This window comes from Parasteatoda tepidariorum, chromosome 4 (genome assembly GCF_043381705.1).
Source record: "Parasteatoda tepidariorum isolate YZ-2023 chromosome 4, CAS_Ptep_4.0, whole genome shotgun sequence".
NCBI classification, from domain to species: Eukaryota; Metazoa; Arthropoda; class Arachnida; order Araneae; family Theridiidae; genus Parasteatoda; species Parasteatoda tepidariorum.
In genome coordinates, this window is record NC_092207.1 from 10450908 (window position 1) to 10595086 (window position 144179).

At 28.3% G+C, this 144179-nt stretch overlaps 5 protein-coding genes across 6 annotated transcripts; 3 read left to right on the forward strand and 2 right to left on the reverse strand.

The window, feature by feature from the left end:
- Window positions 1-16731: 16731 nt before the first annotated feature.
- LOC107442396 (Na[+]/H[+] hydrogen exchanger 1) lies at window positions 16732-41938 on the reverse strand. 2 transcript variants are annotated; one of them, XM_071179395.1, is made up of 16 exons: window positions 41764-41938; window positions 39973-40142; window positions 38375-38455; window positions 34824-34882; window positions 34562-34645; window positions 34375-34476; window positions 33751-33929; window positions 32114-32252; window positions 30055-30160; window positions 29866-29982; window positions 28744-28826; window positions 27507-27618; window positions 26681-26823; window positions 23623-23703; window positions 22352-22495; window positions 16732-19919 (listed from the first exon to the last, which is right to left on the reverse strand). In XM_071179395.1, exons 1-16 carry the CDS (start codon window positions 41934-41936, stop codon window positions 19809-19811), a joined length of 1884 nt encoding a protein of 627 aa, XP_071035496.1. In that variant the 5' UTR covers window positions 41937-41938; the 3' UTR covers window positions 16732-19808. The 2 variants fall into 2 exon arrangements, with proteins under 2 accessions (XP_071035496.1, XP_042907348.1); XM_043051414.2 differs by having other exon boundaries at window positions 39973-40145.
- A 390-nt stretch (window positions 41939-42328) lies between these two features.
- On the forward strand, window positions 42329-52784 carry LOC107442398 (uncharacterized). The gene is made up of 4 exons (XM_043051415.2): window positions 42329-42661; window positions 44593-44727; window positions 47390-47502; window positions 51412-52784. Exons 1-4 carry the CDS (start codon window positions 42466-42468, stop codon window positions 51820-51822), a joined length of 855 nt encoding a protein of 284 aa, XP_042907349.1. The 5' UTR covers window positions 42329-42465; the 3' UTR covers window positions 51823-52784.
- Window positions 52785-56281: 3497 nt separating this feature from the next.
- LOC107442391 (RuvB-like helicase pontin) lies at window positions 56282-74590 on the forward strand. The gene is made up of 12 exons (XM_043051411.2): window positions 56282-56419; window positions 59347-59494; window positions 60971-61057; window positions 61670-61802; window positions 62960-63043; window positions 64301-64458; window positions 65619-65663; window positions 66714-66882; window positions 67994-68192; window positions 69919-70021; window positions 71690-71781; window positions 74306-74590. The coding sequence occupies exons 2-12, from the start codon at window positions 59354-59356 to the stop codon at window positions 74463-74465; spliced, it is 1371 nt and encodes a 456-aa protein (XP_042907345.1). The 5' UTR covers window positions 56282-56419; window positions 59347-59353; the 3' UTR covers window positions 74466-74590.
- Window positions 74591-79878: 5288 nt separating this feature from the next.
- Window positions 79879-87065, forward strand: LOC107442400 (uncharacterized). The gene is made up of 6 exons (XM_016055963.3): window positions 79879-80260; window positions 81876-82060; window positions 82886-83004; window positions 84130-84174; window positions 84865-84975; window positions 86546-87065. Exons 1-6 carry the CDS (start codon window positions 80139-80141, stop codon window positions 86639-86641), a joined length of 678 nt encoding a protein of 225 aa, XP_015911449.1. The 5' UTR covers window positions 79879-80138; the 3' UTR covers window positions 86642-87065.
- A 4709-nt stretch (window positions 87066-91774) lies between these two features.
- LOC107442395 (carbohydrate sulfotransferase 11) lies at window positions 91775-99021 on the reverse strand. Its single transcript, XM_016055953.3, has 4 exons — window positions 98722-99021; window positions 97326-97357; window positions 96278-96439; window positions 91775-93834 (listed from the first exon to the last, which is right to left on the reverse strand). The coding sequence occupies exons 1-4, from the start codon at window positions 98810-98812 to the stop codon at window positions 93157-93159; spliced, it is 963 nt and encodes a 320-aa protein (XP_015911439.1). The 5' UTR covers window positions 98813-99021; the 3' UTR covers window positions 91775-93156.
- Between the last annotated feature and the right edge of the window lie 45158 nt (window positions 99022-144179).

Consider the following 144179-nt stretch of genomic DNA (forward strand, 5'->3'; position numbering starts at 1 on the left):
TAAATATTTCCTAAAATTTATTCTTTGCATGAAATTATCTTTGGATAAAAGAATTTTATAAGTGGGTGTAAAAATGTTGCAATTTGCGATATGGTTTAGAGATATGGAGTAAAATTGACATAAAGGAGTCAAAACTTTGGACGGCTCTCCTGACTTTTAAAACAATATTTCCCAGAATTCGCCCTCCCCTTATATAATTTTTTTTTGGGGGGGGGGTCAGACATCCGAATCAATTGGAAAAAAATTACGTTTATTCAGAGATTTTTTTTAAATGTAAGACTTCGCAACTTAAAATATCGTCTGCACTAATTAATTAAGGTCACTCCCTCGAGCCATTAAAGTGGAATTAAAGAATATGAAGATCCAATCTATAGATCAAAAGTCATCCAGGATGGTCTGTTTTTTTATTTTTTTTAAGCATTAACACGGCTATACAGCTAGCTGTTCACAAATCAATAATACAAATATTAGTGTTATATTATTTTATTCATACAGAAATAAAAAAATCAGATTGTCATAAACGAAAAGCTTAATAAAAGAAATGGCTAAGTGACATTTTAATGAATTTGAGTAAATAAGCGTTAAAGTTTATATGTTCCTGCCTTTTGTTTTTGCGCTCAGTTTATGCCTTTATAGTATGTTTGGGAAGACATAACTCACAAAATTTTATTCTATTCTATTATTTGATTGGGAATCTATTTATTTGATTCTAACTCTTTTATAAAGGAAGATTTTAATGATTTTTGTTCGTAGCATTTGCTCGTTTTCACGGAGGATGCTTCATGTTTTTCTTCGAATATAATTTTGTTTGAAAAGATAAAATAACTATGCCTTTATTTAGGCTTACATTCGTAAGATAAAATTTAAGCAACTTCAATTTGGAACTAACTGGCATTAAATTATCTCTAACCTTGTTAGTCCGAAAACCGATCAAAAACGATTCAGAGACAACGTGAGCTGACTTTTTTAGATGTTTTACTTATATGTATCGCTGTAATTGGAGAGAATTCGGTACTTTTTTGTTTAAAAAAAGTATTACATAGAGCTGACTGTGATCGAAATGTTGTGCACTTCCATTACAAGCAAAGATATTTCTGAATTAAAGTGTTTTTATCAGTTTTAATACAAAATAAAATAAAATATCTAGGTATAGTTGTTGAAACACACAAATTATTTTCAATTCTCATAAAAAGTTTGCAATTTCGTGCGAAAATGACGCATTATAATTTATAAAATTATTTGCAAAACAGTTTCGGTTATTTTTCTATTGTGGTGTGGGGTAGTTATCGACAATGTCAACCTTCATCTATGAAAAGGTATCCCGATATAGAATCGAGTTAATATCTCTTTTATAGTGAATTGGAATTGTATTTTTGTAGTGGTAGACACACTACAGTATTTCCCCACCAGAATTATAGCTGTGATAGAATTCGACGTACGGATATGACTAGTTTATTCATTGCTGTTCTGTGAGAAACCGGCGGGAGAGCTGTATTAAGATCACCGTATTTTTTTAGTGCTGATCGTGATATCTGTATTAAGTTCACGGTCGGTCGCTCCTGTATTGCCGTTAGCAGTCAAGTGTATACGTTGCACGTTGTGTGTGATCGGAAATGAGTAGCAGCAGCACGAGGGGGTGGATAATGTTGCAGTCACATCTAGCGAGTTCAATGCGGACCATCCATCGAGGTAGGTGTCTTCAAATCGAGTATCTGTCAAGGGAGGCGTGTTTACACCATGCCCGGATCACCAATGTGGGGATGGTAGTTATCGACAATGTATACCTTCATCTATGAAGAGGTATCCCGATAGAGAATCGAGTTAACATGCCTTATAAATTAGTGAATTGGAACTGTATTTTTGTAGTGGTAGACACGCTACAGTGGCTAACTACACGATCATGATTAGTTGAGCGTCTCTTTTTTTGTACATAATTTAGGTTACAAACTTCGCAATTTTCCGCCGTTGAACACTTATCTACTCTCTGAATATGCAGCTTTTTCCAGCCTCTTAGCCCTGAATCTGTAGAAGACAAGAGAACGCCTATTTAAAGAACAAGAGCACATTTTCCTTCAAGGAGAATTCTTCGAAGCAGCAAAATGGATGTAAAAACCACGGAAACCTCACGCGGTTAGCTCGATGCCAATGTAGCTCTGATATGTTTTTACCATCAGCACGGCAATCTCTGCTGGGAGGGCGCATAATAAAATTTAACCGTCTACATCTCTGATTCGTTCATACGTAGACTTAATCAGTCCTCACTGAGTCATGCCAATTTTTTTATGAAAAAGTTGCCATTAGTTTTATTAAATATATTAGACGCTTATCATTTCGGATTTAACACTTTATATTTTAATTATGCGCACATATCTTAAGGATTGTTGGCGTTTCCTTTTTTTTTTTCTTCATATTTTCAATTTAAATATAACAATCTGAATATTAGAAATTTTTTGGGGGTAATTACTGATATTTCATTTTATTTTATAACCGTGGTTAAACAGTCGACCCAATTTTTTGTGTTTACAGCTACTAATGTTCAACTCCGTTGCCTTGAAATTTTGAACCCAATCCAGAAGACAAGGGTACTCCTGGATCACGCATTGGGGGAAATTCGTGGAGGACGACTTTCTGATGGAACTAACCCGTATTTGAGCTAGGGTGACCCGGGGTAATTCACGATCACTCTGTTTCTGGGGTAAATAATGATCACCTAAGTTTTATTTAAAAAATGTTTTTTTTTTTTTTAAATTTGAGACATGGACAAAAATGCTTGTACACTTTACTAAAGTATAACTACATNAAAATATGCACATAGTGGTTTCCATTTTCTCTAACTACTTTAATATTAATTATTATCAGCATTGTTAAAGAAGGTATTTCTTGAATTATCACCAATAATCATCCGAGTTTGGAATATATTAAAGATAATAAAATCTATTGCGACTTTTGATTTCCAGGATCTTTTCCCCTTTCTAAACCAAAAGATGTCTTTTTGAATTATTACTATGATTTTAAAAATATCTTTCATTGTGATTTTGATCATTGGAAAATTCTAATTAATTTTTGTCTTTTTAATAACTACCTTTACAATGAATAGAATTTTTATTCAAATTGATGGACTTCCACAAGGATCTAATTTTTCATCTCTCTTAGCTAACTTATTTTGGCACTATTATGAAGAAAAAAATCATGCTCTTAATATTAAACATGCTTTTAAATTTACTGCTCAGCCTTTCATTCCTTCAGTGGGTCGATAAATGAGTACCAAGCCTGCTTGAGTATCAAGCCACTGACCACCTAACCAGAACATCTGCTCCTGCACCCCAGAGCCCAAGGTCAAGTTAACTGAGATGGGCACAGTAGGCTTTATTCCTCTATGGCAGTGATTCTCAACCTTTTTTTTGGTGCGGCACACTTTTAACGATTTCGAAATTTGACGGCACACAATGAAAAAAATTAGATTAAAAGTTGTTTACTTACCTACAAGTATTATGCACCATGTTAAATAGTTCGTGATAATAATTTTGAATGTGAAATAAAATAATATGTACGACAGAAGCTCGTTTATTAAGGGATTAATTTTTTCTTTCAACTAATTTTTTATTAGTTAGTAAGAGTTATTTATTTTTTTGCTAGTTATTAATTGTTAGCTTGTCTTCTATAGTTATTAACTGTTAGTTTCTTTTTACGTTAACTGTTATTTTTTGTGATTTCTTGTAAACTAGTTTTTTTTGGTAATTATTAATTGTTAGCTTATTTTTTCTGTTAGTTATCCTTTGTTAATTTGTTTATAAATTGCATAGCATACTTTAATGATTAGCTTTTATTCCCGTTTGAAAGTTAGTATTTAGCTTGCTTTCCTATGTTAATTAATAATTTTAATAGTCATTAAATTTCCTACTTATTTCAATATTTTTTAAAATTGTGCGCCAAAGACAATTTAAACACTTCCATCTTATTTTAACTTATTTTAGGATTGTCAGAGACAAGACAATCGCCAACAAAGATGTTCACGCGGTTAAAGCGTGGAAACACTATAAAAAGTAATATTATATATATACACTTTTCTTTAATTTAAACTTTACTCATAATAAAAAAAAAAAAGCATTTTCATTTTTATTGTATAATTTCTAATATTTGGCGGCACATTTTAAGAATTTGGCGTCACACAAAAGTGCCGCGGCACAGTGGTTGAGAATCACTGCTCTATGGGCTGTCGCGCCACTAAGCTTAGTTTTTAGTTTAGATTTATTGATGATTTAACTATCTTTAATTTTCAAGGTTACAAAATTTTTTTTAAATAACAGTTACCTGGAGGAATTAATATTGTTTTGTAATCAAGATGATTTATAATTTTTTAGATTTGGGTATTATAAAAGAAGAAAATATCTGCTTTGTTGATTTTAATTTTAATATAAATAAACTAATTACTTTAAAATTCTAATGTTTAGAATTCTAATCTACTTAAATACCATTTTTAATTAATTGGATAGAATTAAATAGAACATAAAGTAATGTTTATTTATCCAAAAAAAAATAGGCAACCTCTTTAAAAATTTGAAATCATGGATACTCAACTAAAGTAATAAAATTCTATGTGAAATCATTAATTTAATTGTATGTTATTATAAATAGGTTTATTAAAAACTTCTTGGATAATTTATATAATTTCTACCATGTGCAAATGCATTTCGGGCAATTCCGTGGCTAAAAATATACGCAAAATGGCTATTCATGTTTCTTTCATTCTTTTTTTCCCCTCTTAAATAAATGAGATTTTTCTAAAACCATTAAAATTGTATAATTGAATATCAACTTTATTAATTATGAACTTATCCAGAATAATATCACTTTGCGCATATCCATTTTCGAGCAAATCCTTGGTAACTAACAAATCAAACGCGCTTCAGTACTGTATTACACACACACACACATACATATATATATATATATGCTGGTGTGTATAGATATAATAGATATCTGTTAAACAATAGAGAATAATAAAAATATTTTAAGAAGGGCGCCGATTGGGAGGATTGCCATAGGCGCCATTTTCTCTAGATACGCCTCTGTTCCTGATCATTGTAATTTCTTCTTATAAATAGTATATAAAATAGCTTATAAATAGCTAATTGTCTTTTCTTAAATAACAGTTCATATTTATTAAGTGGAATTTTTGTTTTGAACAAAATTTGTTTTTAACTGTATACAAGACTGTATTCTGATTTGCACCATTTCTGGTTTGTCTTACCTTGCTTCTATCTTAATTTTATGTGTGTACATCGTTAGAATAATTTTTAAGTTAATAAATTAGCCTAGTATAATTGTTAGAATAATTTTTAAGTTTATAAATTAGCCTCGTATAAATATGGTGAGAAATTATAAGCCTAAAAAGGATACTAAGCTTCTGGAAAACAAAATTAGTGAATTTCTTTTAATGATTGAAAATTAAAATTTCAGTGTGAGAGCTGCTGCCAGAGCTGTTGGCATATTTTACTTAACTTTACACTTTCCCTTAATGAAGTTAAAAAATCCAGCAAAAGTAACCCATGTGGGAACTCTCTTATATTTCAGAAGAACATAAGAATGAGTTGGCTGATTGCCTAAAATGTATATAACGATGCAAAGATTTTTGAAAATTTAAGGCGTTAATCATTCTTCTTGCTTTTAAATAAATTGTTTTATTAGCTGCTTAAACATATCTTTTTGGTTCATTTGCTTGATCTTGATGTCTTATTTGTTAACTACCATTATATAATTATTTTCAAACAGCCCCTTTACAATAAAAACTGGTGATCAGCAATTACCCCAGAAGTGATGAAGACCAGGGGTAATTCCTGATCACTAAAAATTTAAAATCTTTTAAATTCTAATTAGATTTTCAAACAAAAGAAGTTGGCATAGGACTCATCTCATAAACCCTCAAACTTCCAGTAAGTATTAAATTTCTATTTTGAATAGTTTTTTCACAAAATAGATATTTGCGTTTTTTGATCAGGAATTACCCCAGGTCACCCTATATGGAAAGGAAAATCACGAAAACCTCCCAAGGTTAACCTGACGGCAAGGGGACTCTAACCCGTGAGCCGTCTACCACTGAGGATATTTTACGTCAGCACTGTTCTCGGTGCAAGCCGGGTGCGGAATTCGTATCGACCAGCCACAGCTGGCATTCGAAACCGGTTCACCTCAATGGAAGTCGAACGCTCTATCTCCTCCGCCATCATGGCTTTATCATGAGTTATTGTTTTCAATAACTCATATTTCCTCTACAGAGCATAAAAACAACCACATTTTATTGCATAAAAATTATAACTGTTTATTTTTTTGCCAAAAAAATTATGCCCTTCTCTCCTTCAGGATTTTATCGGGGTACGAATCAACAGTCTTTCTGTTTTTTTTTTCTTTTTCTTTCCTTCTCTTTTACTGTCTGACAAATTTGACAACACCGTTTTATTTTGTTACTTTTGATAAATAAAGTAGAGTAATAAAATAGGTTTCTTACAAAGAGTTAGACTCAGTATATCTGAAATAACCTATCAAATAAATACTTGGAGTGATTGTTTTTCTAGTTGATGCCGGAAAGTTTGTAAATTCTGACAAAACGCATCGACCATAGTGCTATCGTAAAATATCCTTTGTGGTAGACGGGGCCACGCATAACGAATATACGAGTTAGTTCCATCAAAAACGTCTTCGGCGAGGACGAAGGCTAGTTTGTTTCAATGCTTAATCTAGAAATCCCCTTGTCTTCTGGGTTGGGTTCAAAATTACAGGACTACGGAGTTGAACATTAATAGCTGTAAGCCCAAAAATGATGCGACAGTTTAAAGCCAATTATTAAATTAAATCAAATCAAAGTATTTTAAACTATTTGTAATAAGAAGTGTATCAGGATTTTATTCCACAAAGAATAAGTTTTTAGTTTCATACGGCTAAAAATTCACCTGCACATTTTTTTTTTCATTTAAAAATTCACATATTTAATGTTATAAATTACTCAGTAAATAGAAAATAAAATGAATGAAATGAAATAAAATAAAATTTAAAAATAAAAGCGTTGATAATTTCTATGCTAGGATTTCATTTGAGCAAATTTGAATTCTGTGGGAACTATGGCTTCTAATTCTTTCTTGAATTCTATGGAATTACAAAATCGGATTCGTTGCCTAAAAAATCTTAAAATCACTCTATAAAATTTGCAGGATTTTTTTTCAATTAAATTTTTGATGCCACGAGCCAAAAAAAAATAGGTTAAAAAAAAGACTAGCTTTTGCGAAAATTAGGTTAAAAGAAATGATAGAATAATATCCTCATATCCTAGATTGTTCTCGAAATCTGTATGATATACTAAAACAAAAATCTTATCGCTGTAACCCTTTCTCTAAAAAAAATTAACAATCATGTCAGATAAGTTTAATTGAATTTTATCTTAAGAAACTGTTCATGACCATATTTGATTAAAAAAAAAGTTTTTTTATCTTGTTACCTTGAAGCTAATTTTTATAAATATAGTCATAAGCATTAACTCCCTGATTACATTCGGATGATAAGAATATAAACATTTACAGATAAGACTGTAAACACAGTGTGATAAGAAAAAAAAATTGTGACATTTCAATTGTTTTAATGAACTCGTGTGTTTTTAATTACGCCATGAAAGAGTTGATTTCGTCATTTGCAGTGATATTTATAGTTTTAGAATTTATGCAAGATATTGCTACCAAATTACGAAATTTAAAGAAAAAAATTTGCATGCTTTCTTTTTTTTTTAAAGAAAAGGAATATATTATCTTAGCGCAGATATGAAATCTTGCAACGCAACTCAACCGATGTAAAATTACAATAAAACTCAAATTGATGTAAAATTACAACAGACTGTTGTAAAATTTACAACTAAGTTGCGGTTTTGAATATAATAATAATAATTTATAAATAATGCAACAACAGGGCAAATGTTCATAGTTTTTTTTTTCTTCTTCCCAGGATTTTTGACTCAGATTTTTTTTCTTCCTTGAAATCTTTAGCAAAACTTGTAAATAAAAGAATAACAATTCAAAATTATAATTTTTAAAAATCTTGAATCGAAGGAAAAATCACATTTCGATATATTCAAAATGCATTGTTGTAATGGGGAGACGAAATATCCATAAATCTAAGTTGCAGGATTTCAATCAGTTGAGGAAAGACTTGCAGAGCCATCTATCAAAAACTTTTTAAGCTAAAATTAGGAACAATGGAAAGAAAAAAATTTGCCCGACTGTCACATGAATTCGATTGCGTTTTTATTTATTTATATTTTACTTTAATAATTTTCGTCTTATAAATTTGTGGAAAATATAAGTCTAACTTAGAACACCTTTTATATGGATGAATTTTGATTTGTTTTTAAAAATAAATGTTCTTTTGTCATTCTTATTGTATTACTTCGCGCATTTTGCAATTTTATATAACATCCTACTCAATGAGCTAAGTGGTTTACCCGCTTTAATTTTAAATAGTAATCGTAAGAGAGGGGGACATAAAAAAGTGTCTTTCTATTTTAATTCCTTAACGCGACCTTTGCCGAGTTTCGGAACAACTCGACTTAGTGGCGGAGTAATTGGAATATTTTGGCGGAACTCCATTATACGGAGCAACGGCGCCAGGTTGGCGCTTTGAATTTTAATCCTGAACTAAGTTTAAAAAAAAAAAATCAACTAAAAGAAAAGGAATAGGAGAGTTTTTATTCCTTGTCGTTATTTTTTATCACTGTTCCTTTGTGCAAAACGAAGAATTGTTTAATTACCTAGATCGAGTAACGCATTTACATTGGCGCCAGATTGAAAAGATTGTGGATCAAGTTTTTTTCTTATTAATATTTTTTTTTATGTATATATATTAAAATATTTTTAACTAAAGGAAATAGTATAATACCCTTATTTTCAAAATCGAAATTATACATGCAAATGATACAAGATGAATGTCTTTTTAATGATGCTAATCTTTAAAAGTATCTTCGTTTTTCAATACTAACGTTACTCTCTTGGCGTCGAATTAAAAAAAAATAATGACTGCGTTAAATGTGGCGGCAGACAATTGTCGACTATAAATATAGCTCTCCAGTTAATACGTTTATTTTCAAAATTGAAGGAATATTGTGAATGTATAAAGGTCAGTTATTTTTAATGTCTGTTATGACAGTATAAAAGTTCCACCTTTCGTCATCAATATTATTTGAAAATTAAAAATAATTAATAAAATTTAATCTTTGTTATCACTAGGAGGCAAATAATAGTGTGCTAGTTAGCAATAACAAGTAGTAGATCATTTTCTTTGGTACTGGTTGAAAATTTTATTGCCTAGTATATTCTGTTTATTGCATTGCATAGTGTCTTATAACCGTTATTGAAAAGCCGACCGAATTTTAGGTTTATCAATTTTCAAATCCGGAGCCTTGTAATTTTGAACCCAATTCAGAAGACAGGGAAACTTCTGGATCAAGTATTGGGAGAAATCTTATCTTATATTTGAACCTGCAAAACCTCGCTACAACAATATTTTGGGGACCAAATAAATATATTGTTGTAGAGGGATATATATTGTTTTATAGAGGATCTACATACACTTTGGGGACACAATAAGATTTTTTAAAAATTTTAATGCTATGTATGTATTAACTATAAATTTATATGTATATATTATATAAAAATTTTATTTGCAAAATAGTAATTATGGTTAAATATGAAAAAAAAACAGATAGGAATATTACATCTGTGACTTCTTTAGAGATGAGGGAGGGGATTCTGAGAATGGAAGGTCTCCCAGATAGCAGGATAAGGTTTATTTCCAGTAAGCAAAACCCTTTTAATGTAAACCTAAAAAGGTTTGTAATGATCTTTAAGTGTAAACCTGCTATCCTTAAAACGGGATCTATGACAATCTGCTCTATTGTACGCACATTACCCTAATCCAAAACCTTGGAAAACAACCTTCTATATAAAAACCTTAAATCGAGGTTGACTTAGGGTTTTCAAGTGTGAAAAAAACCTTTATTTAAGCTAGTCTCAAGGTGAAAATAATATTAAATCTAAGTAATTATAAGGTTTCTTTTCGCAAACTCTTGTATGCTCAGCTAGAGTTCACCTTGTCACGAAATTTTAATGGATAACGCCATCTGATCTTACCGCTAGTGCGACGTCATCTAAAATGCCATTATGGACCTAAGTTTCAATACTTTTTTTAAAAAAAAAGCTTTAAAAAATAATTTTTAATCCTTTTAGGATGAAAGGTGTTGAAACTGCAATATTTTTGCTTTATTGAAAAAAGGTTTTTAGAATAAACATTTTCGTGACGATAAAAAGAAACAAGGTTGTCGTAAGGTTTACATGCTTTCTGGGTCTTAGGGTGGTCTATGTATATCAAGGATGGGGCATTGAAATCTGAATACAAAAGCCATTCACTTTTAGAAATAATCAGCAGAGAGACTTCTCTAGAAGAAATAATTAGCAGAGAGACTTCTCTAGTAGAAATAATCAGCAGAGAGACTTCTCTTGTCAGAAAAGACGGGAAAAAGTGACACAATATGATAAAATAAGATTTTTTACATTATTTAAAAACCAATAATAAATGGAGGAGGTTGAAATTTGAAATTTTTTCTTACAGGGGTTTATTGCTTCTGAGAATATCGCAATATTGTGAGGTGGGTGGATAACATTAATTCATAAGCAAGTTTGTCGGGATCGTGAAACATTATTGTAATAGATGAAGTTGTTGTATTGGATATCGTAGTAGCGAGAGTTCACTGCAGTTTAATCGAGTGTGTGAGAAAGAAGTCCAACGCCAGACGGTCTCAGACCGGAGGATCAGATAACTCCAAATGTGGCGACAAAATGCTAATAAAGACTAATTGACAATTAGCTAGAACTGCATAGACTTGACTTGTAAAATTAAAACTTTTGTGTTGAACGAGAAATAATAAAATCATTCTTCTGAAAACAATGAATCCTTCTCATTCTCCACAAAGATGTGAAGTGTTTTATTTTAAAACAATGGTTAAGCCACAACAAATAAATAAATAAAAAGGAAGAAAAAAATTTTCCGTTCATTTATGATTAAATGCATGCATTACGGGACTGAACTTATGAATTGCACAAAAAACCTTTCTTGATCAATTAAACAAAACCATAATGAATTCTAAATACAAAGTTTTGAAGATAAAATTTTAGTTTAAGCAATATATATTGTTTTGTCTTTAAGTTATGACTAAGGCCCGGATTTTGATGACATTTGCATTTTTTGCATTTTTGGACATTCTTTGTCCTTTAGAGCATTTTTTGAGATTTATAGGGCATTTTCTTTAAAATTTTAAAGCACTTTTTAAATTTTTTGTTACATTTTTCTAATTTTTATTATTTTTTATAATTTTTTATTATTTGCCATAAATATAACCAAATAATATTTTTTTTATAGATGTGGCTTGTTCATTTTTTATTTTGTGTTTTGGTTATTTTTTTTTTTAATTCTAGGAAGATAGCAAATTTTTTTTAAATAAAAAGGGAATATATTTATGATAAAATAGGAATGAAATGAAAAAAAAAATTATTATTATTAATTATTCAAAAAAGTGAAAATTTTACCCCACATCATTAAAAATCATTAAGTGAGAAGAAGCGGTTAAAAAGCTAAAATTTAGGAATAAAATTAAAAAGAATCTCTGCCAGATAATAATTAAAAATAAATATTTCAGGGCTCTTTTTATGTTTCAGTCAATTTAGAAAACGGAACTACTCACAATCAGATGAGAAATATAGTTTATATCTTGGAGGGATGCCAAAAATAAGTGCTCCGGAACTTGATAAACTGTAGAGGTTGATTCCGTATAATTCAATGAACTTATAATTTTTTGTTGGTTTTATTGAAAATGACTATAAATATTCAGTCAAAGGCCAGACGCAATTCATTGGAAATGTTACATTGGTGACTGATGAATATATTACAACACTTGATAAGATTCGTTATTTACCGCCAATTCTTGTCATGAAATCTTCTTTTTTATTTCATTCTACTTTGGAATTTTTTTTAAACATTTTACGATAGTTTAAATTACGAAACGATATTTTAAATTACGAAATCACACGCAACGTACTTTCTCTGATTAAATATACCTTTTTTTTTCGACGAATTCGGATTTTTGAGCCCCAATGTATTAGGGCAGGGGTGGCGAACCTTTATTCACCAACGTGCCATTTTTTTCAAAAAAATTGTTTAATGAGGTCATAGACGTGCTTCAATTAATTTTGACTTCTCGATTATTGAGAAAATAATAATACAAAATACATAGTATCAACTCAAAACTCTATTTATTATTTTAAAAAAATATAAAAACACACATTTTGCAATGTCTCAGTCATATGCGAAAATCAACTTAAAGTAACATCAGTGTGACTTCTGTTGTTCAAGATTAGATGACAAATAACTTATATTAGGTTGTAAGATGTTAGTTTAAGCAGGACTGTTTATTTTTATTTTTTTTTTTTGCTAGTTATTTATTGTTAGTCTGTTTTTTATGGTTATTAATTGTTTTTTTGCCATTAATTGTTAATTTTTTTGTTAATAATTATTTATTATTTTTGTTTTTTGTGAATTCTAATTTAATTGTTAATATGCTTCATAGTGAACTTTGTGATCGGTGGCGTGCCCAAAACATTGTGTCGCGCGCCAAAAATGGCACGCGTGTCATTGGTTCGCCATCCCTGTATTAGGGGTAGCCGCAGTCTGGGAAATATGGTCCCCAATAATTTGATCAATAGAGTGTTCTAAAGTTAGGAGCCCCTAATGTTAATTTTATTTTTTTTGCGTTTTTCTCAATATCTCGAAAACTTTTTAAGCGAATTGAAAAATCTTTGCAAACAGTTATAAAATTCGTTTAGCCGAAGATAAATTCATGAAGAAAAAAATTTTTTTTAGTAAATATTTACTATTTTACTATTTTTTTATTATTTTATTTCGCAATAGTCGAAAAATTTTTGAATTATATAAGGTATATAAATTTTTGTATAATTTTACAGTATCTAATTTTATATGGCAAAATACAAAATTTGAGCGAAATCAGTTTCTAAGAATTCAAATTTTAAAAAAGTCGAAAATTTTTCGTGTGTCTATTTACAATATATTCCCAGAATATAACTTTACGGCAACCTTGTTTCGGAATTTTCTTTCTATTTTCGCAAAAATGTTTGTACTAAAAAAACATTTTTCAATAAAGCAAAAATACTGCAGTTTCAAACCTTTCATCCTAAAAATAATTTTTTAAAGCTTTTTTTAAAAAGTATTGTCACTAAAGGTCCATAGTGACGTTCTAGCTGACGTCACACTAGCTATAGAATCATTAAAATTTCATGACGAGGTAGAATTTAGCTGAGCATACAAGACCTTGCGAAAAGAAACCTTACAATTACCTAGATTTATGATTATTTTTTACATTGAGACTTAGCTTCATTAAAGGATTTTTTTCACGCTTGAAAACCCTAAGTGAACCTCGATTTAAGGTTTTTATATAGAAGGAATGGAGCAGATTGAGATTGACACAGATCTCGTTTTAAGGTTAGAAGGTTTACGCGTAAACCGCATAACAAACCTCTTTAGGTTTACATTAAAAGGTTTTTGCTGAGTGAAAATAAATCTTATTTTGCTATCTGGGATTTATATTATACACAAAAATTTTCAATGTAGTAGGATTTTTTGGTTTAGTACATTGTTAAGGTTTGTTATTACTTTTCAACGTCTAAATCAGGGGTGGCGTGGTGGCGAACCTTCATGCACCAACGTGCCATTTTTCTAAAATATATTGCAATGAGGTCATAGACGTACCGACGAATAGTTTGGACTTCGTGATTATTAGGTAAATAATAATACTAAATTTTATCAACTCAAAACTCTTTATTTACTACGAAAAAATGCAATTCTCAACTTTTGCAATGTCTCAGTTATACGCGTAACTCAACTTAAAGTAATATCAGTGTGACTTCTGTTGTTGCAGATTAGATAACAAATAACTTATATTAGGGTTATAAGATGTTAGTTAATTTTTTTTTTGCTAGTTATTTATTGTTCGCTTGTTTTTTTGTGGTTATTAATTGCTTTTTTGGCATTAATTGTTCTTTTTTGTGAATTTTAATTGAATTGTTAATATGCTTCATAGTAAACTTTGTGATCGGTGGCGTGCCCAAAATATTGTGTCGCGTGCCAAAAATGGCACGCGTGCCACTGGTTCGCTATCCCTGGTCTACATAAACTCAAGTTTGATCTTTTTGAGAAATGAGGCATAATTGATCTAGACTTTAGTTTTGCTCGGATATATCCATCACTAGCTTCAGGTTCGCATATTTTATTCGAAGTTCTGCCATGAAGTTTTTAAAAACCTTACCACAGATTGGGAGTGATAGAGAGATTTTGGTATTTCTCCAATGAGTGCAGTATCAACAAAATGAGCCCAGATAGCAAAATAAGGTTTATTTTCACTCAGCAAAAACCTTTTAATGTAAACCTAAAAAGGTTTATTATGCGGTTTACGCTTAAACCTTCTAACGAAATCTGTGACAATCTGCTCTATTCTACTCACATTAGCCTAATCCAAAATCTTTGAAAACAGCCTTTTATATAAAAACCTTAAATCGAGGTTGACTTAGGGTTTTTCTTTCCTTTAATAAAACTAGTTTCAAGGTGAAAATAATCTTAAATCTATGTAATTATAAGGTTTCTTTTCGCAAAGTCTTGTATGCTCAGATAAAATCCACCTTGTCATGAAATTTTAATAGGCAATGTCATTTGATCTAAGGGTCCTAATTGGATCATATCGGTGTGACGACAGCTAAACGTCATTATGGACCTAAGTGACATTAGTTTTTAAAAAATAAATTTTTAATCCTTTTAAAATGAAAGGTTTGAAACTACAATATTTTTCCTTTATTTTGAAAAAAGGTTTTCAGTACAAACATTTTCGTGCAGGGCTGGATTAAGCTTACGCGGGGCCCTAAGCCATTCAAAATTTTGGGGCCCTTAGATAAAAATTTTTTCTCGTATATTTTTTATTTATTTAGATATAAAAGTATACTTTTAATATATTATATATCTTTTCATTTAAGAAAGCACATTTAAAATAAAAATAAATAAAATTTTNTTGCATTAATATACAGTAGAGAACCGATTATCCGGAACGATCGGGATTATCGCTATTCCGGATAACTGATTTTTCCGGTTTTCTGAATCGCTACCAAAAGTCGTTTTTTTTTATTGTTAAACCCAACTGAAAAAAAAAAAAAAATTGGATATAATCTAAAAAAGAAGAAAAAACGATGAAGTAATACACTAATGACTATTTCCAAAATAATGGTAAGGTAAACATCTTTCAAAAAAGAACGAAAAATCCTAAATTCTTATGAGAATTTTTTTTTTTTTTTAAAAAATGGCGGGAAAATTTATCGAATTTCGTTCCGGTTAACGGGTTCTGTACTGTATTTGAAAAATCATTGTTTTTCTTAATTTTTTTTCAAAAAATTCATTTTAAGGGGGCCCCTAATCGTTGGGGGCTCCAGGCCATGGCCTAATGGGTAATCAAGCCCTGTCTTCCTGACAATTAAAAGAAAATTGCGAGACAAGGTTGCCATAAGGTTAGATGCTTTCTGGGTGCGATTTAAATGAGTGAATGTCTTTACTTAAGCCTTGCAGCATTGGGGAAGGACATACCACACCAATTAATGATTTCAAACTAATCCGGTAGTACCAAATTTCTAACAGTTTATTTTTTCTTCTTTGGAACGGTTTTCTTGCTTTTAAGATTCTTTCTACATGCATCCTAAGAACTTGGTTGACAAAATTTAGCTGTCTGAAAGGGGGGGACAAAGGAATTGGAAAGTGATTTTCCAAGCCTTGCCCAAAGTGATTGGATTTAAAATGTACAGTAGGAGAAAATATTGTTGATAGTCAGAAAATTGTTGTAGCTCAGAACAAATTTTGTACTACCAAAGATAAACTTTAGAATATTTAAAATCATTAATTAGAATTCTAGTGTGGTAATGCTGCGAAACTTAAGGGAAGAAGATATTAAATCACTGATCAATTCAAGCACCCATGCGCATCAAAGAAATACTAGTTTCCCTGTCAGTCCCAGGCTTTAAAAAGGTGTGTGAAACTTATTACAGCAGATAGAATAAAGCAACACTAAAATCTAGATCAGTTCAGCCTCTCTTCTCTAAAGGAAAAAGAATCAAATATGTAGTAGTCATAAAAAAAATAAGTCTTAATAATTTAATAAGCCGTTGAATACTACTCCATTAAAAAACCTTGTAATTAACTGAAAATATAATGTAAAATCCACATAAAAAATTTGGATGGTTTGCTATGTAAGGTGTAGGTGGAATTCGACTTACAACTTTTCTGATCTCACATAGTGAGTGAGGAGATATACTTTAAAAATTATGAACTTATGTTTTTTTTAAAAGAAAAAACGTCGTGCGAGTGTAAAAAATTAAATTAATGATCAAAATTTTAATTTATTTAGAATATTCAAATCCTTAAATAAGCATATAAAACTAAAGCATGTTTATTTCATAAGTGTCTTCGACAACCGAGTCTTTTTTCAAAGAGTTAAGATTTTTTAAAGTTTTCATTAAATTACTGTAACCTTTTCTTTAAATTACTGAAATTGTAATATTTTAGATAAATAGTATGTACAGATAAAACACAAAATACTTCAAATTTCAATAAAATTTATTTCAAACTCAATGGAATTTAATACAATTTAGATGTCAAATTTATTAATTTTAAACAAAATATCACACATTTTTGGAAACACAACATTTGTGAGCAAACAAAATACTAGATTCTTAAGCATATTGTATTTAAAAAAAATTATGTTTTGCGATACAATGCAGGTGTTATAACTCACATAAAATGATATCATATCTTAGACATAATGAATAAAAACTAAAATAATAAAAAATGACTAGATCCCCATCTAGCACACAAAATAGTTTAAACATTCAGATTTTAAACAGCTATAAAGCATTTTATAAAATAGATAATGTAAAAAACTTGTTGGAAATGAAATTTTAAGTTTAAAAATGAGCATACAACTTTTAAAACAAAGTAATTAATTGAAATATTTAATTTAATATGTTGTCTGTGCAGACAACATATTAAATAAAAAATTTAATTTTGGAATAAACATCCAAATTTTACTATGTGAGGATAATTAAAAAACGGACAAATAATGTAATTAATGAATGAAATTTTTAATTTGAAAATGAGAATACATTTGTCAACTTTTAATTTAAAAATGAGAATAAATTTTTAAGGGGTAATTTGCTTTTAAAAACGAGTGCATTTGAAAAAAAAAATTTTAAATTAAAAATAAATTTAAATAACAGTTTAATTAAAAATGAGCATTTATTAAGTGAAACTTTAAACTTAAAAATTAACATATAGAATTTCTTAGAATAATTAGAAATACAATAAGCAAGCATTTTTTGATGGAAAATTTTAATTTCTAAATAAGTGTGCCTTTTAAAAAACTAGAGTACATATTTTAGATGCATATGACTTTTTATTTAAATAGATTTATTAGATTAATACAACTGAATTTATGAAAGAAAGTATTGCAAATATTAAATATGATATTTGCAAATATAATATGCAAAAGAGAAAAAAATGATACATTTATTATAATTAAAATCTCACCAACTTAAAACATCAGAGTTTAAAACAATAAAAAACAATGAGCATATGTATGAATTAAATCATTAATAGTAGTCCTAACAAATTCTTGTGAAATGTGCAATATTATCACAAAAAATATTATTTTACTAGTAATCTCTTATAAGCAATAATGCTAAAAACAAAAATCGAAAATAAATTACGATAGTCATACCATTTTAAAACTGTGTTAATAACATACAAATAAAAACAATTGATGATATTAACATTAAATTAAAACAAGTTTTATTAAAAATAACTTAACATCATATGACACAAATGGGAGAACAGCGAAAGCTAACAAAATTAATTGCAGAAGAATAAGGATTTAAAACAGTCCCATGTTAACATTAAATATTAATTTATATTACAGGGTTCTTAACTGAAACGAAATCTAAAATCAGTGCAATAATGTTTATTAAAACTATTTTTTAAAATATTTTTTACGAAAAAAGATATCAGCTTTCAAATTTTTCAAGTAAAAAAAAACAATAATGCGGTGAATGCAGATGCAAACAATTTTCATAAATAAATATATGCGTCACCTTTTATAAAATGGGTCGTTTAGAAAAAAAAACACAAAATTTTTTACCTATGTTTTAATCAATGTAGGATACCTGTCATTCTATAGAATGCAATCACATTGTATATACTTAGACTAGCAAAGTATGTTGAGATTAAAATTTCACAGATCACTGACTCTTAGTATAAAATGACTTATGAAAGCCTAAGAGACATTCAGTACAACAACTAAGCATATATTATATAATATAATATATATAGCATACATTCTATACAATAACTATAATATTAAATTTCCTATTTCATAAATTGTCTAAAAATACTTATATTATAAAAAAAACTAACCAGTTTTTGGAAATGGGAACTTTCCATTTTAATTTCAAATTAAACAATAAATACTATGAATTCCAAGTAAATAAATAATAATAAAGATAATAATTAGAAGGAAAATATAAAAATAATAAATTAGGAAATATTAAGTACTTTGAATAAGATTAAGATCAAGATTTTAGTTTCTGAAACCAGGTCAACCATTTGAAAAATTTTTACTGTAAAAGGAAATTAAGTAAGTAAATATTATATATTTATTAAACACTCAAGCACATAAATTTAGATTTTGGTTGCTCTTGTGTCTTTATAAGTAACAGAAAAAGAGATTTTCACAGTTCAAAAATGTTAGTTTTTACAAAAATATAACAAACATTTTTCAGATATAACTGGTTTTATTAACCACTGAAATTACTTATTTTTGATTGGAAAAATAACTAAAGAAATTGCATTTCCTTACATTTTTTACAAATAAAAAATTAATAAATAAAAGATATAAGTTCACTTTTTAAAATTAACATTTATTTCATTTTTAAAATAATATTTAAAAATAATAAATTTAGATTTTTATAAAAAAAAAAAGAAAAACCATTAAAAAAGAATTTAACGTTATTTTTCTACATAAAATGTTGGTGGAAAAAAAAAAGAGTTTAAAAAAAAAAACAGAAAAATTAAAAAATTAAGCTGTAATTGACTAATTTATTTAAAAACAAAATTATAAAACATAAATAGACATTCTGGATCTCTTATACAAAAGCAAAAAAAAAAAAAATAATAATAATAAAAATAAAGAAAAAAAACCATTTAAAAAGAGTCATATTTTTACAAAATTTTTTTTCCAGAAATATCCAACATTGATTTTTACATAGAAACAAATTGAATTACATTTGATAAGAGTATGATTAAATATTTTAATGGTGTGTTTTAAACATTTAAAAATAAAGAGGGGCAATTTTTAGAATATTAATAAACTTTGTTCAACTAAAATAATAATTCAAAACATTGAAATATAACTTTTTTAGTTTTAAAATTTACAAGCATTTATTAACAACACCTACATCAATCAAGTATTCAAAATTACGAATAGAAATTGTATGAAATATCTTTAAAATATCGATTTCAAAATATTTCAGAAATACATCACAACTTTTAGAGTGTTTTAAATCATTCTACATGCATCATACTTATGTTAACAAACACTAGTTTGGCAAAAGAATAATAGTTTATCACATTTCTACTTCGTCATCAGACATTTCATCAGTCTCTGAAGGTCCTCGTATCGCTTGGTACCACTGATTTGTTAAATCAGTCATTTGGCTTTTACAATCTTTTACCTCCTGCAGAAATAAGTAATTTTTTTAAACAATTATATCAACAAAATGAATTATTTTAATATAAAATAACAATTATTACATAACATATTATAACTGTTGCATATTATATTACAACTGGCAAATAAAATTCTGTTATATGTAATAAGGTACTAAATGCTGAAAGTCATTGAATCATTTTTTAAACATATTTTCAGAGCGGCCACTCTTCAGGAAAACTCAAATTCTTGAAAATTTCCAGATTCAAGTTTCACAGTTCTTCTCATATTAAACTAGCATAATGTGAATAATAATGTGAAAATTTTGCATGCATAAATATGCAAAATGTCATGCATTAAGAATTTATGCAAAATTACTAACACTTTTTCTAAGCTAAATTTGTTTAATATTTTATTTCATACTTTAACATATCATGAAAAATTTTATTTCATGAACCCATTTTAAAATATTATTAAAATTTCTGGATAAAAATTAATTTCTAAAAATGTTTATAATCTTAATGTCTAAAGAACTCACTAAAAGAAATGCTTAGTAAAAGAAAAAAAAATTATTAGAATTTTTACATACAACAGTATTTTACCAGAAAAATGAATAATATTAACATTGGATAAGTTTATATAAGATATATCTGGTTACATAAAACAGTTTTAGTGCCTGAGATTTCTAGGTATGCTGATAAGTAAGTAAACAATAAAGTTGAGCATAACCCTTAAATTTTGAAATTTCTAAATAGTCCGAATTTTTTTCCCTTCAGTTTCTAGTGAGAATGGCAATTCTGGCAATTCATTTTACCTCTTACTAACATAAAAAAAAACTGAATAACCAAAATAACTTTTATTTTTATTTTTAAAGTTACACAATTCAGTTTGCAATACAGATTTTAGTGTTCAGCGTAATTTCAATCTAAATCTGATGACAAGGATTTAAGATTTTCTGTTTTAAACTAACCCATATCTGCATTATAAACCGAGAAAAATTAACTAGAATATCCCATGGTTAGCTTGATGTCAACATAGGGATTCATCTAATCATGAGTATGCCTCATATCAGCAAAGAAATCGGGTCACTTAAAAGGATTCTTAAGCTAGGGTGGCAAAGCAATCAAGGTACTGAGCTGTTTTGGAGTAAATGTTCTTCCATTGATGACCTTGCAAAGTAATGTTGGTGGGTATCAGCTTGCTTGGGAAAAAAATGGCCGGTGAGCAATCCTGAGCATATTGCAAGCATCATGCTTCTGAGCATGAAATTGTGAAGCTTCAACCTCTCATTCCCCTTGGCTTTAAACTGGCTGTTGAATGAATGTTTTACTTTTTTAAAGGGAGTCTTTTCTGAAATGCAAACCTCAAAAAAGGACCAATCACAAAAATCCTAGCCTGAAACCAGAAATATTACACAACAAAAGACATTCAGAAAAAAAAACAGTTTACAGAAATCCAAATCTTAAAATTACACTATAACAACAACACTCAGCATCATTCAGTGCCAGCCCCCCAAGCTCTTGGGCGCATTCATCCCCCCCCCCCAATTTTTTTTTGCTAACTTCCCCTTCCATGTTAGCTTGTTCGAAATAGTGCTATGTTGCTTCTTTTATTTATGTACCTACTTAAAAAAAATTCTCTCGCCTAAATTCCCCCCCAAACTATTCGTCTTATTTAGTGTAAAAATTACCCCCCAAGCTTTAAGTGGGTGCATCGTGAGCCCACCTTCTCCCCTGATGGGGGCCTCTGGCATCATTTGCAGAAAAAACTTAAAACAGTTGATTTGATAATATCCACGACATGACATTCAAGATTTACAGCAATAAAATAATATTAAACATAATATTCAAAATTTCCTACGATAATAAAAAAAAGAAACAAGTTATTTTAAATATTAGACATATACTATCATAAAAACTATTCTTATTACATTGTAATTGAGGAACACTGAAAAATAATTTTAAAAAAAATTTATGCAAAGAAATTAAATAAATATATATTTAGAATTTAAAACATATAGGTATTCATACATTATAAAAAATCATTTCCTATTTTAATACTAAATAACAAAATAGTTAAAGGGATTGAGACAAAAAAGTGATAAATCACGATCTTCCTGAAAGTAATATATTAAACTGTTCGTCTTTGTTGTTTTCAGAGAGATACTTCACAAATATCTGGAATTTCCATCAGATAACAGCGAAACACATTTAAAGGTCTTCATTTAAAATACAGTGTTTTTTTTTCTTTTTTTAACCAAAAATACTCTTTTAAAAAATTTGAAAACGGGTCTCATCATTATATTACCTAAGTTTTTCAGTTGAGATTCATAAATCACAAAAATTTAAATCAATGATCAAAAATTTTAAATAATGAATTACAATCTTAAAAAACATTAAAAAGTGAAATCAAACATATTTTGTAACATTAAATACTTTCATACAAATAAATAGAATTTACCTGGTGAGTAAACCTTCTGGTGAAGAAGGGAATTAAATATTTCACATCTAATTTAACAAAACCTTTGAGATTACTTTTCATGAAATTCACTTCATATTCTTCTTCAGTTAATTCTGACAAATGTTCAGCATCAATAGTTTTTCCCTTAAAAAACAAACAAACCAGGAATTAAAAGTACAATAAACACAGTCAAACTGTCTGCATTTATCAAATGTTAAAATTTGCTACATAACTGTCCTTTTAAAATTTTTATTTATTTGCTTAAAAGAATTATAATTTCAATAACTTCTACAAAAACAATTGTTTAACCCTTTAACTATGAAAACAAAACATAGTTCACAAATCTTTAAGATTAATAATACTGATATACAACCATAACTTTAAGAAATTTTTCATGCAAAAATTATAATTTTAAAGAAATTTTTAATAAGTCTTGTTTCATTCTTTAACTATTGATTCCCAAATTTAGCTGAGCATAATATCTAGAAAGAAAACAGGGCATTGTAACTTCTTTATCATTTCAAGACTAACAATAGCTAGAATCAATCACAAAGCGAAGTCATCAATGAATATATTATTTTTATAGGTGAGCATTTTCTATCCATGTATTTCAATAACCGATCTTTAAATTTAACATTTTAAGAAAAAGTTATCAACAAAGACCTTAAAAACATTTTATGTTCTCTCTCTCTCTATATATATATAAATATATGTGTGTGTGTGTTACTGTGAATAACCGAAATTGGTTGTTGTTGACTTCTGGTGAATGTCGACAGTCACATAGTCGCTTTGGTAAATGTCCGATATATATACTAGGTCTAGTTAAGTGCCACTGCCTGGTATACCTTATATCAATGTTATTTTAAGGTTCAATGCCACTGCCTAGTATGCATTTAACCGGTACTCCGAACACTGATATTTCTCCTAATCAGTCCTCAGCAGGTATTAACATATAGATATTAATATAAAATACCATTGAGAATTTTCCTATTTTGAACAACAATCTAAAAATTAAATTGAATGACAAAAAAAAGTTATATTAATTTAAATTTTTTATTTTATTTAGAATGATAAACCTTGTCAGGACAAATATAAAAACTATAACTATCATTGGATTATCAAGGGAAAAAAAAAGCAATGGCTGTATATTTATACGAGTTTTCCGGTATATTTATATTGTATAAGCTAAAATGAAATTTAAAAAAGTGAAAGAAATAATTCTTTAAACCATTTTACTCCTAGAAAGAACAAATTAATTATGAATAACTTACCATTTCTTTGGTTTTGCTGAGGGATATTTCAGGATCTTGACCTTTCCTCTTCCTTCTAGGTTTTTTACCAGCTTTCAAAAACTATTTAATAAAAAAAATGCGTATGAAATTAAATATTTTTAATAGTGTTTAACTGAACATAGAGCAAAACGAATAAAAAATAATGCATTTTCACTTTAATATATAGATATGAAGCATATAGTTCTAAAGGAAAATATTATTTACAAAGTTTTCCTATCTATAACAAAGAGAGCTGATATTTTAAATATATTTACTTATAAACCTGTAAACAGACAGACAAAGTGTTTTAGAAATATGTAGAATATGTTTGAATATTCTATAGGTATTAGGAAGGATTTAGTGTGAAGTTAGATGAAGTTTTAAATGCATAGACTTTACAAGGACTTTTTTGTAGGATGGCCCTTGGCCTCTAAGTATTATATGTATGACACGTTTTTTTTTCCTATTATTGTTTAAAACAAAATTGGTGGAGTTGGAATATTTCTAAAATGGTTATTAAATAGTTGGCTGAGCAGGGCCTGAACTCGCAAATGTTTCTTACAAGAAGTACAAATTTTATATGAATGCAAAAATGTGAGGAATATGTGGAAAAAAGAGAAATTTTACATAAAATATAGTAAAAATCTGATGCAACAAAAACTTAAAATAACAATAAAAATTAACATTATAAGAGCTTAATTTATATTTAAAAAAAAGCAAACAAGATAATAGGTTATTAATTAAAATAGGCTTTTTGTACCACTGTTATTAATTTGAAATATTTTGTATTAAATCAGGCATCCAGTGGTTGATATATAGTATTGATAACCATTAAAGTGACAGTAAGAATTTAATTATAAGTTGCATGAACTTTATTCACATTTACGCGTGGAAGTTTTTGACATGTTTAACTTTTTGATAGGTCTTATTTATGTATAAAAGTTTCATATCAAAAACCTTGCTTATAAAGTTCCTAAGTTTCAAAGCCCCTGTTCTGGAATAATTGTTTATTTGTGCAAAATTCGAAAGCTAACTTTAAGATATTTCTTAACGAGCATCTTGGAAAAACTAATGAATTTGTACAAGACTTTCTTTAGTAAATTTCAAAATTAATTAAAATAATCAGAATTTTTTTATAGACAACAATGTGGAAAAAATTAACATTTGTAAAACTAGAAACTTACTTGTAGCTTCTAAAAATAAAAAATCGAATATAAATAATCAACAAAAGTAACTTAACTTCAAAATTGTTAAAAACAAAAAATGCTTTGATACTGTAGAAAAGAAACAAAAGTATAAAATTAAATTTCATTTGAAAAGAACTTTAGTTTTAATGAAACATTTAGAAATTTATTTATACATTTCATTTTAACTTACCAACAGAAATAATATTCATTTAAAGTTTTAATACAACAATAAAAAAGCAGCTTAAAAATAAAATATTTAAATTAATATTTGTATTACAGTCGAACCCCGCTATAGTCAACCTGGGATATAGTGAACACTCGGATGTAGTGAACTTTTTTAGCAGTCCCGTCCGTATTCCTATTTAAATAATGTTATTTTTAACGCTTATAGTGAACAGCTTAGAACTTGGAAACTCGGTTATAGTGGACTCAAATTTCATTTCTTTAAATATCTTTTTCAGTCCTCCATCTTTAAACTTGTAGGTGTTGGGACTGAAAATGAATGCATTCCTATAAAATGTGTCATATTACTCTCCTTTATGCTTATCACTTTTAACTATACTGTAATAAATGTCAAACAGATCATTTATCTTATACTCCCCCCTCCCTGACAAGCCTCGCTTTATCTCTTTTCCCCAAGCTTGCTCTACAACTAGTTAACTTGGCCACCTGCTGAATTTTTGGAATTTTCTTATCTGTTCAAACCATATTCTTTACAAATCACCCCTTGACAATCAAGAAGGGGAACAATTTAACTCATTCTACAGCTGCTCTCTTCATATTCTTACATTATCTATTTGAGACAAGATTTTTATTTCAAAAGCAGTGAAAATGGCAAATTCTCTAAAGAGAAAAGCGTTTTCGATAGAGGACAAAGTTAAAATTGTAAAGCGTATTGATGATGGAACCAATCAATCGACACTGTGTAAGGAATTTTCCTTGTCAAAATCTACAGTTTCAAACATTTGGAAAAATCGAAGTGCAATTCTTGCGGCATACGACAAAAACATGGTTTCATCGAAAAAACTGCGTGGAGCTGAAAGAGAAAACGTAGAAGATGCTTTGTTAAGATGGTTCGAAATCTTGTTCAAAATGTAAAAATCTTGCATTCTTTGCACATTGTAGATAAGAAAATTGATGAACTCAATTTAAAATCAAATTGTGTTCAATCAAAAATCACAAATTTTTTTCATAAAAAGTGAAAATAAAACTAATATTTAGCGACGTAATTACTTTTTCCATCAATTTTTGCTTTATTATCTGTTAATTAGTTAATAATTTTTTAAATAACTTATGCAAAATTGCAAAGCCAATTTTCAATCATTCAACTGTCTTATGCAAAAAATATTCTTCAAAAAATTTGGATATAGTGAACCATCGGTTATAGTGGACACATTACTGAGTCCGCAGACGGTTCACTATAGCGGGGTTCGACTGTATTATAAAATATAAGTATTTTTATGTCTTAAAAAAAAGAGAAGGAAAAAAATAAAATTATGGTAGCATTTTTTCTTCAAATACTTTTGGGAGAACGTCTTTCCTTCTAATGCTTTTGGGAGAACATCAAAAGTTTCTAAATTTAATTTCTAGTACTTCAAAAAACCAAATAAATAAAAATTTTGCAAATATTTGCAAGTATAAATAAATGAAAAAAATATTTTGCAAGAATTCATGTATAGGAAAATTAAGAGAAAATTTACTCTCTTGATTGTTTTTTAGCTTGGCATTACAAACCCTAGTTCCTGGTTAAATCAACTATGTATAACAAATCAGTAGTTGCAGAAGAAAATCTTCTCAGACATTAAAAAAAAAAGCATTACACTGTAACATAAGCCCTTGTTAAAATTTTATATATAACATAATGTACAAACCTTCATCAAAGGCATAGTAGATCCACCTAGCACCAAGGTAGTAAATAAGACAATAATCAACGTTGTTGTCACAATTACATGCCTTTTTTCATCTTCAAATTCTAAATGCAGAGCTAAAGCATAAGAGATGGCTCCTCTTAAGCCTAAAAATACAACGCAAAAGCAAAATTGTTATGTAAAATTTGATTTAATAGAAAAAATAAATCAAGGCCAGTTTTAATCATAGTTGTCTCAAATTTCTTAGAAAACAAATAAATTTTTTTAATTTGTGGATAAAAACAAACGAAAATATTTGACTTTATTTATAGTTTTCATAAAGATAAATTTGTAAAAATATAAATCAAAATTAATTTCCCCAAATTATATAAACTTCAATAGAATTAGATTAAAAAGGACAGGATAATTAAAAGAAATATTTTAGGTAGGAGTTATTTTTAATTAAGATTAAAAAATAAGCATAATATTTAAGTTCAAGGTGTTAAAAGAATAGACGGAATTGAAAAAAAAAAGGAATAAAGAAATCAAAATCTAATAAAGAAGTAAACACATTTTTTACATTACTATTACTTGTAATGAAATTAAAAATAATGTAATTAATAAAAGTATCTGTAACAAAAACAAACTATATGAGTCACCTATAATAGCTTTCTCAGTTACTTAAGTGACGAAGACTCTCCATAAAAAATTACTTTATTAAAATTACAGACATTATCTCTGATAAAATACATAAATATCTCTAGAAATTTGGAATTTCAATATAACAATAGAAAATTCAACATTTCTAAGCAGTAAAGATAAAAAAAAAGAAATTAATAAAAATATTTACCGCTGAACCACATGATGAACATCATTTTCTTATTAATCTTGTGTTCTCTAAAATGATTCACCACGTAACTCAAAGGATATATATTCAGAGCTCTTCCCAACAAACATAAAATCTATAAAATAACATTAAATTCACTGATTTATATAAAGTGAATATATCTGTCTATAAGTTGGAATAAGAAAGAAATTACATGAATTACATTTATATATGATTAATGCTAAAAATAAATCATGTTTATTTCTATTTTAAGGGCAGAAAAGAGCTCCCTATTCGAGAATATAATAGAATACGAGAAAATACTCTACATTATTGTTGATCTTGTATTTTGAAAGTAAAAAGGAATGCACTATTCAAGAATATATAGCTTAGCATTCAGGAAAATATTATTCTATGGAAAACTGCTGGTACAATAAGTGGACCAAAATGACAGGCTTCACCAAGATAAGGAATGAAAGCAAAAGGTTAAAATATCAAAGGTATAAATAGGAAAAGTAGAGTGTGCATTAAAAAATGCAATTTACATTTAAATTTAACTTTGATTGCATTTAATTTTAGACAGCTGTTGGCCTAAATAATAATTAATATTTTTTTGTGATTGTTAAGGATAATTGCTTCACACTCGAAATAAACCTATATATTTGCAATAAAATTCAGATTTGTCCATTAGATTTTGACCTTTACAGCTTATGAGTTACTATTTAAAAGTCCTTTTGTTTTTGTCATCTCCTGGTGTTTCAATTTTAAACTTTACACAGACAATAAAGAATTTTTTATCTGGAACTTAGATAATACTGAAACAAATTCTAAACAATATTTGAAAACTGGAAATAAAGAAATCCCAGGTTTAAATTTTTTTGTAATTCAAAATTTCTATAGTCTCATAAATAATAAAAGCATAATAATAATGCTTTATGATAAAACTTCATTATATTTGCAATGAATAATTAGATGAATTTTAACCTATTTATTATAAAGAGATAATAGTACATTTTAATATAAAAATCACTGTAACATCACAGGTCAAAACATATATTTATCACAGGCATGATTTCATAACAGGTATTTTTAACCATATTAAAAAGTGCAAAACGTAAAAATGTAACTTCACAGTAAAAAGTTATAGTCTCGTCTGGTTCATAGTTGACTTACATACAAACATAAATCTATTTATAAGGAAGAAAAATAACTGTACAAAGCATAATTAAATAAAGTTAGAATTCATAAAATATTTACTTACAATACTCCAAATTACTAGAGATGGTTTTATAATTAAGCGAAAGCTGAAAATTGCTAGGCCAAGATATGCAAAAACACAAGTTTCTGAAAATAAAAATACACCTTAAATTTCATGATCAAATAATTGTTACAATCTATGCAACTTTAATATACAACTTTAAAGAAATTATTGTGAGATAAAAAAATATGTCAACAGTATGTTATAACACAAAAATGCTATAAAATACAAAATTTTAGTATGAAAATTGGCTATTTTTTTTCAAATAACAAAACATAAACATAGATAGATTCCGCTAAAATCCAACATTTGCATCCAAGCTCTATAACTCAGGGGTGATTGTGAGCCCAAGTTAAAATTCCGTAAAATTTCTTAAGTTAAAAAAATAATAATAATAATAACAGTTTAAATTGAAAAATTAGAAAAAAATTTAAACAAGCTTTTTTTCCTTTTTCTCAATATTTCTTAGTTTACTTAAACTGTATTTCAAATTTTACATACCATTACATCTATACCATTTAAACATACCTATGATGACCTGGAGAAGTAATTAAAATTTACAAATATGTCTTTCTTTCTTCAGTTTATGATTATAACAACTATTTACTGATAAAAAATTAATATTAATCATGAATATCAGCTTTAAAGTATCTCTCTGGCTCTCCCTTACAAACAAATAAAATAAACTTTGTTTTTAAGTTCCTCTGAAAATTTGATTTCCGGAAACTTCTGTGATGAATGATTTTTTGAAACGCCTGGACCTTCGATTTCCGGATCATTAGCAAAAATTCCGGAAATCCGGATTTTTTCCGGAGCACAATCAGCCCTGATAACTTAATAATATAACTATAAACAATTACAGTATGTAAGGGAGTCAAAATTATCTTTGTCTATTTAATGTACAATATTACCTAATATTAAAAAACACTGCTCATGTTAACAAATCTTTTTACACAAAAATTTCTTTTTTCTTCTTCTGGCATTGAGTTTTTCTAAATATTTGGGGCACGACACAAGATTCCCTGCTCAATGGAGACAGAACTCGAAATTGAATTTGAGTAGCTCAAATGTTAGAGAAATCTCATACATTTTGTTAGCTAACTAATTTGAATAACAGATACGTACCTGCAAAAAAGGCTAAAGTCCTGAGCGTTTGTTGCATGGTGATTTGTGTAACAGGTGAGAGATTAAAATGGGTATAATGAGACATCACAACACCATTAAACAATATGGACATGATACCTAAAATCAAAAATTGATACGTCAAAAACCACACTCAGACAAAGAATGCAAAAGAATTGATTAAAAACATACCAGATAGGTGCAGTCCTTCCGCCAAGCCATAAGGTGCATAAGTAAACACTAATATCATAGCAAATTCTAAGGATGGATTTTTTCTGAGATCAACATACTTAAATAAGTACTAAATTAAGGCTCATAATATATGTATAAATAGTAATATACAAATACAATAAATTATTGAATGTAAAAGAAGAATATTTTTGAAATCAATGTACTAAGTTCTAAATTATAGCCAATATATTAGTGTATATTAATTCACGGATCTCATTCTGTACATAGTGCATATATAAAAGGAAAAAAAAATATATAAAAATAAATCCTGTAAATGTTTTCTAAGATTAACATATCTAAATAAGTACTAAACTAAGTTCCAAAGTATAAGTAAGAAAAAACTGCATAAAAAAGAGTAAATCATTGATTGTTAAACTAACATAGTCTAAAATATTATATCTCTATAAAAAAATATTTACAACACTCATTAACATGACATGTATAAACAGCAACACTGCAGATCAACTAAAGGCACAGTGTAAAAAAAGCCATAATTGTTTTAAATAAAAATAAAAAAATCACCTTTTCCCGAAAACTAACTGAGCAAGTAATGGGAAAACAGAGAAAATGAGTTTCTTTTTCCTAACCTTAATTATTAAGATATAATAAACAATAAAATATCTTAAAATAATCAACCTTTATTTGATTTTCTTAAGAACATAATTTATGTATTACAACATATTTTTATTTATACAGTTAATAACTCACTTAAGGTAGAATAACCAAAATTTGCTAACTGCTTTAATTTCATCACTGCAGGAATTTAGTATAAGACTATGTAAATTGAACACAAAGAAATACCAATAAGTAATTTATAAAAATATATTTATTTAATTCATAGCATTACTCACTTTTAAAATCTAAAATAATATATATAAATTAACAAGCAAGAAAATCATGTTAATACAAATAAACGTATTCTGATGGTAAACACAAATATAAGATATAAAAAAGACATAACAGCTGTCACTTGAAAAATTTTATTACTTATATAATACATCTTTGCATTGTTTAAAAAAAAAATTAAACTTTTTTTTCAGTTTGTTCCTAAGAAATCAATAATTATATTTTAAAAAAAATTCATGAATATTTTGAGAATTAAATTCTTACTTTGTAAATAATATACATATATATATATTTTCCGGATTTTTAAAAAAAAATTTCTGATTTTTTGTTATTTTTATTATTATTTTTCATTGTTCTGTAATTTTTCCCTTGTTTTCTCTACATTTTGAANTAATTATATTTTAAAAAAAATTCATGAATATTTTGAGAATTAAATTCTTACTTTGTAAATAATATACATATATATATTTTCCGGATTTGTAAATTTTTTTTCTCCGGTTTTTTGTTATTTTTATTATTATTTTTCCTTTTTTTCATTGTTCTGTAATTTTTCCCTTGTTTTCTCTACATATATATATATATATATATATTTGCTACTCCAAATCTTTTGAAAAGCAAGAAAAAATGTTCTTAAATGATTTTTTTTTCAAATGAAACAAGAATTTTTTTCAGATAATGTTTTTAATGCTTAACATTAAACAATATTTATACAAATTATGAATAATTTGTATAAATATTGTCTTCGGATCATCCTCAGAGATGTTTCCCAGACCGTCGCCAATAGCCCATTGTGCAGCTCTAGTGCGACCTAAATGCACAACAACAACATTTATAGTTAACTCAATAAAACAGCTAAAGAGAAGTTTACTATTGTTACTACTTTTCATGAAACACTATTCTTAAATGCAAAAATTACGTTTTTAAATAACTTAAAAATGTACGGCAAAAACTGGAAAAATAATGAAGTTCTAATTAATCTCTTAATTTTAATAAAGGCTAATAAATCTTTTAAATTTTTATTAATACATGAACTAAGGATAATTAAAATACATTGTGTATAAAATACTGACATGGTTAAAATTAAATATTAACTGTAAAATATAACTAATTTAACTTTTCGAAGAAAAATATTTATAAAATGAATTGTACGAGAAATCATTAAGAAAAAGGATATTAAAGCTGCAGTTAAAGCAAAAACGACACCAATAGCTGCAGAGGCAAAAAACATTAAAAAAAATCGACCAATTCCATGTAAAACAGCAGCTCCTGCTGACATGCTAGCCATTCCTGGAGATGAAGCTTGAAGAATTGTCCTAAAACAGAAAAACAAATTATATATTCATATTTCATAAAAAATTAAAATTTATATTTTGAAAATGAAATCATGTAGCATAACAAAGAGATTTAACTTTTATACAGTTAAAAACACAATTATATATTATTATAGACTTTTCATATCAAATAAATTGCTTTGTTAATTTTGAATTAGAAAATTCAATTTGTGATCAAAACTAAGTTTGAAACTAGAGATTCTGATTTCATGTCCTAATGTAGCATAATGGTTATGTGAAATATTACTATTTCTGCAATGTTATCTCAGTTAACTGTTACTTATATACACTATTGTCAAAACACTATTTTTAATATTCTGACATCTTAGTATGCTGTTACACATATCTGATAGTCAAAACACTATTTCTTCTAAATTCATTACATTATATTGGTTCTTACGGAGGGAAAAAAAACTTTAAAAAACATGCTTTTAGCTTGAACTTAAATGCTCAAGTTGTTTTAGAGATTTAAATTAATAAAAATTAATTACTTCAATTATATTTCAATCAAAAAAGCACTAGTTTCTCTGTTACTCATGGCCAATAATGGCATTATTAATACTAAAAAGAAAAATAGCTGACCGGACTGCGTAGGGGTCAGGGAATTGGCCTTGTATCAGAAAGGTTTGGGTTTGAATCCCGGACAAGGCAAGGATGTTCTTTCATTCTCTGTACTATCGTCCTTACTGTGGGAGCAACATTGGCCCACCTAATATAGTGCCCCAGAAACAGCGGCCAACAAATCAGCTCTAATACGTCTGAATTGACAAAAGTCAACCCAGGTGTGCTTTGGAGAAAAAATATTAAAAAGAAAAAAATGAAAGGAGGTAGAAAAGTAAATTTTTAATTTTGAAAAATTTACAAACAAAAAAAAAAATGCAAAAGCATCTAGTATTAGTTTTATCAGTCAAATAATTAGATAAGATCTCAAATTAAAAGACAAGATTTTCATGAAAAGAAGAGAATCAAAGAAGAACACCAACTAGATGGCTAGATGATGAGTAAGATATGAATCAGACAAAAGAGAACCAATAAAAAGCCACAAATAAGGTCAAGTAGAAAAAACATGGGCTATCTCTGCTTGAAACAAGATGTAGAGCTCTAAAAAGTAAAGAAAATTTAAAAATAAAGAAAATTTTAATAAAGAAGATTTTGATAGATTACTTTGCGACTCGAAGGCACTTATAGTTTTTGTATCTAGGTAAATACATCTGCCCAAAAATTATTAAAAGTATAAAGAATCAAAGCAAGTCTTTATCAAGAAGTGCAGTTTTTGTAAAAATCTAAAATTACAAAAGAAAACTTATAGCTCTATCTTTGTTTTCCTGTGATTCTCATTAAGGAAAGGGAAAGAATGTAATTTTAAATATGCTTGTGAATGGAACGAGCAATTAAATTAAATGAAAGGAATATTTCAGTCTAAATATTGCAGTTTATTTATATGCAATTCAATAAACAATTTTACAGTAAATATACTTACGTAGCCAGAACAATGGATACAGCATCATTTAATATACTTTCTCCCAGAACTAACATGTTGAGAACAGGCTCAACATCTAAAGCATGAAAAATCGCTATAGTAGCTACGGGATCCACAGCTGAAACCAGAGATCCAAATGCGAAGCTTTCCGTGAAATCTAGTTTATAAGCAACATCTGCCTTTGAAAATAAAAATAATATATTAAGCTAAACAAAGATAATCATCCAACATCTGAAATGCCACGAAAATATTGAAATGCCACAAAAAAATGTTGAAAACAAAATACATTAAATTTTTAAATTTATAACACAAATAATTCAAAATTAAGTTTTAAAAATACTAAGCTATTACTGTTTTACTTGATATATTAGTGTAATAATAATTAGGGAAAATATAAAAATATTTTCATTTTTTTAAAATCTTTTTTATTTTCTTTCGTTTTAGACTTATTTTATGAAAAAAATAAAAATTTAGTGTAATAATAATTAGAGAAAATATAAAAATATTTTCATTTTTTTTAATTTTTTTTATTTTCTTTCGTTTTAGACTTATTTTATGAAAAAAATAAAAATTTCGCATAATTATTCTAAAAAATAAATAATGAAAAATATGACAAATACTTACTATCCCTAATAAATAAACTCCACCTCCAATAATAAAAGCAGATATAGCTGTTCCAAAAATTGCAAAAACTAAGATAGAGCCAATGTTTTGAAAAAAATTTCCCTGTGGTGATAAAAAAGAGACAATTTTTTAAAAAAATATTAAATTTAGAAAAAAAATAAGTGAACAGGAGATATTAAAAACTTACTTTATGTAAATTATAACCAGATTCATACATAATAGGAGGCAGAAGCACAAGGAAAAATGTAGTAGGGTTAAAAGCTTCTTCTTTCTGAAAAAGTGTATGTATCTATCCATTACTTTTAAAATACATTAATTAGCATAATATACTAACAATAATGCACAAATAACATTCAATAACAGAAATATATCTAAGTTTAATGTAAAATTGGTAGACAGAGAACTATAATTTTAAAACTATATAAAAATTAATGAATATGGGAACAAACCTGCCAGTTTCCTAAGTTGTTATTAGAAAACAGCTTTAAAACCAAACCAATCAGAGCACCTATAAAAAAAATGATCACAAAACATTAAAATAATTTTAAACAATTTATCTATTTAATCAATTATCGCATAGTTGTGAATTGAAAAAAAGTAAAAATGCCATTTGTGGAAAAACTTTAATTTTCCTTTCTAAATACAAACTAAGAAATGCCTCTTATGAGTGCCAGTCATATATATTCGAGATATAATAGATATAATAGAGATATAATAGATATAATATATATCTCTAATAATATATATTTAAAGCAGGGGTAGAAATTAAAAATTTTAGTTGCAGGTCCAAAAGATATTACCAATCCACACACATTCTGATTGTTCCAATTACATATCTCTAATAGTTTTCTTTTTAGAAGTTAATAAAATGAATTTAAATAAAAATTACAGTACAGAGAATGTATGAACTATGCTATTTTGTGACAAAAACACAGACCAAAACATGAAACCAAACATAAAAAAAAAAAAACAGCAAACTACTGCTTTACATCAATTGTTGGTCCAGAGAACGACCTATAATTATTTCATAGTGGTCCCAGTGAAAATTTAAAGGTCTCGGACCACCATTAATTCCGTTACTGCACTGGTTAAGTTAAAATATGCAACTGTGTGAACCAAGATGTCATTCAACAGAAGAGTTATATAAAGCAACATAAAAGTGTATACAAATCAGCAGGGTTCATTGATTTAAATCAGCTTGATTTAAATCACGATTTAAAACATGATTTAAATCAAATGTTTTTTTAAAAAAAATCATTGATTTAAATCAACTAATTTTTTTCATCTATATGTATTGATTTTAAAAGTTAAAAAACAGTGTTTTAAATTTTTGATACTTTTATTATTTTCTTTTCTTAGTATAAAAATTTTATTTATATAAATTGCTACATTAATTAATTTTAGTTAACGAAATTACTTTCTTGGTGTGTGTTAAATTCTAACACATTTGAAATTGCATTTTTAAAAATCTTTTGATTCTTGAGATTGAAAGTACAGATTAAAGTAAACATTTAATGCTGTGTTAATATAGACTTGCATAGCTGTAGAAAGTAATTAATAAACATGAAATTTTTTCAAAAAATAACACAAATAATGTTAATTAAAATTCTACCTTTTGAATGAAAAAGCGTGAATTAAAATCTACATCATATTTTATTGGTGGAAAATGTATATTTCTGAAGCTTGAGGTTATATTAAAAAGAAATTACCCTAATATGCCAAAAACAGAAAAAGAAAAAAAAAGGGCTGATGAATTCAGATGTTTTTTTCCTAATATAGTGTCATTCTTCCCTTTCAAACTCTTTCAAAGTCTATTTGATGCAGTAGGGTTATTAACTGGTATTTTTTTCTCATAATATGTTTACAGTATCTTTGACATTATCTGATTTTCTATAAAGAAATTTTGTGAAAAAAAATTCCAATGAGTACATAGATTTTCTAATTTTTTTTTTTTTTAGCTTGACTTATCTATTTTGATATAGAATTAAAAATGAATATTTTAATATAAAAATATATAGATTAAATATGGATTTATTTTTTGATGAATGACTACATTTATAAGCACAGTTTGCTACATTTATTTTGTCATTTCAAAATTCAAGAGAAGAAAAAAAGAAATCCCAATTTTAAATTAAAGTTATGGTTTTCTAACTAAAACTTTATTTTAATAGTTAAAGTACAGGGGTCTGTCCAAGCCAAATTTACTACCGTTTAACGGTACCTTAACAAATTCAACTTTAGGAAAAACGATAGAATAATTACACAAAATACTTTTTCCTGAAATTTTATTTTTGTGTCGCGTAAGAAACGATAAATCCATATTTTTACTATATTTGTGTTGATTTTTTAATATAATTTTTAATTTTCACAAAATAGGTACCTCTCAGAAAAACCCAGACAGACCCCTGAAGTATTGTTTAAATTCTCTATTTCATCTAGTCTTTAAATTTGAATCATGCATTTGTTTCAAAATGGTGGCTATGCATTCAAAGCCATGTATTATAATGAAAAATTATTTTAGTTAGAGCTTCTAAAATATTGTTACAATATAGTTTTAATATTAAGTTAATTTTGATTAAACATTAATAATTTTTTTAAATCATAAATTAAAGTTCTTACAGTGTATTTGAATAAAAATCAAAAAAATCTGATTTAAATCAAAAAAATCCGATTTAAATCAAAAAAATCTGATTCTTTTGATTTTTTTTAAAAAAATCAAAAAAATCACGAACCCTGCAAATCAGCATAGTTGAATTTATATAAACCTTTATCAGTCTCTAATTCTAACAATAATAGTTATCAGGCTTTGTAGTGGTCCAAAGAAAAAATCAAGACATTTTTCAAAAAAATCATTGTGAAATCAGGAACATTTATCTTTTGGAACATTATATATACCATGTTACTTTAAAAAAAGGCAAACGATGAACTAAAATGTATAATAAGTGTAGTAAAAGCAAATTTTAGCGCAAAAGAATAAAATATACAATTCTTAATTTCAAATTACTTTGTTTATAGCACAAAGTTTTAACAGCTTTCAGTATATTTGCAGAAATTGAAATTACGCCTTAGATTCTAACAATGTGCAGTAATTTTTATTTTATTTTATAGCCATCGTTGCACGGTCAACCCAATTTTGGATTTACGACTACCAATGTTCAACTCTGTAGCTTTGTAATTTCGAACCCAATCCAGAAAACAAGGGAACTCCTGGATCAAGTATTAGGAGAAATTTGCCTTCGAGGAGGACCTTTTGATGGAACTAACATGCATTTGTGTTACACGGAGAGAAAAACCACGAAAACCTCCCATGGTTAGCCTGACAGCAAGGAGACTCAAAGCCATGATCTGTCTATCTCTGAAGATATTTAACGTCACCATTGTGGTCGGTGCGAGCCGGATGCAGAATTCGAATCAACCAGGGATTCAAAGCCGGGTCACCTGGTTGGAAAGCGAGCGATCTATCCCCTGAGCCCTCACTGCATTTATGTGCAGTAATTTTTACTTTAAATTCGTCGTTGAACAGTCGACCCAATTTTTTGAGTTTACGACCACTAATGTTCAACTCCGTAGCCTTGTAGTTTTGAACCAATCCAGAAGACAAGGAAACTCCTAGATCAGTACCCCTCTAAAGGTATGATTTGCTACGGAGGACTTTGTGACTAGACAGATTTAACGTGCATCAGTCACCATTTACTTCTTCAGTTGTAGGGGATCGAACCCACCCCCTCTTGGACAAGGGCACAGCACCCCAACAACCAGATTATCCCGACCTTTGTGTGCAGTAATTGATGATTTCTCATATTCTTGATAAAGGACATATCTGTTGCGTTCCTTAAGTCTAAACTTTAAAGCGTTTGGTATGTCCGATGTAGCCAATGTTGCAATGACAAGAAATATGGTAATGACTTTAAGTTAGAAGCATCACTATAAAAATAATAATTAAAAACTATAATTATGAATATTTCCTGTGACTCTAAGACAGTAAAATGTTTTGTCTTACCTAAAAATACGACTGAAACACTTTCAGGTAAGTATTGAAAGTTGGTTTGTATCAGGATGTGAATTAATAAGATGCATAATGCTGAAAGGAAAGAAGAATAGAATAATTAATAACACTGAATAATAGATAAACACTGAAATTCAAATAATTAAAATATCAGTACCTTTATTCAAGGTTTTATGTACTTGCAACTTAAACACAGTTAAAAAAAACTTATCAAATTTTAAATTATTAATTTCTTTTTAAATTTTCTCCATTGTTCTTTATTGCCTCTTATATATAAATAAAACATATAAATAGATAAACCAGCATAAATAGAAAAAAATAATACATAATAAAAAATCTGAATAACATCATAAAATTATTTTTCAAAGATGTTGAATCTACAAAAATAATTTTATGTAACTGTCAAACAATTTTCCAACAAATGTTTCTGCTTTAATTAGCAAATAATTTCATACAGAAAGAAATTATACAAAAATTTCTGCTTTTCAATTTGAATTGGAGAATTGTTTCAAACATTCAATTACTTTAAAAAAAAAAAAACAATATAACAGGGGTCTGTCCAGGCTGAATTCACTACCGTTTAGCGGTACCCTCCCAAATTCAATTTTAGGTAAAACGGTAGTTTCACAAATTCAATTTTAGGAAAAATGGTAGTTTCACAAAATACTTTTTCTTAAAACTTTATTCTTGTATCCTTTAAGAAACGATAAATCCACATTTTTGTGTTGATTTTTAAATATAATTTTTAATTTTTCACAAATTATGTCTAAATTTTCACAAAATAGTAACTATTTTGTGAAAATTTAGACATAATTTGTGAAAAATTATTACTCTCAAAAAAACCTAGACAGACCCCTGTATAATAAAAACTGTAACAATAAATAATTTTCAAACAACATAATAAATTTTGTTAGTTGGAAACTTCAATAATAATTCAATATTAATTTATTAAATATTTAACAATATATAAAAGCTGAAAGAAAAGTTCTGAGTGGCATCATAAAATTAATCTTTAATCAACAAAAATAGTACCTATTACTTAAATGTTAAAACATTTTCTTACAAATGATTGCATACATAAAGCTTTAATTCTAATAAATAATTAATAATAATAATTAATTGACTTTAAATTTAATACACCCTTGCTTCAAAAAACCATAATATTAAAAGAAAAAATAAGAGTTTAAAGAAAAAAGATTTCACCAGAACAAAAAATGAAAATAAAATATTTCACACATGCTTTTTGATTTTGCAGAAAACTAATCATTAAAATATGAATGCTTTTGAAATTTTAATTTTATATATATATACAACACAAATATACATATTTTAAATATCAGAGTGTTGACTTGCTTTTATTATTTTTCATTGTTTAGTTTGTATAAAAACTGAGATCCTAGAGTTACTATTTAACCTAAACGATTCTTTTCTACTGAAAGACATTACATAACTTTAATCAACACCAAAGAAAAGACATATCCTTCAAATTAACAACTATAACCAAGCCTAAAATGAATAATTCAAAACTTGAATATCTTTAACTTTTAAAACTGAATAGAAACATATTATGAATAAAAATGAATTCTTCTTACCCATAACTATTAATACAAAAAAGATGGCCATACTGGAATGATGTTCTTCCTCTGCTGATCCTTTTTGAGGAAGAACAGCATCAAGAGAGGCTGTAGTGGATGTCGTAAGACTCGTCGTTTGATTAACCGCGTCGGTTTCATTTGCAGGCTCTGGATGAGGACTTGAAGTACTACTTTTCAAAAAAAGAAAAATATATGAAGATAAAATATGCCTACATAAGAATAAAGTAATTAAGAATTCCCATAAACGAAAAGCAAATATTTGTATTAATTTGGCTTTTTTTTAATATAAATTTGATATGATAATTTAATAGAATACATGGGTGCTAATATAACAAAATTTCAAGACTGAACTTATTTTTTTACCCCTCAACACGATCTAGAGCTACTTAGAAAAATTTTCAGAAATTTATAGCTGACTTTCCATAAGAATAAAAGAAAATTTTTTTTCTTCATTTTATTAGTTAATTTTTCACAAAAAAAGATAACCTTGTAAATCTTTTCACTGAATGAAATTGCTGAATTATAACTCACTCACTTTTTTTTCGAAGCCATTCATATTTCTACTCATTTCACACATCATCATTAATGCTTTGGTTTGATCTATATATTTGATATTTAAAAAATAATCATAATTTAACTTTGCCCAGTATCTCATGTTGGAGAAAAAAAATATAAACTCAAGCAGATCCAGATTCAACATTAATTTTGTTTAGACAAGTAGATGCAGAAATTCAGTCAATCCCATTCCTTCAGCATGGTGTGGCATCATTACTTGATCATTTTGCAATAATTATAAAAAACCACAATGTTTTCATAGATGTTGCTGAGCCATGACGGCTCAGGAGATAGAGTATTCACTTTCCAATTAGGTAAACCGGGCTTGAATCCCAGAGAAGGCTGGTTGATACGAATTCTGCATTCGACAAGCACCGACAACAGTGCTGACGTAAAATGGGCTCAGTGGTAGGTGGATCATGAGTTAAGAGCCCCCTTGCCATCAGGTTAAAGGTGAGAGGTTTTAATCTTCATGTAACGAATGGAAAGTAATGTTAGTTCCATCACAAAGTCCTCCACGAAGGCAAACTTCTCCTAATGCTTGATCCAGAAGTTTCCTTGTCTTCTGGATTGATTTCAGAATTACAAGGCTACAGAGTTGAACATTAGTAATCGTAAATGTTAAAAATTGGGCCGGCTATTCAATGATGGTTGTAAAATAAAATGTTTTCCTAAAAAGTACTATTTTCAAATATCTACATGTGTTTTGTTTAAATTTTCAAATTTAAAATCTATTTGGCACTTTGGCGATTGTAGTTGGTGCGACAGGTCACGATACGTAAATATCCTTATGATCTATTTTTTATGATAAAAAATGGTTGTGGCATGTAAAAATCTAATCTTACAAAACCAACTTGATAAAAATTATAATTAATGTTCTATGATCTGATTTACATTTACATTGTGTTTTTCAATATACTATAATTAGTTTTTAAAGCTATATATTTCTCAATACAGTAAAACTTAAAAGTATAATGTAAAGTAATGCAATATTTAAAGAACTACGTCTTCTTCCATTAATATGAAATAGTACCGGGAAACAATTAAGATTTTAAGAAACTTTACATTAGTTTTTAATATATTTTCAATTATATCATAAAGATATATACATACATACATATATATATATTAATATATTTTCAATTATATCATAAAAGATTAATCAGATTTAAATAAATGATTAATATTATCAAACTATTTGACATAGGATAAAAAGAAAAACTAAAATTAAACCTGTTTGATGAAGGTAAATTGTTTGAAAATATTTCATTCAAACTGCTTTTATTTACAACAGAACTTTTACGCAAATCTTTTGCATGATCATCAGCAGTACTTTGTGAAAATGCAAAATCAGTTATGCAAAGAGCGAATGAAATAAATAAAAAATACTTTACAGACAGCATCATAAAATTTTNTTAAACCTGTTTGATGAAGGTAAATTGTTTGAAAATATTTCATTCAAACTGCTTTTATTTACAACAGAACTTTTACGCAAATCTTTTGCATGATCATCAGCAGTACTTTGTGAAAATGCAAAATCAGTTATGCAAACAGCGTATGAAATAAATAAAAAATACTTTAAAGACAGCATCACGAAATTTTTGTTTTTATATTTAATTATATACAGAATTTATATTATAAGGGAGATGACGAATCAACCCATATTGCGTTTTAATTATGTACTACTTTAGAGGACATATGATCTCAGCAGAGCCAGAACATGACATGTTATTAAATGTTTGTTTATGAAAAAGACATCTCGCAGTTGCAGTTAATAAATTGCAGTTAATTTTACTTCATTTTTCTCTTTATAAGCTAAAAGCTGCTTTTCTCTAGAAAAGTATTGTGCTGAAACCATTTAGTGATGCTTGTCTGGTAATTTTTGTTTAATAACAAATTTTCTAAAAAAAATTCGATTTTTAGAAATTGAACCACATGAAAAGAACAATGGCTGACGATAGTGATACAGATGAAAATATTTCAGAAGTTGAGATTGATGACGGCGATGACTCTGATTATGAACTTCCTGATAAAATGACTCTAAAAGCCAAAAAACTCAAGCGATCCCATGGGAAGTGGAAACTATATTACGAAACCCGAGTTTTCAAAAAGGAATGGCTTGAAATATTTCGTTAGTTTCCATAGAACATTTTTTATTTTATTAATATAGCTTATATAGAATACTTATTTAAGAGTTTTAGAGGATTTATATGTTCATTGAAAATATCTCTTAAATGGTCTTAATTATCTTTCGCTCCATGAATTTCTGTATAGTTCATTAATACCGCTGTTATACTAATTTTAGAATTACGGAAGTTTATATATACATATTTAGCTATTTTATTATAATTAGCTATATTAATTTATATCTCGATCCTAAAGATATAAGTAAGCTATTCTACTCTCTTTTGGATAATTTCAATTAACTAATGTTTATGAATACTAACAAAATGAAAAAAAATAATAGTCATGCTGATCCCACTTTATTGTCTAAGACATGTATACTAATTCTTAAATCATAGTAGTTTAAGCAACGAAATTAATAATTTTAGGGGTTTTGAAACATTTATAATTCATTTGTTTAATAGTTTTGCTTAATAAAAATATTATTCATGTACTATATAGGGGATATTTCTTGAGCTGTCACGCCAACTTCAATCGCCAAGATACCAAATAGATTTAAAACTTGCAATGTAAAAAAAAAAATTTCATGTAGATGCTTGCCCATGGGTTGCTATGAGCTATACCTATTGAGTTAGTCCCTTTCAGTGATTATAAATTTTTTTTTTTTTGTTAAATTTCTCATGGGCAGCTGCCAAGACTTGGCGATTATTCTGCCGCAGATCACGATACAGAAATTTTTCCATTACATTTATTCAAAATATTTATTCCAGTACATCTGGAACGACTGTTTTACCGTGTACATATTTATGTGATGACAGGTGTATAAATGCTTTGCAGCCATTTATTCTAATAGCAGACTAAATATTTTTATTTATAACATTTGATTAAAACATATTTTCTTTGACTTTTGAATTGTTAATTAAATTTTGCAGATCTTTTGATTTTTTTATTATTTATATTGAAAATTTAAAAAAAAAAAAAACTGTTTTAGTTAATTTATAAAAAATGTAAGCATTTTCCAGAAAACGAATACTTTATGCATAAATATTATAAGTGGGACTGGATTATGTGTGACAGAGTCCCAATCCCCTACCTTAAAAAAATCATGTAATGTTAAAAAACGTTGCTTATATACTACTTCTCCAGCTAATTCAGATATATTATATTTGTAATCAAAATCAGATCATTAAAATTTATGTTAATTGTCTTCATAATATAATTTAGTCAAGCTGTGAATGTCTTGTGTAATAATTTTATGTAAGTATTTTTCTCTGAGACAAAATAATATATTAAAATACTTTATAAAATAATTGTTTAAAGAAGTGTTGTAGCAAAAATTATGAATCTTCAAATTTAATAATTTTTACCCTGAAGTTGTATTTATTTTACTTATTTTAAAATTTTGTTTTCTTAGTTATCTAAAAATATTAACTGATAAAATATTTTAGAATAATTATTATTATTATGTTTAAATTTTTATTTTATTTTAACGAAATAAAGTTTCTATATTTTGGTTCAATAATCAATTTCAATTTTATATTAATATTTTATTAGTTTTTCATTACTTATAATAATGTTTCAAAGCAGTACATCAAAATACTGTCTAATTTCTTGTTTACTTTCTCTTTAACAGAACAAAAATGTAAACAAGTTAATTTAAATTTTTTCTTCCAAAAATGTTAAGATTTGAGTTTGAGATGAGCAATTCAAATATTTTATAATATCACTATAAAAATGTATCTTTAATGATCTACTTGAAGTAATAACATTTCAAACACCTTTGTTACATTATCTAATCTTTTGATCGAGTCTAAAAGAATTTAAATGTCAAAAAATCTTTGCCATCTAAGCTCTCAATTTCAATTTTTTTTTCTGGAGATTTGTAGCTTCGAATGCCACATCTCTAATGTTCAGTTATTAAAAACAATTTCTTTACAGCATGGTGTGAGGAAGATCCTGATGATGGAAGATTTGCAATCTGCAGAGCATGCAATAAAAGAATTAAAGCCCATAAAGGAATTCTCGAAACCCATCAAAAAACTAAAAAACATCTAAAAAATTTATCTGGTTCTGGTAAGCATAGTATCTAGTCTAAAGTTTTTTAGTTGTTATTTTCATATGTATTTCTCTGATTTTTTTAAAAATAATTATTAATTTCAATTATGCCTGATAAAATAATTAATAAAAATTATAACTTTTTTTTGTAATTTATATGATTTTTGAACTGTTATATCATGATACATTAAACTCCTGATTATTTCCTTTGGGGATAATCCACTTTTCACTTTCCTTTTTTTTTTTACTTTTTTCAGTGATAAAGAATATAGCATTCAGAATTGAAAATAAATAAAATCATAGAGATGGAACTATTCTAAGAGTTTTGAGAATAACATACTAGCAAACATTTATGTTCCTATTCCTAGTGTTCACAATAACTACCTGGCACCGTGCCAAATGTTCACTCTCCGGACTCGGTAAATCTCTAGGTGCCAACTGCTCCATTTTCTGCAAAAGTTTCAATCAATTGGTAGCGAATTAAATATTACAACTCGTTGAATAAGGGTAATTGCACCCACTTTCAAAAGAAGTCACCACAAAATAACTACATCAGACTTCGACATAGAGTAGAGTACGGAATACCTATCCCTAAGGGCTATCTGCCCTTTCACCAAAATTGAATAAAATTAAATAAGGGTAGAGGGAACTAAAGTAAAAGCTATAATAAGTCAAATAATGGGTCTACAATTAAACATTGCAGCTTCAAGTGCAATACCTAAGTAAAAATGGGTATTGATCAGGTAAAAATGGCATTCATAAAGAGCAATACAACGTGAGTCATGGTTTACAGCTGTTGAACTACAAATGCAGAATGAAGTTCAAATTTCAATGAATAGATTCGGCATCTATCAAGGCAGTTTCTTTTCCTGGATTGCATTGGTACTACATAACAAATGAGGTTGGTCCCCATGTAACACCTATACCCATAAAAGATAAAGAATGAAGCAGGGCTTTGAATAATTTATGGGCCATATGCATGGTTTTAGAATTGTTGTCAGTTGTTTATTTTTAGTTTTGTTACTGATAAGGGTTTCTAAAAATTCTATATGTGCAGTTGTACAGTAACTCTTTATAAGAACTTATTCCTGTGTTTCGAAAATTGTTTTGTGCATTATTTTTTCAGTAGTGTAAGAACTCACGAATAAAAAATCTGCTTGTACCTGTTTTATTTTACCTTCCTCTGACACCACGAAACAAAAAACGTTGACAGGCTTTTTCATGCAGAATTTTAAAAAAAATTATAAAAAGTAAACTAATAATAATAGATATTAACATTTATCATTTATATTTTTAAAAAAATTGATCATGTGTGTCTTTTTCAGGCACTTTGCGGATTATCTGCAAATTTACTTATTTGTGCTTCTTGGGTTACACAATTCCAGGGATAACTGGGAGTTTACTGTATTATTATTTTGATGATTATTGTTTCATGATATTTTTGTAGATAGCTAGTTAACTTGTCGTCCTAAAGGTTGATTAAAAAGATTTTGATCAGTAGTTAAAAATAATCATACCATATAGCATGTATGTGATATCCTCACATTTTGATTACTAATATTAATGAATTATTGATCAAAATCTGAGATATCACGTTTAGATCAGTATCAAAGTTTTATTTATATTTCTCCAAGTTTCGTAGGAAAAGGTAAAATTGTACACCTTTTAATATTTTTGAGAAATTTCATCATTTATTAAATTTTTGTTAAAGGAAAATGTTCTAAGAAGGTGAAATTCAGTAAATCTCTCATTCATTTTTTGCATTACATTCTGGAAAATTTGTTACATGATTTTAGAGTTTTGAAATTTGAATATATATGATTTTCTTTCTGCATACTCTTATAAAATAATTAACTTATTTCCTCACTTAATTAAAATGATAAATGTTCTGCAAACACAAAATCTCATTTAGACAAACTTTCTGCAAACAATTTTAATTATTAAATATTACAATAAACCCTTGAAACTAGTTTCAACTCTTTTTTGCCATCATGTAGTTTTATGAAATTTGTTTGACAATCACCAATTTTTTTAAGAACTCTATATTGAATATTATAAATACCAGCATGCCTGAAATTCAATAACGGTGATATAATCGGAAAAAAAGTGTGGCTGTGCGAATCAGAGAACAAAATTCTCATATCAATCTCCGCAAGATTAAGATTTAAGATTGGAGAATTTTGACAGATCTTTATTATTATTATTTTTTTTATGAGTGATACTGAAAAATTTTCTGCAATGTTGAAAATATTGACAGTTGGGTATAGTGGGGAAATTTTGGCAACTTGTTTATAATGAATGAAATTCCACGAATAAAAATTTTTCCACGAACAGTGTTTTAGTATATTATACCTGTTTATTTCTTTCGTAAAAATATCTGTTAGTGAAACAGCACAATAATGTAACTTTAAGCATTTTACAATTAAAGTAACTCATTTTTAAATTTTCAGATATCATAGACTTACATAGTTAAAAATACTTGGTAATGCTTTTTGATCCTCGTGAACGAAATCAAACCAACATATATATGGACCCAATGTGCCCGACATATCTCTATTGATTAAATTGTTGTTTCAAATCTTTGAAAATATGCGTGTAATTTATAAAGTTTTAATCACTTTCTGGTTTAAAAAAAAATTTCATGTTGTGAATTTATTTTATATTTAAAAATATTTTGCAGATGATATTGATGATGACGATGAGCCACGGAAAAGTGACAAAAATGAGCTAAAAAATAATACATCATTTTCCATACCTATGAATGGTCAATCATCTCAACCAGCTATGGAACATGTGAGGAAACTTTTATTTTATTACTTTTATTCAACTTAATTTACTTGCTAGTCTAAAAATAAGTTTTAATCTTTGTTGTTTATTTTTGAATTGACAATTGAATGGGAGATTTGATGATGTGAGAGTTTTTCTTATATTGTATCTACCTATAGGAATTTTTTTTTTTTGTTAGTAAAAAATAAGCTTAACTTTGTTTTAGATTCTTATACTTAGTTGAATTGCTGTTTAGTCATTCCAGATAATTTATATTTTATTAGAAAGATTATTAGAATATTATTTCCCTTATTGTAAAACTTCTTTTAAATAAACTATAAAATATTCGTTGAAATATACAGGACTATATTTTGCAAATTGTGCAATTATAAAATTATATTTCCAATTACAGTAGAGTCCCGATTATCCGAGTTAATGTGGACCATGACTAACTCGGATAACTGAAAAACTCGGTTGAAGCGAAGAGTATAAAAAAAGAAAGAAAAAGAGTTGGTATAAATGTGATATATTTAAGAAATATAAAATTTATACGAGTATACCACACATAATTCCTATTATTATTAAAAAGCTTACTTGAAAGAACTTACAAAGTATACTTTGCGAGAATGAAAGAGTTTTTACTTAAAAAAAGTCCTTAATCGTTTTTTGTTTTACATAACTTTGGTGCTTCTCTGCAGCAATGTTTCACCATTTTTTTGGGATAACGGGAAGGCTGGTGTTGCCTCTTTTTGTTGTTTTATGTATTCAGTAGCATTTTCGACAGCTTTAATTTCATCTATGTGAGAGATTTTTATATGTTGATTTTTATCGTCACTGTCTTCATCATCTTCGCTAGGTTCATTTTCATTATTGACGATATTAACGATCATTTCATGGGATCAAGTTGTTAGATTTTGTTTTCCCGAGTGTTTGGAAGATAAATTTCAGATTTATTTTTCGCTGGTATTTTTAAAGATAAAAAATGAACTAGAACAAAAAAATCCTTAAAATATTTGATAGCTCGGTTAAAGCGGAAACTCGGATGACCGGGGCTCGGATTATTGGGACTCTACTGTATATGACATTTTAAGTCAAATAATAATTAACATAGTAACAGGAATAAAATTTTTCTCGGAGTTGTAAGTTAAGATATATTTTTTTTTTAAAAAAAAAGTAGAGTTTATTGAATTCTATTTCGCAGTTTACCGAAATTTTTCAAGATTCATAAATTAACTTGCATTTTCACAATCATTTGAAACAAAATTTAACAAAAAGGTGTAAAAAAATTCTGGTATTTTTTTTAAACAAAAACAGTTAAATTGTTTTCATTATAATTAGATTTTTTAAAAATCTTAATTGGATGGTTATCTAGCACTGAATATATTTCAAGTTCTTTAATGTTTGTTAGATTATTTTAAGAAATATTTTTATTTATATATTTCAAGGTCAAAAATTTTATTCTGCATAATAAAAAGTTAATTGATACATATCTAACTTTTAAATTTTCTACATTTTAAAATTATAATGCCAATGATATATTTTTAATTTTGAAAAGTCCCATCTTTAATCTGTACAAAGCAGAGAAAAAAAAAAATTCAAAGGATAGAAAGCTATTGAAAATTTGATCTAAACATAAATATTTAATGTCTCTTCTGTTTTTTGTTGTTAAAATATAATTAGAAAAGAAATTTTGGTGTAAATTTTGTAGCATTTTCAATGTTCTGTTTAGGAATAATTTGGTCCATTTAAAGAACCTTCACAAATAATTTTATTTTATGAATGAACCTTTCACAATATTTTTCATTTGAAAAATGGATCCTTTACAAAATACCTTTTTAAACAAGAACCAGTGATGTCATTTATCGATATTCCATAGGCATTAAGGGAATAGATAGAATAAACTTATTGAATATTTAAATGGAAAAAGGTTTTTCTACTTGTGTATCATTTCTTATTCTAAAATCACATTTTTATTTTAGTACATTCAAGTATGATAACTGACATTGATCATGCATCATGTTATAGGAGAATAAGATATTTTTAAATTTATATCTAAATGATGTTTTTAATTGGTTTTTATTTTTGAAATATTGAACTTGTTTTTTTCTATGTTTTTCTATAATAGTCGTTTTAGATAATATCTTGTATTATTTAATCCTATAATCAATTCAATTTACAAAATCAATTTGATACATAAGAGGTAAAAAAAAGCACATTAAAACATTAAATCAAATTGGAAAAGTGCACAAGGCAGCTGGAACCAAATTTGTTTTTTATAAAATAGAAATAAGACATATATAAAATCTTTCCAATTAAAATAAAAATATAATAATAATGAAAATCTGTTTTGCAAACACGCATTTATATTTTCATTTTTATTTTAATTGTAAAGATTTTATATATGTCTTAATCTTGTATTATTTGTAATTCAAAAACTACAAATCTTGGAAAGACAAAATGGTTTTGTGATTCTTGACAAAATCACTAAAGCTTAAACTTATTTTTCCATATTCCCCAAAACAGGATTCTGGAACTCAACTTAAAGCTAATTTTAGGTTCACAAATTTATGAGTCGACTAAGAATTTATAATAATTATTATAAATTCTTAATTATAAAGAATTTATAATAATCATTATTATCCTTCTCATAAAAGTCTAGAAAAATCACTGATATAGTTATTAGTCCAAAACTTATAGGATAATAGCTGCATTAATCTGCATTAATTTTACAGTAGAAATTCTTAATAAAACTAACTTTGAAACATGAAGTTTTGCATTTTATAGAAATTTGTGTCAATTAGATCTTTTCGCACACCATTTAACTTACCTACCACACATACTATGTATATCTAGAACATGTCACTAATAATGTTTTAAAATAATTTTCAAATACAAATACTTTAAACCACAGAAATATGCACTTAAATATTTATTATCTAGAGAAAAAAAATTAAAATTATCAGGATCTTTCCAACAAACAACCAACAAATCTATCAATTTTGGTTTACTTTAGAGATTGTAAAGTTTTGTGAAAAGTTGTAGACCTGTTAGCCGTCTAGGACATTACCGGGGTGAACCATGAGGAGCTAAATCCGAGTTTGATGGCGAAGTTTCGGCTATCTGTGTGACACCGGAGCAGCTTGTCCCCAGACACCTTTATAATTAGGTGATTATCCTATCTGACTCCAAAGAGGCTGTTGGATCTAGGGAGATACCCATCTGTAAAATTGTCCTAGATTGGAGAATTTGAGGACCGAGGGCGGACAAATCACACCCGAATGGATTCTAGGACACTGCGATATTCATGGCAATGAACAAGCAAATATGTTGCCCAAGAAAGGCTCTCAAGTAATTCAACAACCCAACACTTCTTGCTCTTTCCATTCCACAAAACTTTATGTCAAGAATCTAATAAGACAAAATTGGAAAGCCTTGCTCCCTTCTTGTGTTTCTTCAAGAAGTTGGAGGAATAGCTTAGACCAAAATATTTCAGATTAGCCCTGTGAAAAGGCTGTTGAGAAATTTAGAATCGCGGTAGGCCAATACTGTCAGACGAGTCACCTTCACCAAATTGGCGTTTTTACGCATCCTAATTGCCCACTTTGTGGAAGAGACAAAATCAAGGACTGGAACCATTTGTTGGGATGCACGGCTCTGCCTGGGGGCTCTGGGGTGAAGCGATACTAGAGTGGTCGACATCTGCTGATGGGACATTGACTTTTTTCTCTTATGTTCTTTTTTATTCCTGTTCTTTGTTAATCTTATAATAGTTTGTAATTTCCCTTTGCTATTGGAAATATAAAAAAAAAGGTTTACTCTAGAAATTGTAAAGTTAATACAGTTTGTTGAGTGTGCCAATGCTTCATAGATCTTCTACTGTTATCAGATCTGTATGCCATTCTATTAATTAAATTTTTTCTTCTTCTTAATTATTAGATTCTGACTGAGGATACGTTCAGTTTCTTCTCTGAATCTCCAATCGATGCTCAGCATCAGGCTATGACAAATCTCATCGACAAACTAGTGGAGAGATACCACGATAAACGGCTTGAAAACCTCAAGGTACAAAATGATTCTATGCTTCAACTGAATGCTGAGAAAGCTAACTTAAAACGAGCCCAAAAGCAAAGAGAAATTGAACTGCGAATGGAGAGAGAAGCGCATAAAAGAGAGGTCGAGGAAGTGAAGCTGAAACTAATGCAGCAGCAACACGAAAGTCGAATAAATGCTATGGAAATTGAAAGGGATGCAAAGCTAAGAGCTGTTGAACAGGAACTTATGTTTGCAAGGCAGGAATATGAAAAGAAAATGAAGCTTTTAGATGTACAGTTGTCATGTATGAAATAATACATATTTATTTTTAAGGTTCAGATATTTTTGTAAAATATGACGGCTATTGTAAAATTTGCTTGTGATTTTAAATACATTATCTGTGTTGATAAACTCGACATGTAGATTATCGGTGCTTGATTTTGGTTTATTTAAAAAAAAAAAAGATTAGAGAAAATTTTTTTTTAATGATTATAAAAATAAATGATCTTGTTTTGTAACTTTGCCTCTATGCTTTTGAAATTACAAAGCAATGAATATATATACATAAAATTAGTATGAAACAGTGTACTCTATGACTTAATGAAAGCATAAATATGACAGAGGTGGCTAAATACAATACCATTTTTGCATTTACTGAAGCTAACTGTTTGCACAATAATGCAAATTATTATATTTAGACGTTTATTGAACAATTTTGTTTATGTGCAGGTCTAAAAAAATGTTTTTTGGATTATTTTTATTTTTTGTGTTGCTTTTCTCAAATGCACAGTGCTTAATATTTTTAATAAGTTTACTTTACTTTAAACATCTAACTTTATAACTATGAAAAATGTTACTTGTAACTTTGAAATGATCAAAGCAATTATTATTCATTACGCTGCGAAGTTAATACCTTTTTCTTACCTTTTCTGTATCTGTAGATACTTTGCAACAAAAACTGATAGAATGTGTTTAAAAAATAAGAAATTTTAATTAAAGTAAATGTATACAAAAATATTACTTTACCTTTGTTTCCATTAGAATTTGTTATAAATCATAAAATATGCAGCTGCATTTGAATTGTTACAAAACTTTGTCTCACTTATTATGCCTGCACTTCATTAGTATTAATTTATAATTTTGTTCATTTTAACTGTCATCATCATTCAATTGTGAGCTATCACCTGTACTGTTACAAAAAAAAAATGCATTTACCTCTTACATTAAAAAATAAATTCATCTGTGTATCTATTTTAATAAAGTGCTGCATAACAATATCTTTGCTGTATGTTTTTCTTTAAAATTTATTTAAGGTATCAATATTGCTAATATATACTTATTGATATTCAATATTAGTGTCGCTATTGTAAAAAAAAAATATTTTAATTATTTACAGACTATTGTTGCTTAACATTTACAAATCCATTGCATAAAACATGTTAAAACTCAGAAAAGTATTAAATTGTGATCTAGCATCATAAGGAATCAATTCCTTCTTAAAAATTAGTGAATAAAATTCTCGAATTTGAAAAGGATGCAGATGGGCATCACAATGTTTTTATCACAAAATAAATTAAAATATAACAGAAATGTTAGTTTGTTAACTTTTTCAAAACTACTTTAAATACATTTTTAAATTTGTTTTTAATCTCCCACTTTTTGTTCTGACATTTACATTTGAAAAAAATAAGAAAATATGCATATATGTTTTTTATTTATTTTTTTCTTCATAAATAAGCAGTTAGTGCAAGTTTCTTTCCTTTAAAAAAAATATCACAATTATAATTAAAGTCTAGATTACCTTGAACTGCTGACGGATAAATTATTTATACTCTGTATTTTTCCTACAAACAAGGGAATTTTCATTTATTTATTTGCTATCAAAAATAGCTTATAAATAATTTTTTGAACAGTAAAACTTTAGTTAATAACCTTTAAAACGTTGAAATAATGTATTAACTGAAAGTAACTTTTTCAAATTTGCATGATAGAAGACAATTGTTTTAATTTAACTTTTCATTTATGCAGGATAATTTATTCTTTTATTCCAATAAAACTGCTTTACAAAATTACTTTTCTCTACTAGAGTATTTCTTTTCATTATTGTTTTCACCCCACAGTGTACTAATTTTAAAGATTGTTGTTCCCAGTAGAACACTGAAGTCAAGCATCACTGGCTCTGATCAGTAAGCGGGTGGGTGACCACTTTGATCAGTAGGGACAGAGGGCACACAGTATCGGTCCTTGTTAAACTGTCTAACTTAAAGTGCTTGACTTCGTGCTCAGATCGTCAGGCTACCAAAGCTGGGGAGCCATCTCGTCTGCAGAGGATCAAAATTGCAATAGCATATATTCGGATCATCCTTAGGGATGATTCCCAGACCGTTGCCAATAGCCCATTGTGCAGCTCTCGTGCGACATAGATGAGATACCTACCTACCATTATCGCATTCAAAAGCAGTTTACTTAATTTGAGCTGATTTATCTGAACATGATGATTGAACAAAAGTATTAGAGGTGTCAGCGATAATTAAATTAAAAATATAAATTTTATCAGGAACACTAAAAATTGTTTTCATCACTTTGAATCCAAATATAAAAGTGTCAATTTTTCAATATATAAAGCACTTATTTGTCACAGAAACAATGTGAAAAAATTAATAAAAAAGACCAAGTTTATAAATAATAATAAAAAATCCATTAATTAAGGGGATGCACGGCTCTGCCTGGGGGCTCTGNATGATGATTAAACAAAAGTATTAGAGGTGTCAGCGATAATTAAATTAAAAATATACATATTATCAGGAACATTAAAAATTGTTTTCATCACTTTGAATCCAAATATAAAAGTGTCAATTTTTCAATATGTAAAGCACTTACTTGTCACAGAAACAATGTAAAAAAAATTAATAAAAAAGACCAAGTTTATAAATAATAATAAAAAATCCATTAATTAAGATAGCGGAAAGGATTTTTTTTTGTAATTGATATTGTGCAAAATAGAAGTTAATGTTTAAATATTTATGTTATGCATTAGAAAGTGAACAATGGTGCAGAGAAAAAAAAATATTTTTAGATTTATCAATAAGTTAATATTTTTTGAATTCGATTTTCTGTTGAGGGCTTCCTGTACAATTTATTGATTATTGCAAGTTTTAAAACAATCAAAATACGTAAAAATTTAAAAATATTTCATAAGCTTATATGCAATGAATGATATGTCAAATCTCAGACATAATACCTACCCATTATTTTAGTATGCTAAAAAAATTGTTTGCTCGCCTTACAAAATGAAATAAAAATTTTATAACACTAAAATATTTATTTTGGTGAGTACCAGATTTTTCTACAAATGAAATTTTAATGCCATTAGCATAAAATATTGTGAGATGAATACAATTTTAAGGATACAATACAATTTTAAGGATTTTAAAATACAAGGAATCTTATTTGCATAACTTTATTCGAAATTGTTCTTTGTATAGGAATTCTTGACAATTTTCTTTAGAAAAAAAAAATATCTGAAAAATACATTTTAACACTGGCCTTGAGTAAAACCTTGGTTACTGTCCAGCCAGATAACTAAATATTGCAGTTGTTTAAACAAACAACGAAAAGGTGATTCACTTTTGGAGCAACTGAATATTTTTTCTTTTATTATATTGCATTGCTAGATATTTCCATGATTGATTTTCTGCAAAAGTGTAAACTTCAAATATTTTAAGAAATAAGACTTGTTATTTTAAACTGAAACTGAAAGCAAAGACGTATTCGTGTATGCCTTTGAGGAAATTGAAAGGTGGATTTTCATTAGAATGACATAATTAGAAATTAGCTATACTGCGCCAAACGTACTGATTTTTGCTTAAAGACTTTACGAATTATCGGTCGAGTGAAAAACTGGAGTATATACAACATATCTTTAATGGACTCTAGTCTATGGGAGTCCTATATTTGTCCTATATTAAAGACCGAAAGGAAAGATGTCTAACAATCTGGAAATTTCTTTTTACTGCTTGCAATGTTTTCGAGAGTGAAAAAAGTCGAAGTTGAATGAGAATCGGATGCGAATGAGCGGGTAAAAATCAGTCACCGCGTTAAATTCGCGAATCCGGCTCTCAATAGCACGCTATACTTTTCCGCTTTCAAAAACCTCTATGCAGTGAAAAGGACCTTTAACTGAATTTATTTTCCAAAAAAATTAATTCCAAGTATGATTGTATAGAATGTATGATTGATCCTGGTAGAACACCAAAGTCAAGCATTATTAGCCGCTGTCATTAAGCTGATGGGTGACTAACTTAGATTAGCCTGCGTAGGGACCAAGGATGCACGGTATCGTTTCTCGTTAAACTGTTCTACTGTAAAGTGCTTGACTTCCCATGCAAGCTATCAAAGCGGAGGAGCCATCCCCTTTGCAGAGGATCAAAATTGTGATAGCACAACTTAACAAGTACCTACTTACCAAGTATGTTTTGGAACAATTATTCAAAGATAGGTAGGTAGTTACTTCCTTTACGCTACATTAGAGCTGCACAATGAGCTATTGGCGACGGTTTGGGAAATATCCCTGAGGATGATTCTGACCCTCTGCAGAGGGAATGCCTCTTCTTCTGTGGTAGCCCGACGATCTGCATGCGAGCACTTTACGGTAGAAGTGTTTTACGAGGACCGATATTGCATACTCTTGATCTTAACGCAGGGTGATCAAAATGATTATCCACTCACTTATTGATTACACTTAGCGATGTTTGACTTCGACATTCCTACTGGAATTCAGGTCTTTGTATTTAGTCCTCTGAGGGACATTATTGAAAGAAATAAGCAGCTGGAAACAGCTCTTTACATAATTTAACTGTAACTGGGCACTTAATGCGTGTTTGTTCTAATTTACGTTCTGTTTTATTTACCGGTAATAAAAATTTAACTTAAAATTTTCCATATAATACTTTTTTTCTCTTTTTCTAATATGGTTAAATTCTTTCATTTTCTGAAATGCTGGATTTTAGTTCTTGTTGTTAGTTTAATAATGCATTTGTGATTGAAATCATGTAACATTGTGTCTCTTAATGTATTACTTGTGGTCAAAAACTACATTCTTCTATATATGTATTTCTTGAAGAGTATACAGCTCATAGATATAATCTTTCTCGCATAATTGCTTCTTATCAAAGTCATTCTATAATCATTTAGATTTGCCTTGCTCTAATGTAACAATATAACATAGCAACACTATTTCAGGGTGGTAAAAAATTAAGTCAGGTTTTCTAATTTTTCATCACTAATCTGCAGTTTCTTAAATAATATATCAATTTCAAGCAGTAAATCTGATTAATTTAATGATGAGGCAACTATATAAGCTAAATAATACGTATTGATGTGACATTTATACTAAATTGAGAGTTTGTGCTTATGAGTACATATGAAGTATTTCGGTAATAGTTTACAATAGAATGCCCTTATTTGAAAAATTTTTTATGCTTCTGCAGACAGAAGTTTAAAATATTTTGAAGTGAGATTTCACAATAAAAATCAAAGGAAAAATTGACAATTTTGTATACAATAAAAGCTTCAAGTTACATTACTAGATTCTGAGGGCACTCTATCTAACATTTCAATTACCTCCACGCATTTGCGAAGAAAAGTTAGGTTGAGATATAACAATTATAATATTCAGTTTTTGTTTTAAAATTTTGTGTCAGAAGTTTTTTGTTTTCATGTATATTTGTTTTGCAAAATTGAGATTTTATGATTATATTTTTGCTGAATGCAATTGAGCATGTGATAATTCTAATTTACTTAAACACATGATATTCCAAAAGTATTTTAATTTCTGTTTGTGCAAGGTTTTTTTCTACTTTGTGGTGGCTATCATACCTATCTATAAATAAAATTTATTAAATAAAAATCTTTGAATAAAAATCATTAAATAAAATTTGTTACTGTTTTTAGAATATTTGTTTTATATTCATGTGATGATTGTGGTTAAAATTTTTAAATTATATAGATATTTATATACAAATATTATAATGCGTTTAAATGTGAAAATTTTTCATTTTACTATTCACAGAGTACTAAATCTGAACCCATTGACATAACACACACTTACACAATTAAATTGTTGAAATCTGAAAATCTAAAAAAGTCTGACAAGGGAAACTAGGGAAGTGTGACTCGCCAAATTTGAAATAAACTAGTGGGATGTATGCCTTATGAGGAATGATTTTAGGGGGCAACATTTGTTTCGACCCATAGAAGGTCCTGTGTGAGATAAAAAATAATTCAATGTATAGAAAAATCGGTATTTTATTACTTCAATGCAAACTGTTAGTTATTGTAATTGTCTCATACTCCAATAAATTTGTAATTAATTGGTTAGTTAATTAATTTGCTAATTAATAAATTAATTAGAAAATTAATTAATTAATTTTTAATTAATTAATTTATTTAAACTTACATACTCCAATTAATTTGGAAAATTTTTTGAAAAAAAAATTTAAAAAATTTAATGTCAATTTTCTTTTAAAAATTAACCTAACAGGTTTTTCTGAAAAACTACTGATATATAAAATTTTTGAAATCAATTTTGACAATAAATATGCATTATATAGTAGAGATAATTACAATAGAGATATTTACAGTAACTAATAGTCTGCATTGAAGTAATAAAATACCGATTTTTCTATGCATTGAATTATTTTTTATCTCTCATAGGACCTTCTATGGGCTGAAACGAATGTTGCTCCCTAAAATTATTCCTCATAAGGCATACATCTCACTAATTTATTTCAAAATTGGCGAGTCACACTTCCCTAGTTTCCCTTGTGAGTAACATTGGTAGCTTGAACATTTTTATTCCTCTTATTTTTTTATTATTTATTAATGTTATAAATAATTAAGAGGCAAGTTAGTGACCCAGAAAAATCTCTGAAAAATACTTATTGGTGTTAATACTTATTTGTATTTATACTTATTTATAATAAGTTTTACTTATTGGTATTAACAAACCTTTTTAAAGCTTTACTTTTAACTCATAAGCCATAGGTTCCTTGCGATTTAATAGTAATTTTGCATGAAAATGACTCAAAATATTTATTACATATTTTTTGAATCAAAAAATTTTTTTAATTTATATTCACCATATTAACAACGTTTTTAGTGTTAGTTATAAAAGTATTTTTTCTTTAGAATTCTTTTTAAAGATGAGGAATTTTTTAAACTCAAGAATTTGATTTGTAGGTGTATCAGTATGTGACTATGTATCTTTATATTATAATGCAATAAGAAATTATGTAGAAATACTACTGATTTTTTTTCTTTTTTTTTGATATTGATGTATATAGACTTTAAAAATTGGCATGTTTTTAAGATTTTATTGCTGTTTTTTTTTTAAACTGCATAGTTAATCTGATGTGTTATTAATTAGTCTATTGTGTTAATGTATCCCCAAAAATGTATATATATACAGTAGGGAACCGATTATCCGGAACGATCGGGACCATCGTTATTCCGGGTAACTGATTTTTCCGGTTTTCTGAATCGCTACAAAGAGCCATTTTTTATTGTTAAACCCAATTAAAAAAAATGTTTAGAAATATTCTTAAAAAGAAGAAAAAATAATGAACACTAATGATTATTTCCAAAATGATGGTAAGGTAAACATCTTTAAAAAAAGAAAGAAAAATCCTAAAATCTTATGAGGAAAAAAAAAATTTTGTTTTTAAATATTGCNATATATATATATATATATATATATATATATATAAAGTATAACTTCTATACATATAGTTGTATACAATATGCTTATATTTTATATGATAATTTATCTTCCCATTTCAGATCAAAGATGAAAATTGAAGAAGTTCGTAGTACAACAAAAGCTCAACGTGTGGCAGCTCATAGTCATATAAAAGGATTGGGCCTTGATGATAATGGCCATGCTATTGATATTGCTGCTGGTCTTGTTGGACAAGGAGGAGCCAGAGAAGTATTGAAATATTTTTTAAAAATTCTTAATTTGCTTTTATTTCCTGAATCCTTCAGATTTGTATTCAGATTGTAGTGTTACAATGGAAAATAAGACGTGAGTTCCATAAATTTATTTCAAAACTAATACAGAAATAGATTGAAAAACAGAATCTTTATAAAAAAATCCATAAGGGCTGAATTTCAAACTATAGCTAGAGACAGTTTTTAAATACATCTGATCTAAGCTCTGTTTTGCTAAACTATGCTTGTTACGTTACTAGCTCTTTATCTTTCTGAATCCAATTTGTCATAATCTTGTTAAATAAATTATTTTAATTACGTTAATGCGTAAGATTCTATTATAAAGTGAGACAGTCAGATATAAATAATTAAAAAATTTAATTTGTATATTAAATTTCAATTATAGTGTAAGCATATAAATTTTATCTTTCAGTTTAAGCATAATTTAAATTTGTAATGAATTTTGTTCCTGTATCTCGATCAATTGTAATCTTTAAGTGAACTTCATTTTGTATGTTTCCTTAAGTTTGCTACTAAACTTGATTATAGATTTCCCTAAAATAATATTAGACACTTTCAGTTTTTATCATTTTTTTAAATTTCTCTAGAAATTAAGAGGGGTTATTTTATAACTTTAGCAATGTTTTGAGTTCTGTGATTTCTCATACTTCTCTTCTCAGCAATAAATTAAGAACTAAAAAATGTTTTTTTTAACTCTTTATGTCAGAAATAGTGCAATAAGTTTTTAACTTGTATCAATTGCTTTGGTAATTTTATGAAATAACAGCATGAAATTTGTTAACCTAACTTAAATATTAATGGAGTTATGGAAATTTCTATGAAAATTTTTTTTTAGCCGTAAGTTTAAGCATTCAATAAAATTAAACACATTTTTGGAGCAATTCTAATTAATAATAGTTATTTTAAAACTTGAAGAAAAAAAAAATCGTTAGAAACTGCACAAGGTGAGAGCATTTAGGATAGTTCTTTTATACTGTACTTGCGCAGAAAACATTAAAAAAAAAATTTCTTCATAATTTTCTTGTGAATCGTACTAAGTAACAAATGAAAAATGTCTGTTTTGAAATTTGGAAGACAATGTTTAATATTGCAAATTTCATTTTGTACTGTTAAACAAGATTTATTAAAAATGGTATCAGCATAATGGAATCATCCCCCACAAAAGCATGTTTTTCCCCCATGTTTTCTTTCCATATAACATCATATTTTGTTGTATGGATGATTGTAATGTGTTATAATTTATAATTAAATTTTGTATTACAATACAGAATAAAATTTGGGGGAAACCTTTTTATTCTTCAGAGCTTTCTTTCAAATTTTACATAAACTACTTAGAAAATTGCTTGCACCATTTTAAATTTTCAATCTGTAATCAATTGAAATTTCTCTAAATTAAATTTAAAACTTTTGATATATTTTATGGTGATATTTTATTACTTTCTGTTAATTACAGGCAGCAGGGATTGTTGTTGACCTAATAAATTCTAAGAGAATGGCTGGCCGTGCTCTTTTAATGGCAGGCCCGCCTGGTACTGGAAAGGTAAGGTATCTCTATTATTTTTTTCTTGTATAAAATATTAAGATATTAAAAATAAACCCTGTAGTTTAGAGCTAAAAAACTATTCATTGTATTTTAGAATTTTGTTAAATTCAAACCATTAGTTTGCTATTATTGTCAGTGGGCATATTTAATTTATAAATATCAATCTCAGTCGTGGTGGCTCAGGTGATAGAGCTCTTGCCTCCCATTGAGGTGACCCTGCTTCGATCCTAGTGATAGCTGGTCGATTCAAATTCCTCACCAGGCTTGCACCGACCACAGTGCTGACATAAAAATATCCCTCACTGGTAGATGGATCATGGGTTAGAGTCCCCTTTCTGTCAAGCTAACCGTGGGAGGTTTTCCTCTCCATGTAACGCAAAATGCGGGTTAATTTAATCAAAAACTCCTCCACTAAGGCAAATTTCTCCCAATACTTGATTCTGGAGTACCCTTTTTTTTTGGATTAGGTTCAAAATTACAAGGCATCCAAGTTAAGCATTAGTAGCCGTAAGCCCTAAATAGGGTCGGCTGTTCAACGACTGTTATAAAAATAAGATACCAATCTCAATGTTACAGGCATGTGTAATATTTTTATTCTTCTATTTACAGACAGCAATTGCTCTTGCTATTGCTCAAGAACTGGGATCCAAAGTTCCATTTTGCCCAATGGTGGGAAGTGAGGTGTATTCCTCAGAAATAAAGAAAACAGAAGTGCTCATGGAGAATTTCCGTCGTGCTATTGGTACTTAAATTTTGTATTATTTTTTATTGCAGTTTATTGTTATTTTATAAATTCTTAATCTATATATTCAGCTGCTCCCTGTAAATATATCTAGGCAAATCATTTTTAATTTTTATTTAGCTGTTAAGGAATTTAAAAAGTTAGTGTAATGGTTGGGAGACGAGACCAAACTTGCTTTGTCCTTAGTAAAAATAAACATAAACTTTTAAAAAGACCAATCTCTACTAAGTCAACTCTTAGCAGTCTATGTGATTTAATTTTTAAAAGAGAATTTTGATTTTATGATTAAATTATAGATTTCTTTTTCATTTGTAAAGTGGTGCAACTGATAAGTACTTAAAATATTAGATTTTTTTTAGTTTCAAGCTTATGAACTTATTTCAGGCTTATTTTTGAGTTTCAGGCTTTTTTCTTGAACTGTAAATCTAGAAATTAGTTATAATTTTAAATATGTACCATACTTAATACAATAGAGATTCAATTATCCGGGATGCTCGTGATCTCCGCTGTCCTAGGTGTCGGAATTTCCTGGTTTTAAAAGTTAAAAAAGTGTCGTTCGTCAATGTTTTATTGAACCTACATTACAATAGAAAGGAGTAACACATTTTATAAAAAAAAAAGGCTCCTCTAAATTATATAATAGTAAAAAAACAACATTTAAAAGAATAAAAACATTTACAAGTTTAAAAAATACAAAATTAACATATTTACTTTTTGAAGATAAATTAAAATTTTTTTTATATGTTGTTCCCTTTGTTGGTAACTTACGTAATTTTTTTATCACTTAGGAAATTACTGTAATAAAAAACTATTGATTTTGTTAAGTATAGTAAATTTAGATACTTTTTAAAAAAATATTTTTTATTTATACTGCTATTAGATAACACATTATCGAAGAATATTAAAAATTAGTAGCATGTTTTCCATGTTTTGGTGCTGTAAAGTCAAAGCAGTTTTTCTTTTACTTCTACATCTTAATGGGTTTTAAGCATAGTTTTGTACTAATTGTTTTGGCTATTGTTGCTATTATTTTATTGTTTGTAATGTTTTATTTAGTTTTAGTCTGACAATTGATGATAAAAAAAGTAATAATAATTTTATAAATATAGACGTTATTTTTACAGATTTATATTTATGATAATCTTTTATAAATTTAGGTTTAAGAATTAAAGAAGTCAAAGAAATTTATGAAGGAGAAGTCACTGAGATTAGTCCTGTTGAAAGTGAGAACCCACTTGGAGGTCAGTAACCACAGTGAAAAGATATTAATGAAACAAAAAAGGGAAAACATTTAAATATCTAAGTTAAGGAACATGTAATAGTTAATTGTAGGTATAATTTATTCTGCCTGACCTTATACAGTAAAAAGTCCCGTATTTGGAATTGACAATTTCAGAAAATAGATTGTTTGAGATCTTTAAGGTAAGCAAAGATCAAAACATACATTATCCATTAAAAAAAAGATAATGAACATCAATTTTTATACATTAATGTATTGTTATTAGTTAAATGGCATTAAATTAACTAAAGAATGTTTAGTATGATTAAATAAATGTCACTAGTAAAATATTTGAGAGAAGGAAAAAGTGTGTATTGAGGATAAATGTAACTTGATCTTTCATAAATAAAGGCAACCCCCCCTTCATTTGATGCAACTATTAGCAACACAGATATTTAGATAAAAAGTAGCCTTAAAAGCCAAGCTTTATATTGGAAAGGGAAAAAAAAGGAAAGAAATAATAGAGTTGCCACTCCACAGGGAGAATAGGGAAAACCTGGAAAATACAAGGAATTTAAAAACCACCAAAAATAACAAGAAAAAGGCAGGGTATTTTGAGTTTTTCCTTACAAACTGGGAAAGTACAGGGAATTTTCTTTCTTATTTTTATCTTTTAAAAGTGGTGACCACTCAAACCGCAATCTATGGGATATGTAAAGATATTTCAGCTATACTAAACTATTTCATTTGCTATCGCATTATTTGTTTTAAGTATGTTAAGCTGTTCCTTATTTTTGTTTACCCAGCAACTAGTATAGGTCATTCAATAGCACAGTGATTGTGTGCTTCCTCTTAATATAATGTGTATAATATGTACAGGGAAAGCACTGGGAATTTTTTACATTCCAGATTTGAGTTACAACCCTGTTATATTGGGGTGGGTAGAAGTTAAGATTAATAGTGTTTTTTTTTCTTTTCTAACTAAGTAGGTATGTTTTTTTACGTGTTTTGAAAAAAAAAATCAATTATTGAATTAATAAATCAAAAGATAAAAAAAATTAAAATAAAATAATAATAAGAAAAATTGCTTTCATTGCTGATTTTTCTAGAAATGATGATTCACCATAAGTTATTTTAAATTTATAGATCAATTTTACTGAATTGTGTATGCATTTAATAAGTAGTGTGTTCTATGAAAGTAGTGTACCATTATTTTTTTTTATCTACATTGTAAAATTAAATCTAGTTATTATCTTAAATAACTAATACATAATTTTAGGGTATGGAAAAACAACTACTCATGTTGCTGTTGGATTGAAAACAGCTAAAGGTTCTAAAAAACTAAAACTTGATCCGACTGTTTTTGAGAGCATACAGAAAGAAAAAGTTGTCGTAGGAGATGTTATTTACATTGAGGCTAACAGTGGAGCTGTTAAGGTAAGTCTTTAACAGCAAAAATAAAAGTTTTATTAATGTGACCGGACAAAGATAATTTTTTTGTCTTACACATTTTCATTTATTTGTCGATTGTTTTCATTACTGAATTTCAGTATGCCAATTGTTTTATTTATTTGTTATTACCTAAAAAATTCGTACTACATAAAAATTTTGCATTAAAATGAAATTGATTTGTGAAGCATTTAAAAAGCAATTTCTAACTACAAAGTAATTTGTACTTAAAAACATTAATATTTACTTAAAAGTTTTTCTCTTTATATAAAGTTTTTGATTCTTTTTTTAAATACTATTTTTTGATTTGTAAAACTGTTACAATTATAAATTAGTCTTAGAAAATAGCAATATTTATCAAAAACAGTAACTGCAATTGTGCCAGCCCATTGATTTCACTTTCATGTGTAGGAGTAGTTTGGCAAAGTGTGTGTATTTAAATCTAGAAATATGTCTGCAATCTTGTAATAACTGTCCAGATGTTTCATTTTGGTTAACTTAGGTAATGTGACTGAGTGTGATAATTTGATAAAATACTTATTTTCTTCAAAAATTTTATCAAGATTAACCTATAACTTACTTGTCAATAAAATTATAATATCAATTAAGTTTTGTATTGTATGGATACAGCTCTTATTTATCTTAAAAAGGATTCTCTTTAGAAAGAAAAAGGATTCTCTCTTGTTAACCTGTGGAAAATTATGTAAATTCCTTCAAATAATTAATATTCTAGGTTTCATTTTATTCATTGAAACTAGTAAACAAGTTTTTAATTTTAAGGTTAGAAGTATTTTGAAATTTGAAAAAATTGCCTAAGTTTAGACGTAAGAATGTTTAGAATGTTTATTTTCCTAATTAGAATAATATTACAACCATACTATTTAGGCAGCATCACTTTTTTCTATTTTACTTAAACGCTTTAGTTAAGTGTTTATTTATTTATTTTTAAGGTTGTGAAATTATATTGTATGCTTTATAAAATTGTATGTATTTTGAGATTTAAAAAAAAGTTGGTTAATTTGAGAGAAAGAATGCCTTAAATGTTTCTAATTAGAATAATCTTACAACCATATTATTTAGATAGTATCACTTCTACTTTATTTTAATGTTTCAGTTAAGCTATTTATTTACTTAATTCAATATTTCAGAGACAAGGGCGCTGTGATGCTTATGCAACAGAATTTGACTTGGAGGTAAGACTTTTTTTATACTTATTATAAACCTCTGAAAGTCTTTTAAATAAAGTAAAAATTAAATTCTTGGATTGCTCTGCTCCTTTTCTCTATTAATTTCGTAAATGAAATGAAATGTCATGTAACATTTTTTTATTGCTCTGTGTTAAATTGTTTTGCATATTATGTTTTTTTTTAAAAAAAATGTCTAGGTCTGATTTTTTTTCCTCTTTGTAATTTATCTACATGACTGGTATCTATTTAATTTGGAAACTGTGAATGCGTTCGGTACTGTAAAGATTCCAATTAAATCATGTAAATTTACTAGGAAAGTATTTTTGAAGGAGTTTTTGAAATTCAGAGAAAAATATTTCTATGTTTGATCATTATTGAATATAGTAAGTGGAGGGGGAAGAGATCTTTTTATTTATAGCAAATACGATTGGTAAGCATGATATACAGTAGAGAACCGATTATCCGGAACGATCGGGACCATCACGATTCCGGATAACTGATTTTTCCGGTTTTCTGAATCGCTACAAAATGCGGTTTTTTTAATGTTTATAAAACGAAACTAAAAAATTATTTTGAAATAGTTTCAGAAATATTAAAAAATGATAAATAATAATACGCTTAAGTTTAAATAAGGAAAGAAATTATGAAATAAAAATTATATACAGGCTTATATATGTTATTAATGTTATTATTAACATTAATAACATATATAAGCTATTTGTGCATATGTGAGATTCGTCTACAAACGGCTTTTGATCCGTCCTCTAAATCAGTTCTTTCGTCAACTCGATACGCCGTATGCTCTAAATAACAAAATGGGCTCAACATCTTGCAGGAAAAAAAAAAAATTTAATGGAAGAAAATTAATTTCCGGTTCCGAATTTTATTCCGGTTATCTGGTTTTCCGGTTTTCTGATTTCCGGATAAGAGGTTCTGCACTGTAATACAATTCAGAACATATGTCTCCAAAAAATTTTGTATTATGACTAAAAATTATTTTAGTCTTAATAACTGAAGTAATGAGATTTTAAATTCATTTAAATTATATTTTGGCAGGCTGAAGAATATGTACCTCTTCCTAAAGGTGATGTCCATAAAAAGAAAGAAATAGTACAAGATGTGACTCTACATGATTTAGATGTAGCAAATGCCAGACCTCAAGGAGGCCAAGATATTTTATCCATAATGAGCATGTTAATTAAACCTAAAAAAACAGAAATCACAGGTAATAACATATTTACTTTATTAAAAATGCTATGTGAAAAGCTTGCATAAATTAACTTAACAAATATTGACTTTCTTAAACTGTGGTATATAGTTTAAATGTTTTTACTTTTTGAACCTATATTGTGTATATGTGCTATGATATAGGAATTCTGCTATGTTAAATTTTTCTACTGGGCACTTAAAATTTGCTTCTCCTATTTAAAAAAGAAAAGTGACTGCTTATTTTAAGTTTGAGAATTAGTTAATGAAAAAATTTAAATTAAAATAATATAAATAGCTTAACATATTAAATAACAGTTAATATATTAAATAATAGTCTTAATAGCATATTAAATAACAGTTTAACATTATCTTAACATATTAAGTAACAGTTTTAAACTCTTCCAATTGGAATTACATATTCCTCAAGCTTGAGATTTCTTTTACTTCTAATCTGAGGTCTATTGTGATCATATTACATGCATTTTTTAAAAATAAATTGTTAAAAAAATTTACTTTTGGGTACATTTGTTTTATATTAACAGGGCAAGATATGACTTGGCAGCATATAATATGTTAGTTCCGATTCAGAATTGTTGGGTTAAAAAGAAAATTAAGATTACATTTATTAATCTTATAAATGAACTTTGCCTGATTTTTAAATATGAGCAGATTTGTGTGAAGTTACAAGGTTGGTCTAATCTGTACTTACATAGCTCGAAAATATAAGAATTCAACAGTTAGTTATACAAAGAGTTCACTTTTCAGACTTTTCACTTTTTAAGAAAAGCTTGTAAATAATTTGAATGCTATCCAAATATTCACTTTTTGAAACACAGGATTATGTAACCAAACCTTTATGAAATACTAATCTTTAAATAATACTTTTTTGTGCAATGGTATTCATGGCTTTTCTTCTTTAAATTGTTGAATTACATGTCCTAAATGTGATAGAAAAAGTAGCTTAAACCATGAACTTATTTAAAAATATTTACATTATGCCCTGTTATGTTTTATTAAGTTTTTACATTTCGGTAATGACTGATATTAATAATTTTTAGGCGCTTAGTTTGTAAAGTATTTTTTGTAATATTTGTTATTTTTTCATTTCCTCACTCTTTTCTTTACAGATAAATTAAGGAAAGAAATTAACAAAGTTGTTAATAAATATATTGATCAAGGCATAGCTGAATTAGTACCTGGAGTTCTTTTTATTGATGAAGTTCACATGCTTGATATTGAATGTTTTACTTATTTACATAGAGCGTTGGAATCTTCTATTGCTCCCATAGTCATCTTTGCAACTAATAGAGGCCGTTGTAATATAAGGTAAAAATTAATGATAAAAATGGTCTGTAAAAATAATGAAAAAAATTTAATTATTTGTTCTAGCTTTATATGCATAATTCATATAAAGATTTTTTAATTTTTTAAAGCTCTCAATTTTCACAGATTCTATTTGAGTAATCAGTTTTCGGCTTGCTTAATTTTTGTCGATTTCATTGTAAATTCAAGTGATGTTTCAATCATTTTTTAAAAAATTTATGACTGTGGCCATGTGGTTTTTAAATTCCGATACATTTATTATGATATTGCAACTTGTGAGTTATAAGTCATGCATTTATTTGATCACTTTTTGACATGCTATATTTGTGCAATTTCATTGTAAATCTAAATGATTTTCTTTCCTTTCTCATAAAGACAATTAATACTACACTTCCTACATGAATCCTGCGTTTTTGTTACAATATTATTATGGCACACCAGTTTCAAATTGCCCTGTTATTGCAACCTGAAAAATTTTAAAACTGAAAGAAAATGCAAATTTTTAAACTGCTCATTGTTAGTAATTGTTTTTTAGTTTTTTGTAGCTTAGGTGATTTTTTTTAGGAAAAACAAAGTTCCTTTTCAAAGTTTCCTTTTTCAACATTCATAAAACCTCTAATAATTCAAGAAATAGAAATAATATCTGAACATAATACCAAATAAATATTGAATCTTATTTTATACTACACTGAAGAGCCAAAAAAACTGGTATACCTGCCTAATATCGTGTAGGGTACCCACGAGTACGCACAAGCGCCGCAACATGACGTGGCATGGATTCGATCAATTTGTGAAGTAGTGCTGGAGATAATTGACACCATGAATCCTGCAGGGCTGTCCATAAACCAGTGGGAGTAAGAGGGGGTGGGGATATCTTCTGAACATCACGTTGGAAGGCATCCCAAATATGTTCAATAAAGTTCATATCTGGGGATTTTGATGCCCAGCGGAAGTGTCTAAATTCAGAAGAGTGCCGCTGGCCACCAAAATCCCCAGACATGAACATTATTGAAAATATTTGGGATGCCTTGCAACGTGATGTTCAGAAGATATCCCCGCCCCCTCTTACTCCCACTTATGGACAGCCCTGCAGGATTCATAGTGTCAATTATCTCCAGCACTACTTCACACATTGATCGAATCCCTGCCACGTCGTGTTGCGGCGCTTCTGCGTACTCGCGGGTACCCTACACGATATTAGACAGGTATACCAGTTTTTTTGGCTCTTCAGTGTATTATGGTTTGTTTTAATTTTTGTTTAAACCCTATACATTTTCTTTAATTAAAATATGTATGTACATTTCATTCTGTGAACCTTATTTTTTTTGTTTTTGTTAATATTTTCAAATCAATTATTGATAAATAGGGAAAAATTTTTTTAGTAAAAGTACCAGTTTTTTCATTTTTTAATGAATTCTAATAATTAAAAGCCTTTAATTTTCTGCAAGTATATTATTAATGTTTTGAATTAAAAAACTTTTAGTGCTTAGAATACTAATGTTTTTAAAAATTATATCATATTTGTTACCACCATGTGCGTGGCCTTTCGTTAGTCAACCTGCTGCGTAAGTGGCCCTTCGCACAATAAGGTAGTGAATTGTTTTATTGTGGCTGTGACTTTTTTAGTAACATAAATAATACTTAAATGTTAAATTTGCTAATAAATTATCTTTTAAAGAAAAATGTATTATAATTTAATTGCAATAATGAACACAGTGGTAATTTTCAGGGGTGCAGAGGATATAATATCACCTCATGGTATTCCTGTAGATCTTCTGGATAGACTTATGATTATTCGTACCTTGCCCTATTCAAGCTCAGAAATGATTCAGGTATAAATATATAATATCAGTTATTTCTTATGTCTTTTTTTTATATTATTATGTAAATTTTTGTGCATAGAAAGTAAACATAAATAAAGTATTTTTTTAATGTGTTACAACAGGGTTCGAAATCAACTATGACCACCATAAAATAAATTATCAGTAGTTTCTTAGACTAGCAATTCTTGTAAGGGATGGTGTGCTTTTTTTGATTTTGTCACAAAATATATTTCATTATAACTGTGAACATTACACATTTTCTGTATCTTTATCTTTTTATTTAAATTCACTTTATTTTTATTTATTATTTTGAAAGAAAAAAAACGAACAAACTTACAGATACATATAAACAGACCTGTGAAAATGTGCTGGAACTAATTATATCTTTTAGTTACTAGTCCTGTGCCCTAGTGACAAAATTTTCTTAATTTCTATCTCTTAACAATTTCTTAAACCTTTATTGAAATTAGGTTACTTCTGATACTTAACTTAGTAACCAATACTTAGATTACTTCTGATATCTGATTACACTGGAACATCATACAGATTACTTTTACCTGCTTCCTTTTACAGATTATGTGATAATATAATACATATAGTAATATATGTTACATTAAATAAGAAAGCAAACAAAATACATACTATTTTCTCTAAAGTTCTTTTGTCGATGATTAATTATACTATTTTAATTTGAATTTACATTTTTAATTATTTCTCTTCTGTAGCGTATGCTAAAAAAATAGATTTTGGCTAGCTCAAATTTGTAAATAAGTACAAGGAAGTTATATCAAATATCATTAGTCAATCATGCGGAATTTTTATATACTTATAAATGATTGCATTTTTAAAATAATTGTTTATGTTATAAATTTTTAATAAAAAAATGAAAAAGAATCCACGAGTTTTCCAAACTAGCAATATTATGCAAAATTATCGAATAACATTTGGTTGCAAATAATTCTAATTATTTAATATCTATTAATTCTAATTATAAAAAATAATTTAAATTATTTCTAACATATTTAATAGGAGGTCATTGACATGAATTATCTTTTTCAAGAATGATCAGTGTTCTAAGTTTAATATAAGAGGAAATAACATTTTGTTAATTAATTAGTTATTTAATTGAATGATATTTGAAATGCTAAGTTTGTTCATAGTTTCTTCATTATTTAAATATGAATTTAAAAATTGAAAAGAATGGATTTGTAAAGTTATTTGTCAAAGGTTTATTATTATTTTTTTAAAATTTAAAACAAATTTTATTTTCCTTGCACTAAAATCAGTGTTAAAAATGAACTATTTTATTTCTATAGTATTTTTAATCCTAAAAAAGTTGAAAATTACCATTAATTTACTAATCTTTTAACAATCAAAACTACCAGAATGAAAAATATACTTAAATAAAACTACTTTTTTGAACTAACTATGCTTTTTGTTTTTCAATAAAGACTAATTCGAATTAAAAAAATAATTACACACTTAAACTATATCATTTATATGACTAACTCATGTTATATCAAAGTAATTTATACAGGAAATAAAAAATCTGTGAAGTTAGGCTGTCGGTCTAGTTAGCTATTAAAGGAATGAATGAAAAAAATTTAGAAAAATGTTAATCAAAATTTTCTCTTTAAATTTCTTTTCTTTTAAATAATAAGGTATATTTACTTTTAGATTCTTAAAATTAGAGCAAATGTTGAAGGCATTACTATCGATGAAGAATCACTATGTACTTTGGGGGAGATTGGACTGAAAACTACTCTAAGGTATATGTGTTTTCTAAATGATATATTTATTCTTCAATGTTATAACATGTTTTTGATAGTGCTTAATATTCATCCCATAATTGAATGCATAGAAAGAAAATGATAGTTCAATGCTTTGTATATAATTTTAAATGAGATTTCTAAAGTATTAAAATAGATTTTTGTACTCTAGGTAATTAATATTATCCCTCTAATGTAAATATGGAATTAATGAATATAATATGAAAATGTTGAATAGTTAATGAGTATGGAATAGTTATCTAACATAGCAAGTTTTGCAGCTTATTCTTTATGCATTCTCCCTCTTACTATCCATGAGTTGACGAAAAAGAAATTTCATGTAGCGGTTTGGAAAAATTTCTAGTTTACTTCCAAAATATGACAACAATCAGTATAAATGAATTTTTGCCTTCATACCAGTAGCATTGAACTCGGCAAGTAAAATTGCCATGCCACTAATATGGCGACATTTGTCGACTAAGGGTTAAAATAGCTTTAACAGTTTTGTACCTGTTTCCCATTTAATTGTAGATTACAGTAAAAATTTCTGATTTATTATACAATAAGTAGAGTAATTTGATTTTTTTCATGAATAAAGAAACTTTTGTAGACGAAGGGTTAAAATAGCTTTAACAGTTTTGTACCTGTTTCCCATTTAATTGTATAATACAGTAAAAATTTCTGATTTATTATACAATAAGTAGAGTAATTTGATTTTTTTCATGCATAAAGAAACTTGTTCTCTTCTTCCGCCCCCCTCTTTATAATGGGCAGAATTAACTGTGCAGATAATGAGCTAAAAATTACCGAGCCATTCATATATTTCAAAAATAAATTTTGTTTAAGACAATGGAAAATCCCATATCTGGAATCGTGAAACTTTCAGCAGGTCTTGAAAATTGATTTTTCCAGATAATAAGTAACTTTTGTTACAGATTTCCACATGGTTTTTATAATCTCGATATTTTAATATGTCATTATAACATGCTGGAAGTTTTGAATGGCACATTTCAGTTAGTAGTAATTTCTCCATTAGCGACGATTCCCCAGAGAATCCGTGTGGCTTTGAAGATCGTTTTTCGGTAGTTGTTAAAACAGATTTTCACACATTATTTTGTTCATCCGCGATTCCACATGGATTTACAATCAAATTTTCTATCGATTATCTATGCAGATTTTTATAGTTTCCTAATAATACATTGTCACTGGAAATTTAAAATCGCGCATTTGTAGAATAACTTTATTGTTCATCTAAGTTTATCAATCCCATTTTCAACACTGGAATTTCCGCACAGTTTTTAAAATTTTGATTTGAATTGGTAAAAATCATAAAGAAGTGAAAAATCAGAGGATTCTCATACCTGCAGACTATTTTTTAACAGGTCACAAATGGGAAAAGAATTTTTTATTTTATTTTGATTGTTTAAAAGTGTCTAGTAAAAAGATCCTTCCGTTAAACAAACAGACTTCCGAATATGACTCTTTGAACTGTAATAAAAAAATCTAAAACAAGAAACAGAATTGTGTAGATTTTTTTTCAAATAAAACATCCCTGTAATTTAAAGTGAATCTACTCTTCTCTGCTGATGTTCTTTTCAAACATTATCAATACTATCCGGATGTTTCACTAATATTCATAGTTTATTCTTCTTCCCTAAGTTTTACTCTAATTGCTTGTGTCTTTTCAACACCTCTTTTAGTGTGCTTATTGAGACAAAATGTTCAGTTATGGAAAATAAATAAAAAAAGAAAAGAAAAAGTTTTGTTTATTTTGATTGTTAAAAAGTGTAGAAAATAAAAGCTTCCAGTAAATGGGCATCTGGAAATGGAACTTACTTACCTTTAAATCTAATACTTACTGCACGATACACTATGATGAAATAGCAATTATTTTACCTTCTAAGTGGAGTAAGATACTTTGAGGAAAATACAAATAAGTGTTTGTACCTGGCAGCTTGATTCATTAATTTTCTTTTTCTTCCAATTTTAAATGAATTTATTTCTGTTTTTAAAATTAAGTTCTAGTTCAATTAAACAACAATAAACTTTTAATGCGACACCTGATTAAAAAACTTTAATCTCTACAAATAGTAAATAACAGTCAAAAATAGACGCTCCAGAGTTGCCAGGCGTGAATGAGGAGAAACAAAACATTTAAAGTTGCCAACTTAAAATAGAATGGTAAAAGACAAAACTAGAAAAACCACAGTGGCCAAAAGGATAAAAATCGGGGTTAAGGGAATTTTATACTTTTTTCCTTGTAAAAGACATTAGTTCCTCAACACCTCTCCTTAGCGTGTGGAAATGCATTTTAACTTGATTTGCTCCTCTCGGCCGCTGTAGTTTTTCATTTCTCGGCTGTTTTGTTTCTTACCTTTATTTTTCCATTTTACGTTGACAACCTAACGTTTTTATTTCAGATCACTTTAGTTTGTTGAAAGTATTTAAATCATAATTATTAATTTCAGTGCAATCCTACAAAAAAATGAATAAAATATGGACTTGTTTTGCTCTTATTTTATAGATATGCTGTGCAGTTATTAACTCCAGCTAGTTTGTTGGCTAAAGTTAATGGAAGAACATCAGTTAAAAAGCAAGACATAACAGAAATAGGATCCTTATTTAAGGATGCCAAGTCTTCTGCAAAACTTCTTATTGAACATAGTGACAAATATTTGAAATGATTTATATATATGTTCAATGCATTTGTTTATTGCATTCATTCATTATTCATACTATGCATTGCATTTCTGTTGTAAATTTCTCTGTTTTTCTTTAGTGTATGTAATAAAGAAAAGATTTTAAATAATTTATTGGTTTTTATACAGGATGAATTTACATTGACTACAAATAGGACAGATAATACTATACATTAAAACCTAATTTTTTCATACATTCTTTATGAGCTTCAACTAGGCTTTGGCACTTTTCTTCTCCATTCTCAATTAAGCTAAAAATGAAAAATGTATTTTAGTGTCAGGAAAGGGAAAAAGAAATGTAAATATGACACTCAGAAACCTTTGCATTGATCTGCTAAGTATGAAGTAAAATATCTTTATTCAAATGTGGCATTTGACAGGTTCACAAGTTGTTTAATACTACAATACATGCATTATAAAGTAGAAAAGATCTAAGTCACCCACCATCATGCTATTGGGTCCTTACATTTATTTTATGAGGGAAATATGTCTATCGAAATTTTTTTATTTTTAAACAAAGTTAAGCTTAAAGAGATGCCCAATCTAACCCTAGGGCAAAATAAGATTCAAGTTTGTTTAGTTCAAAAGCTCTATCCCCTGAGCTGCCAAGGCTCTTTTGGTAGTTATTAAAACAGATTTTTACAATTGCAAGGTTTTAACATGATAATATTTCGTTACACGAACTTCATATCATGCATTTTGTTCTTAATTATTGACGATTCACCTGCAACCCAACACGTATTAATGATCTCATTTTTGTTAATTATTGCTACATCATCATACACTTCCAATGATCGCCTGACCCCGAACTTTTACGACGTCATCCTGTGACATAACTAGATATGAACAATAAGCATAGATTTAACTGCTTTGACATGAATATTGATCAGATTTTCAAATATCAGGATCAGGACCCATCAGATCAATTTTTTTGCTTTTAAGATTCTACATAGCTGTCTTACAAGTTAACAAAGCATCTTGCTCATGCTTAAAACGTAAGACAAGCGCTACAGCTAACATTACATAACTCTCCTTATTATCTTACTTTCAGAAAAAATACAAATCTTTAAACTCACATTTATAGTTACATATTGCTTCTTTTTCTACCAACCTTAAAACACATCAGAATCATATCAATTTACTAACAATAGCAGTGTAAGAAAAATTAACACAGCAATATTAAATTTTAGTAACTATTAAGAGTTGCTTAGTTTAACATATTAAAAATTTACTTAAGTTTCAAAATGTATAGATTGAAACCCAAAACTAATATGTTTCACACATTCAACAGAATTTAACAGTAAAAATGCATTGCAAATAGTTATCGAAGATTTAAATTTATACAATCTCCTATACTATACATTACTCTCACTATGAAAAATATTTAAACTCTCACTAATTTTCAGTATTCACAGTCGCAGCTTTTCATATGAAAACTAGTATACTCTTCGAATAATGTGGTACATCATCAATAAATAACTTAATATCTATTGGTACTTTAATAACTTCTGGCTGTATATTACTCACATTAATTACAGGCGACTAAGATGCAACTATTTTCAAGTAAAGCAGACTTTTTTGTACTCCTAGCAATGTTTTTTCCCTTTTTTTAAAGCATAAATTGGGTTAAAAACCTGTGATCCGTGTGCTTCTGAACATGCTAAATTATAAAAAAAAATTGCAAATTTGAGTCATCACATTTTAATTTGTTCAATTTGCTCAGATTCCTTTGTAAGTCTATTTCGTTTCTTGGTCGCCTTTTTAATGGTTATTGCAATGAAATTCACAGTGATTTAAAAAAAAAAAAACATTTTTAATACAATATTACGATGTGTGAATTGGGAATCACTTTTCACAATATATATCAATTATTGTGAAATTTTTTTTTTAGAAAAAGTAAATTTTACTAATGAAAAAGTAATTATTATATTTGCCACCAACTTGACTAAACGGATCATGGTATATGATAATTAAGTCATATAGTAATATTTTTCTTATTTAGGCAACTATTTTCATAGTTTTTAACAACTATTTTGCCCATTTTTTTCTGTGGCAACCCTGTTATTAAGAAAATTTATGTAGTTAATTAATTACTTATTGAAAATTAATTTTACTTAATATCTGTCACAACTTAAGTTTTATCTATTGAAAATAATGTAATCTTATTTTCATGAGTTATTTCGCAATGTCATTATTTTCATGAATTATTCACGATTTCTGAAAATTATTTCACTATGTCAATATTAACTCTTAATTTAAAGACACCTCACTAAGTTAATTCTGCTTTGACCTTCAAATAGTATTTATAAATACCACAAAATTTCCCAATCTCCATTAAAATTTTTAATCTCAAATTAGATTAAGGTGGAAGATAACTAATTTTATTTAAGAATTTTTTTTACATGAAATTTAAGTTTCTTCTAAGCTAATAAATTTCTAACATACAATTAACATTAATCTAAAGTTTAGTAAAATTAGTAGTCATTAACTCAAGTTTTTAAACAATCTATAAATTCAACTATTTTAATTCAATCCTCAACTTCTATAATTTGAATTTTATTTAAGCCCTATATAATGTCTTCAAATGGAAATTTAAGACATTTTTTATAAGAACATAAACAAGTTGGTTTTTATTTTATTAACTCACCACTATCTCATATATAGTATTAAAAGCCTTATTTATAGACATATACACATATTTTTGAACTTTAACAAATTTATATCAAAAGTTCTAGGAACACAACCTATTTTTCAAATTAAATCTTAGGAATTTGAAAAATATTCATATCAGTAGAATTGAAACTATCAGATTACTTTATTGAATATACATAAGTAACTGAAAGTATAATAAAACATTCCTCTAAAAATTTCAGTTTCCACATACATACAATCTCAAAAAAAGAAAGAAAAGGGAAGTATAAATCAGATAAAATTCAATTCCAAAAATTAAATGTATGCATTTTGAAAAATTGAAAATTAACAGCTATTAAATCAACATAAATATACGAAAAGCGAAAATGAACATAAATATACAGCTTCCAAGTCAATTGAATTGAACTATAAAATTTTGATTCAAAGTTTTAAACTTTTTATTTCTAAAATCATTTAACTCAACTTTATCACAAAATCAGGACTTAAAATCTTTATTTTCTAAATTCAATATTAGCATTAATATCAGTAATTAAATTTATGTTCTCATAATAACATACTAATACATACCAGAAGTAAACCAGAACCAGTTTAACCAGAAGTAAATATCAAACTTTAAATTTAGAAGTTCAATCTTAATTACTTCCCAAACTTTCAAATTTAAATTTCAATAGTATCTTCAAGACATTAAACTTTCAAATCTACGCAAGTTTAATTAAAATGAAATTCTAGCAAATGTTCAAAATGCAAGAAGTTCGCTTTACACTTTAAATTTCAAAAATAGCTAATTCTTAAAAAAAAAATTCAAAATAATGTTTGTTACAAAACAAAATAACTCAAATTTTACATGTTCTATACTTAAAAAAAATCAACTGAAATATAATTACTATTATTGCCTTTTAATCACTAGAAAAGCACTAAAATATTTTCAAATATAAATTTAAGTTTTTTGAAAAATACACAGGCTCAACCATATCTAAACTTGTTTATCAATAACAAGAAAAAACCCATCAAATCTAGACAATATTTCACATTACATAGGCAATAACAATATTTGTACATTTGGCTAGCTTAAGCAAAAAAAAAAGTTAACACACAAAAGTTATCTATATGGAAAATACTGAAATTTCTAAATACAAAATTTACATGAAATCAAATTATTTACAGATTTACTTTTAGCAATTACATTCAACAGTAAACCCAATAGATATCAAAACTATTACCAATTAAAGTACAAATTTAAACTTCAGTACCTACTATTTCACACGTTAAAACTTTGTATGTTTAACTTTGATGCTAACAAAACCTCTAAATCACAAATCAATCTATAAATTTCAAACTTTCAGTAATGATCCCACTTTAATTAAACTTTAAATTTAAGAAGTTTAATTGGAATTATTATTACAAGTTTACCATATTAAACTTTTTATTTAATCTTTTAGTAATTATCTTTTTGAATATGAATTTAAATTACAACAAACTACAAATCTACTTACTACAAACTACTTTCTTAGAAACAATTACTCAGTAATGCAAGATAAAATTTCGATAATTTTGTTATTACTTCACACGAACTCGAAAGGTATAACTCGTAGTCGACCCCGGGCAAACACTTGCATGTTTTTTTAAAAAAATTTTTGGAAGTTTAAAATCTATTTTGCACCTTGGTGATCGTAGTTGGCGCTATAGATCACGATACAGAAATATCCCCCGTCTTTTCTCTGCATCCCGCACTCTTCATTAATACAAATATTTATTAAACATAATCTGAAATGGTGTCTTTCATCAATTACCATCCACATAATGCCAAAATTTAAATAAAAAAAGTACAGTGTTTTGCACAGAGATGACTATAAAGAAATATACTTTGAGTTAACTTTAGTGATTTTTTTTGGTTCCTCATGTGCCTGGTGAAAGCGAAAATTTGGCCACATTTTTAGCACTGGTGCAAAATACAAAAATCTTTCCAAAAAAAAAAAAAAAAATATTAAAGAGAAAGCCTTTGCTTAAATGGTATAGAACAAGTCTGAAATAAAACATTGACGAAGTAGTAAAAATATGTAACATTTCATAACACATCAACACTCTTTTGTCATTTTTTAAAAAGCTTTTCTTCATTTGTGAGTTTTTATTTTTTCTCCTAATAGGCACAGTAATTAATTTTTCTTCCTCTTTCAATGATTACGCAAAATGTGCATTCTTTTACAATTAAATTAAAGGGTGAAAATAAGTCAAATTTTTTGCAATATAATTTAAAAACATTATGAAGAAATTTTTAAAAAAAAAATTTAATTTTAAAATAATACTATACCAAGCATCTCTAGCTTTTCTTGTTTCTGGACAAGCACAACATGCCTTTAACTTTTTGGGTTCTTTATCATCAGGCATATTTACTTTACTTTCGAATTAAACGTTTTCAATAAAAACAATCAGAAATTTTTCCTTTTTCTCTTTATCACTTTTTTGTTTGTTAAACACGACCTTATTGCATCACTCGTGTTCGATGTCGGATGGATGCGAAATACACTCTGGTTTCTTTTCAGTTTGAAGAGAATAAGGGAAATATCATATGAAATATGAGATTAAAATAGAAAACTCAAAAAACTGTTTGATTACAATGGTTCGTATATTCAAATTTTCTATGGTTTTATATATGTGGTTACAAACAAAATATTTAAGAAAAATATTTTTAACTAAACACTTGAATATCAATTTAAAATTTACATATTAAATTTTTTTTATGTTTTATGATTGAAAAAATCTAGTGAAAACATAATTCTTGAGTCTATTTCTATTGAAAATAATGAAGATGATTTTGGATCTAAAAAAAACAAAAATAAGCAGTCAAAAGCTTAAACTTAAATAGCAATAATAAACAATAAATAATGACGTGTGTTTTCGTTTTCAGTTTGTCATGTTGTACTATAAATAACAATTTAAAGCGGGACTTATCATAAAATTGTCATTAATTTTTAGAATGCAAAGTTACCCTAATTTATATTTAATTAGATGACGTTAACTTTCTCAGATGTACTAATTTTTTTCGTTTTGTGCACTTGTGTCCCTTTGCAATATTTTCTCGTCAATAATTGGGGAAATGTCGAATCGAGTCGGTCATATGCTATAAATAAGTAAGATAAATATTGAATTGGTTAATAAAATTTATGTAGTCAGATTCTTCTTTAAATGCTTTTACGTTTTTTCCCCTGATCACATTCCTATTGTGAAAGAATAAAAAAATATTTAAAATTTTGCAGCTCCTGTATTTTTTGTTTTTGTTTTAAAAAAGCTTGAATTGTTAAGAAAAATTAAATGCTTTATTTTATAGTATAATTTTATTATTATTTGTTGCGCAGAAGTATTTCTTAGTAAAAGTTTTAGTTGACTCTAAATTAAACATTCAATCTGTCTATTTACAATAATGTAAATCAAATTTTTAATAAAAATGCAAGTGGTAAATAATTTATGCTGAAAATTAATTATATCAAACAAAATATTTAGCTTTCTTCTCTTAATTGTTAAGAATATTTTTGTTTTGTCATTGTTGTTAAAATGTTTTGTTATCGTGCGTGTTAATAAATTCTGTTGACATAACAAAAATATTGACTTATGTAAAAAATAATATAAGTTTGCTAAATTGGAAAAATATTGTGTACAGCTAAATATCAATAAATCATAATATTGAAGTTGATTATTTATCTGTTACCTATAGGGACCAATGTTCATGATACCCATAAGGATCATGTTCACAACTTGAAAGAGCTGTTACCAACTACAAACAAATGAACAAATTCTGTAATTCCAACTACTATTGCTCTTTAGTTATCGAAAGCTATGTTAAGAATGCTGATGTACTATTAAGAGTAAAAGATACTAAATTTGACTGGAAATAATTTTATTTGAAATTTTATAACTGTCGTTGAACAGCCGACACAATTTTTGGGATTTATGATGACTAGCGTTCATCTCTTTAGCCTTGTAATTTTTAACCCAATCCAGAAGACTAGGGAACTCCTGGATCGAGTATTGGGGGAAGTTTGGCTTTGTGAAGGACTTTTGATGGAACTAACCCGCATTTGCTTGAAATGGAGCGGAAAAACTCCCACGGTTAGCCGGATGGCAAGGGGACTCCCATGATCCATCTACCACTGAGGTTATTTTACATCAGCACTGTGGTTGGTGCAAGCTGGAAGCGAAATTCGTATCAACCAGCCTCTGCTGGGATTCGGACCCAGTTTACCTCAATGGAGGGTGAATGCTGAGCCATCACGGCTCGGGAATTTACATTAGTAAAGATTTCTATATCCTCACCCTACTTTTTTTAATTGAGGAAAGGTCCCGCAGTGGATTGATCGTTAAGACACGGCTCCCAGCAGATCACCGAAGTCAATCATCACTGGCTGTGGTCTCGTTAAACTGTGCTACCGTAAGGTGCTCGACTTCAAGCGCAGGTCGTCGGGCTACCGAAGCAGGGGTGCCATCCCCTCCCCAGAGGATCAAAATTGTGATGGCATGTCTTCGGAATATCCTCCGGGCTGTTTCCCAGACCGTCGCCAATAGCCCATTGTGCAGCTCTAATGTGACGTTAATTAACAACAATAACAACATAATTGAAGAAATAGAAATGAAATAATTTTAGAATTATGCTTGGGAATTTGTATGCCAATAAAAAATGCAAATAGTAATAAAATAATAATTTATTTAATGTGTTTTAAAATTTGCTTTTTGGTCTTATTTTGTTTTTAGATTAATTACCCGCATCACCAACTTCTATGATGAATATCTGACTTTAGAATCTTGGAAGAAATGGGTTTCCAATCTATTGGACATTGATTATGGAGCTGCTGATACCAGTTTAGTTTTAGATGATTTGGGAGAGTCTCCTGCTCTAGAAGTACTACGGTTCAAACAAAAAGATGGTTATTTTGGTTGTAAGAAATTTTTTTGTATTTTCGTCTTATTTCTTTGCTTAATGCGGTTAAGAAACTAGTACCTTTTAAACCACAGATGTTATTATTATCTCAGCTGCTATATTAATAATGCATATTAAAAAAATTATCCTTTGAAAATAGCGAAATGTAAAGTTAAGGAAGGGCTCAAAATAAAGAAATAGCTGTAATCAAATCCTTAATTTAAGAGTGGTTGAAATTAAACATTGGTGCATAAATGTCTACTTTCAAATTTCAACTTGAATCTGAACTAATATTATATTTGAAATTACAAAATTAATTTTATTAAATTAATTTGGTTTGGTTAATATCCAGTTTTTTGCTTACAAATCTTAATAGTGTTTTATATGCTTGAAGCAGAACTCTGATATTATTTATCGAATTTGACTCATTCACATTCAAAATATGTTTTTATGTTGATCACAAATATCTTGCTTTAGTTTTATTTATTCATATTTGTTATATGCAAGCTTCTTTTAATCATCATAAAGTCTTATGTGGGAATAAAAACAGACAAAAGTATCTTGATTGGTGCGAATAAAAATAAGTTTGGTGTAAACTATTTATATTTGTGCTTATTACATTATTATATCTGTATTAAGTTCTTTTTCTATATTTTGCCTCAGCTAATTATTTATTAGTTATTTAACAATAGTTTACTGTGTGAATTGTCATATTTTATTTATCCCTAAATTTCCTTGAATTATATTGTACACTTTAAGGCATTGAGTAAGGCTGCAGTTTTATGTTTAAAATTCTTACAAAATAGCATTGCATTTAATTTATTGTGGTTCGTCAAATTTATAGTTTCTCAAGAACCGAGGCTCTTGAGGCATCCCAATGTTAAATATCGTGTTGGTCAAGTTGTACGACACAGAAAATGGAACTATAGAGGTGTAATAATTGGATGGGATGAAAAGGCTCGAGTAAGCGATCTACATAATTTTTTCTATTGATTATTTTTACTTTGTTTATTTTTGATTTTTACTCTGAGGTATCATAAGGAATTTTTGATAACAATTATATTAATAGTAATTAAGTGTATTAAAAATAACATTGGTCTTTTTTAAAAAAAGAGGCTAACGTTTTGATTAAAGGTTCTAATATTACATTAGAAATATTGCATTCTCATGTATCATAAATGAAGGTATAAAAGAATCTTTTTTGGAATTTTATTGCTTTAGAAAATGTTATTTCTGATTTCATTCAATTTTGTTATTATTTCATAATAAAATTACCTAACATAAAGTGCAATAATTATTTGTTAACTTTGCAATTCAAATTTTTTTGTTGTTGACCATTACTAGTTTAATACTTTAAAAATTATGTTTTTTTGTGATGTATTTTCTTTTAAAAAAATAAGTTGTATAATTATGTGTGTAAACTTTTTTTTGATTCGCCTAAGCAGTTGAAACACGTGGCAAAAAGTAAAATTAACCTTAAATTTAAAAATTATTTTGAATGACATTTATTCAGTTTATTATTATTATTAATTAAATTTATTAATTAAAGTTATAAATTACATTTATTTTATAAATTATTAAATCTATTTTTGACGGTTCTCCTGATTTCTGGGATTATATTTTCCGGATTGTGGAAATTTTTCATGTTTCGATGATCAAAAATTCATATTCATTAAGAATCAAAGTATGTTTGTTCTAAGAGAGTACTTTATAATGTTTGATTTCATAACCTAAAATATCGATACAAATATTAAGCATATTTAGATGTTAGAGCCCTTAACATCAAGATAGCATTTTAGAATGTAAAATTCAGATCTCATGATTAAAATTAATTAAAATATTGTCTTATACTTTTGCATTCTGTACATCCTGTGAAATCCTGCAATAATAATAATAATAAAATTAGCATTTCTTAACCTTAACATTACTTTTATTATAAAAAGTTTATTTTATACTTAGGTTTTACTAAATTTGACAAATAGTGCAATTTAGACAAAACATGGAAAAGATATTCCGTGTTGTTTAAAATTATAATATCTATTGTTCATTCTTAATTGTCTTTTAAGATTCTTGCTCTTTCATCCTTAGGCACCAATTGAATGGCTGGAACAAATGCACGGAAAAGAAAACCCTGTAAGTCTGATTCACTTTTTTATCTTATATATCTCTTGATTTTCATTTATTAAACTGCATTGTTATATCAGCAAATCATATTTTCGCTTTTACTTCTGTTATAGCAAAGAATAAAATATTGTGATGCATTGAAATTCATTTTTTTAAACGGATAATTGAATTAGGATAGTGATGAGTTGTAGTGTATTTTTGTTCTTTTTTTTGTTTCGGCTAAACTAAAATTTTACTATTTTTACTTTTGTCTTTGATGTAGTGAAATAAAAGTAAAATATAAATAATCTGGATTCTTTAACTTGAATAATTTTTTTTATTTTTGATTGTTAAAAATAAGTATTGCTTTTCAGGTTCTTTCAGCTTTGTTTAGGAGGTTATTCTTTTTTAATTATTAGAATTTTTTTCCTTCAAAACGTTCATTATTTTTATTGGATGATGTTATGTATATGTATTGAATGATCATTATGATATTGAAATGATATTTTTGTTTCTGTGACATTCTCTGTGCTCTTTTCATTTTCTTTTTGCTTTGTTTAGGAGGTTATTGTTTTGTAATTATTTGAGTTTTTTTTCCTCCAAAACATTCATTATTTTTATAGGACAATACTATTCTTTTGAAGTTATCATGAAGTAAATTGTAGTTTACTTATTTTTGTGGCAAAATCTTAAAATATTTTTGTGTTTTTATTGTTTCAGCATTGGCGTGATATGCCCAATTATTCTATTCTGGTTGATACAAGAGATAGGTTAATTCCTCAGTTAACTTACGTGCCTCAAGAAAATATTGAAATTATTACAGATACACAGGTAAGTTATATTGCTGATTAGAACGTGCTTAAAAATTAATAGATAAAACGGTGCATTTTAATTTACTCCTTGCTGTATGTTTTATATCTATAAATATTTGTTATCCATTCAGAGTATTCTTTTAGTTATTCAAATATAGTTTGGCTATGATTTGTTATGCATCTGCACCAGTTTTACAAGAATTTTGTTTTTATTCAGACAATAATAATCACACAGATAAGTGTGGTGTAATGATCAGGAGAGTGGAAAGAGCAAAAGTTTTGACTTAATACCTTCAATGTTTTATTTGTTAATTTTTTTAAAAAAAATGAAGGTGAAGTATAAATTTACCCAGAATTGCCTGGATATTTTTTTTCAATCATATCTACACTACATGAATGATTTAAGAAAGTTAAAAGTAGTTTTGATGTGGTGCCTGGATGCGAGACTGTAGTTTAAATAGAGGCATATGACTTTCTTTCTAGGCAAATGGGCTTAGTCATAAATGTATAGAAAACAAAATACATGTTATTCTCAAGAAACAGAGTCCCAGACCCCTACTTTAAAATAAATTCTTATGGATTTGAAACAGTGAGGAGTTTTACTAACTTAGGATCAATTATTACCATTGAAAACAGAATTACTCCTGAAATAAAAAACCGACTATCTGGCGAATGGGGCTGAAAAGATTCATTAAATCTAGGTTTCTTTCTAGAAAAACAAAGTTCTTAATCTACAAAACTGTTGTCCGTCCAGTCTTGACATACGCCTCTGAATATTGGACAATGACAAAATTGGAGGAAAATTGTATTGCAATATTTGAGAAAGATTTTGCGGAGTGTACTTGGTGGTGTAAATGAAAACAATAACTGGAGAAGGAGATTTAACTTTGAACAGTACAAGATTTATAAACAACCTGATATTATTAAATACATAAAAATAAATAGAATTAATTGGATCACTCACCTGATTCGAATGAGTGATGACATCACAATAAAAAAGATACTGCTTTTTAGACCCAATGGAAAAAAGAAAGCGGGGAAGGCCGCGATTGAGATGGGCTGACTCAGTGGAGTCTGATTTTCTCGCAATTGATGAAAAGAACTGGAGATCAAAGATAAATCAGAAGTCATCATGGAGAAATCTTCAGAGGATGGCATTGGCTCACATTGGGCTGTCTGGCCAACTATGGTGATGATGAACTTTCTTTGGAATTGTTATATTGGGAATGTTTACTTCAATATGTTATTGTTTATGAAGTAAATTTGTTGACCGTGAAAAGATTTAACATGACTGTGGAGTCAATTTTTTATTGCTGAGCATTTACTAAAATGGTGAATAAAGATTGGTTTAATTTCAAGGTATTGTGAAGAAAAGAAGTATGGTACACACTTTATTAGTGAGTAACTATTATATGTCTACTGTAGTATCATTTTCTTATTTTAGCACTTTAATATTTATCTTTTACATTTAAATATTTCTTTCCAGTTACAGAAACCTCTATTAATCTGCAACAATATGAGTAAAAAGACTATATTTTCATCTTTTTTATTACATGCTCTTAATACATATTTATTTTTTATCCTTATAGGTAATCCATCCAATGATTGAACTTCATTTTGAGCGTTTTGACGGCATTCGATACCTTCCACGCCCATGGTTCCAAGCTGTTTACCCTCAAGACTGACAAAACATTTTATACTTGTGATAAAATTGCTATATTTGATGGCTACTTAAAAGCAGTTCTTAAACAGAGAAAATTATTTTTTTAAAATTAGCTTTTAGTGTCATTGGTATGAAAATCAAATTTCTTTATAAAGTAAAAATTTTTTTTGTTGCTGAATCTTAATCCTTAGATATAGTTTTTGCTAAAAAAGTTTCAGTTTAATCACAGATTAGTACAAATGCCAAATTTAAATGTTGACTAAATAAACTGTAGTTAAAAGATGCATTTTGATTTGTTTTGAACAAAATCAATGCAATCTTTCTTCAAATTTAATTATAGAATGACAAAACACTTCACTCAATTCATATTATGTTAAATTTTTTATTTGTGTAAATAAATGTGCATATTTATATGTATTTTTTTTCTGGATAAATTTTGAAGATTCCTTGTTCTACTGTTATTTTGGAGTCTGTCTTTTTTAACAACCCAGATATTGATTCATAAATGTAGAGTTTGTCTACAGTAAGAACTCTCCCCACCTGAGTCTGTCTGCTGCTATAGAAACAAGAATAGGGAGGGTAGCTTCTTTTCACTCTAGGGGTAACACAATAGACTATAAAAATATTCCCTTTCTCTTGCTGACCCTTAGCCAAAACCTGTCCTTCGCAATGCCCCCACATCCTTACTTGAAATAGTTATACCTCATTACGATAGTCACCGCCAGGGGTCCAGACAAATGACTAGGGGGGTGGTAGCCTAGTTAGTAGGGAGGTTAGAGGTTGTGGGTTCGATCCCAGCCGACCGAAGACTCCGTGTAGTAAATGGTGATTGGTGCACGTTAAATCTGTCGAGTCTCAAAGTCCTCCATGTTCCCATATCAAATCATACCTTTGGGGGTATTGATCCAGGAGTTTCCTTGTCTTCTCGATTGATTCAAAATTACAAAGCTACGGAGTTGAACATTAGTAGTCGTAAACCCAATATTGGGTCGGCTGTTCATCGACGGTTATTAAAAAAAATGGCTTGGGGAGTTCTTACTTTCAACCAACTATATGTCCATTACATTTTCATTTTGTGAGCCCAAGTCAAAATTCCGGAAAATTTCTTGAGTTAAAAAAAAAGTTTAAATTGAAAAAAATTCAAACATGTTTTTTTCCCTTTTTTCTCACTATTTCTTAGTTCACTTAAAATATTTTTAAAATTTTACATATACCTATATCATTTACACATACCTACGATGACCTGGAGAAGTAATTAAAATTTACAAATATGTCTTTCTTTCTTGAGTTTGTGATTATAACAATTATTTACTGATAAAAAATGAATATTAATCATGAATATAAGCTTATAAAGTATATCTCTGGCTCTCCCTTACAAACAAATAAAATAAACTGTGTTTTTAAGTTCCACCTTTGAAAATTTGATTTCCGGAAACTTCTGTGATCAATGATTTTTTGAAACGTCTGAACCTTCGAACTCCGGAAACTTCCGGATCACTGTTAGCGAAAAATCTGGATTTTTTCCGGAGCACAATCAGCCCTGAATTTCTTTAGGAATTTATTTATAGTGGCAGCTGCTCAGTGAAATTGATTGTTCCTCTCTATACTCTTATTACCTGTTATCCCATAAATAACCAATAATTTGAAAAAAGAAAAAAAAGTAAAGGTTTAGAAATGTGTGGTTTGTTGTATTTTACTTATTTCATAAAATTCATTCTTACCAAGTTTTAAAATTAGTTTTGATTAATGGCACTACTAGCTAAGAAAAACTATAAAACAAAGTTTTCTAAATAACCACTATTTTCTATAACAATGTGGCAGTGGTGCAGATACTCAATTGAAAAAGAATTGTTTGCATAGTGACATCTGATGATGTCATCTTCAGTCCTTATCCAGCCTTTGAACTGGAAAGTTGAGCCTTAACCTGCTAATTTTTATTTCAGTCTTTTTTCCCTGTTATTATTTTTTGAACAAGTTGAAATTTGCTCTATTTTTCCATTTGATAATTAAACTAACAAAGAACTAACTGGAATCTTTAATTTTTGCACGAAAAGTTTCACATACAGCAGAAAACATTGCTTTTTAGAGTCATCAAGTTTGTCAACTGCTAAAAATAAAATATAGTTTCCAAAGCATATCAGATTTCGATTTATTCCCTCTTCAAATTTAATTAAATCCTTAGAAACTTGCTACCTGAACTATATAAAATCTTCAATTATGATGTTAAATAACCCTAGTATCTACCCATTCTTATAAGAATTGGTTCTAAATATACATCGTTACATAAATTTTTTTATTTTTTCAAATATTATTTAAGTTATTCATGTTATTTTTTAAATAGTATATTTAAAAAAATAATTGCTAAAAAAAAAACAACAACTTCTACTTAACACAACATGACTTCAGATAATATTTTTTTATAAATGTTTTAGTTAATTGCTAATTATTTAAATAATATACAAAATTTTATAAAAAGAAACTTAGATATTAATAGGTTGAAAAAAATATATTGAACCAAACCGGAGAGCAGGAAGCTCACCACAGAAGAACCAAGTTTTTTTTTTTATCTATTAGAAGGTTTCATAGCAAAGAAGTTCTTTTGGCTTTCTATAGAATATTAATTAAAATAAATCGATAATCTACAGCAGTGTGACATTTTTTTTATTCAAAGGACATAATTCTTTGTCAATGAAAAGTTTATTATGAGATTCAATAGTGTAAGAAATTCTATAAAAAAATACTTTGACACATAAAACAAATATTCAAATATAAAAAGCAAATTTTAAGATATACATGCTACAAGACATATAGGGGAATTAAAGGTATAAAACATGATTATCATAGAAAATATTACAACTTCGTAATGAATGGGAAATTTAAAAACATAAAAAAATATGTTATGTTAAACAGAAAATATTTGAATGACAACTACATTTGAATTATTTAATGAATGCATGATGAAAAATTTTCTGTTGTACCCATTTACTAGTAATTATGTTCTACAGATCCTGAAACATTTGGGGACTTTTGTCATTAAGCTCTTTAACTGTATCATAAAATAGGCAAAGCTGTATAAGTGGATTGTTTCAGTAACAAAAGAGTTAAAACAAAGATGACTGTATATGTTTTATATATTTTTTGGCAACTAACATCTCTGGACAATACAAAGAAATTAATAATAATCTGGGAAAAGTACATTTTACATAATAAATAATATTTTGGCACAAGTAAAATTATAACTAAAAATATATATTCTATAAATTTTAAGTTCTTCTGGTATAAGACAAAAAACACTTTTTTAAAAGTAGAATTGATCAGAAGAATTTGTTACGACAGTTAACATAACATACTTTTTAATTATAGAGCACACAAACAATATCCTTTAAAAAAAAATTTAAACAAAAATTTTTTTTCTTCGCAATGTTCTTGAACAACTAAACAAAATTATAATAATTTAATTAAGTAGCTGTCATAAATTGTCTCTTATGCATGTAAATACACAGCAGTTGCAGATAAAATTATTTTGATTAAAGCTTCATACTTGTTTGAAGAAAATTTTTAGAAACAAAAAGATAAACTGTCTAGATAAAAGATTTCAAAGAAAATAAAACTTTTCACTTTAAAAAGAGAAAAAAAAGTAAGAGCATATAAAATGATAGAGGGGAAATTTTCAAATGGCAGATGTATATAATGCATACTTATTTAAAGTAAGAAATGAAACATATATAAATTCAAGTATATTACATTAATCTTTAATAATAATCAAATTATAAAATATATAAAATAAAATGCTAGTTTAAATTTAGTATTTAAGCAAGAAATAATGGCAGCAAGACTATTTTGTATTTATATGAGGGAAATGTTTTTATGATATATATATTTTTTTTAAAATTAGCATAGTGTATACCTGATAGGATTTTAAATACAATTTCTGATGCAACTGAAAAGTGAAGATTTGGCAGTGAACAATAAAAAAGAAATAAATAACATTCATAAACATTCTACAAATATCATGATTGACAATTCGTCCTGAAGAAACCTGTTTCTTCCAGGGCAATGGAAAGAACCGAAAGAAACTGGATAAAATTGAAGAAACTAAAAAAGACTAATTTTAGTTTCATAAGAATAGCTTTAATTTAAGTAAATTAAATTTAATATAATAACACAAAGTTAAAATTTGTTTACATTTATTAGACTATTATTATAATTAAATTATTTTCATTTTTTTTTTTAGTTTCATGCAAAATTTTAAAATTCTACATATTGTATTAAGAGTGAGTTTGAATATTTATACTCAACACATTTCTGCCAACATGGATAGGAAAAAATCCAGTAGATTTTACAAAATAATTTAAATTTCATGATAATTATTGCACAATGTACTAAATACTTTACACATAGGGAATTTTTATAGCTATCAATATGATTGACATTAAATGAACTTGAAACGCAATGTATTGTGTTTACTCATAATTTTAAATAGTAATAATTTAATTCATCAGAGGTAGTTAAAAGACTTTTACAATAGTTTAGAAAGGGAGTTCTGAATAAAGCAAATTGAACATTTTAGAACAAAAAAGTTTTAAACTGGTAATTTAAAAATTTTCTGTAAATGAGGCCCGTTTCATTATCTATCCGTGATACATATTTAAACATTCAATCGAGCAATAATTTGTGCAAAAATGCCATTTCAATAGGGATTATTTTAGGGACTTTTCTAAAAATTTATAAAAACCAGAATACTTATTAAAGCAGTAGACCAAGAAAAACTGGCAAAATCCAGTACAGTTGGCAGCTATGTAAACAGTATTTGATTATAAAAATAAAAATGCTATTTGTAATTGGGAATTCAATTTGTTCTTAGTAGTATTAATAAATGTTGGGTGTAGATTTGGGAGACATCTGCACTTGTTTTACATGTTTTTTTTTATCTCCAAGTTTGCCGGTAGATAGGGTTCACTCTAGTATGGTGACCTAATGTTCAGTAAATGTCACTGAATTCATACGTTTTGGAGTTTTGAATTAATTGAGTTCTCACTCAATTAAAAGATTATATATTAAACAGCTTGAAAAGTAATACTTATTTAATTTATACTTATTATTATTATTTAAACTAAACTGCAATTATAAACAGATTAAATGATTTTCATTTTCGTTTGGAAAAGTGTTTCTTCCATTTCCTTCACTGAAGTTGGAAGAAATAAATTTTTTTTTTCCGGGACGGTTTTTTCCACTGTGGAAGGAAATTGCTATTTTAGAAGTATAACTTCTAATGCGACTTCCAACAAGGTTGCGTTAAACGTTTAACGCTACCGTTGTCATGGAAACTAGATTTCTCTTTACGTTACGTTCGTTGAGCGCACGAAGTAAGAGAAAAACATAGTAGGTAATATTGGCATTAAAGAAAACAAAGCAATATTTTTTTTAAATTCACCAAGAATACCTTACTGAAATTTAGAAATAAGCTGATTTCTTATTATAATTCTTTTTAAAAATATATTTTATTATTAATATTTTTTACTCAGCGAAATTTTTTTTAAATGAAACAAAGTATTGTATTTAAAAAGTTATTAAGTATATTTTTTTTATTAAATACAATTAAAAAAATACTTTGATGCACATAGATACTCTGCTTTAGATACTTATTTTTCTATGTTTTTTTTTTACTGTTGCCAACAAGGTTGCGTCAAACGTTTAAAGCTACCATGGAGGGGGTATAAAAGCACTGTTGCGTTAAACGTTCAATGCTCCTGGGGAGGGGGAAGAGATAGAGTGAATGCGTGGCACTTGAACGCATGCGCGCAGAAAATGATAATTAAAAGATGCGATCAATTAATCATGCAATTAATTGTTAATAATGCGATCAATTGTAAGTAATGTTAATAAAGTTTGTCTTAAAGAAACAGTATGATTTCACTAAAAATCAATTTCTACCGCTTCCTATTTTCATTTCCACATTATGAAGTTTCACTTCTTCCGCGCGGAGGATCTCCACGCACTATTTTTATTATCAAATACATAATTCCAATTAAACAAATAGCAGCTTCTCAATATTAAACACAAATTATGAATTTAGCATATCTAGATGGAAATTTTTTTTTCCCCTTCATACATATAGTTATATAAAACCAGTACTGGTATAGCATAAAAGTAGACGATTCACTATTTTAAAACATGCATTAATAAAATAAATAGTAACAAAAATAAGATGACTCAAATTATTAAGTAGAAAAATGCATTATTTACACTAAATATATTAGACTGTCAAAGTAACAATACAATAACACTTTGCAACAACAACACTGAATATCAGATTGTCAAAGTACTGAGTTAAAAAAAATGCACATATTAAAAATAGTTTTATCAACTTGTAAAACTTAATATCAGGCAAAAGTATAACACTGATAACTTCCCCAATTAAATGCAAGCTGTATTAAATTTCAAGCTACCTAGAATAAAATTCAAGCTACCACAAATTTATAAAATTTTTAGTAGCATTTATAATATTTCAATAAAATATATGTAAAAAAACAAGCCTCATAAATAAGGTATATCATATTCAAAAAGAGTAAAATCTTCTTTATATATTTCAAAAAGTTTTCTGTGAGTCTCTGTTGATAGGTTTCTATAATAACTTTGCATCACATCGCGTGTGGGTTTATTTGGATAACTTTTTAACCTTTCGGGAAACTTGACGTACTTAGAAACACCAGTTTTTTCTAGAATAAAATTTGCATCATCTACCAATGTTTCATATTTTCCAATAAAATCGTACTTAATGTGACACGGGAAACAAAGGTCGAAAACAGGACGCCAGTGCTCATTGAAAGCCTTCTTCCACTCGATGACGCTGAGGCTCGTAATATATTGCACAAATTCCGCAAACCTGACATCGTGACCCTTTTCTAGGGATTCTTTTGAGGGATTTGTACGGAATTTTTTAATTATTTCGGTTCCAAAGCGGATTCTGAAATAGTTGACATAGCTGTCTTCCAACTTGTTACGATATGCGGACAGTATTCTTTCATATGGATGTCTGGTGAAAGCAAATTTCCAATAACTTTTGAGTTTTGTTTTTATCTCTTCAGATGAATACTGATTCAAAGTTTTAAAAATGTTTACCTGATGTGTCTCATTACCAGCAATAGTTAAAGGATCCATTGGCTTTGATTTTCTTAAAGTCAGAAGTATTCTTTTCCAATTAGTGCATGCAACCTTCAGAAAAATAATTCTTTTTAAAAAGTGAGAAAAATATTACAGGCAAAAAGATACTTTTGCCGGAACAGTGTTAAGAACTTGCAAAAGCTAATTAACTGAGAATTACTGATTATTTATTATTACACAATATTTATAAAATAATTAAACTTATAGAGCACTTACAATTTTAATATAACATCTAAGCGTAAAAAATAAATTTAAGACATTTGACTTGTTGATAATACAGTTAACTTCTTAAGTGTTTTTAGAAGGATGGACCACCACCGCTTGCTCCTTCACAGAGGTAAATGTACCTTCCTTGCCCTTTTCCTAAACAGTTGTCTCCTGTTTTATTTAGGGAAAAAATACTTCTTCATTTTAAGAAAAAGAGACTGCAGTAGATTAACATAACTACTGCAAGTTATTCTTAGACTAAGTTAATATAAAATATTATTTCTCATATTTATTTGAGTAGTTTCAATTCTGTTTTAAAGGGCACTAATCTAGCTGGATATAATTGATACAGTTAGTAAGATTAGTGCCTATCAAAACTGATGGTGCATTTCCTTTTGAAAAATCACCCTGCCCTTTTCTAGCTTTGGTGAAATTTCTGGTTGATGTGTAAAGAATAATAAAATAGTACAGTAGTGCTGCCATTGTAAGAGTGTTTTTTCATTTTTCCTATCTTAAATTTGAAATAGAGTGATAATAAATAACAATTATCTGCTTCCACACTTTGGATGACTAACTTACATCAACTATGGTTTTTTTATTAAAAAAAATATCTTATATTTAAAAAAAAAAGATTTTTACCAGCAAAAATTTGCCAAACTTTATTATAGTCATTATCAAAATGAATGTGTTTCTCAAAAAGCATTTTGTAACATCTTAGGGAATTATGGGATATTAAAATTATAGTTCTTNTGAAGTGGGGGGGGGGGGAATCTCGGGGAATGATTTAAAGAATCATTCCCTGAGATTCCTCCCCTCCAACTCAAACTTTCTAATGATTCAAGCAAAGCTCATTCTAGGCAGGGTAAACAGGGCGCAGCACCCTGCCGCCCTTTTTGTCAAAAAAATCCACCCTGTTGCCCCTGANTCGTATCATTTGACATATGATGTGATGTCTATAGGAACACCATGAATATTGTAGGCTTAATAATATTTTTCAAGTCTTAAAAATTTTCACATTTGGTTTGCTTCGCAATTGACTTATATACTCGAGATACCAAAAATTTGACGTCCCAACATAAAAATTGTTAGCTCAATAATATTTTTTTTTTAATTTTTGGAAATTTTCATGTCTGATTTGTTTTGCAATCGACTCATACACTCAACATACCAAAAATTGATGTTTCTTAATTAAAAATAGACTTATACATTGCGTAGACTTATGTACCAAGATAAAATGGAAGTATGTACGGTATATGGAAAATGTTCGGAATTTTGACTTTTTAGATGTATGCAAATTTCGGGTTAAACTATTTTCAAAGCTCATTCTAGGCAGGGTAAACAGGGCGCAGCACCCTGCTGCCCTTTTTGTCAAAAAAATCCACCCTGTTGCACCTGAAGTAAATTAGTGCCCTGATATAATAGACTCCATACCCTTTTTGCCCTTTCTTTTCTCTACCCTTCTTTATTTTTTCCCCAAACTCCACAATGGATTTCTTAAACTTTTATTTTCAACTCTTTTTATTTAGTTTGTCATTGCTGTCAATACATAGATTTATATGGGAAAGGAATAATAGAGATCACACCCCCTTGTTGCACTTATCATTGAAAGTTTGCACTATCATTAAATCATAATTATTATTAATCATTTTAATTTTTAAATCCCAACTACAGACACTTAAAAACATACATTTATTATTTTATTAAGGTATGCATGCATTTTTAAATAAATTACTAAGCTTATTAGCTCATTAACTCAATATATATGTTAATTTATTAATAAAAGTTAGTAATTAATATGATTGCAGTAAGGAAAAAAAAAAGTTCTTTTACTAATTGACAATGTTTTTTAATGGAACGTGTAGAGCCCATAGAAAGAAATTATTGCCTTTTAGAATAATTATGCCCTTTTTTTAAACTTTTGCACCCTGCCCTTTTTTCTGCCTAAAATGAGTTCTGATTCAGTCTACATACTAAACATAATCGTTTTTTTTTTAAAAATTTTTTTATTTTATTTTCCAGAATATCAACTATTTCAAGATATTGCATCATGAAGAATGTTTTTTAATATTTTAAATTAGCTAACATCAACTGTCATAAAAAATAATTTTCAACAACCTCGTATATCAAGAATTTTAAAATAAGGCTTAAATTAACAATAAAACAAATAAATTAATATTTATCTATTAAGTAACTTACAAAAGAAATTTAAAAGCAAGTTTTTTTTTTAATACTTATCAACAATTATGACAACATTAGCAATAAAATAAGTATAAAATATGTTACATACCTTAGGTACAAAACAGTATATAAGTTTGTGAGTGTCATCTACAATAAAATGGTCCAAATAAGAAGAAGGGATATCCTCTAAAGTCTGGTTGATTTTTAAAAACTGACAAGTTTTGTCTATCAGCAGTTTTCTCCGATTCTGCTCATTTTCTGTATCATAAAACTGAAATAAATATATTACGAAATTGAAAAATATATTAACATAATTAAAGTTTGGTTCTGATATTCTAAAACAATTTTGTGAGTTAATTCATCTTTAATCTTTAAAGGCTGGTCATTTTAAATTGCAATAACATAAAAAGTGCTACTACAAAAAGAACAGTAGTTTACTAATGTTTCAGTTAAGAGGGCTGGCTGTTTCAATGGCTATAATTGAATTAAAAAGAAAAAAAAATAGATACAAATTTGAAATTTTATAAAATATCACAGTGAATAAACATGTTTTGTTTCTTGAATAAAAACGACGAAGAAAATAATTGTGTCCCCAATTTTTATGTTTTTAGATAAAAGAACTGGCAAACTTCATTGCCAAGCCATTCATTGCATTGTCATAATATAATGAGTTAATTTAGAAATTTCAATTGAAACATACAAAACAATGGGAAAAATTAAATCATTAGGAAGTTCAGAGATTTTTGGGATATATGTAATAATTAGGTGGTATTTTTAATATTTTTCACACATGTTAAAAACATTAACATAATTTTTTTTAAAACTTTCATGTTTCATAACTTTCATTTCACGCTTCATAATTTTCATATTAACATATGTTAAAAACATTATAATGGTAATAACATATTTCACATATGTGTTCCCTCCAAGTGGAAATTGCTCAGTAGGATACCATTTTTCATAGCTATCAGCTAAAACTTTGAATCAAAGGTTTAATGTTCTTGTCATGATAAGGGAACATTGTTACAATTTAAATGCATCTCTATGTATGATTAAACCTTTTTTTTAAAAATAAAAAAAATCCAAAAATAATAACTTAACATAAAGTCCTCTTTAATTTTTCCAAGAAGTGCAAAAAGTAACAATTAAAAATTTACCTTTTGGTCCCTCCATTCAGTATTAAAGTTTCCTGTAAAATTAGAAGCTAGGTATTAGAAATTTAATAAAAGGTATCAAAAACATTCATTTAAAAATACAATCAAGACAATTAAAAAAACAACAGTTAAACAAAAAACAAATTATTCTACTTTTCAGATACAATTTATAGATAATTAAGGAAATGATAATGTAAAGAATTTCACATAAAAACAGGTACTTATTGCCATTGGTCACAGGGTCCATGAGTTGAAGACTCTTTTTTTAAGTTATCGCCAACATGAACATTATTCCTTACAGCCAATAAATACAAAATTTAAATATCAGGATAATTTTTTACCATCATAAATATTTTTGTACTTCAAATAAAATATTTCTTCAAATATCAACACTCAAAATAATACTGTAATCAATAACTACAACATGCAATATTATCTTTTTAACATATTATGCTTAATAATTTGAATATTATATTCAATTATTATAGTTACCAACAATAATTGGTTATTTACTCTACATGCATATTTTTCATTAATGTCGTATTTGATACACCTGTTGACTTTTGTAAAATTGTATTATCTTTGTAGTTTTTCCAGTATGTTGGCAAACTTGACTTAATGATCCCCTTCACCATTCAGTGTCAAAAATTTATACATTAATCATTAAAAACATTTATTGAGAAGAGGTAAAATGGAGTTATAAAATTGAACAATATGGGCAGAGGGTGACTAATTGTTAGTGTAATTAATCGAAATCAAATCAATAATTTTGATGGGTAATTTAAATCTCAAATATATTTTAATAAATGTTTTTGCATAATTTCTTTTAATGTAAGTAATGTACAAACGTAAAGTAATGTACAATTAACTTTTAAATGATTAAAGGTATTCATTCATTATAGGGGTCTATAAGAAAACCTATTACCATTGCTATTATATTATGCATCAACATTAATATATTTGGTGCATAATACCACAATTCTATAAGTACAGTACCTTTTACAACGATTACTTAACATTAATGTAAATAGTAAGGCATTTTTTTACAGCCTCCACTAAAATAGAATATCCAAGAAATAATTCATCAGAGTACTTCAATTTTTCTTCAGAATTGCAAAATTAAAATCGAGGTTGTTATTTGTAAGTTTATAAAGCTACTTTTAATTCATTATTACCTGTATTAAATGATTACAATTGATATTAATTACATTTTTCTCAACTTAAAATTTAAAGATACATCCAAAACAGACATATAATTGATTATTAAAACCATAAGTAATTTATTTTGATTATGTTATTTTATCAAAAACTATAGTGTGTAAAATCAGATAACTAAAATAGAAAGTCCCAATACTGACTACATTTCATCAGATAAATACTAATTCAATTATTCATATACCTTGCATTCTACACAGTTTAATGTAAAATGGAGTCAACACAGCCATTAAAAATAAAAAACAGTACACCCTACAGCGTGTGATTGGAGGCATGTCAAGAAAATAAAACTATCGTTTTATAAAAAATATTAAAAAAAATTAGATATTATTCTTTTCAAACATGTTAAAATTCACATCGCAAGTTTGTCATCATTACTTCTTTAACACATGTTAACACTTATTTATACAATAAAAAGAAAGATTAAAAAAAGGAAAAGACGAATATTACTGCAAATGACAAGTAAAGGCAGTAAAAGGTAAACAAATAACCAACTGGTTTGAATTGCCAGAAAAATTTCAAAGATTGTCAAATTTAATAAGCAAGTACAGAAAAAAAAACTTCCACTTCCACTTAAGTCTCTTTCTGATCATTTCTTGTTCGCAATGTCTTGAACATAAGCTATCGAAATGGGCTGCAGATGGCGTTGAGCAGAACTCTCTACCTATGGCAGTACGTTAGGAAAGAAGTACGTTAGTTTCTCACTTGATTTTCATATAGATTAAAATCTTTAAAATGGAAAATCAAATGGAACTGAAAACTATATTAAACATAGTTCTAAAGAAAAGCATCACGGAAATTTTGAAAAATATATTTATTAAATAAAAAGGAAAAATATCAAGAAAAGGGAAAATATCGTAGTACATTCCTATACAACTGAAAATAGGAGAAGAGGGAAGGGAGCAGGGCCAACGGCATGAAACCGGTCTCTCCCCAGATAGCGTATTCGAGCGTTGCGATCGCCAAATGATGTTGAAACGCTAGACTCGTAGCAAATCTTCATATGCAAAGAGTTGTAATTACAGAACTATAAGTTTATTCAACGAACTCGTCGCACTATTCAACAATATAACTGCTGCAGCAAATATATATGTATGCATATATATATATATATATACAGATAAATAGATATACATAATTATATATTATGCTGTAAATTTATATTATATATATTTTTAAAATGCAATCTTTCTTATAAAAATATTANTGATTATATATATATATGTATGTATATATTTGCGGATATAAGGATATAATCGTTTGCCCCAGTTGCTTGCTACTTTTTACTATTAATTTTCTCCCCCCTTTTTTATTATCTATATATATAATGCAAAATAAGCAAAAGAAGAAGAAAAGAAAATTTTTTGAGAAGTTGCTGCAGTTGGGAATCGAACCTGCTCCCCCTTGCCAGAGCCGTGAGCTACAAGTCCGGTCTCTAAGCTACCAGACCACTTGAACACGAGAAGCCTTCTATAATTTCACTTCAAAAGCCCTCTCACAGTCAGCTATGCAATAGACCTTCGGGACCCCCCTTCCTTTCCCTAATTAACCTATAAAAATTTCCATGTCAGGCATATTTGGACCATGGACCCCTACTTAGGGTCCGAGTTAGAAAATTATAACTTAATATTAAAGGGAGTAAGACGGCTTCGAAATTCGAAACCCAACCGGCCATTTTATTTTATTGCTTATTTTTTTATTATTATTCCATTAAGCGTTGTTCAACAAAGAAATATGCACGATTTTACTCCTAGTACACCTTACGCATGATAAACTGTCGAATATACTGTAAAAATAAATTGAGACAATGCAAATAAAATTTTTTTTATGGATTTTTTCAGATTTTATACAGTATTCGCCATTTTCCCAATTAAAAAAAAATTATTTACTGCATCTAAGACCCCCTATAATATCGAAGAGCACGATAAAAAAATAATATAATGCAAAATAAGCGAAAGGAAAAAAAAGAAATTTTTTTTGAAAAGTTGCCGTAGCTGGGATTTGAACCTGCAATCCCTCGGCCCAGCCGTGAGTTACTACTCCAGTGTATTGACCACCAGACCATTTGAACACGAGAAGCCTGCCACAATTTCGCTTCAAAAGCCCTCTCACGGTTAGCTATGCAATTGACCTTTGGGGACCCTCCTCTTCCCCCTAATTCACCTATAAAAATTACCTCGTACAGTATTGTTTAGACCATGGGCCCCTACTTAGGGTCCGAGATAGAAAATTATAACTTAATATTAAAAGGAGTTAGACGGCTTCAAAACTCGAACCGCACAACGCCTTTTTATTTCATTTTTTATTTTTTTATTATTATTCCATTACGTGTTGTTTAACAAAGAAAGATGCACGATTTTACTCATAGAACACCTTACGCATGACAAACTTTCAAATATATTGTAAAAATAATTTAAAACAATGGAAAAAACCCAATTTTCCTGGATTTTTCCAGTCTTTACCCATTATGTGAAATTTTCCCGATATAAAAAATTATTTCCTACATGTAGGGCCCCCTAAAATACACAAAAACACAATAAAAAAATAATATAATGCAAAATGAGCGAAAGAAAAAAAAAGAAAATTTTTTGAAATGTTGCAGCAGCAGGGATTTGAACCTGCGACCTCTCACCCCAGCCGTGAATTATTAGTCCGGTGTCTTGACCACCACACCACCCGAATACTTGAAACCTGCCACAATTTGGCTTCAAAAGCTCTCTCACGGTCAGCTATGCAATTGAACTTTGGGGACCCCCCTGCTCCCCCTAATTCACCTATAAAAATTTCCTCTTACAGTATTGTTTGGACCATAGACCCCTACTTAGGGTCCGAGTTTGAAAATTATAACTTAATATTAAAAGGAGTTTGACGCCTTCGAAATTCGAACCGCACCCAACCTTTTTATTTTATTTTTTTATTATTATTCCATTATGCGTTGTTTAACAAAGAAAGATGCACGATTTTATTTATAGAACACCTTACGCATGACAAACTTTCAAATATATTGTAAAAATAATTTAAAACAATGGAAACAGACGAGCATACGAATCACCCCGTATCTTCCTTTAATATTATTCTATAATTTTCAAACTCGGCAAGAGATTGGAGTTTAATATACTTAACAATCGTACCAGAGAGAATTTTTATAGAAATATCAGGGGGCCTACAATGTCCCATAATAGGTTCCATTAGGTACCCGCTTTAAAGTTCTTTAAGCTTGATATTCGCGGCAGAAGTGTGTGAGGCATAGCGTGGTTGGAAGAGCGACGGGGTAGTAAGCATAGGGGCTGGGGATCGATACTGGCAGAAGATTAATTTTTAAAACTGCGATACCGGTCAAGGGTTAATTTTTATTTATTTATTCTATATTATTTTTTTGATATCTTTTTCAATATTTTTACGTGAATGAAGTGTTCAATATATAAAAATTAGTATTTTTCTATGGGAAAATGCGAATAATTGCTAAAAAAACGGATAAATTTCGGCTCTGCAAATGAGCATAGGAATCCCCCCGTATCTTCCTTTAATATTAACTTATAATTTTCAAACTCGGCAAGGGATTGGAGTTTAATATACTAAACAATTATACCAAAGAGAATTTTTATAGACATATCAGGGGGCATACAATGTCCCATAATAGGTTCCATTAGGTACCCGCTTTAAAGTTCTTTAAGCTTGATATTCGCGGCAGCTGTGTGTGAGGCATTGCGTGGTTGGAAGCGCGACGGGCTAGTAAGCAAAGGGTCTGGGGATCGATACTGGCCGAAGATTAATTTTTAAAACTGCGATACCGGTCAAGGGTTAATTTTTATTTATTTATCCTATTATATTTTTTTGATATCTTCTTCAATATTTTTACGTGAATGAAGTGTTCAACATATATAAATTATTATTTTTCTATGGGAAAATGCGAATAATTGCTAAAAAAACGGATAAATTTCGGCTCTGCAAACGAGCATACGAAACCCCCCGTATCTTCCTTTAATATTAACTTATAATTTTCAAACTAGGCAAGAGATTGGAGTTTAATATACTAAACAATCGTACTAAATGAAATTTTTATAGACAAATTAGGGGCATACAATGGCTCAAAATGGGTTAAGTTAAGTAACCGCAGGAAAGTTCCTTAAGCTTAATATTAGTAGCAGTAGCGTGTGGGACGTGTTGTCGTTTGTTGCGGCCTGGGGCTAGTTACGAAAGTTGTAGATCTTGGGTCAGAGGTTCGATACCGGTCAAGGGTTAATTTTTAAATTTTTTTCATTTGTTTTTCTCCATAATATTTTTTTTACTTCTTTTTCAATTTTTTAACGTAAATAAGGGGTTCTATGTATAAATTTTATTTTTCTTTTCTCCTACGGTTAGCCTGGTGGCCAGGGGACTCTTGCGAATGATTTGTCCACGGCTCAGGATATTTTACGTCTGCACTGTGGTTGACGCGATTCGGGTGCGGAATTCGTATTAACCATCGCAAGGACTCTATCCCGATTTGCCACATTGGGTGGCAAGCGCTCTGCACCCTGAGCCACCACGACTCTTTATTGATGTATTTTATTTTATAACTGTCATTTAACACTCGACCCAATTTAGGGTTTATGGCTACCGATGTGATGTTCAATTTCGTTGCCTTGTATTTTTGAACGCAACACAGAAAACAAGGGAACTCCTGGATCAAGTATCGGGAGAAATTTGCCTTCCTGGAGGACTTTTAGATGGAACTAACCCTCATTTGCGTTATATATAGAGAAAAATCACGGAAATATGCCATGGTTAGCCTGACGGTACGGGGACTTTAACCCATGATCCGTCTACCACTGAGGATATTTTACGTCAGCACTGTGATCGGTGCAAGCCAGATGTGGAATTCGTATTGACCAGTAGTCGCTGTGATTCGAATCCGGTGAAATCTGATTTAAATGGTTTCTCTCTTGTTCAACCTCAAGTTTAACCGATCTTTAGATAACGCCTTGTAACACTGAAATATCAAAATGATTAAGAAGAAAACTTTATTAACGAGGAAGAGTTTTTTTGTAATACTGATGAAGCAGTGAGTAAATAAAAAAAATCTAAAGCTAAAAGAAAAATTAAATAAAAAAACTGTAAGTGCGATATTTTATTCAATAGTTTTAAAAATTGGAAATAACACTATTTCGAAAATAGTGATCTGTATAAAATCTTTCCTTTTAGTAAAATGCATTACGTTTTCAACTATACGATTTTAATGCGTAGTAAAATATTCCGTACTTGTATATAGTTCTGATTTATGTTGGTATTTTTTAAAATCCTAAAGCATTTCGCCTCTTATTTTATTACACTTCAGAATACTAGAAGTAAAGATTCTATGTTGCATTTAGTTCAAACTTTTTTAATTGGCGAGTTTTCAATTGGCGACTTTAGTTTGGCAAATTCTAGGAAACCAATACGGAGAAACAATGTAACAACCCTAGAAAACCAAAGCAGTATTCTCTTTCCTCTGATGAATTAAACGCAAATTTCAGGTTGATTGAGTAATTATTTGTTGAAATGCAAGGATTTGTGTCTTATTTTTGATAAGACTATTAAGTAAGTTTCTTTTTTGCTGCTACATTTATTATAGATTTTTATAAATGCGTATTTCTATTCTTTTAGTTCATTTATTTAATTTCGATTGTTTTCATCAATAGTTTTAATTTTAAGGATTTCGATAGTTTTTTATTTATGTTAAATTTTAGAATGGTTTTCAAGTATTAAATGTTACAAAGTTAAATTTTTATAGTATTATTTTAGGAAAGATAGTCAATGAAATCAAACTTCGCGATTCATATTTACGAAAATTAAAATCCACTCATGGTGATTTGTATTTACGAGATTTAAAAGTAACACATTGTAATTTCCATCAAATATTCAAATATTACGCACCATGATTTGTTTTGAAATAACGCATCACGATTTATATTCACCTGATTTTAAAGAAAAACTTTGATTCTAACTTCGGCTGTTTTAAAATCAAACACTACAATTTGTAATCATGTGATTTTAACATCGAACATTTCGTTTTTTATACCCGCATTTTAAAAGTCGGACATCACGGTTCATATTCACGCAATTGAACTTTAATTAATGAGTTTTCATGGATTAAAAAAATTTTTGCCTACTTTTGCCTACATTTCGCCTAATTCAAAAATATATTTGTAACATATATGTTCAATATTCACTTATTCAGATAATTAAAGAATAATAGTTTAAAAAAATGTTTTTATCATTTTTCTGAAGCTATTATTATTGTTTATCATTACTACTCAAGTATTGCCAGAATCTGTGTCAAAAATTGGAATATCATATTATTTTATGAATTTATATAATATTGTAATAAAATTACAATATCATGAAATTTACAATTACAATATTATTATTATTTCAATTACTTAAAATAATTTGGTTTAATACTTTAAGTGCTGAAAATATTTTCGTTAATTTATTTCATTTGTACTTTTATTTTTATAAAATTTCCCAAAATAAGATTCAAACTATATCAATTTCTCATTTATAAAATTTATAATTAGAATTTACAATTTTCTAGCAGCTGAAGTTGAAGACATTCAATGATTATATATGCCGCCTGCGTAAACTTGTTTTCCCCTTAAAGTTCGGGTATTTTTTCATGAAGTCCCAATCACCTCTCTTAAATATTGATGGTGAATATTTATATTAAAAATTTTCTATTTTTTAAAATAATTTGTGACAAAAGCATTTAATATCAGTTGAAATATTTTTCATTTACTTAAAAGATTAAAATGTATTTTTGTTTAATTTCCGACATAATTTATTTTAAAAGAGTGTTATTTTGTAATTTAGCTAATATCCATCTTTGACTCTAAATTTATTTATTTTGATCCTTTCAAAATTCTATTTCTACAATCTTCCTTTATAATACACATTTAACCATTTCTGCTGAGACCTTCTTTTTATTTGTTGTATCATCCCTGAATTGTGTATTCTTTTCTGAATTTATTTTTGACGACGATTCCAGAAAAAAACGTTAAGGGTGGTGCTTACAAAACACCTAAAAAGGTTCTGTGTATTCCTTTACTGTTAGTTTTGAGTTTTTTTAAATATGATTAAAAATGTAATTTGTTTTGAATAGCTGGCAGGTGGAATATCCCTGATCATGATACAATATCTAAAATTAAAAACTTTTCTTTTAAAGCAAACTAAACTTAACGTAAACTGTGTATGTATTTAAAGTAAAGAAACAATTTACTTTAAATGCGTAACTACATTTGTCAATAAAAAAGATAACATATATATTTATTTATAAAAACAGTTTTTGCATTTCTTTAAAAAGTGTAGCGTGTGACGTAAGAAAGGCTTCGAAATAAAACACATTAAAACATTAGCTTTAATAAATATTACTCTTTTTCCACAAAAAATACTCGTCTATTTCTATAAGTTATCGATTTCATTGAAAGGAAAAACAATCAAGTTAAGCATTCAATTAATAATTTAACTCTTATCATTTAAAGAAAACAAAACTTTAGCAAAACACATGTCGAGTAAAAAGTTTTTAAATACGGTATGTAAATATTGCGAAAGTTGAAATGTGAATTTTAAAAAGAATTTCTTGTTTTAAGATAAGATTCCATCCGTTTAAATTCAGATTTGGCGAGATGTATAAAAATTTGAATTTTAAAAATGAACATTTTAATCCTCTTCCTCGCAACTACGATTGTAAACGAGAAGAGAGCAAGGGGGAAGGAGATAGGCGACAGTTACATTGCGTCACTGACTCCCAGCCAATCGAAAACCCGCAAAGAGCTTAATTTGCATCTTCCTTCTTTCTTACAACTCTTAGATGCTCTGCATCCCGAAAAAAAAAAGTTTTTTACTGAAGTTCTGTTAGTGTAGTAGTTTTTAAATCATGCATTTGAATGTAAGTAATATTTAATTTTTTATTTTATGTTTTGTAATGTTTTTATTCGTGTTTTGTGGCTTTAATGAATTTAAATATTTTAATAATTTATAAATTGAAGATCTATTTTTATTTGGTATTTTAATTACACAAGTAATTAGGATATACCAGTACATTTAATTAACTTATTTAAGGATATTATCATGGATGTGTATGTTAAGGTATTTTTACCGACTAGTATGTTTCCTATAATTTATATTAAATTTTAATGTATTTAAAAAATCATTTTTTTTCTTGAACTGCTTAAGCTTCAAACCAGGTTTAATTACGTCACAATTACAAATCATCATTTTGAATATATTTGTTGGAGGATGAAACTTAATTATGTGTAGCCGAAATGCGAATAGGCTTCTTATTCTTTGTTGAGTGTCTTCTGTAAGTGAAGTTTATTTTGAATACGTTATGTTCATAGTTCCAATTTTAATAATTAAATTGCGTTTTGTAAACGATTTGAGATATCGAGACGATGCAATAAAAATATTTGTAAAAACTTTCTTAAATATCACAGAATTATGATTTCTTTTAAATCTAAATAAAGCTTCTTTAATGTTGAAATAATTGCCGAAGTTTACATTCACGCTTTTTATGAATACGCTGAAATGTTTTTTCTTTCAAATATTTGATATAAATTTACATACACGATAAATTACTTTCTCAAAAGTGTTTTTTAATATTAATGAAAGGTTTTTAGAAACAGTTTCATAAGAATCGAAACTTTGCAGATTATATTCTATAACGTTCTTACATTGTGCTTGATAACATTTTACTTAAATATTTTGTGCTTGAATCAAATGTAAATTTTTTATCCATTATTCATTGACATCCCATTTTATTAGTTAACAAATATTTTTATTCTTCATTAAGATGCAATTTTATTTATTACACTGGGGAACAAGTTTTTTGTTGCATTTATACAAATATGTACTTAATCTTGCCTAATTAGAGTGTGGGGATTTCGAACCAAATCAGTTTTGCACCTAAAGCTACAGATTTTCTTTTTAAAATGATATTTTCTGTCAATTTTTGTCGAAATGTATAAGTTTAGAAAAGCTATATATAACAGGAGGTTGCTTTAATGTGAGATAAGCATCTAGGGGAATCTGTAGTCATCATCCGGATTGAAACTGCATGCCGGAAATGTCGTCTTACGCAGCTAGGTGCTCTTCCCTCTTATAAACTGTTTAGAAGCACACAAAGAAACAGTTCTGAATACGGAAGCGTCCCTATTGGCGTATGACGACCTTTCTAGGCTTGGGTTTCTACGCAGTGTTTATTTCAACATTTATACGACCCCTTTTTGTATATAACGTTTTTTAGCTTGAACATTTCAACAAAAAATAAATTAAAAAAAAATTAAAAAAAAAAGATGTAGCTTAGTGATTGCGGATTTGAAATTAGTGATACAGAAGTGTATCAGGTCTGTTAAAAAAATCTCATGCAGCATAAAAAAATAGATTTATTCGGAAGCAACAAGAAAAAATTTAATACAGCAACTATAAAATTAAAAAATATATTTTTAGCATTTCCTATTCAACGTAAGCAAGCAACCACTGTAAAATCTGGATTTGGCGAGATTGAAAAAAGATCATTTATAATATTTCCTTTTTTCCCCTCTGTTGTGGCAAATGATGAATTCGAATTTAAGACAGCATTTTTATTGTTAAGTTCGAGTGTAAGTTATAGCCTTCTTTCCAATCATATTATTAATCATATAGTTTTATTTCTTTCATTTTCTTCCTTTCTTTTGTTCTGAATTTTGTTTTTTTTTTTAAAATCTTAAAACACATTTTTTATACAATAGCGACAATTTTTCGATCGCGTAACAGCATTGCAATATGTATCTCGAATATCTTAATTTTTGTTTGTTCCAAACTATGTATTTTCTGCAATTTTTTCTAATAATTATGAAGAACAAATGTATTTTATGTCGAAAATTAATATCGAAATTTTATTAAGGTATTTCTAAAAACTAATTATTATAAGTATATTCTCATTTTTATCCGATCTAGCTTTGTTTAACAGTTTAATGTTTTTCATTTGTCGTATTTTTTGATGTTTTTGAAACTTAACTAAGAATATTTGATTCTTCATTTTGGAACTTTATTTTTTTTCCTTATTATGGAACTACTATTATCTACTGTAAAAAAATAATAAATTTTCCAAACTTTTCATCAAAGAAGCTTCTTATAAAAGTCTTTTGTTTTCATGTTTTATCAAATATTATTGTAACTAATTATGAAAATTTTGTAGTTTGTGTTAATGTTTTAGGGATGATAACTTGCTCTATTTTATGGGTTGACTTTTCCAAGAGGCAGTAAAACTGTTTTCATTTATAGTTCTTACTTTAATAAATTGATTTAATGTTATTTTAACGTTACGATATAGCTTAGACTTTATAAACCTTTTTTTATTTCTTTTATTGCGAGATATTTTGTGTTTTCTTCATCTGTTTCTAGTTGACAGGAAAGCAGAAAATGTCTATTTGTGTTTTTGCACATCTTATTTAGTATGACAGCCTAAGGTGGGCCAAAGCCTTCAGTTGAAGATTCCGATAGGATAATTTATTCTTTGACCTGGAGTACAAGTCTTTTTTCCCCACCCCTCTAAAATCTGATTCCACATATTTGGGCCATCATGGTTGTGGTCATTTCCTTATGTATTTACGTATATAATTTTCATTCAAAAAAAAGCTGTTCCCTTTAAATAAGTTTGTGTTTGGCTTAAATACACATTGAAAAATCAACATTGAACTGATATGTTATGTTTCATTTGTAAATAAGTGTTGGTATTTTTTAGGAATTAACGGTCCTTTGCTGGAACTTGCTGTGTGGTCTGATGGAACTGTATATAGTGTAAGATGGAAACTCGCAAAGGTGCGTGATGGAAACTCGCAAAAGCACTCCAGGAAACTCTGAAAGGGGCTCCAGGAAACTCTGAAAGGGGCTCCAGGAAACTCTATAAGGGGCTCCACGAAACTATAAGGATCTCCACGAAGCTCTAGAAGGGGCTCCACGAAGCTCTAGAAGGGGCTCCACGAAGCTCTATAAGGGGCTCCACGAAGCTCTATAAGGGGCTCCACGAAACTCTATAAGGGGCTCCATGAAACTATAAGGGGCTCCACGAAACTATAAGGGGCTCCACGAAACTCTATAAGGGGCTCCACGAAACTCTATAAGGGGCTGCACGGAACTCCCAACGATGCCTCATCTTCGGCCTCTGGGATTAGTTAACTGAGCACTCTGGGTAAGTACTCTTTGTATAGATTTATTAACTGTTATAGTGTTTTTTTCTTCAAAACTGTTCTAATGTAGAATTTTAATCTAAGTGCAAAGCAATTTTGGTGTGTAAATGATATTCTTATCCCGAATTATGATTTTTATTAACCTTTTTTTATCAAATATAATTTTTTCAACACATGGTTTAAAAGTAATACCACAGTAAATTAAATGCTTAAAAATGAAAAGTGTTTTACGTTTTCAAAATGATCAAGTTTTGTGTAACTTTATCGTTCTCTTATCTTACGAGCTGTTATAACTGAATTATTCGTTTAATCTTGCACTTGTAAACATTTTTTCCATCAAATTACGAATTACAAGCTAATGTTGCCCCATTGAAAGAAATTGTTTCCCTTTCAAAAAGGAAGAAATGTTCATTTTATATTTAAATAAATAATTGCTATAAATTGTTTAATACTAACATTAATGTGAAAAAATGCAGATTATTCATATAAATTTACCAGAAGAGGGTCGAGGGGGATAAAACTCTTTTTTGAATTCATTAAATATTTAGAATTAAATTTTTGTTAGTGTGTCAAATAGAGATCACTTCTTTCTATTACTTTGGTGTTTGGTTTTTGAGCCGCGATGGCTCAGGGGATAGAGCATTCGCCGTTCAATGAGGCGAACCGGGCTAGAATCCCAGTCGATACGAATTCCGCACCAGGCTTGCGCCGACTACAGTGCCGACGTGTAATATCCTCAATGGTAGAAGGATCACGGGTTAGAGTCCTCTTGCCATCAGTCTAACCGTGGGAGGTTCTCGTGGTCTTCCTCTCCATGTAACGCAAAAGCGGGATAGCTCCTTCAAAAAGTCCTCCACGATGGGAAATTTCTCCCAATACTAGATCCAAGAGTTCCCTTGTCTTCTGCATTGGGTTCAAAATGACAAGGCTGCGGAGTTGAACATTAGTAGTCGTAAACCCACGTAATTGGGTCGGCTGTTCAACGACGGTTATAAAATATTACTTCAAGTTCGAGCAATTTAAGTAATCTAAAACTTTTTGTTTTTCATCGAATTAGTTTTATTTCTATCATTTTTTTTCCTTTCTCTATTTGTCATGAATTTTGTTCGTTTAAATGGTAAACTATAGTTTATGAAATTGGGACAAATTTTTAAAGTACGTAGTGAAATGGAATTAGGTGTCTAGAATCTTTTAGTTATTGTTTATTTCAAACAATTAGCTTTTTCAATGATTTCCAATAATTTAAAGAATAAATGCGTTTTATGACGAAAATTAATATACAGAATTTATTAAGGCATTTATTTTTAAAACTAATTATACTTCCGAAATATGGTATATAAGTAAATTCTCAGTTTTTTCCAATGTGCCTTTGTTTAGAGTTCTAATATTTTTCCTTCGTCGTAATTCAAAATGCTTATGAAATTTATTAAACTAAGAATATTTGACTTTCAATTTTGGAATTAAGTTTTTTCTTCTAATTTTGGAACTTCGGTGATTTTTTTTTTACCCTTAGCTCGTGATGTGTGAATTCAGTTCAGTTCACTGATTCATATTTTTGCACTGTTTTTAATTAGAATTTCTGTTTCCTTATTCAAATAGACTCACTTTTTAATTCAGATATTGATATATGAGTAGTTAGCTCAACTACAAAATTAAAAAAAAGAAAAGAAAAAGAAGTCTTCTTTGACGGAAAGTAAGAAATGCAGAAAATGTTGTATCAAAATACATTACAAAACATGTTCATTTAAAATGTATAAAATTAAGAAAATAGAATTAAACATTTTTAAAATTCAGAAATTACTTTAAAACACGTAATTAGTGTAATGCTACTCAGAATATAGAAATTCTTTTCATTTGGTCACTTTTCACTCACGATCCCCAATCCCCCTAAAATTCTTTTATTTTACTAGTTTTCTTATGTATTTTTTTAATCAGATCTAGTTTCTGTCACCGTATAAATTCTTACATTAAATATATGATAAAAAAATCGGTGTGAGCAGTAAAGCCATTTCTGGCTCTAAATCATAAACACTTATTTAATCAAACTAAACCTTTTGTTTATTAAGTTAGATGCATTTTCTAGCATTGTTTAATTTTGTTTTTCTGTTCGCATGATAATATGAATATATGCTGGCTTGTTCGACATTTCTTTTTGAGTTTTTAAACTAAGCATTTTTCCTTCGCAAAAGCTTCAAGTATTACAGAAGCATACCAAAGTCAAAATTCCTGATCGTCCCATCAGAAAATATTGATGGTCAGGGTGATTCATGATGGTCCAAAATTCTTTAATGGTCATCATCATCCAGCATTTTTCATTACGTGATCATGGTTTTCGATATGCCAACTAACTTCCATCATTCAATGACGAAAAATGCTACTTTACTACTATGATGATTAACCATCAAAAGAAGTTTGACACTCATGAACTAACAATTCGTTATGGTTCATGATGGTTCTAATTATACATTTTCATGATGGTTAAATGGGAATTCTTGTTAGTTTTCAGGAATATACCATCAAAACATTTTTGGTTTTTATGTTGAACCATCGTAAATCAGTCCGAATACCAACATTGGGATGATGGTTGTTCATGATCGTTCCATCATTTGATTTTTAAGACACTATGATGGAAATTCGTGATTGGTCAAGAAGAACAAACCATCAAATCAAGTTACTATATGTTGGACCATCATAAATCAATCAGAATTCCTACATTGAGGTGATGTTTACTTATGTTGGTTACTATCAAACATATAAGGGTTCATGATGGAATTACTAAAAACATCAGAAATTTTGATTTGGATATGTAAAGATCCAATCACTAGATCAAGAGTTATTTAGGATGTTCTTTTTTTCGTACTGTACTTACTTTGTCAGTTGAATGTCCTAGATTGCATTATTTCCTTGAGTTCTTACTATAAATGTATTGCAATTGTATCCCCTTTGAAAGTAAAAATAATCAAACATCTTCACCCAATGTTTAAACAAAAGTGATAACTATTATGATTCATCTGTAAATATCTCTTCCTACTCTAGATTACAGTCCTGTGGTTTAGTCATAAAATGTATGGCTTCCAAAAAATTCCATAATCTGCTTAAAATAAGTTTTTTAGTTATGAGGTTTTGAGCTATGAAATTTTGCTGTACGCAGCTAATCTACGATAATTTTTTACTTCTTAAGAAATAAATTAAAATCAAAAACTAAAAATAGCAAAGAAATATCACATTCCCCTCTTTCCAACAAACTATTCTGAAATCTAACCTTTTTTCCTTAAAGAAAAAAAAACGAACTCTATTAAAAGCTGTGAGCAGAAAACTTAAGTATTTTAAATGTTTAATATAAAAATACAATATTGGCTAATTCGAGTAATCAATTTAATTTTACAGCTTTTTTAATAAAGTATCAGATTTCAGTATGAAATACTTTTTGGTTTAGTACCTTAACTTTTTAAATTGAATATTATACTCTCGCTTAATTGAATTAATATCATGTACCCATATAAAATTAAGTATAATGCACCTCAAAATTTCACTTTTTTGAAATTTGTAAACGCTAAATGTATATTGTAATAATTTTAGTGTTATTGTAGGTAACTGTATCTTTCCTTTTGTGTTCAAAACACTTTATATTTTAAGAAGAAAAAAATTTTGTCGTTATTCAACTTTCAAATGAAAGTTGAAATTTTTCCATGGATATTTTTTTTTCTACTTTTTAGAAAAATTTTGAAAATAAGTAATAAATATTAAACGTGAGCATTACTCGTATCCTTACCCACTTATCAAGAAAAATAAGCAAATCACAAACCCTCTTCCACTGTTAGGTGCTTACGTATTATTTGAACTGTCTCGTATCTACTCTATTTCGCCGTTGAACTGTTTTTCTTAATAAAAATATCAAAATATTTCATACACTTCAGTGTATGAAAAATATTTCTCAATTTTTGCATCTTGCATTTATATTTTTCAAAACATTTAAATTGTTTACTTACTTATTTATTTTATTAGAATTGCTAATGAGAATTAAAGTAAAGATTAAAACGCTGAAAATTTTTTTGTAAAAAAAATCGTTTTCATATGTAACTATAATGATTTGGTTTTGAAACTAAACTTGAAATTAAGGGTGTGCAAAACCGATATGCCCTTTAAAAATTTCAATCTTATACTAACCAAAAATACTTGTGAATAATTGAATAATTCGATCCAGATATTAATCGTTTGTATGAATTTAGTCGGGATACCTCAAGAAAGTATGCGCTAGATAAGTATTTACCTCTAAGTACTGTTTTCTACGTTTTTAATAAATCGCTTTCGTTTGTTTAAGGCTGGAATTTTGAAAATTTCGACCTTTCATTGACGAGCTAGAGCACTCGAACTTTAACAGAAATTTTTTGCTGAATGATAGTTTCGATTATTTCTATTTGTTGAAAGCAGTATTTAACGTCGATAGAAATATTGACATACCGATTAGCTAGAATTTCAGCTTTGTAACGAAATTGACAAATGTGCATGGGTTAAAAAAATCCAAACCAGAAGCAAATGTCATCTTAATTTTATTGCTATATGGAATTTGATACCAAAAAATATGTATGCAGGGTATCTGCACACCTGGAAAGTCATGAAAAATCATGGAAATTCATGGATTTCGGTATTTAACAAAATTTGTCATGAAATGTCATGATTTTAAATATTTTTTTTAAATCGTGGAGAGTGATGGGTTTAGATCGCCGAAAAATCTAATTTTTAAAATGAAATTTACCCTCACCCAATTTCACAAGAGTTCCGATGTTCCAAATCTATATTTGTAGCAAAATCCCAACTCTATTCCCTTAAAATATAAAGTGTTTTTTTATTCTGTTCTTTAAAAATTATGGCGTTCTTTATAAAATTGAAGAAAGGACATCATTTCTTGAGCGAATTATCTTTTAAACTGCTGTGATTTCATAATTTTTTTATTCATTTTTTATTTTATCAATTTAAAATTCTAGTTTAGGCTCTTTATATTGCACTTACTTTAAAGAGGAAGTAAAACAGCTATAAATAACAACATTTATCTGACAGTATTTAGTTATTTGCTTTTGTATTTTTTTTAGCTATTTTATTGCTTCAACTCTTTCTTTAATCGTTTTTTTAAGTTTAAAATCAATAAGTATGAAGATACAGAGTATAGCAGTTTTGGTTATAATGTTATTATAAATGCTTTTTTAAATTTATTGTTATGTTTTATGGAGAAAATAATAACTTTGGTAAGTCATAAAAATTTTTTGGATTTATTCATGGAAAGTCACGGATTTCGAAATCTAAAATGTAGCAGAAACCCTGTTTATATATTCGACCACTTTTCGCTTGACAAGAGTTCTTAAATTTCAAATGGTGCTCTGCCCTTGGCTACAACAAGTAGCTATCGTTTTTTTTCCTTCTTAAAAATTGTATGTTGCCATTTATCCCCAATCAAAATTTCAACCACTTTATTACGTAAGCTTAGACAATAATAATAAAAAAAAGTATTATAATTGGAGAAGTATTTAATTTTCTTAAAGTTGATTAAAAGAAGAAAGTAATTTCATTTGTAATAACTGCTAATACCAAAAATCCCCCCTCCCGTGTTTCAGAATATTGAGCCCTACTTTTATCGTTTTAATTAAGGCAAAGATAGAATCGTTTTCTTCTTTCTCTCAACTTCCACCTAAAAAAACGTAATTTTTAAAATTTTAATTTTATTTATGTTAAATTCTCTTTTTTATGTGTCCATGTATAGAGTTACATAAGACAATGAGATTCTTTTACTGTTTTTTCAAAATAAATATTCAGATGTTTAACTTTACAAAATGACTTTTACTTACAAGAATTTTAAATACGATAAACTTATTTTTTCATGGAACATAGAAAGTTGCCATAAGCGAAAACTAAAGTAAAACAAAAATTAAGTGGAAGTAGTAGTAGTTACAGTCACGTGATATTAACTATAATAACATATTACAATCTCTAACATATAATATATTTGACGAAAATTGTTGTCTTTATTTTAGAATATTCGCGATCGCAACGAACTATAGGGGGCGTTGTTGTATGAGACGCATACCTGCGATTTCTATATGAACCGTCATTCAGTTACTCTGCAGACGTCTTTAATGTAGCGTGTAGCATTGTATCGTTCCTTCTTTAATGTGGCTTATTAAATTTAAAAAAGAAAAATGTTTGATATCCTTTCTTATACAACCGAAAACAAGATGGTATCTCTTTTTTTTTAAAGAAGGAACATCCAAAACACATCTGAAAAATATTTGTAAATAAACAGAAAAAAATATGTATCTTCTTATTAGAGTTAAAACCTAATGCCTGAGAAATAGTTTTACTAAATTTAATGATATAACCTGAAAGGCCTATTTAAACTTTACATTCCATAGTTTTAAGAATCATATTACTTCAAACATTAAAATAAGCAAAAAGTATACATAAGCTTCATAATTTTATGTAATTTAATTTTGTAAATAAAGTTTTTTGACAAGTAATTTTATCAAAAAATTTTAAGTTTTAATAAAAATCATTATTTAGAAACTGAAAAACGTAAAGTAAAGAATGCTTACGATACAAAACAAAAAAAAAAAAATTTCTAAAAATTCCTTATATTAAAATAAACAACTTTCATGTTTTTTCTTTTTTGATTCATAATCGGACGTAGAAAACCATTCTATAGAAAACTATCATCAAGAAAAAAACTACTTAAAAGTAAAATTTTTTATTTTATAAAAATTAACACTTACCTGCTTTATAAATCAGAAGAATTCCAAAATGATTTGTTCTTCGATTTTTGTTACCATTTTTTAGTGCTACGAAAATGCGTCTTTGGGATTTGCCAAAAATAGAACAAGATGCAATTTTATTTTTTCTGGAGCGAAATATTTTGCCCATTGTCCACCGAAATCCGATAAACTACTTTGATTTTAAATAAAGTGTTTCGTTTTATGATTTGTCACAAAAATTTTAGGTGTAGATTGGCGGCACTTAAAAACAGCCAAATCTGTAGCTGCTGTGGCGTTAATACATAAGTACCGAATTTTTATTCATACTTTTCTGAATCATATTACTTGAAACATTAGAATATGCAAGAAGTATACATAAACACATAATGTTATACCATTTATGTTTTCAAAAAAAGTATTTTGACAACAATTTTTATCAAAAAATTATAAACTATAAAACGGAAAATAAAGAATTCTTAGGATAAAAAACGATTTTAAGAATTCTTTACATTGAAATAAAAACTTTCATATAGTTTCTTTTCTTATTATTCTTATAGTTCTTAATCAGACGTAAGAAACCATTCTGTAGAGAACTATCATCAAATAAGAAAAAAAAGTTTTACAAGCTAATTTTTTATTATAAAAATCATAACACTTACCTTCTTTATAAATCCGTAGAGTTCCAAATGAAATGTTCTTCGTTTGAAAGTTTTATTTTCAAATAATATGTGCATAGATTATCCCTTTATTACTTTTAGATAACATACCACACATCAAAATTTTATAATTGTAAGATCTCGATATGAATTTGAATATGTAGCTTAAAAACAGAACAGCTGAATTCTAGTTGAAATTATCTATTCTTTCAAAACTAAGAAATACTTACCAAGAAAACGATAAAAAATTTATTAATCATCAGCACAAATGACACTATTTCAAGTAATTTGGTTGATTCTTTATTGTTGTTTTCCGAATTATATAGATACAGAAATATATACTGTTCTATAACAAAGAAGAATTCTATAACTATTGCAGTTCTTGACGTTCTGAATTCACATTTCTTTATTGGAATGACGAAAGCAATGTTGACTTCATTTTAATTTGTAATGAATTGAAGACAGAAAAAATTATTTTACCGTAATATACACATCTGTAACAGCAAGTGATCATGAAATTGTAAGTTATGTTGTTGATAATAGAAAGGTTAAAATTATTGAGAAATTGTTCTTCAAATGCTTGGCGTGTTCTGCTTCAATGTTTGGCATGTTCTGGTTAGTTTTTTCAAGTTCTTCAACTGTTCCTTAGGGAAATTTTGATTTTTATTTGCTGCTAAGAAAATGGCGTCCGTCATGGCCGATGATTTGGATGGAACTAAATGAAAACGTGATAAATTAATGTCTGATATTTACAGGCTCCCGATAGATGGCGTACTCGAGCGTTGCGATCGCGAATAGTTTTCATTGCAGTACTCAAATTTGAAGTAACTAATTTAAAACGTAATTTTTTTTCTTTCTCTTATCTGCTGAATCGATGTTGTTTCCTATCTGACGCACAGAAAAAGATCTTCTGGTAATTATTTTATAAAATTCAAAGAGTAGAAATGAATTAAAAAACCTTTTAATTTGATGATACAAAGGTTTACAGTAAAGGGAATTTGTCGGTTTAAAAACGAAATTTATAGCCTTTATTGTAGGTGAGTTCAATTTGGCGATAAAGTAACTAGTACGATGGTGTTTTCATTTTTATTGAGTGGTAACCCGTTCAAATGCAAGTTTTTAGTGAAATATTTTTTTTATTTTTTTTATTTCTTTATTTTTAATGGCGGGCACTTGGGGTCTTAAGTGATTTGTAGTCCCCTGGTAGAATTTTCTTCCTTCTATTTTAAACAAATATTAATCATGGTTAGTGCTTAGTATCTGAATTTCGGGAAGCCTCAAATTTCTTTTTGACGAGATCTGTTTTCCCCCCCCCCCGAAAAACTTGTTGATTTGATCAAATCATTTTATCTTAAGTAGTAAACAATGTAACTTATACTGCAACTAAGAGTCATTTTGCTGTCTGAACTAATTTTTTGTAAGTTCTATTTATTTTTCTAATCTCACAAATTTAAGAAGTGCTTAATTTTATATGTTTGGAAACGCTATTTTAATATTATTGCATCGTAATACCAAAATATTTTGCGTACTTGAAACATTTGAAATTAAACCCGAAATATAGACCAATATTACTTCGTAAAATTTTTTAGTTACTAAAAAATAAAGAAATTTGAATTTTTGAGACAGAAGAGAGTTTCTGCGTACTACTCCATAGTTTATGTTTTGCTTGCTTATGCTTATTTGGTTGTAAAACTAATAAGAAAATGTAACGAATTAAAAGAAATGCAAGCAATTACATTTTCAATTTACATCTAAATTTAATTTAATGCTAAAAATTTAATTTTTTATTGTATTTTAACTAGGATTAAAAATCTAAGTGTAAGTTATACATTTTATAGACAAGTATGCGATTTTGTAAGTCTAAAATTTAACAAGGCTATATAAAAATAATTATACTTTTAAATTTACTTCTCAATTTTTTTTCATATTATTTACTTTACGCAAACATTTTTATCAAACTATTTTTATCACTATTAATGAAGTAAACAAATTTAAATTTTTTTCGGTAAAAATTATCTTTGTGTTAAGAGGAAAATGTTTTGCATTAGAAATCTATTTGTTTTGCACTAACTAATTGAATATTATTTTTAATAAGAAAATGCTAATTTAAGCCTACAGAAATCAGTGATCTCGCATCTTTAAAGAAGGTGATTTGATTCAATAAGAAAAAGATAATTTAATAATATTATAGACGGAATACAAAACTGTGGTTTTATAAATTAGAATTTAAAAACTAACAGAATTTTTTAATCACATAAAATACCCTTTTCGGAATGCAATTTATTTTTGCTTTTGTTAATTTTGAACTACTCAAAGTAAGCATATTTTAGGTTACTTACGTAAAAAAGTTAATGCAGAATCCAAATTTTTTAACATTACTTAAGAAGTTTAATCTTTATAATAATAATAAGAAAAAAACTCAAAAATTTCGAGATTAAGGTGAATTAGTGATTTTTAATTAATCAATAATTCTTTTGAGGGAAAAATGAGATGTGGCAATCCACACATCTAAGACATGAAAAAATTTTTTTTTTCGTTTAAAATATTGAGTTGAATATCGACTGATTGTTTCTGGTAAATTTTTTTCTTAGTCACATTGAACAACGTCGTTTGTGTTTTTTTCTTGATAAGCAAAATGTTAAATGTTTTACATCAGAATGAAAGATTTGAAAAGAGTTATTAAATTCAATGATCATTTTTCGTATTAATATTTTTCTGCAAACTATTAAGTTACGAAGTCGGATACAAAAACGTACTTACTCTGAATGAACATATATTTTTTTTTTACATATGTGGATCTTTAACCTTCAACATATAGGGGGTAGCCGCAATCTGGAAATAGGGTCCCCCCCCCATAGTTTGGTCAAGAGCGCGATCCAAATCTCGGAGTCTTTAATGTTATTTTCACTTTTTGACTTTTTAATCATATTTTTAAAACTAATTAAGCAATTAAAAAAATGCACCCACTGATAAAACTCACTTACCCAAAGATAGTTTCATGAAAAAAAATAATTTTTAATAATTACTATTTCTTATTATTTAATTTAATTCTGGATGAAAAAATTTTGAATTATGGGGTATAAATTTTTGATACTATGTTAATCTACGTATTTTACTGTTACAAAATCTAAAGTTTCAACAGTTTTTATTGCGTAAAAGCAGAGAAAAATTAAAATTATTTTTAAAAAAATAATTTGGCTACAGCGAAGAAATATTTAAATGAGCGATTAATATTTAAATGTGGTTAACTTACGAGAGGAACTTGACTTCAGAATATAGATTAAAATTTCATTCATATTTTTTTTCACTAATAACAGATTGCTAATCCTTTTTTTTCCTTCAAAATACGATGTTTCTTTTTAAGTCGTCTAAATTTTTCATTCGTAATTTAATAAAGATATTTGAATGACTCATTTTATTGAATAAAAACATTTTATTCAACAAATGTTTAGTTTTATGAAAACATGTTTCTGATAGAATGTGATCATACATCATTAAAATTTTATTTTAAGTTTGTTCTTTCAATAATTGATACATTTTCAATAACATACAAACGTATGCATAGATTTGGAATAATATGTTTATCAATTTCTCCAATGCATATTTTATAATTATGAATACGAATACGCAGTCAAAATTTTTAACCATCTTAAAATTTCTCAACCTCTTTTATATCGTCTAAATCTTAAAATAAATTTGTTAGTTATCTGTCTGCACGTGTTTTGCAGAACTATTTTACGAACTGTTTAATTAAATTTTAACATTTCTCAAAATCTTATTCGTTACGCTACCACGTATATCATTTTCCCAATAATATGCTGATCAATTGTTTTTGACATTTAGTTTGTTTTCCTTTAAAGTAAAATTCCTTTCAAAATTATTGTCAAGTTTTAATTGAAAGGAAACTTAGAGTTATTGCCAGCTAGCTAAGATCTTGTTAAGAAATTAAAATTGATATGCTGATCAAAATTTTTCGATGCACAACAGCTGACAAATTACAAAGCATATTTTTTTCGAGAAATGAAGATAAATTATTGATTGTCTTGTTTGTTATTTCTTATTTGAGTAATGAGAGGTAAATGCGTGTGTGTGCACAGAATGGAATACAACAGTTTGCTTAGTTTTTTAAATGAGCAAAAAAATTAGGTCCGTGCAATTTTATTTTGACGTTCAAAGTTATTCTTTCTAGCCAACTTTATGAAATTTGCTCTTTTAAAAAAGATAATGTTGAAAAAATTTTCTTAAAAGTTGCAAATGTTTTTCGTCAAATTTACCACAGTTCAAAAAATTAACGCTATGTCAGGAAAAAGCTCGATATACCTTGTTTTGTTAAACAGCAAATACTAAAAATTGAAAATTGTAAAAAGATTCCAAAACTGTGCTATTTTCAAAATCATCTCAAACAATTTCTCTTTTTCTAATTTCAGAATTTTCTTAATGCTAAAATAAGACTTATTGAGAGGTTTTTGGATGACAGATTATTTTATAAATGTAATTAACATGTTTAGCAAATAGATTTATAATACATTTTTTCCAATTATAAATATAAATGGTTCTTTTATTTCTTCGAAAAAATCAAGAATGTTAACGTTTCATTTATGCTCAATTTATAGCATAACGTTTCGTATAGCACGTGCATATACGCTTCATTTATGCACGGGACAATTAACCGCAGAATTGAAATCTGTTTGGACGTATCATTTAATTGCTTGAAACAGTTAGAAACAAATAAACTTATTAAAATTACTAGAAATTAAACTTATTCTTTAATTTTGTTAAAAGAGTTGCAGGAAGGATGAGGAAAAGAAGTGAGAAGCCCAGTTTACCATAATATTTATAATTCATACATTCACTCATATAACTTGAGTTATTTAATAAAAAAATGGAGGCCATAATAAAAATTCTATTGAAATATGTCATCAAGTATACACTAAAACATATCTAGAATAGATTTTGGATCGATGAATAAAAAATATATTTTCCAAAAATTTCGAATAAGGTTGAGAAGTTAACTTGCTTGGAATTATTGACTTCTAGCTACTTAACTTTGATTCGAAGGGAGAGGGATCATTTTATTGCATTCGACTTTTGAAATTTCACTTGTTGACGAAATTGTTTAACAGCCTAAAAAATGTTTTATCAGATCAGTCGAAAACTAAATAAATAAATAAAAATAAAGTAAAATAAATTAAAATAAAATAAATAAAATAAAGATAAATAAAATAAAAATAAATTAATAAAAAAATGTAATGCTTTGAATTTTTTACAAAGTTTGAAAAATTACATATTACTATATGTTTTTTTCAATCTGAGAGCTATAACTATTATCTTACGTGAAATTTATTTTAATATCGCATTAAATATTATAATTTAATAAACTTTGTCATTAAATGAATAACCCAATGAAATGAGAAGATAAAAATTTCATTATCTTCAAGTAATATGAAAATGTTATTAAAAGTAGGCATGTTTTAAGCAAATGTTTAGTTGACATTACAGCATTTGAAGTAAATGTTTAGCGCACTCAAAAGACTGAAGGACTCATTTAGAATAAATGAACACGGTATAGAAATCCCTTTTCAAGAATACGATAAATTTATTGCTACACATTTTGGAGCTAAATTTAATTTCGATAATGCCCAAATTCTAACCATCCCTGCCACATCAGCTCATCTTGATAAATGGGAAACTTGTTTTGTTCATAATGTCGATTCTCTTGGTAACTGACATTAGTTCTCACACAATCTCTGAGTAGAACGTAGAAATGCATTTTTCTATGATTTGCCTTTCTCAGCTATTGCGGTTTTTCTAGTTCTTTTTATTTAATTGTCATTTCCTGTTCACTTTTAGGGCACTGCTGTTTTTCCAGTTTTATTTTCCACTTTTATTTATGTTTTCTCGTAACTACTTCACATTTCTGCTTTATATATATCAAGCATAATGGATCTTTCTAGATTTTTATATATCTGGTACCATATGTATTTTTTTCCTGAAATTGGTATAAAAAATGGTAAGTACTACCTTTAGTTAACGCATCTAGAGTTGCTTACGAAACACAAACTTCATTTTCATCTTCTGCTAATTTTTTAAGAAAATCGACATTTTTAAAAGAGCTATTCGAAGTTTCAAGAAAATCGAGATCGATAATATTTTTAAAAAAATATTGCTTTATTACAACTTCACATATTTTTTACTCACCTCTGAAGTGATTAATTTAACATAAGAAAATCAAAATGGCCTTTACCATACATCAATGCAAACAAAAACATGCAGCTTCATTCTGTAATTTTTAGTTAATTAACTTCACTAGAAAAAGACGAGGTTTTGTAGTAGTGTTCAAAATTTGTCTCTGTAAACTTTTTAGATTTTTTTGCAAGCAAATCTGTTTGTGCCTTTGAGCATCATATTTGGCACGATAGCCTTAGGTTGGCCATAGCCTTGAGTTGCAGATTCTACCAGGACAATTGATTCTTTGTCCTGGAGTGCAAATCTTTTACCCTAATATTTGATTCCACATAATTGAGCTATTTTATTTTGATCATGCCCGAAACTCAACGTGTTATTTGTCGTTAGTTTAACTATCAAAACTAATTTCGTTTTGTCTAAATTTTAAGGTTTTTGTGTGTATATTTTTGACAGTAACGGTCCATGTTGCTGAAAAAAACAACAACTCTAAAGTGAATCGTAAATTCGATAATTCAAATTTAACTCGACAGAAAATATAAAACTGTTTATGAGCTACCATTTCTTATTGGTTTGTTTAAAGAAAACAAAAAGAGATATGCAGGAGAAAAAATTAAAAGAAGGGATTAAAGATTTAGGGTATTTTCAAATTAAATTCAAACGTATGATAGTTTTAATAATTCACAACGGTATTGTGAATTAAAAAATCTTGAAATAAAACTCCGGAGCAGAACAGCTGCCCCTAAAATAGTTCAAGATAATGAGAGAAAATGTTTAGAAATTCTATTGGTCGGGGCATTAATTAATAATATACAAAAAAAGATACAAATTGAAAGTAACAGTCGACTTGTTTCAAGTGCTTAATAGGCGCTCCTTTTCAAGACTAGCCAGAAGGGAATGAGAAGAAACAAAATTGGTCTGAAAAATAAAACTTAAAGTAGGCAACGAAAAACTGAAAAATGAAGGTGAGAAAAAAACTAAAAGCAAAACTAAAAAAAAGAAAAGAAAAGGAAGTAAAAAACAAAATAGTTATCGAGAGAGGAAAATAGATGAGAACAAGAAAAACCACTTTGGCGAATCAGGTTAAAACGAATTTCCACGAACTACCAGTTCAAATCAGTTTCGTTTCTTCGGATTTACTATTGGTAAGTCTTGAAAACGGGCTCTTATTTTTGAGAGCTTGAAACAAGTCAACTGTTTGAAGCGAGTGAAGCTTCTAATCAAGTAAACTTCCCTTGTTTGTTGCTTGATGTAGGAATTTATCTTTTCGTGATTTAAAATTCAAATTATGTGGGGTCAAGCTACGGGGATTCAAGATATGGAGTTCAAAATCATGATAAATAACATCAAATCCGCAATAAGAATCTTCTGTTCAACATTGAATCACATAAAATTTCTCACCGAGTATCGAAAAGTTTGAGTAAGATATCATGGCACTTAAATTATGTTTATATAGTCAGTTTGATTAAAAATTAAACTCTGATAAATAAAACGTTTTTCATTTAATAAATCATCATAGTATTAAAATATTTTTTACTAAAATATAATAAAATATCCTACGTTTTACAGAAGCTATATTAATAAATGCTATTGAACATTTAAATAATTCAAAGGTAAAAATAATTATTAAATCTACTTTTAGGAAATGTCTATGTAATAGCAAAGATTTAAATTGATCAACCAGTCATATCAAATTTTTATTAATAACTTTTTTTCATCCAAATTTAGTTTATACATATCGATGAAATTTTTTTCCTTTTATATAAGTGCACAATAAACTCCCATATAACCCTTTCCTTGAAAAATCACAATCGTATCTTGTAAAATCTTGTAAATTTCTTGCCAATAAATATTAGTCTTGTAAATTGTTTGTTCGATAGAAAATTGTGTTATTTTTATATTGTGTAACCGTCTTTGAGCTTCCAATCCAGTTTTGGGTTTACGACTACCAATGTTCAACTCCGTTGAGTTGTAATTTTGAATCTAATCCAGAAAACAGGGGAACTCCTGGATCAAGAATTAGGAGAAATTTGCCTTTGTGGAGGCGTTTTTTTTATGGAACTAGCCTGCATTTACGCTACATGGACAGGAAAACCACGAAAATCTCCCACTTTTATACTGATGGCAAGGAGACTTTGAACTATGATCCGTCTGCCACTGACGATATTTTACGTCAGCTCTTAGGTCGCTGCGAGCCGGGTGCGGAATTCAAATAGACCAGCCATCGCTGGTATGTGCATCCGAGTCACCTCATTGGGAGGAGAGCGCTCTATCCTCTGAGTCACCATGATCTACACTTTTTATTCTGCCTGCATAAATGCTTTAATGGGAGGTTGGGTATCCTAAAGGCAGATCCAAGTTTTACCAGATACCTGGAATAGACCGGGAAACAAAACTTTTCCCAGGTACTCGGAATTGGCGAGGATACAAAAATTTTGACGGGTACCCAAACCCGGTTCGGTAATACATTTAATTTTCATCGGTTACACGGACCCAGCAAAATTTTCGAACCCGGTACATCTATAGAAAAGAAGTTATAACCATCAATATCTATGCACGTATGTCATTTTATACTCAAGTCCATTGCTTGGGTGATTTTCAAGTAAAAAATTCTATAACATCGTGGAATTACTTACTCAATCCACATCCCCCAACATGGTAAGTGGAGTTTTTAAGAAACTCTTAGTGGGGCTTATTTTCGATTTTCGTTTTATGAAAGCCCTTAAAAGTGTTTTTTTACTTGGGTGTTTTTAAAAAGTGTGCCATTTTCCTTTTTCAAAATTGGGATTTTTTCTTTACCAAGTCAATTTTTGCCATGTATTATGCAAAAGCATAGTTTTCACATTGTTCTATTCAACGTTTTTACAGTTCATTCAAACATAATGCATTTCGGCGTACCGTCGTCCGCAGCGTATGGAAGTACCAATCATTTTACATGCTTGACGAAAACATGCGTGTCTCCATATACTTATACTGAGTTGGGCTTGGTGAGATTCTTGCACTCCCATGTATAACTCTGCTGCATTTTGCACGATATTCTCAATTTCAGGCTTCATAATCCCCCGTCTGAAATCGAAACGAAAAATATCTCGATCTTTTATGGGTGCCTAGTATAGTCAAGAAAAAGAGTTCCTTGTCAGAAACGAGTTATTTTATCATGACCATATGAATTCTTTGAAAATTATTTTGCTTTTTGTTATTGCATATAGTGCTTAAAAATATTTTTCAGTGCTTAAAAAGTACTTAAAAGGTGCTTTTTTTTGTTGAAAGATTTGTCTACTCACACTGCCCGAGTTTTATTGAAATCAAAGGGATCGGACAAAAAGTGATCTGACTCTTTGAATTTGCTCATTGAAAATATTAGTTAATAATAGCTACAAAAAACTTTCACGAAATACTTTTCAATGGTTCAGTTATTTATGTTCGTAAAATATTGCTTAATCCCTCATTTTAAATAAACCAAATCAAAAACCCATTTAAACCTTAAAGAATAGTTTTTGTTTTTTTAATTCTGTTAATTGATTTTTGTTGTGTTTGTCTTGCAGACAAGAATGGGATGACTCTCTGCACGCCTCTGTTTGGATCGGTCTATTTATTTAAATCGCATTGGAGCTGCACGATGGACTATTCCCTCTGTAGATTGAACTGGATAAAGATAAGTCCATTTTTAAATCCTTTGTTATCCATTATTAATCGTAATTAAATGTGATTTATATGTGATATAATTCCGCCGAATCTGATTAATCTATTATTACTGGTTAATCGGCTTCATTTTAAAGGTTATATTGGTTTTCTTTAAAAAGTTTTAAGTTTCTCTTCTTTCTTAAGAAAATAAATCGTACATACAACAAACATCAATAAAACGCAAAAATTCCATTTTTCATTCCTTTTGAGGGAGGAATTTATTGTTTACCCATTCTTAACCCCTTTGGAACCGGTGGAAGACAGAGGAGCATCCCTCGTCCAGTACGTTCCAACAGAATAGTTTGTTCACCAGGAGTTTGCTCCGCCTTCATCACGTGGTATCCGACGATACTATTTCGCTATTTTGTGAGGCGAATGAGAATAATCATGAAAAGGTTGCTATTTGGCAATCGTATGACAAAAATATTTATTTCGTGCATTTTTTTAACATTAAATATTTCATAAATTTGATATTTCTCTCTTTTGAGTGAATACTTTGACCTTTTTGAGACATTTAGGTGGGAAAACAGCAGTTGAGCGATGTAAGTGGCAGAAAAAGAATTCACTGTTTGTGTTTGGCGCACATTAAGGGTTGTCTCAATTTCAAGCACGGGGATGTTTCTCCTCTTACTCACGCTCTAAAATAAACTCTGCGTCTGATGAGGTGGAGCTAAGGACCAACTCCTGGTGCACGAACTATATTTGTGCTGATAACAGAACACCGAATTGAGATCATGCCCGAGTGATCTTGGGCCGTTAGAGTCGGATAGGATCGATTCATGTATGGTCAGTGGAAGTAGACATGTGATCACGTTTCCGAAGGGGTTGATAATTAAAGATATAATAGCAAATGCATGAGACGATGAGAAAGACGTGGTTTTGACTTTAATAATATGGTTCCGTATTCAACGCAGTGCTGCTTTTGACATCAGTGGCTTATCCATGTGATGGTGATAATAGTAAAATTGTGAATACATTTCTTTCATATTTAAATTTTTAAAGAAGGAGTAAAATTATGATCTTTGATTTTTCTACTTCCTTTAAATCGATCATTCTTTGGCTCGATTAAAGCTTCTATTTTTGATAATTGCTTGCAACTCGGATTTAACGAGTTCCTTGATTTAACGAGTGGATCATGTAATTCAGTCTTCTTAGGATCGGTTCTTAAAATATGTGGTGCCTCAATCTTGAGATCATTGGCACCGTTTCTGAATTATATCTATCTAGACAATATGGTCAAAATAGTTAAGTCAAAAGACAGTTCTAAAGTATGATGTAATTTTTGATTATGGTGTTTCACCTACCTCGAGCAACTTGATTTCCCCCCTCCCCACTAAACCAATTTTTTCCCCTCAAAAATAATTTCATATTAAAGTTTAGTTATTCAATTAAGAGATTGATAAATTTCGATAATATGTAAAAATTCTTTAATACCACATCTGACTATGAAATTTTTTAATGTCAAAAACTAATATGAGTAGGATTTTTATTGTAAAACTACTTTAGCGAAGGAGAAAAAAAAATAAAACGAGCATGGGCTTTTAAAATTGTTTGGCTCTCCCCCCCCAACTTTGTAAGACATTTTTTTCAACGCTCTTTAAATATTTTTTACAAGCGTTTAATTAACCATTTTTACCTTGGACGATTTTTAAATAAAATTCTAAGAAAAAAATCTTACAATAACCTAATCGTTTGGGTTTTTAATATCAAATTTCATTAAGATTGAAAATTAGTTGGTAAAAAAAGTTAATCTGACTTGAAATGAAGAACTCAGTTTCACATTCTGATAAGTAGAAAAGATTCATGACATAAAGATTCATGATATTTACAATTCTTTTTTTCCAACTGGAAGTTTAACATAAGACGCTCGGTGGCTTAGGGGTAGCGCTTTGCGCTGTCGTGCCACAGGTCCCTGGTTCAATTCTCGTGCCGGGTAAGGTTGACTCAGCCTTTCATCCCTTCAGTGGGTCGATAAATGAGTACCAAGCATGCTTGAGAACTAAACACTGGGGGTTCCGCGTTCGGCTGACCACCTGACCGGAACATCTGCTCCTGCACCCCAGAGCCCAAGGTCAAGAAAACTGAGAAGGGCACAGTTGGCCTTGACCCTCTATGGGCTGTCGTGCCACTGAGTTTAGTTTAGTTTAAACATAGGATGTATATTTTGATCACAGTGAAATATTTTTTTAAAATTACTCAATAGAAATGAAGCTATCTACTTAGTTTAGATTTTTTCACCTCGTAAATATTTCGGGTTTTTTCGTGAAATTACTTACTGTAAAATTTCAAGTAAAAATGTAGCAAAATACCAAATTATATACAGATATTTTCCAACAATAATAATTTTAAATGATGCGTAAGCATTTGTCATGAAACTATTCCATTTAAAATAGATAATTATGTTGTCTTGATATTACTTTCTCGAAGGTAACTGTTATTTTTCCTAAAAAAAAAAAAAATTCAGTTTATTTTATTCCCTTTTTATTAATACGTACTCCGTAGAAAAAAGTCAGAACTAGATTCCGCTCTAGACCTGCAAATTCAACAGCGTCACATTTTACCTAATTCTAAGATTGTTATTCATAAAACAATCTAAAAAAAATTTTACTTTTTGAATTAATCATATACAAATTAATTTATAGTCCTCTTTTTCTTTTCTGCCAGTGTATCCCCAGCTGCTAATAAACTTTATTTTTCAATTCTGGGTTCTATAGCCAAAACCAAATTTCCCGAACTTTCATAGGTTTTGGACTCAAATTTTTGTCCGGTTTCTTGACTAATCTATTAAGACCATATTTCTAAACATTCATTTTATTTTGAATGCTCGAAAACGAAGCAACGAAGCATAAAACTAATAAGTTTTATAGTGTCAAGTTTTGTTTGAAATAGTTTCTTCTGCGGTTCGTTATCGTATATTTTTGTTAACTCTCGTTGCGGTAATATAATTCGCATTATAAATGGAAAACAATGTGGGTAAGTATTCGTTGTTTTAATAATTGTTATATTACGGGGTAAAAAGACATCACTCTCTTTGATTTTTCGGGGGATAACTTCATATCATGATCAAATTCTGTCAAATAATATGTAGTAAAAATTTAAAGTCCTGAGCAAAAATGTAGAGATATTTAAGAATATTTTTAAATTCCGTTTGTTCTCATAAAAAATACCCAAAATGAAGTGTTAATGGAAGCTCTTGTTAAATTTTTTTGTGCGTGTGCTTTTATTGCTTCTTCCATATTGTATTTTTTTACTTCCAAATAATGGTGCAATTACGAACTTCAACAAAATTCAACTGAGAGATACTGTTTGTGGTTACAGCCTACTTTTTCAACTGTTCAACCACGTCTAGGTCAACCATTTCGAAATTTCTGCAGATGTATTTTTCCGCAAGTGATGTTGGCTCAAGAAAATATTTATATAGATGCTCTAAATATTTTGGATATCACTTGTCAAGGAGTTCTAATTTCATTAATATGAACCCCCAAAAGAGATGATTAAGTTCAAGGAGGCCATAAGGGAAGACCACCAGCGAAGAAATCATGGATCTGTTACTCCAAGATAGGAATGGATCTGTTACTCCGCGTAGATTGGGTTAGATTATATCACTGAACCAATTCCAATATTTCGATATCGGTACCTGCTCGCTCCAACTACGATAGCAGAGGAGCAAAAGTATTTAAAATTGAAACAATTAAAATGTATATAAGTAGAGGTTTGCCCAACGGTGACTACGAGTATATTCTTCGAGTCAGTTTCTTTTTGTGATTTTTAAATGTCTTTTGAACTACTTCCTGGAAGTCACTAAGAAAACTCAATGACTGTAAAATTTCAATGGAAGGTCCTGTAGCATTCCTTTTACAACCTCGATCTCTCTTTATGTGACTTTCCTGTCTCTGGTCTCTTAAAATATTATCATGAAGGTCACAGCTTATTCTGTATCAACGAAATACAGGTTAGCTTGGAACTTTGTCCGGTAGAAACCTGGAAGATATTTACATCATCCTTTGCACTGGGATCAGTGTATCTCTGTCATTGGTGGTTCTTTACATTTGTACTGTTCTACGTGAACTTTTGTTCTATTATTTTAATTAAATTTTTACTGCATACTCTAAATGTATGTTTTTTCCTTCTCTGGGTTGCCCTCTATCTCCTCTCTTATTATCACAGAATTTTGAATTTGATATGAAAAAGTTATCCTCGAAAGTTCAAGAAGTGATTTTATTTTTGCCCCCCTCATTATGTACACTATCCTCTCATTTTCAATACATCTCCATTTATTCTGAACAAACAAAATGCGTTATCTGCAATATTTTATCTTGTCTTGTAGCTGTTTGTAAAGTCCGCTTCCGTTTTTATGTTGTACAGTGCAAAATGAAAGATATCACCCGGAATAACTTATGCTCTAATTACTGGATTTTCACAAACTGAACACCAATCATATTGGTTGAAAAGGCAACCTCAAATGTTTAACTTGTATTTACAGATTCTGACACAAAAACGCACTTTCTCTGAAAAAACATGTAACTGAGAGAAATATTTAGTTCTAGTTATTAAAATGGTGCTTTTTGAAATATTAAATTACTTTGTTTTGTTTGTAAATGTTAGAATATTCGCTGAATTAAATTAATCGAAATTAATTACAAATGTTACTTTAATTAGACTCGTCATTAAATTAAAAAAGTACGACATCAATTTATTGGCAAGCACTATTTTGGATTACTTGGCATAACTTAACTTTGAATGAAGGGACTCAAACTTTAAACCGCTGCCCTAACCAAACTATTGCGATGATATTTTCCAAATGGCATCAACAGGACCGGAATAGCCTGGTTGGTAGGGTACTGGGCTCATCTCCAAGAGGGTTTGTGAGTTTGATCTCCGCTGGCCGAAGAATTCCAGCTGAGTAAATGGTGACTGATGCATGTAAAATCTGCAGTCGGAAAGTCCTCCATTTTCCCATAACAAATCATACCTGTGGTGGTACTGATCCAGAAGTTTCCTTGTCTTCTGGATTGGTTCAAAAAAATTACAAGGATGCGAAGTTGAAGACTAATAGTCATAAACCCAAAATTGGGAACGCTGTTCAACGACGGTTATTAAAAAAACAGCATTTACTCCAGAGTCAGGAAATACGTTTTTGTGTTTATTTCTGTAACTTAATTGCTAGGGTTAACTTAAGACCACCCCTTTAAACCATTATGGTTGGAACTTAGTTTTAGAAAATCTGATCAATAGAACAAAAGTTATTCCCAATGATATCTTTTTTATTTTGCGCATTGAACCCTGGTCGTAAAAGTAGATAAACTAATTTCGAACGTTTGCACAAAGCAGAAATTGTTGAGAGAAATGTATTTGATAATTATATCATAGACAGGAACGTTGTAAGTTGTTGTGCGTATGTTGTTTAAGTTTCAAGCAAAGCTGGAAAATAATACTATATTTGCATCGTACTAGAGCTGCTCAATGAGCTATTGTCGACGAACTCAACTAAGAAGACTGTTCTAGAGAGATTCCAAGGGATATAATTTGTTTTTATTTCAAGCAAAAATTTTTGCTCCCGTAGAGTTGAATTCATTTAAAGCAATTATCAATTTAAAATAGCTCATTTGAAAGGAGTTAATTAATAAGATACATTTTTAAATTGATCAGGAGAGTGCGTTTAGTAATAAATATACAGGCTATAGGACGCTGTTGTGTTGTCTCCTAGTGAAAATTCTTGAAACTTCTAAAGTGTGCCTGGAAAAAAAGTTCAAGTTTGGGAAGAAAAGTGTGTATAAATATTTCTCCAAGCTCCTAATTTACAAAAATTTCTATGATTAAACTTTGCGGACTAGCCTGTAAATGAATTGAACGGATTAACTTTCTGAAAAAAATTTCAAATATTTTTTTAAAAGAACTATCAAGAGTTTGTCGGAACATTTACAACTTTCGAAAACCTGAAAATAGAAAAATGTTAATAAAAGGGAGATATCCAAAAATCCAAAACATCATCCTTCAAATTTTTGCTGAAGTTATGGAAGCGAAAGAAAACTAGTGATATCTACAATCGAGCTTCTCCATTGTCTTACGGGGTCAGCAAGAAAATTACTTCTGGGGCAGATAAATAAAAGAGACACACAAGGATTAATTTGTTGAAAGAAGAATTAACGACGAAGAAAGAAGAATTGACGAATTGAGAAACTTCATAATATCTGGTTTAGTTTGACTCGTCTGCTGCAGATGAGCCCATTTAATTTGCTAATCAAGGAGGGTTCTGTTATGAACGACTTTTTGGGGGCGGTGATCTTCTGGAAGTAGACGGGATTGTAGAGAGCAGATCAGTATTTATTTGATATTCACTCTACTACAAGTGAAAGATAACATTCTACGAGTTACAAATATGTGAAGACAGTTAGAAATGTGAAGAAAAATGATGTTTCAAAGAACTCTTAAAAAAAGAAGAAAAGAAGACGAGCGAGTACCTCAAAATATGGTTTAGTCAGACATCTTCATAGTTGCATCAAAGATCTGAACTTTCAAAGCTGAAATCGCGTGGGCATCGATTCAATACAATCGGAACATAATTGCATTTACGAAACGATAATAGGACGGTAGTGATCAATGACAGAAGTGTGGCTACTTTGGAAAAAGATTCGAGAGAAAACTAAACTGAACAAATTTTTTTCTAATACCCACCCGAATTATTGACATTCGGGTATCAGATGGACAGATGTGTTGGTCACTCTTTCAGGGGTACCATATTAGGTGGGCCAAAGTTGCTCTCACAATAGAAGGGACAGATAATACGAAGAAGGGAAGGAAAGAACCAGGATTTGAACCGAAACTTTCCTACTTGAGGTCAGCTTCTTGACCAACCTACAGGCCAGTTGGCAATTAAGCATATTGTGTTATGCAATAGCTTCTTTTTCGAATAAAATATTATATTCATTCAATAGTTAGTGTGTATTCCTTAGAAAGATGAAAGAAAAATTGAGGGATGTATTGAACTAATGAGAGGTAGTGAAATTGTATTTGTCTGACAGTTTTTAAAGTAAAAAGTAGACCCCGCAGTAAAGAGATTTTACATTTTAATAAAACACAGTTTTTTAATTAAATGTTAAATGACTTTTTAATCGATTATGCATTTTCAAGTATTCTATTTTATTCACCTCTTTCTTATTACCTCTCACAATCTTTTAACCTTATCTATTCTTGAATTTTATTTACTCTAACCATGAATTTTAAATTAAAATTGAATCTACGCGTGCGCGCTTAGGGTAATTTACATCGTATTTAATGTCTAAATATTTTTTTTGAAAGTAATTGAGTCGATCAAGCAGCTCCATCTCGTCATTTAAGGGGAAATGGATTTTTTTCAGGGATTATAGGGAGAAAAAAGAAGTTCGTGACCTCTTCAGCTCTAAACTAAATTCAGAGCGAAATAAAGCGATGCGTATTGCAGTCACACAAAAATAAAACTATTTACAAAATGTTTCTTCAACATTTCGTTTCGACATTTCCCTTACAAACTTTGCCAAAGCTTTTTAACTGTTTGGTACATCCTATTCTTTGCAAGTTAAACATTTTTACCAAAAAAAAAAAAAAGAAAAAAGAAAAAAATGCGGCAGTTACCTATAATAATGTTCCATGAAAAGATGGTTGGAAACATATACAAGACGGTTGTATTCGGGGAAATGGGGTTCAGAATTATGTTCGATGGTAACAACTCGTGGGGACAGGAAAATTAATTAAAAGCAATAATTCCACAGGTACTTCATTTTTATTAATACATTCAATTAGAAAAAAAATATTAAAAAGTAATCTCTATGTACCGAATTTCTAATCTAAAAACTAGTGTTCGATCGATTCTGAGAGATTGAATTTAAATCGTAAATTAAAAACCATTAAATACTAAACAAAATATTGCTGGAGACAAAGAACAGTGACAATGTTCATTATTTTGCATTCACAAGTACTTAGAAATTAAGTTTTGGAATAAATTCGTTATAAGAATATTTCTTCTTTTATTAGAAATTTATCAATGACAAGCGCGACCCTTATTAATGCTGTGTATTTAGCAGATATTTAAGCAAATCTATTGTACCTTCTATTGTATTGCACCTTCCATCTATTGTACCTTCCTTCACATTGGTATCCCCCATAATTAAAATTTTTAATACTTTTCGGCATATCGGAAAGCGTTTTAATGTTGTGCAATTTTCGACTTTTTCCAATTAACAAAAGTTTTCAGCTCAGGTATTTTTTAAACCAACTTTCCAATAAATTTCACAACATTTAATATACAAAATATTATTAGGGAAATTGCTACTAAATCAGTAATGAGCTGTGATGGACCTATTTCAATACGCATCGCTTTATATATGCAATCATACATAATCATAAAATGAACATATTTTGTACAATTTTGCAAAATGTATAAGGTGTAATGAAATGTGTAAATGAATCTGTGACTGATTCTTACAATTTTAGTTTTGCATTTATTTTGTAACTTCTGTTACCTCAATATTTAACTACACCTTTAATGATATTAAGAATTTTAAATATTCATTTCTTACTAGATGGGATTTTAACAAATTAAATTAGAGTTTATGATGTTGAAATTGGTTTGGCAGTTGGGAAGAGTTAAGAAGAAAGGGGTTACGAATCACGTGTTAGAAACCCTAAGAATTGATGCTTATTGTGAAGCAAGCTAAAAGAAAAAGAGTGATTACATTTCAACAATTGATGGGCCGCCATTAAAGCGGGATGGCAAACTTATTGATCCACGTACATGATGGCGGAAGTTTCATTACTTCTATTACAATTAGTGCAGTCATATTTGAAAATAATTCAATTGTAATTAATTATTTAACCTTAATTAATATTGTAAATTATTATAATTACAACTGGAGGGAGTAAACTTTATATACTTCCGGGCCGTGTTAAACACTGAAAGAAAAAGAAAACTTAGGTAGTGTTATCACTTTTCATGATTTGTATAAGTATTTTACTGATCCTTTTGGGTTACATTCAACTTATATATGTAAGAAAATAGCTAAGCCCGTAGAAAATTTTCTACTGGAGAATTTTAAAAATGTGGTTTTTTAAATTAATACTACTGAAATAAATTTCTCAACTGAATAAAAATGTAGCAAATTTTCACAATAAGCTTCTGCAATGACATCGCGCAACTTGTGGAACGATTCTGCCACAGCTCAAAATCGTATTTTTCTTTAACCCACTAGCGGTTATGCTCGTAAAAAGTCGTGTTTTAACATGCAGTCTTCTCCGGATAGCAAAACTGGCTTTCCCCTGTTATTAGATAGGAAAATACTGTATTGGGGAGAAACATTCTCCCAATTTTCCCCATTTGCTAAATCACTTGTGGATTAAGTGTTAAACAAAACAAATTAAGATTTTGAGGTTAGAAATTGATTTAAATGTAAGGTACACTCTTACCATTTAGCAATCAAAACCTTTTGTGGTGCGTAAGCTGTGCATATGATGAGGCTTTGGTGCCACAGGGAGAGCGATGCTATATTCTTTCTAGTATTCGAAACAAGCTCCAAAGCTGAGATAAAGGGAGTAACTTAGTTCTTTGTAGCTTTGCATCGAGAGAGTGTATTTAGTGTAGAGAGTGTACCGAGAGAGTGTATTACTATTAAAGCAGAGGTGTCAGCAATTCGATATACCCGTTATTCTTACGCTTTTACTATCACGGTTAACTAATAAAAATTACGACCTTTGTAAATTCTCGCTATCTGTTTAATTTATTTTCAACTTAATTACCAAGTGCTATGAAATTTTGTCAGCAACTAATCTAATTTTTTACTGCCCCTTAAACAGTTTTTAAAACAAGAAATAGAAAACAACGTTCTAATAGAAGGAAGAAATGAAATAAGGAAAGAAATCCTTTCAACGAGCTATTCTGAAACTTACGGAAAAGCATAAACTCAAATCTGAAATGCTGTCAGCCAACAATTTTAGTGGCTTAAATGCAAGATGATAAAAAGGCTAGTTTTTGCTTAACCAAAAGCCTAAACATTGATTCCAATTAATTAATTCAATTGAACCATCTATTAATGAAGTTTCCTCGTTGTATAGTTTTTAATTCAGTACTTTATAAAAGTTTATTTAATAGTAAATTCATGAATGATTTTATTAATATTAGATACATATATCGAATGAAGTTGTATAGACACCATAAAATTGCTATAATTTGAGTTCCGTGAGCACTTACTGTATATATTGTGTTCCTCTGATTTTTAAAGCTAGTTTGGAAAGTTGGCACCTCTGCTAAAGCCTCCACTCTGAAATATTGAACATTTAGATTGGAATATAAGAAGGGTGGGACGGAATCTCGAAATCTCAAAGGTGGGATAAAAAGTGTAAATTTTAATAACCAAATTTAGATCAATAAAAAGCTAATAGATTCTCTCTGCTTTAACGTCGATGTAATTTTGATAGATAAACGAATTTGGTGAGAAAAGGTTTAACCCTAAGTCCGGTTATAATTACGCTAAAATAAATAGTTTTGAACATTCACAAAAATTCTACATATTTTTAAAAGAAAAATATGTAGAAAAATTTTATATATGGTCAACCTGTAAGTGAGAGTTGAGATTTTTGTGTTATTTTTCATTCACAAATTTTTAAATTTTTCCCTTTGACAGAGAACATTTTCCCCTACGTATTGTAACTTCAAGATTTAAAGCTCCCTTGGTAGTTCAATAAAATTTTCGTTATAACTCTATTTGATTTTATTAGCTCTTGGATTAGTAATCTCATATGCGTTTGGCCATGAAATGCTATATGAGTAATGTAAGTAATATAGTATAGGAGCATATATGAGTAATGCCATATGAGCTGTGTAGTCACTTTTGCTCTTTTGCATAAGAGTTCAGCATTGAAATTTATCCCAATTATTATTTTATTATAATTTCATGAAATGAAAATGGTGTTTACGAGTGATTAAAAGCTTTTGAGCAAATTTTAAAAACATACATTTTTAATTTTTCAAACTATGTCATGAATGCTTTGGGAAGCTACGACAATTGAAATGCTGTATTGATTTGAAACACAATGAAAAAGATTTATCTGCAGAGCCCGTGGTTAAATACTGTATGTCTGCAAGTAAAAATAAATAAAACCGTGCTGCACTAATTCTACTACCAAGTATGACGCTATTATTTGTTAATTAAGCTCTAAAAGAGATAGTTCTTTGAAACTTTATATTAAATGATTTGTTATTTCTTTCTTAAATCGTGCATACCTAACTCACATAAGATATTTATTAATACAGAAATTGGATTTTTTCATTGGATTATAACAATTTTTAAAAAAATATTAGGTGTTCTTTATTTTTTTTTTGTTTGCATTAAAGAATTTCGTATTAGTATCTGTTATCAAAAAAAAAAAATCTTGTTCTAAACAGTTTATATGCACGGATAATTGTTTACAATTTATCGAACATTTAACAGAATTTTTAAAACTAAAATGAAATTGTTTTATTTATGTTCTACCCCTCCCAAATACTAGAAAATTAAATTTATTTGTAAAGCTGCTCTCGAAATGCAGTTTAATTTGCTTTATCTGTTCACTGGATAGGACGAGATATTTCGTCATACACGGGCTATGTATGGCGACATTTTTCGTCTTGTAAATTACTTGAGATGTGATGATATTACCTATAACTGTGAAAAAAATGTATCCATTTCCAATCGAGCTGAACAAAAGTTTATTACACGGTTAACAGAGCTTTCTAGTCAGTGTAATATGTTTAGGTATCCAAGCTAGATAACTTGCACTGAAATCGGTTATTTGTAAAGCATGTTATATACAATTGAACTTTCTTATGCCATTTATTAAAAAATTATTAACCGGTGAATGATATTCAATTTTAAAGTCATTTTGTTTAAATTTGGGGGATTATTGTAGCGAATAAATGTTGTCAACATAATGACCAGTTTAAAAAATATGTACAATGCCCCCCCCCGAACAAATATCGTGGATGCGTGCCTGGTACGTTTTCCGGGAAAATATTAACTAATTTAAAAACTTTTTCATTATGTATTTAAATAAAATAAAATTAAATTAAATTTTCCTCTCTTCAAAGAAGGGTTCCAAAATTCTGTACTATCAAACTTCTGTAATAAAAAGTTTATTTTCTTTAAACTATTTTCACTACACTAACACTTTATACTACATTTCTATTTTCTTTTAATTTTTTTATAATGACAAAAGAAAAGTTCATAGTTAATAAGTAATGTTTCTTATTGTGAAGAACTTTTCCCTTAAACAGAAGTTGCTGATTTTTGCAGTTTTCTGACAATGTTTTTAAGTATAAAATGTTGTCATAAATAAATTAATAGCTAATCAACATTTTCTGCGTCAATAAAACGACGAATCAATGATGAATTACAATAAACTTGTAATAATTAGGACTCCATTTATCATAAACAACTGCATTAATTATTTATGCTTGAAACTGAATTTTGTTTCTATACTGTATTTTATTGATAAGAAAATAGGATCATGATGAGCAACCAGTTATTTTTAATCTTTTTTTTTTATACCGAAATGTTAATATTTAAATTGTTTTTTTTTTTAAATTCAACTAGGTATATTTTTAAGATGTGATCTAATTTTCAAATTGTATTTGCAACGCAGTATTTTCAGAAAATAATAGTTTTAGTTTTATACTGCAGGGAACTTTTGAGAACTCTTAAATATTTTAAATTCTTAATTCGCAAAATTCAAACTCTTAATTTGCTTGAATTAGTTAGTGTTTCCCTGGACGTACAAAACGTTTCTTAAAAAATGGAACGTTTTTTTCTTTTTTTAAAATTTCCTCTAGCCGTCAGCATGGAGCCCCTTGAATTGTTAGGATTTAAATTTATCTAAGAACTCTAAAGTAGATTTCCTAAGGTCAATGATAAAAGCCTCATTATTAATATCTTTAGATGCAAAAGACGATTGCCTTCTCTCTCTCAAAAAAATAAAAAACGCTTTTTTTTGTCCCTTTTTTCTCCCTTTATTTCTCCGCATTTAGAATTCGCTCTGCAAAATATTAATTCCGACAAGAATGACAACTTGTGTAAACACTTAATACATGGATCGCATAAGTTTAAGTAAATCATATTCTTCTCCGAAATTCACTGATTATTTTATTATGCATTCATTTCGAAATTTAATCAAAAGTCTTAAAGAAATATTTCATTATTAAAACCCTATCCGATCGTCATTAATATTTGAAATCAAGTTTGTTATTTTCTATAGCAAACTTTTATGCAATATAATAAGCTCCATTTGTACGGGCTCAGATACAAGAGAAAAGTAACCTTGCCCTCTTTCATTTTTGTTCAATACTTAGTTTTGAATACCGCTTGATTTTGTTGCATTGACTAATTAATAAAACTTGTGATTAACTCAGTAACTACTTCCAGATTTCGTGCTGCTTGTTCTCAAACTATGCATTTAACACACCAACTTATTAATGTGTCCACACCATATCTTTTGAATTCTTTAACACAGTTCAGGACCCAGGAACAAATAGATATCCGTATAAACTCCACTTTACAATTTTTTTTAAATAACTAATTCACACTTCACTGTACTGGACGGTAAACTAAAAACCCTCTATTTGTTAGCCCGATTATATTAGATAACTATATGTAATTAATTTCTTGTCCATTGCTTCTGTTAATTCAGTGGATTTTTTTATTGGAAACAAGAGGCAAATGACCATTTTAAGTTTGCTAGAAAATAGTATGTGGAATTTTTTTGTATTTATTTTTTATACGTAGTAGTTTCTACAAGAACTAGTATTCACAATTTTTAATCTGCCAGAAAAAAATAACGAATAATGAGTGTTGCAATTTTGACCACGTCTTAATTAGGAAAAAAAATTTCAATTACCTTATTTAAATATCTTAAATTTTATTTCCATATCGTGATAAAAGTGCATTAAAGACTGTTTAAAAAACGATTAATTTAAACTTTAAATACTTTATGCTAATATTTTTATTTCATTAGTATTATATTTGTCTTATATTGATATTATCTTTATATTTCCCTTAGTTCATTTAACTCATGATCAATCATTCGGAAAAAAAGGAAAATTAAAAGCTTGAAAAAATTATTTAGATAAATTTAATGTAGAAATTTTTTTATTTACTGTGACTTCAAACTCTAGAAGGTGGTTGGAGAATCTGTAGAAAATTATTTTGTTGTGAAATAAAATTAAATAATTCAAATGTTTTAAAATTATTACAATGTTGAAAATTAATCGATTTAAAGGTTTTTCTAAAACTTATTAGCAATTTCTACGAGTATATCCTTTGATATAACCAAAAGTTCTCCTCTAAAATGTAGCAACAGCTTTCCAAAAAGCTTAAAGTTATATTAAATGAAGGCTTAAATCTATATTAAATGAACGTTTTTAGTTTCGCAAATGCATTGTTTTGAAAACACAAATATTTTAAATTGTCGTTGAACAAGTTCTCGATTGCATTTTATTTTATCTTTCCATTAAATATATTAGATAAATTATTCCGATATTTAGGCTTGCTTCATTGATTTAAATTAACGCGACTTTCTTCTATAATTATATAAATTTTTTACGATTAAAATCTCCAGTAGTTTATTGTATTTCTTTAAGAAATTTACGTTCCTTAAAAGTACACATGCGATTCATGCGATTGTTTAAACTTTCGTTTTTACTATTGTTACAATTAGAAAGGCAAACAATTTTCTTAAAAAATTTAACTTTTCAAACGTTCATCAAATCCGCACAGTTCCTTCAAAATAAGCATTGTACTACAATCAGTTTCCAAGGTGGTATTCCTGTACCATTAAATTTCCTATTTTAATTCTGTTTTGTTTTATTAGCTTTTCATGTTATTTCTATGCTATACATAGTTTACTCCACGATTTAAATTCATTAACTTGTTTTCACATTGTTGTGCAAGTTTAGCATAGTATAACCGATGTTAGGTACATTTCATTAAACCATAAAATCCATAAATCTTGAGCGTTTATTTTTTTTTATGTTATAACCTATGTTGACCTAGCGTGACATATACGTTACGCGAATTACGAGAATTCTTATCTAAAACAGGTCTGATTTCACATTAAGCAAATGTTTTTTAGTTTTTTTTTTCAAAAATCAAGTGGTAGCTAATAGAAGAAAATATTTACTTAGTTAAAAAAATAACTATTTTTTTAACAGGAGGCTTTTTTCGCGTCCCGGCATGTATAAAACTTCTGGAATTACTGGGTTGTTAGACGCGCATCGATATTCCACTAATTCATAATAAATGCTAATTTTTTAAAAATCAAAATATGAGAATTTTCTTAAAAATAAAGTGCGAAAATGTCAAGAGAATTACCATTAAACAATTTCTTTATTCAGAAAAAAATTTGCTGTTCAGAATAGCAATTTTATGTCTGAAATTCTGATTTTTTAAAAAAAAAATCAAAGTCTGTAGATTTGTATTCTTATGTTTGATTTTTTTGCCCTATTGATTTCTTTTTGAAGTGCTAAAACTATTTACTTGAATTGTACTATTAAGTAGGGTAAACCAACCAGTGATGGAAAACTACCCAGTGAAAGAACATTTCATACATATTGATTAAAAATAAGAATTTGAAAGTTTTTCTTTAGATTGATTGGTGACAATAGCTTATTGCCAAACAATAGGAAGTTATCTAGCAATGCTTTGGATTACCTGGTCAAATAGACTTCTCTGGAAAAATTTTAGAATTTGTTATTACCTCCGCAACGCCTTGTTTCATTGAAAAAATTATAACGTGAGTGTTTGTATTTACATGTTTGAAGTGGAATTAATTGCATGTAATAGTTTTATTTTTCTCACTGTGAAAATAAGAATTCAAAATATAGTTATTGAAGTTACGTTTTATTTTTTTTAAGCATCATAGCATAATCAAGTACTGAGATAAGGGGGTGTTTATTCACTTGATCACCAAACTATGAAAAACCAATGAAGGAACAAGTGTTCCTTTACTGGGTTTTTTCTAAGTTAATGAAAATAAAAGATAAACTTTAATTTTATTGTATCTTTAGTGATGTTCCGCGTGAAAAGTATGTTAAAAATACGAAAAACAACTTCTAATCAGTGAGGGAACAGGCATGTTCCTTTACTGGGCATAGATTTCCCAGTGAATGAACAGTATGTGTTAATAAGTGGACACTTTAATTTTCAATTCATGATTACAGAAAAGAGTTAACATTTTCCAAGTATTTATATGTTATAATTTCAAGAATAGGCTTCCTTTTAAATATTTGTATGGCTTCATAAAGAGCATTAAAAAATAACCAAAATTAAGTGTTCCTTTTCTGGGAGTTCATTCACTGGTAAGAGCTGTTCCTTCACTTGGTCTTCTTACTACTTGTTATTTGAACCTCCAAAACTTTAAAACAATATTATGTAAGTTCTCTACAATTTTTTTTTACATAATTTGCAATTAGTAACAAATATGTTGACACTGTCATTTAACTAAAATTACGAATTTTGTAATTAATATGACTTTTTAAAAGGCAAGCGAAACTTAAATGTTCCTTCACTGGTTAGTTTACCTTATAGGTTACTGATCAAAGTAAGATTTTTGCTCACATTTAAAAACTTTGAATGCAAAAATGTAGTTATTAATTTCCTAAGCCGTATGCATGCATGGTCCTCGGAATTTGTATAGATGCATGCGTGAAAACTTGCCATCGCAGCTTTTTAATTTCAGCAAATTAAAAAAAGGGTTTTGGGGTGTGCATTATATATTATATATTATAAAGAGTGGAAGCATGTTTGCAATCTAAAATGACTGGATTTTTTTATGTAAAAAGGAACAAATTAAATAAAACAAAGTTTTTAAAAGTATTTTGAGAAATTAGTTTATTTGATTGTTAAACTGGTTCTCGAGTTCATTACAATGCAAATCAAAGTCGTGATCTTACAACATCAATTGCTCTGTATAGTTTTGTTTTTTTACAGTTATCAAAATTATTTTAATATTAATGCTTTTTTTGTATAGAAAACTTTTTATCGACATTTAACTGTTTAGTTAGCATACAATAGCATAAACAACTAGATTCAACTGCAAAGTGTAGATATAATCTAAAGGCACACACTGTATGGTTATTTAACATTAGTTTTGCGTATAACTGATAACTTTAATAGTTATGGTTGATTTTAAAAGCAA

Bases quoted from the DNA above. Each gene is read 5' to 3' on its own strand.
- LOC107442391 (XM_043051411.2), top strand. From the start codon at position 59,354: ATGAAAATTGAAGAAGTTCGTAGTACAACAAAAGCTCAACGTGTGGCA. The intron at 59,495-60,970 runs GTATTGAAATAT...TGTTAATTACAG, and splicing joins GACAAGGAGGAGCCAGAGAA to GCAGCAGGGATTGTTGTTGA. The intron at 63,044-64,300 runs GTCAGTAACCAC...ACATAATTTTAG, and splicing joins AAGTGAGAACCCACTTGGAG to GGTATGGAAAAACAACTACT.
- LOC107442400 (XM_016055963.3), top strand. From the start codon at position 80,139: ATGACGTTAACTTTCTCAGATGTACTAATTTTTTTCGTTTTGTGCACT. The intron at 80,261-81,875 runs GTAAGATAAATA...TTTTGTTTTTAG, and splicing joins CGGTCATATGCTATAAATAA to ATTAATTACCCGCATCACCA. The intron at 82,061-82,885 runs GTAAGAAATTTT...TCAAATTTATAG, and splicing joins AAAAGATGGTTATTTTGGTT to TTTCTCAAGAACCGAGGCTC.
- LOC107442395 (XM_016055953.3), bottom strand. From the start codon at position 98,812: ATGCCTCCAATCACACGCTGTAGGGTGTACTGTTTTTTATTTTTAATG. The intron at 96,440-97,325 runs GTAAATTTTTAA...TATTTATTTCAG, and splicing joins CTGAATGGAGGGACCAAAAG to TTTTATGATACAGAAAATGA. The intron at 93,835-96,277 runs GTATGTAACATA...ATTTTTCTGAAG, and splicing joins TATACTGTTTTGTACCTAAG to GTTGCATGCACTAATTGGAA.
- LOC107442396 (XM_043051414.2), bottom strand. From the start codon at position 41,936: ATGATGCTGTCTGTAAAGTATTTTTTATTTATTTCATTCGCTCTTTGC. The intron at 34,883-38,374 runs GTAAGACAAAAC...TTTTTTTTATAG, and splicing joins TGTTTCAGTCGTATTTTTAG to GTGCTCTGATTGGTTTGGTT. The intron at 19,920-22,351 runs GTAAATTCTATT...TTATTTCTGCAG, and splicing joins CCAGAAGGTTTACTCACCAG to GAGGTAAAAGATTGTAAAAG.
- LOC107442398 (XM_043051415.2), top strand. From the start codon at position 42,466: ATGAAAAGAACAATGGCTGACGATAGTGATACAGATGAAAATATTTCA. The intron at 42,662-44,592 runs GTTAGTTTCCAT...ATTTCTTTACAG, and splicing joins GGAATGGCTTGAAATATTTC to CATGGTGTGAGGAAGATCCT. The intron at 44,728-47,389 runs GTAAGCATAGTA...AATATTTTGCAG, and splicing joins AAAAAATTTATCTGGTTCTG to ATGATATTGATGATGACGAT.